The sequence below is a fragment of the Trifolium pratense genome, linkage group LG3, assembly GCF_020283565.1.
Source record: "Trifolium pratense cultivar HEN17-A07 linkage group LG3, ARS_RC_1.1, whole genome shotgun sequence".
Taxonomy (NCBI): Eukaryota; Viridiplantae; Streptophyta; class Magnoliopsida; order Fabales; family Fabaceae; genus Trifolium; species Trifolium pratense.
This window is the reverse complement of record NC_060061.1, coordinates 26,603,663-26,747,841: the sequence shown is the minus strand read 5'-3', so window position 1 is coordinate 26,747,841 and position 144,179 is coordinate 26,603,663. Positions and strand designations below refer to the sequence as shown.

The following is a 144,179-nucleotide window of genomic DNA, read 5'->3' as shown; positions in this document are numbered from 1 at the left end:
TCCACCTTCCGTGTACGGCGAACAAATCCGCTCCCCCTCAGCAGGTGTGTGGACCTCCCAGTTGACCGAGCCAGCCTCCTCGACGATAGTAAAGAGCCCGGGATCCTGGGCAGTAATTGTCGAAGCAATGCCCCGAGGCTCGGGCGCAACCCAGGCCAGCTCCGGGTCGGTGATTGTGTCGACCAACTTATGTTTTGACGCCGCTTGGCTCCCCGTCGCCTCCTCTGTGTCTGACATTTTGAATACCTGAAAAGCAGCGAAAATAAAGTGAATTCGACAGTCATATCAAATCCACCCTTTCACCGCAATTCAAGTGAAAGGGCGTGAAATAGGGCGAGGACGCTGTCCCCGACCAAAAGCCCTTATCAAAATGGCAAACAAAGACAAAACAGAGGAAACGAGGAGAAAGCCTAAAAACGGGGAGAAGTTCCCCGACATAAGCTAACAACATTGCTCGACGCTCAGAAGTAAATTTAGTTTCGCATAAAATCTCAAAGTTAAAAACGGGGAGAAACTCCCCGACACAGAGTTTTCTACAAACTCATTTATCTACACATTTTTCAAGGAAGTAACGGGGAGACGCTCCCCGACATAGAGTTTATTCAAACTCATTTAAATTCTTAAGTCAAAAACGGGGAGAAGGTCCCCGACATTCATACAATTCATAAAGACACTTAAAATATTCGTGAAGGCGAAAACGGGGAGAAGCTCCCCGACATAAGGTTCAAATAGCCTAGCTTTTTGCTACAATAAACGGGGAGAGGAAACAACATTCTCCTCCCCGACACAAAACGCATGGAATTCCTGGAAATTCATCGGTTGTTCATCATCTTCATCATATTCATGCTTTTCCAGAAAGTTCAAACAAAACTCAAGGGATATTCATAGTGTTCTTCGCGGAACCCAGAAATTCAAACTAAAACCCAAAACCCCAAAACATGTGAAATAGAACAACACAAACAAATGGGTACAAAAGGTGAAGATCTACCTAAATCCAGCATGAATATACAGATTACAACAACTAAAACAGTACAAATAGCAAAACCATTAACACACGATGGCGCTGGGTAATCCGAAACCCAAAATAGCAAAATCAATGCCAAACGTAAACATGCTTCAAAACAAAATCGAAGAAAACAGTGAAGAAATTACCTCTAGACAAAGAAAGATTGAAGCTTTGTGCAGGAAAGTATGCTTAGAGCCAAAGAACTTGATCTTAGTAACAGAAATGGAAGGAAGTATGCAAGAGGAGAAACAACAGTAGAGGAAACGAAAGAGAAAGGAGAGTAAAAGTCCAAAATGAATCTCCTTTCCCTTACTTATAGGCCCTCCAAAGGCTGCACCCGCATCACGAAGTGATGCGCCCCTTTCATCACCACCATTGATCAATGTTCAAACGACCCTGAATAAAACCATCAAATGGTCCTGATTGAATCTCGCAAGAAATCAAAAGACGCAACGATCTAACGGCTAGAAAGCCTCCTCGTGAAACGAAGCAATTAATGCCTGTTCCCTAGGCAATAATTGCTCCTCTCCATAGCCCAAACACGTGGCGCTAGCAGGCGAATCGATAAGTCTCCTCACGTCACTTCAAACTGACGACGCGCTCCTCGAGGATCCCATCGATATCCTAAATTGATACGTCCCCGACACCACGCGTGGCCTATAAAAGCGGGCAAGGAAAACAAGCCTCACCATCACATGCCCGCGAAAACAGGCAGCATCAACAAGACGCCCTTAACACAACACTTCCTCGACAACCCGTCGAGGAACTAAAAAGCCAATAACTCTCGAAGGCAAAACCCTTCCCCGCAAGTTCCTCCACGAACATCGTGGCACGCAGTACGAGCAAAGGGAAACCTCCTCCTTGGAAAATCCTCCTCGTCATGCCACCGAGGAATTTACGAGCAACATACAAATGCGCTCCTCGCGCAAACGAGCAACAATCATAATCAATGAATTATGAACGCCTCCTAGGATTGACGGGGAAAGCATCTCCTCGACATGCGAGCCTGGACCTTAAGTCATTACTCCTATGCCTAGGAGCAACGACTTGGGGGGCTCCTGTTCTGGACTGGGCCAAGAGCTGGCCCAATCACTTCTGCCCGACAGTTGGGGCACAACCCACTAAGGGGAGACTTCCCCGACACGTCAGGCAATGACGTGCCCTGCTCGACATAATGGGTAAGCAGCACGTTAAACACGTGGTCATATATCCATGCATGTTGATCCATTCCACCGTAGCTTAACAGCTAAGCAGCACGTTTAGCACGTGCTCCTTTATCCAACCACATCTGTCATTGAGCCTATCCCTTACCCGCGAATAGCGGAACGACTCCAACCAAGATAGAGGCAAAATAACGACCTCCCCTACGATACAGGGACTATCTTGGCAGTTGAGTCTATTGGGCCGGTTATCCCGGCCCAATAGACCAACCTTTGGCCCAGCGCTGGGGGCACTATATAAGCTCTCCTAGACAGGAGAGCCAGGTATTCAAGACCATTCTACACTTTCTTTCTCTCTCTTCTTTGTATCTCTTGTCCTCTTTGCTGACTTAGGCATCGGAGCACCTACAGGTACAAACCCCCCCTTTGGTGTGGAAGCTTGCTCAACGGACCGGCCTCAACCTTTCTGATCAACAGGTTAGATCAATATACATATTTAATCTACATATATAAATTATTATTCTTTTATTATTAAAGCTTAAGTAAAAAAAATGTAGAAACTTTAAGTAATTTCTAATTTATATAATTCTCTATAAGCAATCAAATATAAACCGATTTCATTTTTTTTCTCCTATATTATATGGCCTGATTACAACAACCAACACATTTCCTTTGATTTTGCCTTCAATGAAATCTATTTATATCTATAATCTATAAATCTATAAATATGATAAAACCAGATTTATTTTCCTTTCTCTCTCCTCTTCTCATTTATTCTCATTCCTCATGCATTTGAAATTTAATGTGGTTATTAAAATTAATGACAAAAAAACAATCTGTCCAAAGTGATGATAAAAAATGAAAATGGTACATGTAGAAAAAACTGTCCAATGCAGTCCATTTGTATAATTTTTTGAACAACCAATTGTCCGGTCCAGCCCATTTGCGTATTTTATTTCATTAAACCAAATTAATAAAATTGTTGACCACACATCATATGTAAATATGATAATCCCAATTATCACATTAATTACATTTATTGATTTGATGAAATAAAAGTCATTCCATTTGTTAGACCAATAACATGTTTTTAATAAGGAAAGGTTTTTCTATAACATTAAACTGATATAAATACAAATAATAAAATGACTTAAAAATTTATTTGAATCTTTTTATGACAAGAAAAAAGTTGTCTAAATATAGCAATAAGAAATTCCACAATTTTATGCGGAAAAAAAAAAACATAAACTGTTCAATTAATACTTTTATTTTTGGCCAAAATCGTATAAATGGTAATCAATTATGTAATTATGTAATTAAAGAATGACATAAAAAAAAAAGTTGTACATATGAGAAATATATGCCATTAAGGACTAAGGAATTAATGATTGATGAATATACATAACCGATAAAATAAGAATTATTCTTACTATTAAAACAATTTAAAATAAGAATTATTATTAGTCATTGCAATTGTAATAGGATAAAAAAAATGATTGTAAACATGTTTATTAAAACTGTCAAAAAAAAAGTTTATTAAAAAAAATGTGTGATATCCTCTTTTAATTTATTTTTAAAAGTTGAGAAGCTTTATACGATTTTGTTTATAATTCAAAATTACAAATTTAGAAAATGACTACTATTGTACAAATTTATTTGTTGGTATTTATTTACACTTTTAATTTTAAGATATTTCATCCATAAATCAGGGAAAATAATTAATGTGATTATTTGATGTCTTTCTGTTCTTAGTTTTTATTTTTTATTTTTTGTTCTCATATCTTATTTTTCTTGCAAATATATGGTGTATATTTTTTTATCAGTATTTACTCCCGATTTTTTTATTTTTATTATGATTTTGTCAATATGATGTTTTATATTGGATTTAATCATCTGTTATATTTCATTTGCTGACATGTAGAAAGAATGTGAAATGACTCAATTAAGACCAATATAATTGCAATTGAGGAGAAAATTGATTTATTTTTTATTAGGTTAGGATTATTTTCCGTATTATTTTTTATTTATTTAGAGAAGACCACCAAAGAGGAGAAAGGGCGATATAATTTCCCAGACTCCTTTATTCTTTTCTATTTGGTTAGTTAATCTTTATTGTTAATTTCTTTCAAAACTTGAATTTGATTTATTTGATCCAACTTTTTTCTTTTTTGCGGATGATTCAAGGTTTATCTTTGGTACTTTCAATATTATATTGACAGTTTCAAGATTCATAAACTATTGAAATACAATTTTTATTGTTCAAATGAATATGTTATAGAGTCGATTGAAATTTGACTTATCATTTAATTAGTTTTGTGTGTTTGTCTCTTTTGGTTGATCTTATCGTTTTAACATGGAAATTTGGATATTTTGTCCAAAAAGTTTATATAAGGGAAACATGAAGAAAGAAGTGTTTATGTGTCCAAAAAAAATAATAAAAAGTTTATATAAGGAAAACATGAAGAAAAAAAAAACGGAAAAAGGTAATTAAACAGAGAAAATTAAAGTTTATGTGTGTAAATTTTTGTTTTGTACGTGTAATATTATTTAGAAGTTTCACTGTCACTTTCGATAAAAAAAAAAGTTTCATTGTCACTCAATTGCTCAAGTCAAATATAGAAATTATATATAGCTAGCGTATTAATCTTACACTAACACAAAATTGGGCACACAAAGAAAAACACATAGTATAGTTTTTTAACAAAAGAAAATAACAAGTGTACAAAAATATGCATTCTCACCCAACAAAATAAATTAATATGCATTAATTATGACAGGAAAGAAATCTATAGATTCATACATTATTACGGGATCTATTCTATTTTTGTAATATATATTATAGTTTGTATTTCTACTCATGTTAATATGAAGGACTATTTTTTTGTAATTTCTACGAGAACTTATATATCTATTAATATATATTAATATGAAGACCCATATTTTTTTTTTGTAATTTTTATGAAATCTATATTTTTGTTCATATTAATATGATGACAATTTTTTTATATATATTAAGGAGGCCTAAAAGCCCAAAAGAAAAACAATTACATAGAAATCACTCGAGGGGTAGTGTTTCCCAAGAAATCAAAGTGAAATATAACCCTAATTTGAGTTGGACAAGCATAAAAAAATTATAACATACATCAATAGGGGCCTATTTTTTTATTGTAATTTCTACGATAACATATATTTATACTTCTGCATATATTAATATAAAGACCTATTTATTTTATAATTTTTACGGAATCTATATTTTTAGTTATATATTAATAGGGAGACTACTTTTTTTTTTTAATTTCAACGAGAACCTATATATTGTAGTCTATATTTCTATCCACAAACATTGTTTTTCTGTAATTCATATCTACCTCAAAGCCTTTTTACGAAACCTCAAAGCCTCTTCCATATATTCCATAGAGAAATTATTTTCCAACAACTTTATAATTCTTTTAGTGGAGAATAATATAAACAATAAGTATGATACAATTTAAATTTGATAAAAAAAAAAATACGAACTATAAGAATATTTCTTAAAAAAAATCTATGACATTATACATAAATTTTACTGTTAGTTTTTATCACAAAGTGGTATTTTTATTATTAAATTATATAAGATTGTAAATATTCATGTAGTTGTCATTAATTATCTTCTATTAACAATTACAATTTTAATTTTTCAGCTTAAAATAAAATATATTGTTGATAAGTCAATAAATTTACAAACGCATTTTTACTCGTGGCATTTCGGGATAATGCCCTTCCATCTAATTTACAAATGCATTTTTACCCATGATATTATTTATAATGCCCTTTCATTGCTTATACCGTGACATTTTTACAAAGAAGAGTTTAACTTCATTTACAGCAATCTAAATCCTGCATTACACATAAACTCAATTAAAATGCAAGGATATTTTGGTCTTTTTAAAAAATTAAACACACTTCTCTCTCTTCTATTTCTTTTCTTTTTTTTTTCTGTTAAACCAATCAACACATCAAATCTACTATATTTCTCATCTATTTCTCTCTTCTCACACTCTCTCTCACCTATTTCTCTCTTCTCATTTTCTTATCACAACCACACACACCCTAAGAAATTATGAGCAAAGTCTCTGATTAACTTTTATTTAATTGCAAAAATTTACAGCTTCAACCTTTTTTTTTCCCCTTCAAAATTTACAGTGACATCAAAATGATTTTGTTTAATAGCGAAGGACCATTTTCAATGTCACAGGTCTTAAAAGATCAAGTTTATGTGCACAATTTTTACGGTCGTTCTACTATACTATAGTTCCTTTGCTTTCTTTTTTTTTTTTTTTAAAAAAAATAAAGATGATGTGGCAGCTGAGTCACTTAAGTGACTTATCACATCAGCATTGACTTGGTCAAAATTGACCTTTTGCAAAATGGGGTAAACATAGAGGGCCAAAATTGCAACTTTGCAAAACTTGGGCCAAAAGTGCAATATAGCCAAAAATTGATTATATTTTTTTTGACAAGAGGTAAAGGATTAATTTTGAAGGTGTGAAAACACAAGAAGGGGGGGGGGGGGGGGTTGAATTGTGTTTTAGTCAAGTTTAAAACTTTTTCAAGTTCTTAACTTAACTACAACGGCAGCGGATAAATAACACAATAAAACAAGTTAAGAGAGAGAGAGAGATCACACAAACAATTTATACTGGTTCCTCTCACAAAACGAGAGTAGTCCAGTCCCCTTGCACTTCCAAGGGAGTTCACTATAATCACACAAGATTACACCTGCTCAAGCACACAAGCAAGAGACTTCTCAACAATGCTCAAGCACACAAGCTTAAGACTTCACACTTAAGCACACAAGCTTAAGTTTCCTCAAGTAATAGTAAAGTATATAAAAATATACAAGTGCTCTTAATAGAACCTAAAGAGAGCCAATACAAAGAGTACAGAGTATTAGACTAAAGTGCAAAAACACTTGATGAGAGGTTCAGAGCTTGTATACACAGAGTTCAGAGTTTGTTCAGCGCACGTTCAATTCTTGATAATTGTATTTTTTGTAGCTGAATCTTCTAGTATATATATCACCAGAAAAGAGTCGTTGCAAAAAGAACCGTTGGAGTTGATAATCTTTTGTCTTCAAGCAGTCTGTCTTGATGCAGTTTGGTTGTATCCAAAACTAAGAAAGAGTTTCAGGTACTTTGACTACTGCAGAGTGGACTTTCCTTATTCAGCTAACAAAACTGAAGACCCACGTTCTCAAAAGAGGACAGACAAAACAAGAGTAGCTGAACTGATCAGGCTTGAAAGGTCCTTTTCTTCATTGGTAGAAGAGTTGACTTGCAAAGGGAATCTTCACAGATATCAAAATGATCCTCAGAGGTTGATGACGCTTTAGTCACTCAAGAAGTTCTGAAGACTTCATCCTCTGAAGGTTGTAACTTCTGAAGTCTAACATCTTCTGAGCGCTTGTGAACTTCTGAATTCACATCCTCTGAACTTCACTCAGAGCTTATATGATGCTTATATCTGCGCACTTAAAATAAATTTTTAGTCCTTCCAATTGTTAATTAATACTTTGTTATCATCAAAACCTTTATAGATTTAGGGGCAAACATTTTTAAATCAATTTTGTTCCAACAATCTCCCCCTTTTTGATGATGACAAACATCAGTATTAATTGACAATTGTTGTTAAATTAACTTATCATGTTTCTCTTAGGTTTATGAGGTTTGCAAGCTCCCCCTAAGATTGATATTCCTTAAAGCCAAAACTTTAGGTTATATCCATGATATTTTAATTTAGTATAAGATTAAGATAATTTGAAATAAAACAAATTTCATATCTTTCTTCAGAGTGAGAGGTTTGCAAGCTCTCCCCCTAAGTCTCATAAGGCTAAGTTAAAATTGCACTCTTAACTTATCCTTACTTATGAAATTTATTTTAGTTTCAACTAACTTAGTCTCCGCATTGAAATACATAAAACAACTTAAAAGTAACAACTTTTAACTTAACGGATAAAAGCGAGATAAAAGGCGTGGTTTCAGTTTTGAACTTATCACTTATCAATTAATGCGTAACTACTCCCCCTTTTGTCATTATCAAAAAGTAAAAAAATTTAAATAACCAAGACAGTCAAAGAAGAAGAGTGGTTGTTACAAAGGTGAATTTATTTCAAAAACGAAAACCAACGCACTCAAAGGTTTATAAAAAGGTGAACGAGTTAAAAGCAAGAGAGATTGGGAATAATGAAAAGATTTAGTTTACGCATCGCAGAGTTTAAGAGAAAGAAAGAAGACGAACAACGCGAAAAAGATGAGAAAGATAAAGAAGACAACAAGAAACCACAAGATGCTGAGATAATAATCATCTCATCAGATTCTGAAGCTGAAGAAAATGAAGATGATACTGACTATGTTGAGTTGTTGGCTAGCTATGTTCCAGAAGAGGAACAAGAAGAAGAAGAACAAGAGCAAAACCCGGATCCCATAGAAATTTCATCAGATGATGCTGAGGAGAAATCAGAGATTTCTTCTGAGTTTTATCCATCTGATTAGGATTAGGTTGTCTTTTTCTTTTTCTTTTTACCAATGTACTCAACATTGTTAGATCATTAATAAAAATTTTCGTTTTAAAAAGCATCTCGTGTTCTTATGTTCTTATTTATCAAAGAAAATTAGTAAAAAAAAAATAACAAACCACATAACAAGAAAACAGAACATCTTAACATAAAATTGTTCAGAAGATAGCAAGAAAACAAAAAACATCTTAAAAACAAGTGCAGAGAATCCTAGGGTTTCTTAAGGAAAGCTAAGAGTTGGTCAAATTTGTCGTTCAAGGATCCCACATTGGAAACTAAACCATCCACCTTGGTTTCCAATGTTTGGTGAGCAGCTCTTTGCCTTTCCAAACCTTCCTGCTGTTCCCTCAGAGCTTCTTGAAAGATCTGCAACTGATCAGCCACAACAGGAGCTTGATCTTGAACCAAAGGCGCTTGTTCTTCAACCAAAGGTGCCTTGCCTTTATCAGAGGGTTCACCTTCCTCTGGGTAATCAATCATCAGGACATCATCCTGGTTCAGCACATTCAGTACATCCTCTTCTGTGGCATCCTCATTATGTAGCTCATTTGCCAACTCGGCAACTCTAGCAGCAGCTTCTTCCAGACGTTCATTCTCAATCCGTTGATCCTCAAGACGTTGCAAAATAGTAGAATCAACCCAGCAATCCTTGAATGCAGACAGACGCCTCACAGCAGCAGATATAGCGGCAAGCTTAGCACGCTCATGTTCTTCATGATTGAACGGCGTTAACCTCTTTAACTCAGCCCTAGCCAAACTTTCCCTCATGAAGCTTATCACATCCAGATCCCTCTTACCAACAACAGCCTTAATTTTTTCAGCAGCATCATCCAAAGCATTGCAAATCCTTGCCTTAATGCTTGAAACTTCCAAATCCACATCAGAAGGACAAACTAGAAACCTGTCCTTTAGCAGAGATAATCTAACCAAGTCATCATGAAACTGAGTGGATAGATTACTAAAAGGGTTAGATGAGGAGGATGAAGGATTGGGAATGGTAGAGAGATTAGGTGTTTCAGTAGCAGGGTTGTCAATAATCACAACTTCTGCATCTGAAGGCTTGGGAGCACAAGTGTGAATACGCTCAGGAGAAGCATGTTCAACACTTGGGTTAGGATGGGGTTCAGGGGTTGGTTCAGATGATGAGATGTCAGAAGTTGATTCAGGGTAAATATGTTCAGGAGATGGTTCAGGAGATTTATGTTCAGGGGTTGGTTCAGGAGCAATTTGTTCAGGGGTTGGGTTAGGAGAGGGTTGTTTGATAGGAGAGGTTGGTTCAGCATTTGGAATATCTGGTGATAGTTGTTGTGGTTGAGGTTGAGGTAGAGGTGATTTAGGTTTAGGAGGTGAGCTAGATTTGTGGGTTTCATGAGAAAAAGGTTGATTATTTAGAGGGTCAGGGCTCAGATGTTTTTCGAGTTCAGAAAGAGGGTTATCAGAGGTTGGAATAATTGTGGGTTCAGGAAGTATAGTCCTAAGTGGTTTAGTATAACCTATTCCAATTTCAGCTTCATTAAAGATGTACTTAGTAGACTTACCTTTACCTTTAGGAGTAGGAGCAGGTCTTTTCCTCAAACGAGCAGCCAGAGACTCTTCATCAGATTCAGTTTCTGATTCAGAGGATCCACTTTCTTCACTTTCCTCTTTATCATCAACAATGATAGGCTCCTTTGATGATGGTGCAGCAGCTTTTCCAGTCAAAGCTTCATGTTTCCTCTTTGTTCTTTGCTCAGCAGTAGCTTCTTCTACCTTAACCTTCTTCTGAGCCAGAAGATCTGGTTTTTCTTGTTCAGCTTTCCTCTTTGGTTTCCTCTTAGGATTATACATGTTTACAGGAGCTGGAGGAACCATACTTCTATCAACAACAAATCCTTCTTGTCTGAGCACTTCCAAATAGTCCTGAATGATGTGCTCAGCATCAGCTTCTGAGATAACTGGATATCCATCCACATACAAACGATCTTCAGGATTGGCTGTAAACTCTTGTGGAGGTGGAACCACTTTGGATGAGATGAGACGCATCTTGGTGAGGAAGCTGGCATTCAGAATTTCAGGAGTAAATTTCTTTTCAACAAGTTCCGGATGAAACTTCTTCAGATTCTCAACAACATGACCTTGATATAGAAGGTCTGAGAGTAATCTTGGATAGGCTATAGCTGTCTTCCTCTGAGATTTGCTTAAGAAGATTGCCTCACAGATCCTCTCAAAGAAATATTCTCCCAGATTCACCTTCATTTCTTTCAGAAGAAAGTAGATCAGATGACGATGAGTCCAGGAAATGGTATCAGTACCACCAACTCTTGGACTGATAGAAGCTAGTATGATCTTGAAAAGTACTCTGCAGACGTCAGTCAAACCCTTGACTTTACCCTTCAGTTTCAAATCTGTACACATCAGAGCCAGAAGATCATCTCTGTACCTTGTGTCCTTCTCAAAAACATCCAACTCTATCCCAGAGTTATCTAGACCAAGCAACGCATTAAAATGAATAGGTGAGAAAGCTAGGTTCATACCACAGATGTTAGACCTAATTTGTTTTCCAGTGAATTCCAATAAACCCATTTCTTTCCTAGATTTACCTTTTAAACTAGGATTTCTCTCAATAGCAGCAAGTTCTTCTTCCTTAGCTTCATGCTTGTCAAAGACCTTAGCTTTCATCCAGAATTTCTTCAAGAGATCTGGGTAAATAGGACCATTTAGCATGCTGAAGTACTTATCCCAACCTTGAGCGGAGAAGTAATGTTTCACATCAAACCCATTTGCCTTTATACTGTCGAAGTCGATCATCTTTTCAGAAAGAAATATGAGCTCAGATTCTGGAAACTCCATCTCGTTCCCAACGATTTGAAGATTTTTGAACATGAACGGTGGAATCTTTGTTGACGAAGAAGACGAAGGTCCGGCCATTGTTGGAGATTAGGGTAGGGTTTGGAAAACTAACGAGAGAGAAAGAAAGTTTGTTGGAGGTTTAGAGAGAATATGAAAGTGTAGGTTGTGAAAGTGAGAAGTGTGCAAGTGTATTGTGTAAGTTTTATTTAAATGCACACAGATAACACGAAAATAGCAAATTTGGGAAGTTACGCTAATTGACAGAAAGTTGAATACTAAAAGTCATCATTAACCACCCACTACCTGACACACGTAGACCACGTGCAGAAATTTACTCGGTAACTGCTATTTTAATGGACAACTGTTCAGCAGTGAATACTAAACGTTTCCCACTTAAATAGTTCAGAGCCTCTGAGTTATTTAAAATTCTCTATCAGAGTCAAGTACTTCAGAGCTTGTGTTTCAGATGTTCTGAATCATAAGTTCTGATATACATAACCTCTTACACTTTAAAAGCCCAAAAAAAATTTTCATTCAGAGATTGAAAACATGTTCAGATGTTTCTTTATAAAATCAAATCTTTCAACAGGTAAGGCTTTAGTAAATATGTCAGCCCATTGATTTTCAGTATCAACAAACTTAATATCTATAATGCCTCTCTGAACATAATCTCTGATAAAATGGTGTTTAATTTCAATATGTTTGGCTCTAGAGTGTAGGATAGGATTTTTAGATAAATGAATGGCTGCAGTATTGTCACAATATAAAGGAATATTGTTACTGCTTACCTGATAATCTTCTAACTGATATTTTAACCAGAGTAGTTGTGTACAACACTTAGCTGCTGAAATGTATTCTGCTTCTGCTGTAGACAAAGCTATAGTAGTTTGTCTCTTACTAGCCCAGGAGATAAGGTTTTCACCAACAAATTGACAATTGCCACTTGTGGATTTTCTTTCAATTTTATCTCCAGCATAGTCAGCATCACAGAATCCATTTAGCACATAATCATTGGATTTCTTATAGAGAAGTCCAAGATTAGTTGTTCCTTTCAGATACCTAAAGATTCTCTTTACAGCTGTAAGATGAGATTCTCTAGGATCTGACTGGAATCTTGCACATAAGCATACACTGAATAAAATATCTGGTCTAGAGGCTGTCAGATAGAGTAAGGAACCAATCATACCTCTGTAGACCTTTTGATCTACTTTTCCTTCATCATCTGACTTGCTCATGTTGGTAGTTGAATGCATAGGAGTGTTCATTATCTTGCAGTCATCTAGATTGAATTTCTTCAGAAGTTCCTTGGTGTACTTTGATTGATGAACATAAGTTCCTTCCTTCTTCTGATTGATTTGAATTCCAAGAAAGAATTTCAATTCTCCCATCATGCTCATTTCAAATTCATCCTGCATTATCTTAGAAAAGTTCTTGCACAAGGAAGCATTAGTTGAACCAAAAATAATATCATCAACATAAATTTGAATGATTAAAATGTCTTCTTTGGTTGTTTTTCTAAAGAGTGTGCAGTCAACCTTTCCTTTTTCAAAACCCTTTTCAAGAAGGAAATTACTGAGTCTATCATACCAAGCTCTTGGAGCTTGTTTCAGACCATACAGTGATTTCTTCAATTTAAAAACATGTTCTGGGTTTGAGACATCTTCAAAACCAGGAGGTTGCTTAACATACACTTCTTCAGAAATAAAACCATTTAAGAAGGCACTTTTAACATCCATCTGATACAAAGTTATTCCATGATTAACAGCATAAGATAGAAGTAACCTGATTGCTTCAAGTCTAGCAACTGGTGCAAAGGTTTCAGTATAATCAATCCCCTCTTGTTGACTATAACCTTGTGCAACCAATCTAGCCTTGTTTCTTACCACTTCACCTTGTTCATTCAGCTTGTTTCTGAATACCCATTTTGTTCCAATAATGTTCTTGTGTGAAGGTTTAGGCACTAGAGTCCATACATCATTCCTTTGAAATTGATTCAGCTCTTCTTGCATTGCTACAATCCAAGCATCATCTTTCAGAGCTTCATCAATCTTTGAAGGTTCCATCATTGAGATAAGACCAACTAATGATTCCTCATTTCTTAGTTGAGATCTTGTCTTCCTTGGACTATCCTTGTTGCCTAATATCAGTTCCTCTGGATGTGATGATTTGTATTTGAAGGTATTTCTTGGGGGCTCATCATCTTCAGACTCATCAACATCAGGTTCAGCAGTTGCTTCAGTTCTTTGTTGTTCAGAGTCTGTAGGAACTGTTGTATTCAGAGGTTCTTCAGAAAATGGATGTTCTGAGTAGTTTGGAATATCTGAATATTGATCCTCTGATACCTGAAATCTAGATAAACCTTCCACAAGCTCTGACACTTGGTCAGGCTCTTTGTCATCAAATTTGACATGCATAGTTTCTTCCACAGTATGTGTTTCAGAAATATACAGTCTGTATGCTTTTGAGCGTTCAGAGTATCCTATAAAGATACCCTTATAACCTCTAGCATCAAATTTCTTTAGATGGACTTTGTTATTTAAGATGTAACACGTACATCCAAACTGATGAAAATAAGAAATATCAGGTTTTCTTCCTTTGAACAATTCATAAGCAGTTTTGTTCATCTTAGATCTGATATAGATTCTATTTTGAACATAACATGCTGTGTTTACAGCTTCTGCCCATAAAAACTTTGCTACATTTGTTTCATGCATCATGGTTCTGGCCATTTCTTGCAGAGTTCTATTCTTCCTTTCTACAAACCCATTTTGTTGAGGAGTTCTAGGAGAAGAGAATTCATGCAGAATGCCATATTTTTCACAAAAGTTTTCAAAAGGTTCATTTTCAAACTCTCCACCATGATCACTTCTAACTTTTAAAATAGTGTAGCCTTTTTCATTTTGAATTTGTTTGCAGAAGATGCTAAACTCATCATAAGCTTCATCTTTTGTTCTTAGGAATTTTACCCAAGTCCATCTACTGTAATCATCAACAATTACTAATCCATACTTCTTTCCATTGATAGAGGCAGTGTGAACTGGCCCAAAAAGATCAATGTGAAGAAGTTCCAATGGTCTTGAGGTAGAGACAATGTTCTTAGGTTTAAAAGATGATTTTGTAATTTTTCCTTTTTGACATGAACCACAAAGTGTGTTTGAGTGATATTTGATTTTAGGTAAACCTCTGACAAGGTCAAGCTTACTAAGCTTAGAGATTAACCTCCAGTTAGCATGGCCTAACCTCTTATGCCAGATCCATTTTTCTTCACTCAAGGTCAAAAGACACATCACTTTTTGTTCATTCAAATCAGAAAGATTAATTTTATAAACATTGTTCTTTCTCAGACCTTTGAATATCATGGAGTTATCAGATTGTTTAGATACAGTACATGATTCCTTATTAAAGACAACTACATAACCATTGTCGCAAAATTGACTTATGCTCAATAAGTTATGTTTGAGTCCATCTACTAACCAAACATCATTAATAGATAGAGAAGAATTACCTACTGTACCTGTACCTATTATCTTTCCTTTTTGATTACCTCCAAAGCCAACAGATCCTCCTTCTTTCATAGTTAGCTTGGAAAATAGTTGTTTGTCACCAGTCATATGCCTTGAACATCCACTATCCAGATACCATGAGTGTTTCATGATATTTCTTTGAGTGGCAGGCTGTATGAGAAACAACTTTAATCATTGCGATAGAACTCTTCATCAAGGTTAATGATAAAGTCATCCCAGTATTCTTCCTCTTCATTTATCAAGTTCTGATTGTTAACTTGAGAACTTGTCAGCCATTGGTCTAGGACATAAGCCCTTCTTCCTTTGCATAGGACTTGTTTCCACACTCTAGGTAGGACATATCCTTTCCTAGTTGGTAAATCTGAATGATACATTATTTCAGCTTTTGGTACCCATCTTCTGGGTCCACGCTTGTTAGTCCACAAATGCTTATTATGTTGTCTAGTGTTGGAGAAAGATCTTGGTTTGGAATAATAACCTTTTTGAAACCTTTTCTTTTGAAATCTGTTATTATTCCAGGATTTGGATTGTTTATGATTCCAGGGTTTGTATCTATCACCAATCCCATGTTCTGATTGATTATATCTACTGACTCTAGAATCATAAATAATCTGAGTCCTGTACTCCATCTGAGATTTAGAATTTTTTCTTTTAAAAACTTCTGATCTTTTAGATTGACTAGCTTCAGGTACTGAAGTTCCTTTGGATCCAGAATTTGAAGTTTCAGATGTTGAAGCTTTCAGAACTTCTGAACTGATGTTCTCAGGTTCTGAACAACTTCTATCTTCTGAACATCTTTCTCCAGATCCTGAGGAACTGGGTTCCTCTGAGCTGTCAGCTTCTAAATCACTCAGATCATCTTTGTCATTTTCAACACTACCAGGATTCTTTCCCTCTTCACTTTGTGGAACAACATAATAAACCCAAGATTTTCCAACCTTTTTGGCAGAGGTCTTCAGCTTTGAATATGTTCTACCATATTCATAGCCAAGTCCCTCTCCTCTATGTCTCATGACATTATAAACAAGATTAGCAGCTTTGCTCTTACCAAGATTGAGATGCACAAACTGTTGAAGAGCTATTTCCTGCTCATCAATAGGTTTGTGACAAACAGCACAACCCTTTTCAAAGTCATTTACTCTATTCAGAGTTTCTTGATATAGACCTTGAAAATGTTCTGCTTGTTCAGTCAGAGTGTTAAGCTTTTCTTGTAAAACTTTTTGTTTACTTAACACTCTGAGATGTTTCTCAATGACCTTGTTAAGTGCAGTTATAAGTTGAGATTTAGAGCAATCAGAAAATACCTCATCAGTTACTTCAGAATCTGATTCTGATTCTGATTCATCGTCTGAGTCTGCATCTGAGTCAGCTGAAGCCATCAGGGCTAGATTTGCCTCTTCTTCTTCCTCAACTTCTTCCTCAGATGATAGCTCTTCAAAAGTAGCCATCAGACTCTTCTTCAATTTGCTCTTGAATTGTTGCTTCTTTGAGCTGTATCTTTTGCTTTTGTCTTTAGCAGACATTTCTGGACAATCAGCAATAAAGTGTCCTGGCTTCTTACAGTTGAAGCAGTTCTTCTGATCATCCTTTTTGCTGACAAAATTTCTAGAGCTGTTACCTCTGAAATTTCTTTTGTTAAATCTGTTCCATTGCTGAAACTTGGTGAATAAAGCAAACTCATCCTCATTCATCTCATCCTCTTGACCATCAGCAGAAGATTCTTCTTCAATATCAAGAAGCTGAGTCTTAAGAGCCTTAGAAGTAGTCCTAGTTGACTGTAAAGCCACTGACTTGGACTTCTTCTTAGTTTCTGAGTCAGCATCCAGAACCATCTCATGGCTTCTGAGATTGCTTATCAGAGCTTCAAGACTCAGAGTCTTGAGATTTTGAGCTTCCTCTATTGCAGTGACCTTGGGTCTCCAAGCAATAGGAAGACTTCTCAGAATCTTCTGAACATGGTCATAGGTGGAATAACTTCTCTTAAGAGCTTTAAGACCAGATACAAGGATTTGAAACCTTGTAAACATAGTCTCAATGTTTTCATCTTGTTGCATAGTGAATAGTTCATATTGCCTTATCAAAAGACTAGCTTTAGCCTCTTGAACCTTTTCATTACCATCATAGGTAGCACACATAGAATCAAAGATAGATTTAGCAGTAGACTTGTCCTCTATTCTGACATAATCTTCATGTCTAATAGCACCAACAACAATGTCCTTTACTTTATGATGCTTAGTGTAGGTTTTTAAGTTAGCTGGTGTGAGTAACTTTCTATGCTCAATGGACAACCTTCCATGTTCATTTAAGTTTTCAAAAGTTACTCCCAGCTCAACCAAATCCCACAACTCATGATCAATAGCAGTAATATTGCTATACAGTCTTTCCTTCCACCACTCAAATAATGATGCATCACCATTGAATATAGGGGCTTTTCTATTGCCACTATGTTCATGTGATTCATTACTTAAGTAGTCATAACCAAAGGCATTTCTAGGACCACCACCAGCACCACTGGCCTCACCGGTTCTAGTGCTACTATCGTCTCCTCCAGACATAGTGTTCTCACAAGATCTTTACTGTCTCACTGTTAAGTGAAAGTAACAAACCAGGCTCTGATACCAATTGAAGGTGTGAAAACACAAGAAGGGGGGGGGGTTGAATTGTGTTTTAGTCAAGTTTAAAACTTTTTCAAGTTCTTAACTTAACTACAACGGCAGCGGATAAATAACACAATAAAACAAGTTAAGAGAGAGAGAGAGATCACACAAACAATTTATACTGGTTCCTCTCACAAAACGAGAGTAGTCCAGTCCCCTTGCACTTCCAAGGGAGTTCACTATAATCACACAAGATTACACCTGCTCAAGCACACAAGCAAGAGACTTCTCAACAATGCTCAAGCACACAAGCTTAAGACTTCACACTTAAGCACACAAGCTTAAGTTTCCTCAAGTAATAGTAAAGTATATAAAAATATACAAGTGCTCTTAATAGAACCTAAAGAGAGCCAATACAAAGAGTACAGAGTATTAGACTAAAGTGCAAAAACACTTGATGAGAGGTTCAGAGCTTGTATACACAGAGTTCAGAGTTTGTTCAGCGCACGTTCAATTCTTGATAATTGTATTTTTTGTAGCTGAATCTTCTAGTATATATATCACCAGAAAAGAGTCGTTGCAAAAAGAACCGTTGGAGTTGATAATCTTTTGTCTTCAAGCAGTCTGTCTTGATGCAGTTTGGTTGTATCCAAAACTAAGAAAGAGTTTCAGGTACTTTGACTACTGTAGAGTGGACTTTCCTTATTCAGCTAACAAAACTGAAGACCCACGTTCTCAAAAGAGGACAGACAAAACAAGAGTAGCTGAACTGATCAGGCTTGAAAGGTCCTTTTCTTCATTGGTAGAAGAGTTGACTTGCAAAGGGAATCTTCACAGATATCAAAATGATCCTCAGAGGTTGATGACGCTTTAGTCACTCAAGAAGTTCTGAAGACTTCATCCTCTGAAGGTTGTAACTTCTGAAGTCTAACATCTTCTGAGCGCTTGTGAACTTCTGAATTCACATCCTCTGAACTTCACTCAGAGCTTATATGATGCTTATATCTGCGCACTTAAAATAAATTTTTAGTCCTTCCAATTGTTAATTAATACTTTGTTATCATCAAAACCTTTATAGATTTAGGGGCAAACATTTTTAAATCAATTTTGTTCCAACAAATTTTAGACTCAACTAATTAAGTTTTTAAGTTCTCGCTTCTTTGCCACATGATGCGAATAACTCTAGCATGTGTTAAACTTGAAATTCTCATATCCTCCACCTTATGTGGACAAAATGATTCCACTTGACGAACGTTAAAATGATCGTTTATGAAAATTTACTTAGTGGTCATAAATAAAAACATGAAAATTTGACTTTGGTGTATTGGATTGAGATTTCAATGGATTTTAAAAGACTTTTTTATTATAAAAAAGTCTTGTGGTATTCAATCAAGACTTTTACAAAAGTTAAGTAAATCTTATGGTATTCAATTAAGACAATCATGATTTTTTTTTAGGGCAATGAAATCTGTTGGTATTCAATTGAGATTCCTTGTCATTTATAAAATGTCCATTGGTATTCAAAAGTCTACCGATTTTAATGGATTTTGTTATGGAATGGATTTCGTGAGACTTTTTAGTTAAAAGTATAAATACTACACTTATCAAACAATCTCACTGCAAACCCCGAGATTGTTCATGCTCTCCCACAGACTTTTTTTTCCTATTGCCGTTGGTCGGAACTCATCAGTTCAAAATATGTTCTTCTCTTACAACTTGCTATATTGTCCAAAATACAAAGAACATATTCATCCAACAATCTCACCATAATTCATGAGATTTCATGAGACTTTTTTGCTTTTCTTTTTGTGTAATCCTTTATCATCTATCATTATCATGTTCACCGATCTTCTTCGTAAAAACTCAAAAGCAAAACACAAATCAAAAGAAAAATTATTGATGTGCAATCGTACTGTAACGCAAATAATATGTTCATCAATCCTCCAGGAAAAGACCAAAAGCAAACACAAATAATTTTTTTTTCATATTATTATTTTTATGGTACTGTATACGTAAATCAAAAGAAAATTTTTCATAGTTTTTTTTTTTGTTTCATCAATTTGTTTTTTTTTACACAACATTCATTATTATTATTTATTTGTTTTACAAGGTGGTTATTAATATTATTATCTTTACTTTCTATTGTTATTATTATAATTTTAATTATTAATAATGACTTGAAAATAAAAAAGGAATTATTCAATCTTCAATATGTATTTTTAAGGAATGTCATTGAGAGGATATCTGGTATTTTTAATTGCGGTCCAAACATTCAAAATCTTAAAAATCCACAAAGTATTTTGAAATCTCAAAAATCTACGTTAGAAATCTATCAAAATCATGTGTTAAGAATCTTGATTATAAAAAGTCATCTTTTAAACTCCCATAAAATCAATACAATCCCACCAAATCCTTTAAAATCTTCAAGACTTTTTTTGCCAAAATTGTCTTTCAAAATCTCAATCCAATACACCCCCCTAAAGGTTCATGATAATTTCACTATTTATCTACAATTTTTCATTATTGACTTTTTACGACTATAAAGACATCTTTTAAGAATTTATTAACCAAGGTTGGAAATTATTAACCAACCCCGATGCTATGGTTTCAAGAATTTTCAAAGCTAAATATTATCCTAATGGGGATTTTTTGGGAGCGTCCTTGGGGCACAATCCTAGTTATGTTTGGCGCAGCATTTGGTCATCCCGACGTTTGTTGAAGGAAGGTTACCGTTGGAGAATTGGCAATGGCTCTTCGGTTCCTATATGGCATACACCTTGGTTAAGAAATGAAGACAACCCAACTATCATTACTCCCATCCTCAACATTGAGAATTTATCAAAGGTTAGTGACTTAATTGATGTCAATCAAGGTTGTTGGAATAGAAATCGTGTGAGTGAGTTATTTTGTGATAGAGATGCTAATGAAATTTTGAAGATCCCACTTGTTAACCTTGGAAGAAGAGATGAGATTATTTGGCGCTTTGATAAAAAAAGCATATATTCAGTAAAAAGTGCATATAGAGTATGTGTTGATGTGATGATTAATAGAGATGTTTGGAAAGTGGAAGGAGATTGGCAACAATTATGGGCTTTACCTATTCCTCCCAAGGTCAAGAATTTCCTTTGGAGACTTGGAAGGGATTGTCTACCTAATAGGCAACGATTAATGAGCAAAGGAATTCATGGTGATTCTAATTGTGTTGTGTGTCATAGATACACAGAATATAATTGGCATTTATTTCTTGATTGTGCTGATAGTATAACTTGTTGGCGACAAGTTAATTTGTGGAATGCGTTGCAAAATTTAATGGAAAATGCTGAAGGTTTTAATGATGTTTTCAAACGTATTTGGCACAATTTCACCACTCAACAATTGATTTCTTTTGCTATGACATCTTGGAGTTTATGGCGCAAAAGAAACTTGCAATTATGGGAGCAGAAAACTGAGAGCACGACACAGGTAATTGGCCGCGCCAATGGTACCCTCCAGGCCTGGCAGCAGACGCGTCAACCAGCTGACATAGCCCACCCACGACAACAACAGGTCCAAGTTACACCATGGCAACCTCCGCCGCTAAATTTCGTCAAGTGCAACCTTGATGCAGCCATATTTGCTCATGAGCAACGTATAGGCATGAGAGCTTGTCTTCGCGACGACAAAGGGAGTTTTATCTTGGCCATGACAGCACATGAAGATGTGGTAATGACAACACAGGAAGCAGAAGCGTGGAGCTTATATCAAGGTATACAATGGGTTGCTAGCTTGGGTTATAATAAAGTTGTCTTTGAACTAGATTGTAAGATTGTTGTGGATGATGTGAACAAGATGAGTATCAACCAATCGGAGTATGGTTCAATCATTCAAAATTGTCGAACCTTACTTCATCACTATAATGACTTCATAGTCGTTTTTACTAGGCGTCAAGCAAACGGTAGCGCTCATGCACTCGCACGAGCAGCTTTATCCCATGCTTCTCGCAACACTTTTAATGTAATCCCTCATTGTATTGCTACTATTATTATGAATGAAATGGCATAAGTTTTCTTTGCGTCAAAAAAATATATTTTTTACCCGTGCTTGGCACGGGTCCGGATACTAGTTAATTTTAAAGGCAAGAGCCCGGAGTGAAACTCTCATTGACCATTAATTCACTGAGTTGTCTTTTATGTTTATAATGAGAAAATAATGAGAAAATATTTTCTTGTAGAAAAAGATTAAGTTTCAAATGAATCAATCATAATACTTCCTTAATCGATAATGTAATAAATTGAAAACAATAAAAGAAAGAAATAAAAGGCATTCAATTGTTTTCAATGATATTGATTGACCAAATTAACATATGAATGACTTTTTTTTTGACGGTATATATGAATGACATATGAATGTATTAGTAGTGTACTAAATTATTGAATTCTTCTGGAATTCACACGGAATAATCTTGAGTTCTTCATGAACTAACCTTTTGAATTCTTAGGAATTCATAGAGAATAATATGAGTTCTACAAGAACTATGCTTTTGAATTCTTCAGGAATTGACATAGAATAATGTTGAGTTATTCAAGAACTATGCTTTTGAATTCTTCGGGAATTCATAAATTAAATCTGTAAGGCCGTAAAAATGGTGCAATTCATGCTACATGCTTTCTGTGAAATTTACTTAGCAATTGAATTTTACAATTTTTTCCATTGAGTTCTCCAGGAACTATATAATAAATCACTATCAATTTACAATCCTTCAAGGATGTAGAAATATTGAATTCATCTAGAATTCATTGAAGAGAAAAAGAAGTTGTTTTATTAGTTCTTCAGGAATTATATAACACATAAAAGTATTTTGATGTGCAATCCATTAGGGATGCATGGTGATAAATGATGATATTTCGTAAGTTCTTCAGGAACAAAATAAATTTTTTCTAAGTTCTTCGGGAACTAAGATTATGAATTCTTCGGGAATTCATGTATTAAATGTCTAAGTTCTTCAGGAACTAGGAATAGGTTCTTTAGGAACCAAGATTATGAATTCTTCGGGAATTCATGTATTAACTTTCTAGGTTCTTCAGGAACCAAGATCATGAATTCTTAAACATGTTTATGTTCTTTTGGATGATTGAAGTGTCGATGTTTCACCATACATGTGTCGGTCACGAAGCATAATGATGCTTCACCAGACTATTGTCGGTCACGAAACTCAAACAATATCAAACGTCCAAGATACATATTATAAATAAATAAATAAATAATTGATCAACATTTTATGTAATATTACTGATCAAAGTGTTATGCTTCACCATACAAATGTCGGATATCACGAAGCATAAACAACATTGAATCAATTAAATACATAAAGGAATGATGCTTATTTATTTATTTATTTAATTTTAATTATTATTATTATTTGATTTTTATAAGTATACAAGGTTCAAACGATTCATAATCATATAATAATCAAAAATAAAAATTGCGTACCTCAGTTGGTAAGCTCGTGCTGATAACGTGTTATGAAATATAAGTAATAGTAATAATATATAAGTATAGAGGAGAGAAGAAGAGAAGAGAGAAAGAATGAAGATTGTATTATTCTTATCAAGGTGTGTGTTTACATGACAATACAAGTCCTATTTATAGGACAATATAATGGGTCAGTGGAATGAGCCAATGCTTAATGGACATCCACCAAATTATTCATAACATTTTAACTCTTTTATAAATATATTTTTTACCCGTGCTTGGCACGGGTCCGGATACTAGTTAATTTTAAAGGCAAGAGCCCGGAGTGAAACTCTCATTGACCATTAATTCACTGAGTTGTCTTTTATGTTTATAATGAGAAAATAATGAGAAAATATTTTCTTGTAGAAAAAGATTAAGTTTTAAAATAGATTTTACTACGTAATCTAACTGCCCGCTTTTCGCGTGTCCAACGTGTTACGGCGCAAAAAATCTGTTTTTATGAAAATAATTACTTTTAATTACTCAAAAAGTTGCTTAAGGTAGAAAAATTAATTTAAAGGTACCGTCAACTCTCGCGTGTACCGGATTTTAAGCATATAAACGCCTGCTCTTGCGCGTGTCTATAGTCTTAAAATTACCTTTTTGAAAACTGAATTTTTCCTAATTGATAACGTTTTGATTCGTTTATTTGACTCAGTGGAATACCGTTGATACGACGATCCTTACATTCCGGACTCTATAAAAACCTATTCAGACATGATAAATATTGTAAATAAATATGAATTCATACTTCATTGTTGAAACAGGGAACAATTTTAAGTGAGGAATTTTAAGTGGCGATGGAAAGCATAAACCTGTGACTTAGGGTCTGTTTGGTAAAAATAAGTTATAAGCTAGCTGATAGCTGAAAAGCTAGCTTATAGCTGATAGCTGAAAAGCTAGCTTATTGAAATTAAAGTGTTTGGTAAAATTAGCTTTTAAAGTGGTTATTAAATATAAAATTACATAATTGATAGTGGGTAGTTTATTTTTTAGAGTGAGTAGTTATTAAATTAAAGGGTAAATGTGGAATAAAGTGTAAAAAGCTATAAGCTATAAGCTCAAATGCTACTTGAAATAGCATCTGAAAAAAAGCTATAAGCTAGTACAAAAAGCTTGTTACCAAACACCTCTAATTTTTTGAAACAAGCTTATAAGCTCATATAATAAGTTATAAGCTAGTTTATTTGTGTTACCAAACAGAGTCTTAAACTTTTCTCAAATAAAATTTATAAATCGAACCGATGAATCAAGTAACTAAATACTACAACTTAAAATATGCTCTCTGTAACTTAACGTGCATACCATGAAACAGAGGAACAGTAAACAAATTGCATCAACTAAAATAAACCAAAGCAATAAGAACCTGAAAGATTAACTCTGAATAGAAATAAATTTGATCCAAACGTGAAAATCTGGTACAAAGCACTTGAAAGTAAATTGCAGACTGCTGGAAATTGAATTAAAAAGCTCCAAACATACAACTAAAATTCTGCACTTATTCCTCTATGTGAGAAATTAAGCACTTTTACAATAAGTGATTTTTCTGGCTCAATAAATTAACAATAAGCTTGGATGCGCAAAACTGACTTCTCAAGGCTTATTTATAGACCCAAAAATCATCCTGAGCGCTTTTTACCGTTTTGACGTGCAGCGATCTTTGTTCAACAAGTGCAGCGATCTTTGATTGTCATAAACATTCAAACACATTACGGTCACATAAAAATACATATTATGTCCGCTTAACTCATTTGGCTGAAACATCATATCTTATGTGCATGAGTCGCGATTCGAACTTCGAACATTCAGTTATTCACCTTAAAATCATATAATTCTAATCACTAAACTATTTAACATAAAAAAAATTAATTATTTTAAAAATAAACAGTATTTTTCTTTATTTCTAATTTTTATCAAACATACTGTAAATTGTATGACCAAATTCTTGTGTCCACTTGATAATTCTTTTATAAGATAAGTATATACGAAAAAACATGTCTTCCATAAATAATTATTAAACTAATTTCCAACAAATTAGCTTATGCCAAAATAATCAAATACATAAAATTTATTTTATTTTGCAAATTAGCCATGCAAATATTTTTCTTGGGTGAAAATGTTCATACTTCATAGGATCCAAATCCCATTGCATTAGTATTATATTAATATTAATTAATCTCAAAACAAAGGGAGTTATAGAAGCAAAACATGATCCTAGTAGATTCCTTGAGGAACAATGATGTTTGAAGTGTGCATCATCATCATCATCATCATCGTCATCATCATCATCATCATCATATGAGATCTATGAGTAGAGGAGATGCTTGATTCCACGTGCTTTCGTAGGAATCCATTTACAGTCGCCGCTCAATCGTCTTCCACTCTCCCTCAAATCTTTTCTCTTCCTTCACCAATCCCTCAATGGCCTCAAGGTTTTTTTAATTTTTTTTTGTGGGTCACCAAAAAAATTTGATATTTTCATAATAGGAATGTCAATTTTGCATTTTTAACACATGGGCATCTTTCCATTTTTGGTAACTATTTGGCTTTTTTTTTTTTTTTTTTTCATTTTGTGAACGTAGATTTTGTGAATTTATTATGTATCTATAAGAATATTTTTTTGTGTTGCTTGTTTGTGAATGTTGTTTTGTGCAAAGTATTTTGCCCTGTGAATTTTCTGCATTACTTTCTTAAGCATTAAATTGATAACTATGTTGCTCTTTCGGCATTATTACTTTCCTACTCATGATACATATGGGCTTAGCCATTCCCATCCCAAGTGGTGGCCATATTCAGCCGGCGAAAACGCCGCAGGCGCAAAGCGTGGTAGGCCTGTGCCGGTGGAGCATGTCGGTCCCCGATTATAAAAGGCTATCTACCACTTATAGGAAACAGGCTATCTACCGCTTTTAACCCAAACAAAGATAGATAGGAGTCGAACAATGCAGCTTGCGTTGAGGGAGATGCCCGCCGGTTTTCCCATGTTACAACTTCTGTACCAATCCGGTCAATCCGGAATGGATCGGTTAAAAAAAAAATATATTGTCCTTTTGTTACATAGTAGCTTATTTAAAATTGAAATTTACAACTTGCTTTTCCTTTTGTTAATTTACAACTTACCTCTCTAAACCAACCTTTTCTGTCTGTCACTACAGGACAAGGTTTTGCTTCAGGAGTTGTGAATCTTGGTGAAATAGAAGTTTTCAAGGTCACAAGATTTGAGTTAATTTGGAGCAGTGCTATACTAGACCCAAATAAACCTGTTATATTCTACAAGCCTGTGGAAATACCTAACAGTTTCCATATCCTTGGTCATTATTGTCAACCCAGTGACAAGCCTTTACGGGGTTTTGTACTTGTCGCAAAGGAAACAGGGACTCGATTGCCCGAAACTAATGAGGAAAAGTCACCTCTGAGGAAACCCCTTGATTTTAAGTTAGTTTGGAGTTCAAATCCACCTGACAATCTGGAAATTTCAAGTGGATGTGGTTACTTCTGGCTACCTGAACCTCCTGAAGGTTACAAGGCGGTTGGCTACTTTGTTACGGAAAAACCCAACAAGCCTGAGTTGGATGAAATGTGTTGTGTTCGTGCCGACCTCACTGACAAATGTGAACCTTACCGTGTAATATTTGCTGTTGGTTCTAGAAATCCGGAGTTTTCCTTCCAGGTATGGAGCTCCAGACCTTGCGATCGTGGCATGCTAGGAAAAGGTGTTTCTGTTGGGACTTTTATTTGCAGCAGTGGTTTGAGCAACGGAGAAGAGGATCATATTGCATGCTTGAAGAACTTAAATCCTTTGCTACCATCAATGCCTGATTTGCAACAAATTCATGCACTTATTAATCATTATGGCCCTACTGTTTTCTTTCACCCTGATGAAATCTACTTGCCATCTTCTGTTGATTGGTTTTTCAACCATGGAGCCCTTTTGTACCAAAAGGGTGTGCCTAAAGGCGAGGTAATTGATGAAGCTGGCTCAAATTTACCGTGTGGAGGATCAAATGATGGCGAATTTTGGATAGACTTGCCGAGTTACAATGATCTAAGGGTTTTTCTCAAACACGGGGACTTAAAAAGTGCGAAGCTTTATGTTCATGTGAAGCCAGCTCTTGGTGGGACTTTTACAGACATAGCAATGTGGATATTTGCTCCCTTCAACGGACCAGCCACTCTGAAAATTGGAATTAAGGATATACCTTTGAGCAAGATCGGCGAGCATGTTGGCGATTGGGAGCATTACACGCTTCGTATATGCAACTTTGCTGGAGAGCTCTATAGCATATACTTCTCACAGCACAGTGGCGGCGAATGGGTGGACGCATTTGACTTAGATTATATTGATGGAAATAAAGCTATTGTTTACTCGTCAAAATGTGGACATGCAAGTTACCCTCATCCTGGAACCTATATCCAAGGGTCTTCAAAACTAGGTCTTGGCATTAGGAACGATGCTGTTCGTAGTAATTTTTCCTTGGATTCTAGTATCCATTACGAGGTTGTTGCAGCTGAATATCTAGAAAATGTTGTCGATGAGCCTAATTGGTTGCAGTTTATGAGAAAGTGGGGTCCCAAAATTGTTTATGATTCAAAAACTGAGCTGGATAAGATTATCAATAAGCTTCCTCGCATGCTTCAGCATTCAATGAGAAACTTGTTTGACAAGTTTCCAGTGGAGCTGTATGGTGAAGACGGTCCTACTGGACCAAAAGAGAAAAATAATTGGATAAATGATGAGAGATGGTGAAATAGGTGTTTGGCTGATGATTTGTGCACTGATGATGGAATAGTTGCAAATGTCTCACATTTGGATTGAATTGAATGAGAATTCATACACTCACTGCCACTGTCTGGTATGGTATTCAACTTGTTTTGCAGATCCAAATTTATTTGGCATGAGATTTTAAAGCTACCATGCAGTTTCCTTGATAAGTAATGCTGGCATGGCATGGAATAATTTAGAAGAATCATATTCCTAACACTTGCTAGAATGTCAGAAGCCCTGCTCAGTTTCTGCTGCATATTCTGCAAAAGGCAAAAGCAACTCAAGGCATTCAGTATAACAACCAGATTTTGATTATTTCCTCAACAAATTGGGCATTTACAATTTTAATGTGCCAACTTGAGGGGGGCATTAAGATAAATAATGATAAATATGTGTTATAGAAGTTGTAATCTCTTTGTTTATAGATTGATAGATGAGGAAGTCTTTGACTGATGGATATTGTAGGAATGTTTTTTAGGAGTAACATAGTATGAGCCTAATATTTTGATATTTATTCTTGTATATATTCTGATATTATCAGTAGAAAAATTTGACAAATATCATTATTTAGCTACTTTTTTTTACATTTATTAGTACGAAGTTTTCACCACCATTTAACAATACCATTTATTAGTACGAAGTTTTCACCGCCATTTAACAATAGTGACTAATCTCCGTCGGAAGTTCTCCTCTTCCAACCATTTTTTTTTCTTATGCAAGAGTCAGAGCTTGAACCTCTAACCACTTACTTAAGGGGCCCAAAACCCTTACCACTTGGATCAATTCATCGTTGTCCATTCTTTAGCAATTTAATTTGAAGTTCATAATCTCTTTTTACTCAAATATGTTCCTTTTAAAATATAATCATAATGATCTATATTTTCTTGTATTTTATCATTTTTATTTGGATGGAATTTGTAACCTTCGGCTCTGCTTTTACACAATTTAGACTCAATAATTTTCGCATACTGACACAGTTATAAAGGAGGTCCAAGATGAGTCCAGGTTCCCTCCATTTAATGATATGTCCATTTAGTCCATTGATTGTATGGATGAGTGCCATGTGTAAAAAAAACATCCGACGGTTGAGATCAGGTCTCAAAATATTAATATTGTTTAATAAAAAACACAGTAGCGCGCTTCTGTGATCAATCCTCTTCCTCATCAAACTCATCACCGCCGTGATAACCCGGTTCACTCCAAATTCTAGTTCTCCGTTCTTCTTCCTTCGTCTTCTCCCAATTCCAGTTCTAAATATCCCCTTTAATCCATGGTCTTCTCTCACCAGTTACTGTTTAATTTAAATCAAATTTGGCTTCCAATTCTTCAGCAAGTGTTATATTGTTGTATCAACTCTAATTTTTTATAAAAGAAATCACACTTTGAATCAAACAACCAAAGAAAAGATGGTATAAAAGAAATCTAGAGCACAATTTGAAACAAATTAGAAGCATCAAGATTTGAAAAGGGTATTCAATACACCGTGAACAAGTTATTCTCAATTAGGAGAAGCGGTAGGTTTGGATCAAAAGCAAACGGTGACGACGAACATGAACAAGTTATTCGGCGGCAGCAACGTAGCACAAACGGTGAATCTGGGTGATACAAGGAGATGGAAAGACGAATGTGCTACGGTGTTTTTCTTTTGATTTTTTATTAATATTTTGGTACATGATCTCAACCATTGGATATTTGTTTTACACATGGCATTCATCCATGCAATTAATGGTCTAAATGGAAATATCACTAAATGGAGGGAACCTGCACTCGTCCAAGATATGATGTGAAAAGAAGATAATGAAACACAAAATCCTCTCTCCTTTTTCTTTGTATTCTTGCTGTCACATATTGGGAATAAGATCTCTGTTTATTCTTAAGGGGGTGTTTGTTTCATGGATTATAAATTTATTCCCAGGAATGTGACTTTGGGAATCTTTAATTCCTATGTTTGTTTCAAGTTTTAAAAAATTATGCCTAGGAATTTTTTATTCCTTTGAATATAAATTACACATGACTTTCCCACTTTTCATTCCCATGTTAAATGGTGGGAATCTTATATTCCCATGGGAATAAGAGGTAACCACCCATAACTCCCCACTTTCCCATTGTTTTTAACTCATTTATTTTTTTATTTTAATATTTTAAAATGTTAATTGAATTTATTTTAAAAATGTTCCAAGGAACTTTATTTATTTACCAAACACATTGATAGGAATAATACTCCCAGCAATAATGTTCCAAGGAAAAATAATCCTAGGATTATAATTTTAATCCCCGAAACAAACACACCCTAAGTACTTTTTTGATGTAGGAGGATTTCTTCTGTATATTATTATTTTAGTTAGATTTAGTTTTATTATATTTTAGGTTGATTTCTTATTTTTATATTTCACCTAGGTTAGTTATTTTTATATTTTAGGTAGATTTGTAATTTTTATTTAGCTAGGTTTGTTGTTTTTATTTTTACAATCTTTTAGGAGATTTGTTAATTTTATTTTTCACTCCTATTTAAACTAAATTATTGTAGCTTTGAAGGCAACCTTTTGATTTAATAAAAATACAGAGATTTCTCTCAAGTTTGGTGGATTCCAAATTACTCCTTCTGGTGGATTCCGGAAGTCTAGTGGATTCTAGACTAGTTACTCTTTCTGGTGGATTCCGGAAACCTGGTGGATTCCAGAGCCTTATCTAACAGGTTTGTCGCTTGCGAACCTGTGTTTTATTATACGATTAGCGCTTGTTTTCCTTCACGCTTCCGTACTGCGTCAGTTGGTATCAAAGCAGGATTCTCCTGTTCTTTTCCTAACGTGATCAGCCATGGTGACGAGGGCAGACCTTGCCGATTTAGCTATAATGGTCAAAGCTCTGTCGGATAAGTTGACGGCATTGACGACTAAGGGGGACGACGTCGCTAACAACAACCGAAACTGCAACAACAATAAAAACAATAACAACAGAAACGACGACAACAACCGCAACAACCCATCTACTGATGACTCGAGTTCTGAGGATGAAGAAGTTGTGTCCGAAAAGGGAGGTGAAGAGACTTCAACTAGGATAAAAAAATTGTCTTGTGCAAGTCTGACGATCCACAACTTGATGTCAACCTACCTGTGGCGGCTCCGTCTAAGCCAGATGTATTTGTGTGAAATCCGACAACAACCTCACCGCCACTAGAACCTTCGGACACTAGGATGCATGCAGCGACTTCCATCTCAACAAAACCGCCGCATCACAGCCGTCACATTGAACTCAAGGATTTGCTTGTAGATCGGGTTCCATTCGGGTTTTACCTTAAATCTTATGGTTTCAGCACTAGCTCAAACATGTTAACTGAGTTGGGTCAAATACCCTTTTGTGATAAATTTCCAATTTTGTGTGCTATCTTTGAGCAATGGAACCCCGGTGGTCATTTGGATGTGTTGACACGAGACAGGTCCTCTCACTTCATTCAATGGGATCCAGGAGGGTGGTCTCTTGTTCATTGGAGGAGTCAACCTGCAAAGGAAACTCTTTATCAAAACGAGAACTCGGGGTCGAGTTCTTTTGAGGTAGGAGAGACTGATGTAGGATGATTTCTTCTGTATATTATTATTTTAGTTAGATTTAGTTTTATTATATTTTAGGTTGATTTCTTATTTTTATATTTCACCTAAGTTAGTTATTTTTATATTTTAGGTAAATTTGTAATTTTTATTTAGTTAGGTTTGTTGTTTTTATTTTTACAATCTTTTAGGAGATTTGTTAATTTTATTTTTCACTCCTATTTAAATTAAATTATTGTAGCCTTGAAGGCAACCTTTTGATTTAATAAAAATACAGAGATTTCTCTCAAGTTTGGTAGATTCCAAATTACTCCTTCTGGTGATTTCCGGAAGTCTAGTGGATTCTAAATTAGTTACTCTTTCTGGTGGATTCCGAAAATCTGGTGGATTCCAGAGCCTTATCTAACAGGTTTGTCGCTTGCGAACCTGTGTTTTATTATAGGATTAGCGCTTACTTTTCCTTCACGCTTCCGTCCTGCGTCATTATTTTACTTTTTTACGTTGAAACGCTATAATTCTCATACTAGTAAAACATTTTTAGTTAAAAGCAATTGTAGCAACAATTTTTCTTTCATTATTCAATTGCAACCACCCAATCTGAACCGAATCATAAATAATAACACGATAGCGCTGCCTAAATAAAATTGTGACAAGATCGTAATGTAATTGTCAAAATCATTATTTTTTAAGAATCAAGGCACCAGTCTCAGACACAGAAATAACATTCACAAAGAGCAAGATGGAGAAAATCAAAGGAGAATGATCATCTGATCCGGCCGGTATCCAAGACCTTCTATCTGGTACTCGTGCACTTAACGTGGGGTATCAATACAGCAGCAGAATTTAGTTAATCCGACATGTACAAACTTCTATAATTATAGAAAGTCACTATGATCTTCATCAGTTTCAGATGAAACCCAAAGAATTTGATTACCAATCACGGCATTTTAGAACTGGTCATAGTTTACACATTCACCAATCGCCAAATCTCAAGGCCAAAATACCTGCAAGAGAATAAAAATATACATTATAATGTAATGAGATGATAAATTGAAAGCTAACTGATGATTGAGAGATGCATATAGTTCAAACCTGAAAAACTAGAAAGATGAAGTTCCGAGTCCTAATGAAGAGTATCCAGCAGCCTTCATCTCCTTCAGTGTTGAGGACAACCAGTCCAACCCCTCATAAAGGCCATCGCCCCTAAGTGCACAAGTGCCTTGTATGTGCCATTTTCTATTCTTGAGATCAAAGAGACCTAATCCTTCACACACTTCCCTTGTTGTCATAGCTCCTTTCTGGAAATGAAAAGGAAAACATTTGCAGTTATAACTAGACTCAAAATACGGCATAAGTTAAAGTAGTTGGTTGAAGAGGAGTGATCAGCTTCTAGCAATACAAGGATATCAACAATCGTATATAAGTGCCGGGGTTTTTTGCAGATAGAAGTTCCATTGATGAAATTTGGCACAATGGGAAGGGAAACAGTGTCAGTCATGCTCACATGGGGAAGATAGCATGTAGAATTTAAGTGATATATACATGTACAAATTTAACTTGAATGTGCATTACAAAAATTTACAGATTCCACCAAAATGTGAAAAACCAAAACTCAGTCTCACAAGTATCAAGGCTTTTTGTGGTCAAGCAGAATGATAGAAAGACAAGAAGAAAAAACAAAACAATAAATATCAAGAAAATAAAAACTGCTTTTGTTTAAAAAAATTCTTGTGCACTTAGAATTTTAAAAAATATTATGAAGTTACACTAACCTCCCTCAAGATTTGAAAAAATTATACTTAGATTGGAATGTCCTAAAGCAAGTTTTATTCCTTCTAACTTAGACAACAGAAAGAAAGCAAAACATAAATCATGTATAGATGTTGCTGCAAAATCAGAATTTGACTCAAAATGTTCACATGGAAGATCGGTAATAGGAATTACACAAACGGTGCAGGTATAGATTTGTGAAGCTTTCAGATTTCTCCTATGATACAACCTACCTATCAGCTAATCATAGAGGTAATTACACATGTCTGCACATGGAGGTACATGTGCATAGAGATACGCGTGCATGCGCACACACAAATGACACAATCTGCTGGATGTATCATGCATCATCCAATAATTATTACATATAAAAATAGTGAAGGCTACTGTCAACAACCAGCAAGTAAATAAATGATGATATTGTTCAAATACACTTGGGTCCTGTGGGTGGTGGCCTATTGGCGGGGGAAAACAGTTGTGCTACTTAGTACCAGACTAATTACACAAATGTGTCAAAAAACAAACAGCAAACTGCAGGGGGGGGGAAGTTCCCACCCAAACCCGCGGGTACCCACCCAAACCATACCCGCTTTGACGGGGAAAACCCGAGTTGACTGGGTTTCGGTTTTCCCCGATTTCAAAAGATGGGTTTGGGGCGGGTAATGGGTACATTGATACCCACCCCAAACCCGTCCCCGAACCCGCCCCGCTTATACTAAAATTTAGATTTCACCTCTTTTAAATTAGAAACGCTTAAACAATCTCTTAAATTACGTTCATATATTTATTTTTTATTTTAATTTGAGTATTAAACAATCCATTGTCTCTATTTTTTTTTTCTTTATTTAAAAAATATTGTTGAGAGAAAATAATTTTGGACATTTAACTTTTTTTTTAATAAAAAAATACTAAAATATAATCTAAATTCATGTGGAAAGAGACGTAATGGAGATACCCGAAACCCGATGGGGATCCCCGATCCCCGTTGGGTATGGGTTTGGGGTTATAATTTTTATCCCCACTCGAATTTGGGATGGGTTTGGGGAAACCCGAACTTTATGGGTTTGGGTTTGGGGAGGGCAAAACCCGTCCCCGCCCCGCCCCATTGCCATGCCTAAGGGGGAACAATTGAAATTGAAATAGAGAAAAAATAAAAAGGATTTCTTTAGATACGCACACACATGCAAGAGGTGCAGAATTCTTTATCATTTCAACAAAATTCCAAATATTGCAACTATTTAAATGACTGGTATAAATGCATTGTTGAAACTGGTATATGCATTAATTATGGAACATTCTCCTAACTCGAATAGTATTCAGTAAAAAATAACAACCAATTCACATGATTTAGCTTTGATTTCATCTTTACCCATATATGTTATAGGTCATTTAGATGGAAGAAGTAGAGAACAGGTCAAGATACACATACCAGGTCTTGTTTGTTGGCAAGTACCAAGATGACACTGTTGAGCATAAACGGGTCATTTATGATTGTCTGCAAGTAATCAATAGATAAGTTCAAAGCCAGCTGGGAATAACATGGTGTGTGTGGATTGTAAGTTTTTTTTACTTTATTACCTGAAATTCCTGCTTTGCTTTCCCAATTCTCTCGCGGTCCAGACTATCAACAACATATATCTGCGTATCAACATTAAATACATTAGAATATATGAATGCTTGTAAAAATAGGAAAATTTTACTAAACCAAATGACACGAGTTTTGTTTTCAATATTATAAAATACATAAAATCGCAAGAATCAATGCTTACCAAACCATCTGTGTTGTTAAAATAGTGCCTCCAGAGTGCCCTCAGTTTCTCTTGGCCTCCAACATCCCAAACCGTGAAAATAACATTCTTATACTGAACCTTCTCTACATTGAAACCTGCAACGCAACAAATATATAAGTCTCAAACAACACATTACAAAGTGATCATTTCCCTCAGCTAAACCAAAACGGGAAATGTTTGTATCCATTGAATTCACACACATACATACCCAACCACAGACATTTGCACTAAAACCACAGACGGGAAATCTGTGTTTCATCACACGAGAAATCTAGCTTCTACTAAAACCAACCCCGTCAACAAAATATCAACATCACACATTCAAGAGGGTACTAAAAAAACTCCACTCACAAACATATTAAAACCGGCAAAGAAACAACAACCAAGTAGATAACTAGCAAACATAAGCTAAAAACTCATTAACTACAACAGCCAAAACAACTTTGATAGCATTAATTAAACATAGGTGCAAGTCAAAGCAATCAAGATATATCATTTTGTTTGGTACATACTACATTGAGGAAATGACAAGCCATTGGAAACTCACACACAATGTGGAGGGAACAAGATTCGAACCCCAATAATGGCGTCCGACCTAGCAATTTCGGCATTTCTGCCAGTTAGGTTAGGATTTGTGGACGGCGTTCAAGATATCTATCTACGACAAATATTAACAAAAGTAACAATGAATTTAATTATGAGTTTATGGAATAAAACCCACCAATTGTAGGAACAGTAGATAAAACTTCTCCAATGTGGAGTTTGTACAGTATAGTTGTTTTTCCAGCAGCATCAAGACCAAGCATCACAACCTAAACCACATCAAAAATTGAAAATTGAAAAATAAAACAAAACAAAATCATAATCATTATTAGTTACTGATTGAAAACAAATCTATATTAAATGTAATAATCACACACAAAATCAGCATATTTATGGAAAAAATGACATTTATTGTTACTAAATTATTTATTAATTAAAAAAATGAATAATGAAAGAAAAATTGTAAGATTGATGAGAGGGGTTACCCGCATCTCGGTATTGCCGAAGAAGGAATCGAAAAGCTTGCGAAAAGCTTGACCCATGTGATCAAAATCAAACAAAATCGGTGCTTGATTATGATGATATCAGATTTTTCTAATCGCAAAAAAAAAAAAAAAAATAATATTGAAATTTGAAATGCAAAGGGAAGGAAAAGGAAAGAAAAGGGAAATGGAATTGAATTTGTGATTCCTTTTCTTTCTTTCTTCCCTTTTGCGTTTGTTAGATTTGGAAAAATTAATTTTCAGCACTTTGCTATGTTGATTCTAACTAAAATAGAATCAAAGAATCTTTCACCTTTTCGTTTATATTATTAAGCATTAACCTCTTTTATTTTTGTATTATTAATAAGAAAAAAAGAATATTTACACTTTTAACTAATATCAACCATGTTTTCCACCATATTAGTCAAATTAATTTACACTGACTGTGCTTGGTATTTAAGGGCCCGTTTGGTGCGCAGGATAGCATAGTGACAGGATAGGATATAAAACAGGATAATGATAGGATAGGATAATAGCATGATAACAGTTATACTCAGTTATCATATCATGTGTTTGGTGCACACAGGATAACAAACATGATAACTATTATATTTTGTTTTTAATACATACTTGCTCACAATATTTAATACATAATAAGATATATAACATATTTAATTGACAAAATTACTCTTGTAAAACAATTGTTATTTTTTTAAAATTATTTTGTAATACTTTGAATTTTATAAATAAAAAATATAAATAAGTAATCAAATAACTTTATATAATTTAAAATAAAAATCATAAGTTTAATTTTTTATATGAATCATGATCAAATAAATAACTCAATAATATATACATGTTAGATAAGCCAAATAAATATATGATATATCTCATACGTAAATAATAAAACTACTATTGCAAAAGAATTATATTTAAGTTTTTATAAAATTTAAATTAATATCCCTATTTGTCAATTTTTTAATAACCATTTTACTTTAAAATATTGTAATTTTAGTAAAATTTTGATTTTTTAGAATATGTAAATTACAAAATTACCCCTGTGAGAAAATCACATATATATTAAAAATTAATTATTTTATTATTTATATTCTATTAATTTTATTTTATGTATTTTAAAATATATTTTATAAAATAAATCAATAATTTTTTTTTCTTATCCTATCGTGCTGGTAACACAGCTCAAATTCAAGATAAGACTAGCTGCAATGGGTGTTGAGAAGGGGTGTTTTAAACATGCAAAACCACTACAATGGGTGTTTAAACAGGTGTTGAAATTGAGTTGGAGGAGAGAGGAGATTAAACTCTCCAACAGAGTTTAATTCCTGCAGCATGGCCCCCACAGGGACACGCGTCCCGTTTCAATTTGTTCCTCTTCAGGCGCGTGGCTTGCACGCGCGACAAGGGAGAGTGGCGCGCAGAATGGAAAGAGAGAGAAGGCAGTTTTGGATAAGGGGCGCCACGTGGCGTCTCCTGATTGGTTCGGTTGGATTTTTATCCATTTAATACTTTAAACTCAATTATTTCGGTCCAAATTAATTTTTTATTTTTTTATTTTTATATCAAAATTCATGATTTTTTTTTCTCTATAAATAGAGACTTGGTTCATTTCATTTGGACACAGAAAAAAAAATCATATTTTTCATCATCTTAATCTCATTATTACCTTTCTATTAGTGTTTAATTTGAAGTTAATTGTCTTTTTTGAGTGAAATGGATCCCAACAATGGTTTCAACACTCAAAACTCTTCTAATCTTCCATTTAACCAAAATCCCAACAATTACCAAAATCCCAACAATTACCAAAATCCCAACAATTATCAAAATCCATATAATTGATAATTAATTTTAATCGATTATTTTTATCGTATAATTGTAATTTAATATTAATCGATAATTATAATTTTATGTAAAATGATAAAAACATAAATATAAATTTAAATAAGAATATGAAATAAAAAGTGGTGGGGTAGATAAAGTGGTGGGGTAGAGTGTTTAAAACAAAAACTATTGGAGTGGTAAAAGTTGAATGAGGTGTTGAGGTATTATGTGGAAGAGAGAGAAGATGATGTGGAGGGTGTTTTAAACACCCACCATTGCACTTAGTCTAAGAATTATAACTATAGAGACGGGATAGGATAAGCTTCAGGATTAACTTATCATATCCTGTTGTATCATCAAACACTAGATTGCAGCAGGATATGATACAGTTATTCTATCATGTCTCTTATCCTGTGCATCAAACGTGCCCTAAACTCTATTAATAATATGATATGATTTTGTAAAAAAAAAATATATATGATATGATTGGTGGTAGTAGTAGTATAAAGTTTTATTTTTGGTCTAGAAGTTCTTACAAGAAACAAAAGTGGAAAAAAATTGGTTATTTTTATAGGAAATGTCGACATATTTTCAAATACTTTAAATATTTAATTTCACTTATGTCCTTATTTATTATGAGAGAAAATATTAAAAAATAAAAATAAGTAACTTAGTTGAATTTTTTTTACGCAATCAAGTTAGTTGAATTTAAGAGTACTTAAATAATAGTATGAATTTAAGAACACATTTAAATTTATAAGAGCATTAAATGAAAATAACTATGTACAATGTGCTTACTTGATTTGTATAATTTTTGCAAAGCATTTCTTATAAAAAGGACAGGAGAGAGTACTATATTGTATAAATTTGTATAATTAAAATAGACTTTTATTTGTACCAAAAAAAAAGTAGACTTTTTTATACACAGGCCAAACAAAATAAGAAAAAAAAAAGGAACTAAGTTCGAGGATAAGATACTCTTAGAGCATCAGGCGAGAGTAAATTATACGAATTTTTCTCATCGCACCCATCCATTTTCTCGCGCACTCCCCAAACTTCCAAAATTGCCCCTGCAATGTTGACTTCGGGGACTACGAACCGAATTTTCATTTGTTCGAAAAACGTTTTCCGCTCGCTCTTTTTTCGGAAAACGTTTTCCGAACGACTGGGTTTTATACCAGAACGATACAGCTTTCTCTCATTCATCTAAACACTCAATCTAAAACTCTCCTACAACAAATATTGTGTTTGCTTCGAATTGTGGCTCAAAATCAAGATTGTAACCTTGCCTAGACGTTTCATTACACGTGGAGGCTCGAAATCCAGGTAAATTTTAGTTTGAACCGTTGTTTTTTTTTTATATACATGTTATAAGTAAACTGTCATTCGTAACCCTTTTTCTGACATAATCGCTCGGAAAACGTTTTCCGAACAAATCTCAGAAATGATCGGAACGTGTGTTTCCGAATTACTGGGAGTTTGAATTTTCAAATTTGCAGCTACTGTACTATTTTATATGATCATTTTTTTTCCACATTAATCTAACAATTCATAATGGAATGCCTATTTGTGTTATTCATAATAATAAGATATAAATGTGTTATGTGTAGATATGGATGATGATTACGAGCTTCCAAAAAAGTCGAGGGAGGTTGTACTTGGCTTACGTAAACAGATCCGGTACAAGATGCCGAACCCATCAACTGTGCAAATCCTGTCAAATATGAAGCTACTGACTGTGAAGCACCAGCAATTGACATTGATACAAGTGAGCATTTTATGCCGGAAGAAACATATAAGGAGCGAGATGAGTTGATTAAGTGGGTTAAGGGTCAAGCTGAAAAGTTACATTTTACGGTTGTAATTGTAAGATCGGACCAAGGATTGGTAAGTGGGAAGCCAAGTTTTGTGTTGGGTTGTGAACGGGGAGGTGCGTACAGACCATCGAACAACAAGGCAAAGAAAAAGGTATCAATCGAAGAGAGGGGATCGAGGAAAATTGGTTGTCCGTTTAGACTCCGTGGTTATTTGCCGAAATCAAAGGAGTGGAATCTTACAATTGTGTCCGGCATTCACAACCATGTGTTGGATAAAGCTTTGCAAGGTCACCTAGTTGCGGGGCGTTTGAAACCCGAAGAGAATGAGATGGTTGTCGAAATGTCCGGAAATCTAATCCCACCTAGAAACATCATGTCTACATTGAAAAAGAGAAATCCAGATAGTGTGACAAGCATCAAGCAATTGTACAATGCCAAGCATAGATTGAAACTTGCAGCTCGGGGGCCAAGGAGTGAAATGCAACAACTTTTGAAATGTCTGGAGGAAAACAACTATTATTTCAAAGTTAGAACAGTTGGTGAGTCTGATACTATTCAAGACCTGTTTCTTGCACATCGTAAGTCTATCCAATTGTTCAATACTTTTAACGATGTTTTGCTTATGGATTCCACATATAAAACCAACCGGTACAAAATGCCATTGTTTGAGATTGTCGGCTGCACATCGACTAATAAGACATTTGGACTTGATTTTGCTTTTCTAAGTAATGAAAAACATGACAATTTTGTTTGGGCTCTACAACAAGTGCAAATGCTTTTAGTGGACGAAAACAGTGCGTCGAAGGTTATTGTGACTGACCGGGATGCCGCATTGATGAGTGTTATTCCCGATGTATTTCCAAATGCAACACCGCTAGTTTGTCGTTTTCATATTAAGAAAAATGTGTCAGCTAGGTGCAGCGCGCTTTGTAAAATCAAACATGGTGAGGAGGAGAAGCAGGGGGAGGTTGTTAGAAACATAATGTCTCATTTTTACGAAGTGTTGAATTCTCCAACCGAGGAAGCATATGCTGAAGCGGTCCTAAAGTTTAGAACCGTATGCGAAAGGTGGCCTAGATTTTATAACTATGTCAAAAACACGGTTCTAGACACTGATGAAAAGAAAGTTGTGAGCGCGTGGACAAACCGTGTAATGCATTTTGGGAATACTACAACAAACAGAGCTGAGTCATCACATGCTGTGCTAAAAAAATACTTGTTAGATCCAAATGGTGATTTTGTCAAGGTTTGGGGAGCAGTACATGATATGTTGGTTAACCAACACACTGAGATTCAAGCAACTTTTGGGATCAGTTTGTCGTTACAAGAGCATAGATATAATGGGAAGCCGATGTACAATTTAGTGGTTTATAAGGTTTCAAGACATGCATTGGGTTACATTCATGAAGAAGCCAAGAGGGTTGAGGAAGTTGGCATGGATAGCAAAAAGTGTGGTTGTGTGTTACAACGCACCCATGGATTGCCGTGTGCTTGTGTGCTTGCTAAAAAGATTTGCCACAACCGACCTATTAGGCTGGATGAGATTAACAACCATTGGAAGAAGTTGGTTTTCAATGACCGGAAGGACGTTGAACAACAAGTTGATGACTATTCTTGCTTGGCGGAGTGGAACGCTATTCAGGTTCGTCTTGTCATACCCCAATTTTTGACCTAAGATCCCACCTCATATTTTCATCATTGCATTCTATGCATCACTAACAAAAATACAAAAAGATATCTTGTTGTGTTTGCTTCTTTGGTAAGACAGGGTTTTTGAATCAAGAAGCTTTAGACATGCAAATGTTGGATAGTTGAAGATGTGTGGATCAATTAATAAAAAGTCAACTATTAGCCAAAGTCAAAGTTTGACTTTTGACTTTTTGGTCAACTTTGAACCTCAAAGGTCAAGAATTAAGAAAAACATGTGAGATTATCAAGTTTGATCATCAAGAATCAAGAAAGTCAATAAAAGTTCAAAAAAAGTCAAAGATTTAGGTTTTGAAATATTTTCTAAGTACAAATCTTCATGATCATCCATGCAACTTCACAAGACAATTTTGAACAATCTACAAACCCATTTGAGATGCTTGATGGCTGATCTTAAAGAGGGCATTTGATACTACAAGTTGACGAACATTTGAGGCCAAAAGGTTTCTTGAAGTGGAAGAAATCAAAGTGGAAAGTCAAGGTCTTATCAATTTTGAAATTCTCAAACACTTAGAAATTTTTCTAAGAGTTTTGAGCTTACCAAGTGCATGACTTTATGGACAATTTGTGATCAATTCAAGCAATCATTTTTCATGCTGGAGGGATTTATTTTAAGGGTACACGGCGTACTTCATTATTGTGGAAATTATAAACCAAAAGCTCATGAATATTGGAAGATACTAGCTTCCAAATTTGAGATGTCAAATTGTAAAAATTGTCAAAAAAACACTTAGAATTTTTCTAAGTGTCAAACAGCTGAAACTTTGACTTTTGTTGTCCAGCTTTCTCTATAATCCCAATTGATTCAGGAAACGTGATCAACATGAAAGTTGTAGAGGAGCATGCCATATTTCCAATGGTACCAAGATCATGAATTTACCTTGCTTGAGGACCAAGTTTCGAAGTGATGAAATAGCCATGATAGAGTTGTTTTTAAAGGTCCAATTTCATGTCAAGTTTCAAGTCAAACCCTTGCCAAACCTAAGAGAGCTTCCTTTGCAGGCTATGTTGCTTCTAAATCTCAGAAAAATGAGTGTTTTACACAGACCCTTGATACATTACACAAAGACTTGAAGCTTTATCCAAGCAACATGCATAAAGTTCATAAACACTTTGTTAAAGTTTCACTTTTCTCCAACAACTTTTGCATTGAGCTCCTAACTTGTTTCTTCTGATCACACTCCATCTTAATGTTTAGAAGCAACTCCCTAAACTCAGAGAAAGCCTCCCTATTTGCCTCCTTGTACACTCCATCTCATCTTGGAACCACAAAGCTTTTTCAACCACTTTTGTAACTTTGGAGACAAACCAGAAATTCACTCAAAGACTCCATTAAAGAACTTCAAAAATCCAAATTTTCGAAATCTCTAAACCATTCAATTTATTTGAGTTTTTTCCATCAAAACATCATCAATACATCATAACAAAGCTTCTGTATGCATTTATCATCAACTGAAACACCTCCATCACCATCTCCCAACTTCCATTTTTCATCACTTGCAAGTTGAATTGGTTAGAAAGATTCAGGAACTTTCAAGGCAATCCACGCATACTATTAGCTTCCTGGAGGTACAAGGAAGCTAAAGAGATCTTTATTTCTCATCTGTAAGTGAAAAGAAGAGGCATTGGACCTTGCTCCAATAGGTAAATTTTCGAAACTTTGAACTCCTTCATATATGCACCATTTTGAAAGATTATTGAAGAAAACATGTAGCCCTTAATGTGGGGAACGAAACCCCGAATCTATTTTCCATTGATTTTTCATGTATGCTACTTAATTGCATTTTGAAGAAAAAATAAGGTTTTCGGGTTTTGACGAGAATTCGTGTTATTCTTTGACTTTTAATTCAATTAGATGGTAACATTACATTCCTTGTGAAATTCTGAGCAAAATGGTATATTTATATGTCCAATTTGATGCAAGAATCAAAAACACGAAATTTGAATTTTTTTGGTTTGGATGAGGAAGACGATGAACAGTAGCTCTGCTGGTTTTCTTCATTTTTAAATAAGTGTTTTAATACAAATAAATTGTTTATGCATTGCGTTAACAAGAACGCGCGTGCTGGTGCAGTGGTTGTGACATCGGTTTGTCACACAGGGGATCTGTGTTCGAATCTAGACTCCCCCCTTTTGGTTTTTTGTTACCCTTTTGTTTTTTGTTTTATTTTCTTTTATTTATATTCAGCATTAAAAATACCTAAAAAATATTTCTTTGTTTTCTTTATCAGAATGCCAAAAATATGTTAGTTTCCTCTTTTGTGTTAATCTCAAATATGTTGTAATGTTACTTTCTTTCATATATAAAAATACCAAAAAATATGTTGCAATTTTATTCTTTTGTTGTAATTTTATCTTCATGATATTTGTGTCTAAATCCAAGGGAATAAATATTTTTTTCATTAACCTTGTGTCACGTATTTACACTTATCCCTTTGAAAAAAAAACTTTTTGTTTCTAATAAAGAGGATTTCAAAAAAGGAGAAGTGGTCGGACGGATGACTTTCCACCCCTCGGTTACTTTGGATTTCTTGCCGGATGGCTTGCGGTCCGAGTAATCGATGCTAAAAATAACTTTTATTTTTTTAAAAAAAAAAGATAATAAACAAAAACTTTCAATAAACCAAAAATATTTTCAAAAAGAAATATTTTCCTAATAAACCTCGACTTTCGTCGGGAGACTTTTTTTCAACCTTTTTTCCAAATAAATGCTTTAATACACTTAAGCATGTTTAAATATTTTTCAAAAGAAACTAAAAAATAAAAAACAAATTCAAACCTTTTTGCCGCTTGGCTTTTAATTTTAAAACATTTTCACAAAAGAGTTTAGACATTAGTCATCTCTATGGTCGAGAATTCTAATATTCCCCATAACATTAAAACAATGAAAAATGTGATTTCTTCTTCATTTAGGAGAGTTAGTGGCATACTCGACGATGAATTCCGAGTGAGAGCCCTTCCCTATTATGAAGCAAAAATCTCATTTTAGCATGTTTGTGGTGGATTAAAAGGAGTTTAAAACTTAAGATGACGACTCGTCTTTCCTCCTAAAAAAACAACCAAACAAACCATTTTACAATTTTTACCCCGAACTACGGGATTTTGATCCTTAACGGGTACGTAGTGCAAAAGACCTTGCGTCTTCCCAAATCAAAATTAATAAAATATATATTTTCTTTTTCTTCTCATTATCCCAATTATTTATAAACAATCATTTACAAGCAAATCCTTTTTAGCACAAAATACATATAGTACAAGAGGTTCCCGTAGAGTACTACAGATACTTAGGGTGTTAATACCTTCCCTTCGTATAACTAACCCCCGAACCTTTTAATCTCTAAAAATTTAATTTTGGGTTTATTCGATCTTTTTCCCTTCCCTTGGATAAATTAAAGTTCGGTGGTGAATCATTTTTTGAGAACCAAAGCTAACCAATAGCTTGGCGTCCGAAAATCACCGCGACAGTCTAACACTAATAAAATTATCAATAACTATTTATATAATGTGTTAGAATGATAATTACTTATAATTGTTTTTTTTGTTTAGGAACGTTTGAGAACAGTCGATGTCCCCATGAAAGCACAAATTAGAGAACAGCTGCGACAGATTGCATTCCCACACTCTACGTCGTTGAAACCTCCGGTTGTGGTTGGAAAGAATAAAGGTGTAAAAAGAAAGGGTGCTTGCGGGGAAAGTTCGACGACCCGGTCTCCTTCCTATTGGGAGCATGTGGAGGTGCAATTTCCGCCTAGCCAATCATCACAAGCAACACCATCGTCTTCTAAACAAAAGGGTGCACGTACCGGTAAAGTTAATCCAATCGAAGATTTGCATCGACATATTCCATTTCTTGATGCAACGCCATTGTTCATGCATTCGCATATTGAGGATATAGTTGATGTCGATGGTGATGGCTTCTGCGGATTTCGTGTTATTGCTTTGGATACTCGCAACAATCAAGCTGATTATGAGCTAATTAGACTAAACTTGCAAAAGGAGCTAGGTAAGCACAAGGACGAATATTTGACGATATTTGGTTCTATGGAGCGTTATCAATATATATATGACGCTTTCTTTCCACCAACGAGAAGGTCTAGTCGGCGCATGGCACCTAGAGAAAAGTGGTTAACGTTTCCAGACATGGGCCACATCATTGCCTCCTACTTCAACAAGGTAGTAGTGTTGTTGACTAAGAATGAAAGGTCTGGAGCTAGTGAAACTTTTTTTCCATTGCGAGGCACTCCTCCAAAAGACCCGGATTCTAAGATTTTATGTATCGGAGGGGTTCCAGATCATTTTGTCTATGTTAAGTTGAAGCAACATTGTCCATTACCTCCGACTTGTAAGACGTGGACTAAATATTGTACGCAGGAAGCTTCTTCGTGGCAGACTAGTTTCGTGGATAGACAAGCAGATTTCGTGGGTACACATGATCAGAAAATTCTGACTTATATTATAACCAAGTTATGTTATATAACTTAATTCAAAAACCTGTAAAACTTTAATAATCCATCCAAAAATCAGACATAAATTCAAATACACAGTTTTATACGCAAAACACGATACGAACGAAATTATATATATCAAAGTTAGATGTCCCATACATATTACAATCCAATCAAAGTGACTTAACACATTACAAAATTGAAAAGTAAACTAAATTCAAATACACACAAACTAGCTATCACTGAGTGTTAAAGCGTCTTGCAGCATCATGTGGGTCAAATCTTCCTCTACCCGGGAGTCTGCGCCTTGATCGGTACAAAAATGCTGGTTCGACAAACCCAAGCACCCGGTTCACAGTTTCATAAATCGGAGTTCCTGGCAGTGCCTCATTTGCTTCAAGTGAGCGTCGTAGCTCGGTTCTGACATTGCGGCATATATCCAAAGTATCAGGAATTGACTGCGATTCATGTTCCTCTATTAGCGCCTCTAAGTTTGCTGGTCTAGGTGGTGGTTCCGGGGCAGCGATCAGACGCATAATCGGATGGGAGACTTTATAGAACCGTGATATATAGCCAAATACATGATTCCATGCTCTCGCAACAGTCGGTCCTCTCATTTCTTCGTCAATCATTCTCATCTCAACCTCTTCCATAAACACTCGATCAATCTGCAACAAACTCATCCCAGCTGGAGCAGCCACAGCAGGGTCTCTTGGAATGCCTTGAACATGACTAAATTGTCGCAGCACACGTTCAGGTAAATGTTTTGCCTTCAATGGCCCGCTCCTCAACCAGCCAGAAAACCAGCAAACATCAATCAACGGTCTCACATGGCGGTGGCCATCGTATGGACAAAATTCAAAATCATAAACCTGCATGTTATCCAAAAATTGCCTATACAGGACAGGATCCCTATGTCCTTGTCCAGTGCTGAAGGTGGCATTATGTGGCATCTCCTCTCTGTAGTTGGGATCTCTACGCCACACAGTCATTTATGGAAAGTGCATCATTATCCATCCCTACAAAAAAAAATTAAATTATTTCGAAAAGTATAATTATGAAAATATATGACAACCAAAATACATGTTCCTAATTGTTTACCTGATAAAAGGACAAGTATCCGGCTACTTGCCCACCACCCGCCTTGCACGAATCATCCAAATAGTGCTGCAGATATGTTAAAGCAGCCACACCCCAATTCCACTGATTCACCTCTGACAAATCTTGAAAGTAGCTCAAATAAACTACGTCGACGTAGAATTGGCTTTTGTTGCTGAAAATGGTAGTGCATACCAAAAACAACAAAAAAGCCCTAATACACTGCTGCCTCAACACCGTAATTTCATGCATCGGTCGGTTTTCATTTCACAGCTTTGTCAACTTCCTCCCATCTTGTAGTATACACAAATGCTAGCTCTCCATAAGTTATATGCGGACCGTGGGTATCAGTAAAAAATTTCTAACATTTGGATTCAGGCACTCCAAGATATGTATTCACAAGTTCAACTCCTTCAACTCTGGATATCTTTCTGTGGTTCAACAGCTTTCCCTCGATCGGTATATGTAACAGACATTGGACGTCATCCAATGTGATGCCAACCTCACCTATTGGTATGTGAAAGGTGCTGGTCTCCGAATGCCATCTTTCGGGAAATGCAATGAGAACCCCATGGTCTATTATGTTGTAATTGGTCCTCGTTAGCGGCTCTAAGCCGGTTGCTTCTATGGCTCTCCAAAACCAGTCCACATTCCGATCCATTTTTGGAAGGTTGATAACCCTCTTTCCGTTGGTAATGGCCCGCATAGTTTTCTTCAAAATCTGAAAATTAATACATAAATTTAGAACAAGTCATAAAAACAAATAATTATGTAATAAATCATATGCAATTAATAATTTATATACCTTTTCGTCATCAGGCTGTGCATTCCATATCGGAATTGCTCAATGCTTGTGGTATTCCGTTAATAAGGAAAAATTACTAGGTCCTCCCGGATAGCCATCCTCTGGTTACAAATTGGGTGCATGTGGTGGTTGTTGTTGCATTTGTTGTTCCGTTGGTTCTTCATCTTCATCAGGCCAGTCTGCATCATCGGCCAAATATTGACCAACATTTACATTCCCATCTTCAGCTGTATCTACGTCAACATCATCAACTTGTTGTCGTCTTGAACGTGATCGTGTTGCGCCTGACCCCCCCGTTTCATTATCATGTGTTCCTTGAGACGGAGGTTGTCCTTGTCTACGACGACCTCTTTTAGCAAGAGGATTGCCGGCAGTAGCCTCTCGTCGAGCAGAAGAATGTGCCTGACTCGGTCTACCAAGTCTACTTCTTCCAATATTGTGTTCCATATCTAAACAAAAAAAAAACACCATGATCAAAAATAATTCAACAATATATGGTTATTTCCAAACTCAAACATATACATTATGCATTCCATTCCAATTCAGTCGTTTTCACGAATTATATTGCACACAATTTCAAGCATATGCATTACCAATCTTCATTGGCACATTTTTACAAACACATAGAGTACGAAATACAAATCTACAACATATGCTTGAGTTTATGCTACAATTTAATCACTTAATAACAATGAATTTTCTCAACAATATTATTTTTTCTCAAAAATATGTTTTTAAATAAAGAAAAAAAATAGAGCAAATGGTTTGTTTAATACTCAAATTAAAATAAAAAATAAATATATGAACCTAATTTAAGAGATTGTTTAAGCGTTTCTAATTTAAAAGAAGTGAAATCTAATTTTTAGTATAAGCGGGGCGGGTTCGGGGACGGGTTCGGGTGGGTATCAATGTATCCATTACCCGCCCCAAACCCATCTTTTGAAATCGGGAAAAACCCAAACCTGAACCCAAACCCAGTCAACTCGAGTATTCCCCGTCAAAGCGGATATGATTTGGGTGGGTACCCGCGGGTATGAGTTTTATTGCAATGCGTAAAGACATTATAAAATGTAAAATAATATCTTCTCTCTGTTGGGAGGGATGGGTCACATATAACACTAACATTCATGAAACCATATCTTAAATGCACTCGGTACATTGGTATCCCTAATAATTAATTGAAGCAAAAAAAAAAAACAAAATATAAAACCACAAGGGTTTTCTGCACAAACCACCAGAAGTTAGGAGGCCACACCTAAAGAGTCACATCATATCCCTCCAAAACGAATCATGAGTACGAAACACTTGTCTTAAAAAACGAATGATCAACAATTTAATCACTTAATAACAATGAATTTTTAGATGAACAATGGATAACAAGGAAATTTCGATGCAAATGAAAATTGATGAAAATTGGATGACAATTAATAACAATGCATAATAACAGTAACTTACTAATTGATCAGAGGTTGATGATATTTGTTGATGTAGATGCAAGCTATGCGTTCGTTTTCTCCCTTTGCAACCCTAACCTTACTCACTTTTGCAGAAAATTGAAACTGACAAGAGGTGTATCGTTCTGGTATAAAACCCAGTCGTTCGGAATGTTAGAATCAAATATACAAAATAAGACAATAACAAAGAGACGGCTAGGGTTTCATAGAATTACATTATAATGACTTAGAATACAATGAGTTGTCTTATGAATATATAGAAAACATAAATAGACTAAATTACTATTATGTCCAAAGCCCAAATACAACCACAAGCCCATTATATTATTAAATCACTAACATATTATCTAACATCTCCCCGCAAACTCACAATGCCTTGACATGAAGCATTGAGAGTTTGTCAAACAAGACATCAAACCAAAACAACCAATAGAGAGCAGCAACCAAAGTGAGTTGACATCATTGAAAATGCAGCAAGATCCATCACCAGTAGGAACGTCCAAACAAAACCAAGTCAAACCAAACTTATCCAGTCCAAACTTTACCAAACCAAATTGTTCCAAACCGAACCAAATCAAATCAAATCAATCCAAACCAGAGAAAATAACCAAACCAAATAGAGAGATAAGCAACCAAGCAGAAGAACAAATAGAGACATGAGCAACCAAACAAAAGAACCAATAGGGAGGGAAGATCAATCAGACAGAAGAAAATCGGGCAATAAGAAAATCAACAGAGAGTGCAATCATACAAAATTCAGACCAAAGAATCATCAAGGAGAAGCAAACAAAAGAAACCATCAGAGAGAAGTGATCAAACAGAAGAATTGACAGAGAGAGAGAACCAAACAACCAAACAGAACCAATAGGGAGAGAAGCAATCAAAGTGAAGAAACCAATAGAGAGAAGTGCAATGCAATCAATTAGAAGAATCAATAGGGGAAAAGTGCAATCAAATAGAAGAAGTCAATAGGGAGAAATGCAATCAATCAAAAGAATACCAATCAAACACAAGAAATCAATAGAGAGACAATCAAAGTGAAGAAACCAATAGAGAGAAGTGCAATGCAATCAGAAGAAGTCAGAGAGAAGTGCAATCAATCAGAAGAATCAACAAAGAGAAGTGCAATGCAATCAAAAGAGAGACAACTAAACAAATAAAGAGAGAAATCAAAACAATTGAGTTTCTATCGGAATGAACCTGAACCGCATAAGAAGAAACACGTCCAAAAAGTACCAATAATCAAACGTCAACCTGCTAGTACCAATAAACAATTCCTCTCCTTTTTTCATATATTACGCCACTTCTCAATTTCCTTTTTCTTGAATATGAAACTAAAGGCAAATCATTCAAACCAATACCATAAGTATGAAACGTAGCCAACAATGGATCAAATCGGATCAATAGCTTCATCACGCACCACGTCAAAATCTTGCAAATCCAACATACAACAACAATAATATGCTCGAAAACTAATAACACATTCCCAAACTTTTGGGAATCCACAACGGAAGCGACTAGTGGTTCAAGGCGGATCGAAGCAAGCTCTAGATACCATGTTAGAATCAAATATACAAAATAAGACAATAACAAAGAGACGGCTAGGGTTTCATAGAATTACATTATAATGACTTAGAATACAATGAGTTGTCTTATGAATATATAGAAAACATAAATAGACTAAATTACTATTATGTCCAAAGCCCAATTACAACCACAAGCCCGTTATATTATTAAATCACTAACATATTATCTAACACGGAAAACGTTTTCCGAAAAAAGAGCGAGCGGAAAACGTTTTCCGAACAAATGAAAATTCGGTTCGTAGTCCCCAAAGTCAACATTGCAGGGGCAATTTTGGAAGTTTGGGGAGTGCGCGAGAAAATGGGTGGGTGCAATGAGAAAAATTCAAATTATACATCTCTTTCGACGGGGACTCCCAAATGGAAAGCTTCTCATCATTAGTCGAAAATTGGTTACACTCAGATTATTTCTATACTCTCTTATGGACCGGACTAAAAATTGGCTAAATTCATTGAAGCATAATTTCATTGCTACATAAAATGAATAAATTTTTGGCTAACTCATGTCAAGAATGCAAATATGAAGAATGAGATTACATCATTTAGGCAATGAGAGGATGAATCACTTTTTTATGCCAGGGAAAGATTCAAGGAATTGTCGAGGCGATGTCCACATGAGATTAAAGGAGAGGTCAATATATATAAGATTAAAAGATTTATATTTTAGGCTTTTTGGCTTTTAATTGAATTTTGTTTAAGGGAATGGTCAATATATATAAGATTAAAAGGTTTATTGAACATTATTAATCTTAATGAATATCTATGAATTTATGTTACTGAACGATGCAACATTATTTGAATGTTAATGATCTATGAATTTTCAAATTGAATCTTTTGGTGGCCAATGGACTAAATTTAACAGAATAAAAAAATAATCTACTGTTTATAATTTCTTAAATTTCTCTTGATTTTGAATAAAGGTGTGAGCTAAAAGTACTATGTTATTTAAACCCGTCAAAATTAACGATTTATGCATTTTTAGCCCCTCATGAAAAAAAAAATTCAAACATCGTTACAGCTCACCCTAACAATTTAGTCTAGCTCAACCACCGACTACAAATACATACTTATCAGTGGCCTACTGTAAAAGCATCACCTGCTCATGTAGCTGGAAAGAATTCAGTTGGTGTCCATGAAGTTAGTGAAACAAATACTCATGTTGCTCAAGTTGCTCATAATGAAGACTATGTTAGTATGTTGAGACAACTTTTCGTGCAAGCTACTGAGTCAGTCAAAGTAATAACTGAAGTAGGGAAAGTGTCATGTGTTTATTGAGGTAGTGCTCACCTATTTGAGGATTGCCAGCAAACCATCTGTCAGTGAACTGTGTGAATTTTTTTTGCAAAACAATAACCCATTTAGTAACACATATACTCCTAGTCGAAGAAATCATCATAACTTCTCTTGGAGTGGACAAACAACCAAAATAAGCAAAAATCTTCAGCACCCTAGTTTTGCTGCACCTAATCATAACCAACAAGAGCCTATGTTCAAAGTTTTTATGCAAGAGACCAAGAATTTTGCTGCTGAGACCAAAACTCAAATTCAAGTCTAAGGAGATAGCATCAAGAACTTGGAGAACTAGGTTAAACAAATTTCTATTGCCCTTAGTTCAAGACCAATGGAACTTTGTCAAGTTCAAGACCAATGGAACTTTGTCAAGTACCACTGAGACTCCTGTTTCCACCTCAAATGCAAAGAACACAGAGACTTGTAAAGTCATTGATGAGTGGAAAATAGTTAGAATGGCTGAATAGTGTGAAAATGTGGCGGAAGAATGCACTAAAACGGTAGAAGAAACGACCACTGCTTTAGAGGCACATCACCCAACTTCACCTAAACTTAATTCTAAAGTTACAAGTCCCGAGACTTTGAAGAAGACAAGTCCTGACATGTCACCTAATGCCACTGAGGCTAGTGCATCTAAGAGCCAGTTGATGGCTAGTGAATTTGAAATTGTTGCACTCACTCAAGAGTGTAACTAGATGGTTTAAGGAAGACTCCCACCAAAGTTGAAAGATCCAAAAACTTTTATCATTCCTTGTACCATCGGTGATTATTTATATTGGTCGGGCATTATGTGACATGGGTGCAAGCATCAACCTGATGTCATTGTATGTTATCAACAAGCTAGGCATTGAAGCTGCTAGACCAACTATTATCACACTTTAATTAGCTGATTGAAGCATATGTTATCCTCAACGGAAAATTGAAGATGTGTTAATTAGGGTTGAAAAAATTGTGTTGAAGGCAATAAATCATTCCAAGAAGTCACTTTTAATGTGTTGAAGACAATGAATTACTATGAAGTACGGACACAGACACGGACACCGGACACGACACGGACACTGACACGTCGACACCGATAATAATTTTAAAAAATGACATAATTTAGTGTAATTATAACACGGACACGCCTAATCTGAGGAGTGTCCGTGCTTTGTAGATGAATTATCTTAATGAAGATGTTGGAGATGTTCACTCATACAAAGTGAGATTCTTTAGTGCACAAGCAACTGATGAAGAGTCGTTATCATTTGAAAAAAGAGCCTGCGGCTTTTGTTGACAAGAAATTGGTATAAGAAGAAAGCATGAGTAGACCTCCAACAAAGCCTCTAAAGGCTTACTAGGCAGATAAATATAAAGATTTGGAGCTGAAACAATTATCGTCTCACTTGAAGTATGCATTTCTGAAGGTAAGTTAGCACTTTTAAGTCATCACATTAGCTAACCTGACTGGCAGACAAAAGACATGTCTTTTGTCCCTATTAAGAAAATACAAGGTCATTACTTAGCAGACGACTGATATTATAGGGATAAGTCATATGTTGTATGATGCACAAAATTCTGTTGGAGGATAATTCCAAGAACAATATTGACATTTCTGTTGGAGGATAATTCCAAGAACAATATTGAATGTCAGACAAGGCTCAAATCATTAAATGGCTAGATGCTGAAATCATTAAGTAGTGAAGAAAGAAATCATTAAATGGCTAGATGCTGAAATCATTTATCATATTTCTGATACTGTAAGGGTGAATCATGTTCACCATGTACCAGAGAGGGAGGCATGACAATGCTTTCCGGTGAGAAAACTGATTTAATTCCTACAAGAGCTATTAAAGGGTGTCATTTAGATTGTATAATGCACCAACATCTTTCAAAGGTAGAGGTTGATCAAGCCAAATTGGAAATGACTGAAATTACAACAACCAAACAATAAGTGTTGGAAGTTCCTTTCAAAAAAAAATAAGTGTTAGAAGTTGGTTTCTATGGAAGATTTTTCAATGATTACAAAACCTCTATGTCAACGGCTGTAACATAACGTGCCATTTGATTTGATTGAGGAATGTTTGAAAGAATACGAGACTCTAAAAACTGCCTTAATTTCAGCACCTCTTAATCATTGCAACTGAAGAATAGTCCAAGCCTTTTGAACTGACGTGATTTTGCTATTAAGGACGTGTATGGCTAATCCCACCCTTTAGAAGAGAAGAATGACTGGCCTGATTAGACTAGGGATGGCAATGGGTAGGGTATGGGTAGGGTACTATAATACCCATCCCCATACCCGCAGATTGAAAAAATACCCGTACCCATCCTCATACCCGCGTGGGTAACAACTTTTGCCCCCGTCCCCATATCCTATGGGTACCTAGGTACCCATACCCGTACCCGTTACCCGCATTTTTACTAAAAATAAATTGATCAATTATAAAATATCATATAATTTTAATAGAATTAAAAAAATTTCAAAGATTTTAATATTGACTAATGAAAATTATAAACAAAATTATTACTAACTTTATGTTAAAGTTCATATTTATGTTAAATATTCACATTATTTTTATATTATGTTATAAATAAATATTTTTATTAAAAATATGTAATAGTTTAGTAGAATTGTGTTGTTTTAAATTGATTTACATATATTAGAATATAATAATATAAATAAAATAAATAAATATATATTATGCGGGTATGGGGCGGGGTGGGTACTAAGGTACCCGTACCCGCACCCATACCCGTTCATTTTTGCAGGTAATTACTCATACCCGTGCCCGTACCCAAAATGCGGGTTTTTACCCTACCCATTGTGGGTAATTTTTGCGGGTACCATCTGGGTATGGGTCAAATTGCCATCCCTAGATTAGACGTGCTAATTGGCTATCTTGCTATACTTTCACGTTGTTTTCAACTATGCATAGAAACCTTGCTAGAAATTTGAAGCTAGAAATCAAGACATAAGGCATGGCAATGGGGCGGCGACGGGTTTTGCCCTCCCCAAACCCATAAAGTTCGGGTTTCCCCAAACCCATGACAAATTAGAGCGGGGATAAAAATGATAACTCCAAACCCATACCCAACGGGAATCGGGTATCCCCATCGGGTTTCGGGTATCCCCATTACACCTCTTTCCACATGAATTTAGAATTACATTTTAATATTTTTTTATTAAAAAAAAAAGTTAAATGTCCAAAATTATTTTTTCTCAACAATATGTTTTTAAATAAAGAAAAAAAATAGAGAAAATGATTTGTTTAATACTCAAATTAAAATAAAAAATAAATATATAAACCTAATTTAAGATATTGTTTAAGCGTTTTTAATTTAAAAGAAGTGAAATCTAATTTTTAGTAGGGGTATACGTGGGCCGGATTCGGTTGGGTTTGGCCAAAACCAAAACCCAAACCACATATGATACTCCGGGTTGGGTTTAGTAAAATAACTACTCATTATAACATTGAACCGGGTTGGGTAAATCCACTAATTCCCGGGTTGGATTGGGTTGTGGGTCACCCAAATTATTTTTCTATTTTTTTTATATTAAATATCTAAATGTTGAATCATCATATTTTTTCATAAAAATAACTCAATCAATGTATTTTCTTGAAAAGTATGGTAACTTTTTTTCACTATAAAAAATAATCACACATTTTTTGTGTAAATCTACTAATTTACGGGTTGGATAGCGTGCTATCCAAATGATTTTTTTGTTTTTTTAATATCAAATGACTAAACCATGAATCACTATATTTGTTTATGAAAATTATTCAATTTTTTAAAATTTTAAAAAAATAATGCGGAAAATTATCATATTTGTTCATAAAAATTATTAAATCTTTTTGATTTTCGTAAAAAATAGTATAACTCATTTTCAATATAAAAATATTTAATAATCAAATGAAAAAATCTTTATTATTTTCATAAAAAAAATTCAAGAAACATAGCACTAGTGGGTTAGTGAGTTTTTTGGGTTGGGTCCAGTTTTACCCGAAACCCGACTTTTTTAATGGGTTTTTCATTTTTAAAATCCATATCCACCCACTTGCCCAACCCAACCCCCTTTTTTGGGTTGGATTGGGTGGGTTTGACCGGGTCGACCAGATTTGCCCAATCCATGTACACCCCTAATTTTTAGTATAAGCGGGGCAGGTTCGGGGACGGGTTCGGGTGGGTATCAATGTATCCATTACCCACCCCAAACCCATCTTTTGAAATCGGGGAAAACCCAAACCTGAACCCAAACCCGAACTCAAACCCAGTCAACTCGGGTATTCCCCGTCAAAGCGGGTATGGTTTGGGTGGGTACCCGCGGGTATGAGTTTTATTGGCATGCCTAAAAACATTATAAAATGTAAAATAATATCTTCTCTCTGTTGGGAGGGATGGGTCACATATAACACTAACATTCATGAAACCATATCTTAAATGCACCCGGTACATTGGTATCCCTAATAATTAATTGAAGCAAAAAAAAAAAAAAACAAAATATAAAACCACAAGGGTTTTCTGCACAAACCACCAGAAGTTAGGAGGCCACACCTAAAGAGTCACATCATATCCCTCCAAAACGAGTCTTCCATCTTCGTTCGATACGAAGATGTCTAAATCAATTCCTTACAAATGACCCAACATTATCATCCTCAATTAGTAAATCAATAATCTACACTCACCCCATGGACAAGCAATATCCCCGTATAGCTAAAACTCTGAAAATCAGGAACCTTCACCAATCTAGCCCCAACATAAAATATTCGGAAGAGAAGAAAAGCTAAACTTGGAGGAAAATGCTGCATCTATTCTCAAAGTTACTTTTAAGGGAGCCTGTGAAATACACTAAAATGCCCATGGTATTAATATTAACTTCCATGCTGATCTACCTATGAGTCCACCATTTCATCTTGCAACTCACTTGGGGCAATCAGCCCAGGAATCGAAAGCATTCTTTGCCGTTCTCTCTCTCTCTGAGCTGCAGCCTCTTCGGCATAGAGATCTTTGTTATCCTGCAGTACAGAGGATGACAAACATCAGATTTGTGAAGTATTGGAATACAATCAACAAATTATAAGATGAACAAAAAAAAAGCCAAGAAACATTAAACTGTATCAATGTGCTAATAAAATGATCATAGAAATAGTCAAGTGAATAAACTTAAATTATGTACTGGTCAACATTATAAAAACGCGTGTACAAGAAAATAAAGCATTTACCTGTGCCGAAAATTCTTTTGACTGTATAAGAAAATCTCGTATATGGGTTTTAAATGTAGAGAGATCATTTGTAGACTCGAAGAGTCCATTAACAAATTGGGAAACCTGCAAATTTCTTGAAATTAGTCATTTATTTTGGCAAGAGGGAAAGAAATATTATTTATTTATCTTCAATTACCTCAGCAGTTGTCATGTTCGGAAAAGAAGCACTTAGAAGCTTTATAGTATATTCACGTACAAAAATTGCATTACTTGGGTATGAATGTGGACTTGTAGCAACATCCCAAAGGGGCTCCGTTAGCGCACCACTTTCTAGCTGAAAAGGTTGAACTCGTTATTTGTGCTCTTTCTTGCTAAATTGAGAAACAAAAATAAAATAAAGCATAACTATGACACAGTACCAGACAAAACAAATGTTGAAGCACCAAGACGTGTAATTTGAACCCAGGCTTATGAAAAGTATCAGTTAAGACAGCAAATATCTCATTCTCAGTTGCCAAGAAATAAGTCCGGTAGAACTGATTACAGAACTCTGAGCCCTGTTGTTATGAACGGAAAATAAATTGTATCATTGATAAAAAGACAGAAGTATAATGAAGATAAGAAATTCTCATAAAAGGAAAACCTATATACAACAATCAGAGTATATGCAGAAAAAACCCCAAGGTTAGAACAAGGAATTCACACAGAAAAACCACACCTGAAACTTCTTCAGCATCTCCAACAACAGGTTCAGCCCTGTTTCAGCAATATTCCTTTCTGTATGCCGAAATGCCCACATGATTGAATCCATAACAAGCTTCAATTGCTGACACAGATAACCAAAAATATAAGACAGACTACAGAGGTTGCAAATGTTGGCAAGCAGACACTGTTAAAATCTCATACACTAAAAAACTGCCATGCCATTGATTCGTTGTGGAAAAAGGATAAGCAAGAAACAAAAACCTGACTTGACAAGCAGATTAGTGCAGGAAAACAATGAGTAGCTATGGCTCGGAGTAGAGAGAAGAACTTAAGCCGGTGCTCTGGGTAATCCTCAAAATTTTTTGTAATCATCTGCGTAATAGAATAGAAGAAAAATATAGTTAGTTCAGTTGATATTTTCCAATTATATATACCCAATAACTATTTGTCATCAAGTTATTAAAAATTACAACTTTTAAATTATGAATCTCAGAATATTGACTGTCAATTTACATTTCTAGTACAGGATCATGATGTTTTATTTCAAAACTAAATATTCAAATCAAAGGGAATAATGGATTTCAAGGTGGATATCAAACACAAAGGCCACAACCACATAACAACAACAACAACAAATTAGAACATTTACAACAAAGCTGAATATCCTGCACAATTACCTCTAGTGTGCACTGAAAAACAGCTTCAAATATGCGGGGTACATCTTCGATCATTGTAGCTTTATATCTGGAAGTTAGATGAGGGAGCCAGAGAAAAACAAGTGCAACATGTGCATATCAATCATATAACCCTTAGGAAGTACATAATCATGTAGAATGTGGATGTCATAGCACAAACCAACGAACTAAAGAACAGGAAAAAAGAAAATGGAGAAAGAAGCATACTTGTTTACTATTGTGGCAAAAAGGGACAAAACCTCTGATTCCCTTGCATCAGGAACATTCCTAGCATAATCTCCCAGAACAGGATCCATCATTGGCGGCACAAACTGTTTTCCAATCTGTGGTTGATCTTCAGCCTTATCCAAGAATGTCTCAATCAGTTTAAGTGTCTCCCTCTTAACCGAACTGCATCCAGAAGAATATGTATAAAGGGACTGAATAGCAAATATTTGTTAAAAACCACTATAATCTCAATTAATCTTACCGTAGAAGTTTCACATATGATGTTTTAGATGCATAAGGTCCCCCTTCTGAAATACTTTTTGAAATAAGCTCACTGTACATTCTGTTGCAAAAACAAAAAACTGATTTAACATGCATCAAACAAAAAATGAAGAATCAAATCAAACTACATATTGCTTTGTCTCAACTGTTATTAGCATAGCTGATAAAAAAAACTATTAGTTAACAGCACATACCTGTACACATTCAACATGTCCAAGAAGATCGTTGAGATCTGGGGCAGGAAAAATGTCCCTAAAGAAGATGCAACACTTGTATTTGTCTGCAATTAGAAGGAATTCATTAACAACATAAAGTAGCAGAACATCAAGAATAAAAAACAAAAGACCTGACATTCATTATAATCATATTTACACGGCAAAACATAGAAAACCAATAAAAAAAAAATAAGAGGCGTGAATGAATAAAGGCAACTTTCCTTTAGATGTTTGCAAACATTAACAATGGGTACCAAGGTTGCACAATAATTGTAACCAACTTTGTAATACAACATAAACAGTGTTCTAACAAGGAATGACACGAGTAAAAAAAAGGAACGACACTGAAAAAAATCCCATGACAAGTCAACAAGGGAAAACTTTGACCATTTGCTTAGCCAACATCAGCAACTTCTCAATTTTTTTTTATAAATTACTTATTTATCAAAAAATTGAACAAGAATCCCACTCAATCTTGTCAGGCCATAAAATATTGAGCAAAAATTCATATGGCAGCTAGCATGCAGTGCAAATAATGGAACATCCAGTAGAATAACACAAAATTACATTAAAAATGACAAATTATACCTGTAATATATTAAGCACCGTCCGTATTACATCTTGATCCTTCAAAAACTCAACATTTTGATGTGCCTGACCTATAATTTCCATCCATTTCTGCAGGGGGGAAATTGTAAATCACAGGCATTAATTTCCACAAAAACTCTGGCATAACATGAACCATATGTGACAAATGACATGGCTTCTAAAGCAATCAAAATACCTGATTTGGGAGCTGCATCAAACGCTGAATATATTCATCCCTCTTTAGTGCATCAGACTCTGCTTGAATCATATGAGCAACCTACAATTTTCAAAAATATAACTTACAGTGCAAACACAATAATAATTATAGACATACAAAATATATGTAACTAAATATGAATATATTAAATTAATGAGTCTAAGACATCTAAAAGGCATACAGATTCATAGAATGAGTGTATCTGATGGGGTTCAAGATCTGCAATAGTGATGGGAAGGCCTGATAGAAGTTCAGATACAAATGGCTCATTTTCACCAACCTGAAATAGCAATTACGGTGACGGTTATGGATATATATATATATATGGAAGAATTGTGGGACAAATATTAGTCTCGTTTTTTTTTTTTTTTGAATTCAAGATAAATGGGAAAGGGAGGAAATTACAGCCCTTACTACCTGGGTGATTACAAACTTTCGCTTGCACTTCTGAACTATTTTCAAAAAAGTGTCACATGCCATATCCTAAAACAAATGCAACAGGATCAATATATAGATTAACAACACAGTATTATATTATTTAGAGTGTATTGCAGATACTTTCTGAATACTAGATTAGGATAACAATACTCCACCAAATCATAAAGTGTTTACCCGCATATAATACCAAATTGACAAAGAAAAAAAGAAATTAATGACAACAGCGAAATACTAAAACAAAATAATTGGATCAAAGAAGTTAGCATATTGAGATGTTAAATAGGCTATAGCACTACCATGAAGAATGTGATGTATCTTGTCAAAATTTCTAAATAGTAAGAGGTCAAAAAGGAAGAAAAAATAGGCTATTTAAGAAAAATTACTCTGAAATCAGAAATCCATCATGAATAAGAAGTCAAAGTTCAGGTTAATCATATTCAAATTATGGCAGATAAGAAAAGCAACCCAGCTATGAGGAAAAAATAACCTGAACTCCAGGATGTGTCTCATGCATAAACTCAAACAACTTGTTAACAACAGTTTTCAGAAACTTCCAGTGAGCTCTTAAAAACCGTGGATATTGACCAACAACATACCTATCAACCGAAGCCACTTATTATTATAAGAAAATAGCAATACAAAACAATAAGAAAAATTCACATGTAAACACTTCTTACATGATATTACTTGCAATAACTGCTTTGTTATCTTTTCCCTTCGTGATTTCACACAGATTTAATAAATCACGAATTACCATGACCAAAAACCTGTTTTCCTGTCGCAATTCAAAGAAGTCAAAAACCATAAATAGGGGAATAAAATGCCAAAACTGATAACAGATATAGTTAACAAGTTTAACGAATCAGTTAAGAATGTGATGTTACACATTCTTCAGTCCTAGAAAAGGCAAAAACAAGGCATGATGAAGTCAAGCATGTGCAGAGAGTTAAATTGGTGGATGATGCTTCTTAAGATATTCTATACCATCCAAGGTATACCCCAATGCCATCAAGAGGTCATTAAGTCAACACGGTTGTCCGCAATTTATATTAAAAAAATTTATAACCAGCAGGATACCACAGTAATGAAAATACCTCAACAAATTAGAAAAGCTCTACATATTCTTAAAGTTGAAGATGACCCATGAATATAAGAAATATAAAGCTAAGCAATAGCATAAGGTTCACAGTACCTGTTCTTCTATCATGGAACCAGATATTGATCCGATTGCCCAGCAGAGTGTGTTCAAATTGTTCCATGTCCAATCCTCTCCACTGAGTTGTTTGCTTAATTTCTTCAGCATCTGCACATTACACGATACGAGACAATTTAATGAAGGTGCAACAAACATGCAACATGTTTATGATATGTATCCTTTACAGCATATCACTCTAAACTGAAAACATATTCGTATAATATTGCATTTTTAGGATATTCAACTATTTCATTAACATCATTTTTCAAGAAAGTTGATATTGTAGTTTCATAATTTGACAAATAATAAATCATGTCATTAAAAAATAAACTTCCCAGCAATAAAAATAAAAACTGATAAAAAAAATAAAAACCATATAATGTGATTGTCTTTCCAGTAAAACAAAAGGGCAGTGCTTTCTGGTCCAAATACCTGCTTTTCAGTATCATCATGGTCAAGATGTGACAAGTAAATAAGAGTCTCCCTCATAATCTGTATAATTAAACAGTGGTACATAAGTCTCAAATTTATCACATTTGAATTTATTCAGAACAATCAATAAAAGTAAAATATACAAAAGGGAGGTAACTTTTAGACATTTTTTCCACATATATATGAATATCAAATACTAAAATCTAGCAGATATCAGATATAAGTTTATAACCTTATATTGAACAAGAACATCATTGTCCTTCAAGGTTTCACGGACAATATTCCCATTTTCATCTTCAACTATGAGAACCTCTTCAGGTTTAGCCATTCGACATATCATAAGCATTCTCAACTTTGACATGGAACCAGCATAAAGTTGCCGACGTTGAAGAAGCTGAGAACCATGCCCATCAACCATACCAGGAAGCATTGCCGGTACCTGCATACTCCATTGAAAAAAAGACATCAGTACCTATACACGGTTACCTTTCTCAAAAGTCGGAAAAGAATAGGCTAGAAACACACAAGAGGCACTGTGATAAAAACTATATATATGAAACAAAGCCAATTAATTGGTTGTCCCAGAATAATGATTTTCACGTCAAGTCTTAATGGTCCTAGTCCAAACCCTATTTTGACATGCCCACCATAAATTTGAACGAATCCTTCATATGACATGAAGATTAGTGATGGGAACAGCACAAGACGTGTATTAAAATTGTCCAAATGAAACCAAACAAAAATTAAGTCAAGGAAAAGCGAGTAAAATAAGCAAAATTGGAATAATAACCAGGGTGGTTGCGATCAGAGCTTATCACATTATTGATTTTAAAAATTTAATCGGTCATTTTGACATTCAAGTATAATAGTTTTTAATCCAAATTATCCAATAATAACAAAAATTCTTAACAAATTGTGACAATATTGCAAACATTAAGGACAGAAGGAGCAATATCAAAAAATGAAACGTTCTATTAAGATGCTAGGTCATATATAAGAGAATTGCCAAATCTTGATTTTAATGATCAAAGTTTCACATTACCTGAAGTCCCATCATGTTTGCAGAAGCTGCAGGAGTATCCAAACTTCGGTGTGGCTCAAACAGCTCTGACACCAACGAATTCCAGTAGTCCAAACAAACCTATTATTTATACAAACCAAATACGGTATCAATTTGGGTATTTGGAACAAGAGACGGTAGCACGCAAACGCAGTTTGCACATACCTTAAAGACCTCGGTATCGTCTACATATGAAATGCTGATAAGATATTCAAGGCCCAATAGCAAATTTGATATATTCTCTTGAGTGTATTCCAAGATGCGGATGTGAACCTGCATAAATAAAAGGCTGTCAGAATAATGATACCAGAGAGCAGAACACCCAACAGGCAACCCAATAAAGCAAGACTTATTCTTGAATGAGTCCCAAGTACGATATAGGCCCCGTATTATTATAAGTTTGTCAAGGTAGTTTATGATAAAATAGCTTCTAAAAATACAATTTTCACTAGTGTGAACTTATAAAATAGCATAAAACCTAATTTATATTGCATTAGCTGTTTGCATAAGCTCGAAAATAAGCTAATCCAAACGGGGCCATAGTTAACAATGCAGCTTTAAGGAACCAGCCTTAGCAATGTCACATTCTTACACAGTTCAATCATGTTGTTTGATGATAATATATTCACAAAAAAATATTAATTATAGACAGAAAAAATTAAAAATCTAACCTTATAAAATGAGGTGAAGAACAGTGCCAGGTTCTGTATAAATGACTAAACAGAGGAAAATAACTATGGTTAGACAAACACCTAACAATTAACTAAGCCAATTAAGAATTTGTTTCAATATAAAATAAAAAAAAAACACCAACTTGTTCTTCAGTAGAGCCATTTGCATATGCCTCAGGTATATTTGTGGTAGGCGGGAGTATGCTCTACAATAAACATTACATTATCACAAAGTCAGCCAACATGCTCAAAGTAGAATCAATTGAATAACAACGCAATACATGTTACAAAAATGAGACCAACCTGCAATTGACCCATGAATATGCCATACATCTTGACATACTGCACATCATAAAAACTCCCAAATTGAAGGGATGCCACCTGCAAACATAACAAGTGAATATTGATGTAACAAAATTCAAGTAAAAACATTAGAAGTTAACGGATGGAACATACCTCTGTTAAACATTGCAATGTTAGGTTCCGATATGCCGGAACCGGGAAAAACTTTAGAAGTGTCTCAAGCTGCGATGTCAGCAAAAGTTAAAAGATTTCAGTAAGTGACTTCCTCAACAACAAATTCATTTTGAACAGAAGAAGAACCTACCAACGGTGATTCAAATATATAACCCAAGGGAATCCATGATAAGAAGGCATGTAATGTGGACAGTGTAGCGCGTATGAGCTCGGCCCTTTGGGATGCTGATAGCACATACAGGCATAACTCATGTATGAGTTGAAATTCACTGCAAACAACCAAGTATAAATTCTTAACAAAATATAGACACTTCGTATAAAGTAAATGTAGATAAATAACAATTGCTGAGCAAATACATAACCATCCAGAACATGCGAGTGTTAGATATAAAACTATTACCAAGCTTCCACCTAATAATTTGGGCTTTCAGGATAATTATAACAAAGGAGTCCGAGATTTAACAGACATATCAGATGCAAATAGGATAATGCTAAAATTCAACAACGAAATTATGAGCAAAATTATTTCAAGATCATAAACAAAAAAATAATTACGCCAATAAGTAGATACAGGTTAAAAAAATCCTACAACCAGCATTTTCGCTAACACCTAGCAGGGATAAGGCTCTGTGCATCTACCCTACCAAGACGGGTGGCAGCCTCATGCAAGGGCCGTCCTTTTTTAGTGATAATTCCTAGATTAGAAAACAATTTTCCTTCATGTAACTTCCCTAAAATTATTTTTGTTCTAAAATAATCAGCAATCATCAACTAGAGTATTTGATGTTAATCGCCCCAGTCTAACTTCCAGGCGATAAAGGCAATTACCAAATCACAACTTAAGCAGTACAAATAAAACTACAATATATTTTCCCACTTACGACTTAAAATCAATTGCTCTACCTAGCCACCTATATACGCAGTTATTACCACTTGCTAGTCTTTCAATCTCACATTCAATGAATCAGAAGTCTACCCAAAAAGTTATAGAACAAGACAGACAAAGCTTTTAAGAATGCACCTTAATGAATTCATTACTGTACAGCAAGTAATTAAAACTCAATCTTTCAGACACTCAAAGAAAGATAAGTGAAATGGAAAGCAGGAAAGAATACATTAAGATATTAACAGCTACCTGTTCAATGATTGTTTAAGCTCTTTTATCTTCTGCTGTGTCATTTCTCCTCTCGAAAAATCAAAAACCTCTTCACTCAAAAGCTGAACAGACATTTTTTAAGTTAATCATAGACATAAGAAATAAAATCTAATGAAAACAGGGATAAACCTACTTTCAATATAGCCATGCAATTCTCGCAGATTGTTTCACTAGTTTTAGCTGCTGAGACAAGATCAGGAATGAAGCTTCGCCATCTTGCTGGCCACTCGTGCTTCAAAATCTGTTTATGAGACACCCACCATTACATACAAAAAGATACGAACAATAATATATGAAAAGGAGATTTTAAAACCAGAATAACAAAAAAGTGAAAAGAAATCGACAACCCTATTAGAATTTTTAAGAAAACTGCAGAAAATATCGTTTCCATCTCGAACCTTGATATAAACGTGAGTGTATTAAGCATTGCACCAAAAATAAAAGACTTGATATAGAAAAAAGGGAAAATAAAAAATCTAAGCAGATTGAATATATAAATGGAAAAGAAAAGGATAAGCCACATGCACAAAATAACTGGTTTTGAGACTAAAATCCAATTCAAAAAAATTGACAATATTACCCAAACAAAAACAAGGTGGCTTCTAGGGTGAGGGCTCAACTAAGTCCCTCACCGGTGGAGCTGTAAAATTTTACAGTTAGATTTACTCAACACTCCAGATTTCATGAAGAAAAAAAAAGAGAGAGAGAATACATAAACATTTTTACACACAATTTTGCCCCTCACTCCTATCGATTTGAAGGTTCCATCTCTGTAATGTTTCAACTGCTTTGAAAAAAGAAAACACCAAGGATAATAGAGAGAGAGAGTGATGGATAACGTTGAAGTTAGAAAAGAGTATAACTGATTCGTATAGTACTAGTTAATGGTTAATGTGGATCTTAAGTTTGTTTTTTTCGGATTTCAAATATTGATGCCCTGTGGATGGATGAACATTGAAGATACAAGTGACTATGTTCTAATAGATGAGGTGACCAGTAGTTTTAAGTTTTAACTTTTAACCATAAAAAAATCCTGGCTTTATGAAATTCACCATTGAAGCACTGTTGAAAAAGATGACGGCATAGTCGCACACATTGGAGAGAGATAGAGGTAGAATTGTGTATAAAAATGTCTTGATGTTCTTATTTTTATTTTTAATAAATCTGGACTATCGATTGAATCTAACGGTGAAATTTTACTGCTCCACCAGTGAGGGACTTAGTTGAGCCCTCAACCTAGAAGCCACCCAAAACAATTAATATAGAAGGGAAAAGTATAAGGCATCTTAAAAATGATTGCATTTGTGTCTAGAAAGGGAAAACATAAAAATTAACCATTGAACCATGGGTTTCAGCACTGAAACAGGAATTATCTGTCAAAGTAATAATAAGAAAATGCAGTGTTTACCTGAACTAATATAATGTTGAGTTTGTTGACATACAACCTCTCCATTCGAAATGAGGCCTCGTTGCTAGAAAGCTATGCAAGAAAATCCAACAATGAGATCAATGATGCAGAAAAACTAAGTTGCCTAACTAGCTCAAATAACTGCTTTCACCAAATACAGCTGATACCTGTACAATAATATCTGAGATGAAATTTTTCATCCCATCTCGTTGCTCAGCAGGTAATGCATTCCATCTGTATTTAATTACACCTTCTAGAACCTGAATGCAATTTACAAGTATTGAAAAAACATGTACTAAGCAAGGCAGCTAATATAATATTCACATAAGAAATGAAAAACTTGTTTGACACTTTTAATATGTGTTGGTTCCAAAGGCAATGCTCCAACAGTAAGTAGGCTGCATAGTTCAAAACTAAGTAATCCATATAAAACAAATATGAAAAGATAAATCACCACAACTAAATGAGTATTTAGCCAATAGGCCTATCAAGCAGAGTGGTATCAAAGTCGAAGGAACATTTTTGACATTAGCCTGGTAAATGGCTACTAAAGGAAAATTCAGCAAATATAAGCTATATATATTCAAGAACTCTGACAGAGCAAATTCTCCCACTGGTACTTCCACTCAAATCTCGCATAATTACATACTGATACACTTCACTTATAGTGCGTATATCTTGATCATACCACAAATCAATAACAGCTTTTGCATGATAGCATGCTATCAAATATAGTGCAATACTAATTGACCAGTGTAGGTCATACATGTTGATCATACCACAAATCAATAGAAGCTTTGCATGATAAAACCAATCTTAAGTCTTAACCAAAACATTCAAGAATCTCTTTGGAGAATGACGAAAATTATCATTTACACTGTCTACACATAGATATAAGGTTATAGACAATGATCGAAGATGAAGGAAACCCTAAATCCATATTCTATGATACACCTTTCCTAAGATTAAGACCAGAACAGAAGCTCATTAAACAAACCAACCTGTAAGGCAAAGAACTTGGTATTCAAATTTTGAGTATTCTGCAAGATATGCATAACTTGAAGCCACATGTCAGGATTATTTTGCAAGTCCCGCAAAATCGAATCAGCAGCACTTCTCTGCACAATCAAAATGCACACAAAAAACGTTAAAAATCTAATCACAATAAAAAGAAACCGTAAACAGAATCGCATTATCTAAAACGAAAACAAGTTCAACGTCCCAGGACAATTAATCAATCACAGAAATACGACAACAATTATAAACAACTTAGGAATTCAGTCAATTGACGCGCGAGGAAAAATTGAATGTTGGGAGAATTGTTAAACCCTAAAGTTCGCGCATTATCCATGGGAGTGTTGATGACATTGTTGAAGATAGAGAGAATTGAAGGTGGAGATAGTGACTTACCTCTTGCTTAGATCCGGTGCCATAGAAGGCGGCGACGGTAGCATCGAGCAAAGGTACATCAATCGGTTGAGTCAAATCTCTGAGCTTCTCCGCAGCCATGGCGGAAGATGAAGAAGAAGATGATGAATGATAAAACCCTAGAGTAGAGGAGTAAAAGTGGTGCGTACTGTAGTGTGCAGTGTACGACTACAAAAACCCTAGACACAGACGGAGATTCTAGAGAGAGATTTGAGGGAGAGAGAGAGATTTGAGGGAGAGAGAAAGAAGAAGGGTTTGGAGTTTTGAATTTTTTGTTTTCTTTTTATGCTAAAAACAATAATGATTTTTGGTATTTATATTGGTTTTGAAAATAAAATAAAAAAGAGAAATTGGAAAAAGACAGCTTGAATATGAAGCAGGTTTGAAAGAATAGAGAGACGGGGCGGGGGAACGGAATGGGAATGAATGAAGGGAAGATGTAAACGTGTAGCGATATGATTTGACGCTACTAAGCTACATATGGACTATACTACGTCAACTATGTACTACTCATGATGCGGTTGTGTGTAAAGTTAGTGAACACTTGTGAGTGAGTGAGTGAGTGAGTGAGTGAGTGAGTGAGTGAGTGAGTGAGTGAGTGAGTGAGTGAGTGAGTGAGTGAGTGAAGTTTTGGGAGTTCTAGATTTTTTTGGAAAAGAAAATATGAAGAATTGGGTTGGTTAATTTTTGGGAATCACTTTTATTAGGGAAAGTAATATGTTTTCTAATTTTTCATAAGTAGTGTCTTCATTTTGGTACTTGTCTAAGAACCTATCTATTATTTATATATTTAGGAGTTTCTCTCTCATGGTCTTATTCTTATGTGGCACCATTTCCTTGATCCATGTCTTATGTGACATTCTAATATTTCTCCAATTCCTATGTGGCTAACTATGAAGGCCTTTGCAATTTCTCTAATACATGATGATATCATTTTACTTAGAATCTTTGGCTAATTTGGAAATTCAATCATTTTTCAATTATTGTTTATAAATCGAATTTAATGCACCTATTAAAAATAATTTTAAAAGGAAATAATTGACTATTTTTGTACCAATTTCGTCAAAAAAAAATTATTTTTGTACCAAAGCAATTGTTTTTAAATTTTTTTTATGAAAGGAAGATTGCCAACTGCATATAATAATTAGGTATAATTGTCAGCTGGATATAATAATTTTTATGGTCTTCAAATTCAATTAAAAAAATATTAAATCTTTATGGTCTCCAAATTATTCTCTCACAAAAAATTTTCTAAATGGTCGTGTATCAAAATACTAAGGTCACACACACACACACACACATATATATATATATATATATATATATATATATATATATATATATATATATATATATATATATATATATATATATATATATATATATATATATTGTATTACGGTAAAAAAAAAAATTATATATTTTCATAATTTTATAATTATATAGAGTCACATAATATAATTAATATTTTATTATTATTTAAAAAAATTGGAATATGTGTGTTATATTCATGTGCATTAATTTATTTAATTTATTTATAATATAATGGAATATGTCTTATTTACTAATTTACTAATTACTAATTTACTAATATATTTTTAAAATTAAAAATGGAATCAATATATTTGACTTTTAATGAATTTAATTTCATATTAAAGACAAAATTACTCATTTGTCCATTTTTTTTACTATATATATAACATTTGTCTGAACTCTAAAACTCATAATTTTTCAATCTTCATTATCTCTTATTCTTCTCTCTCGATAATCACTATTTTTTCTGTATATTGTCACCTTTTTAAATTTCTTTATTTTTTCTTCTTTGTTCGATATTTCTTATATTTTTAATATATTGTTTGTTTTACCTTTTAGATTATTTTCTTTTGGTCATTTTTTATTTATTAATCCTATTTATTTTTCGTGACAGGGAAATAATTGAGAGGCAAGACGAAATGCATCACATTCTCACAAAATGGATTGAATTGAGAGCTCGGAGTCTGTTTTAACAACTGTAGTTTTGTTTTTTTAGAAAATCTTGCTTATAGCACTTTATCAATATCAATGATGTCTTGGATACAAGTTGGAATATCAATGATGTATTTACTTGATGAATCTATCAACAAATTAATCAAATGATGTATTTTTCCAATAGTATTAAGTTCATCATTATTGTATATTTTTCTATTGCAATTTTTATTTTATACTTCTTTTTTTTAAAAAAAGGAGATCTTTATTTTTGTGAATCTATTATTTATATGTTTAAGAGTTTTTTCTCAAGGAAACAAATCTACGTGTCACTTTCTTATGAACTTTAATTTTTATTAATTCAATGTGGCATCCTCTCATTCATCATTCTCTTAGGTGGCGTCCTCTCATTTCTTTTACCGGTCAAAATCTCACATGACAATCTCTCAATTCATTTTGCTGATATGTCATTCTTCTATGTTTTTTCCTTTAGTCATTAGTGCTCAATTATAAATATAGAAATTGTTCAATCAGGTTTTATGAACAAATGTCTATATATTAATATTTTGATACAATTGAAATTTTACATATGGAAACTTTTGATTATTGACCAACTCATTTTTGGAATATATATGATTAAATTAAATCAATGCTGAAATGTATGGAAATTTCAAAAATTAAGGACCAAAAATCTACTATAGTTTCTATATATACGAGTCAATATGTAAGTGTGAGGGTCATTTAGTGTCTCAACGCCCCTTCTCTATTTTCTCTTCTCACCTTCACTACTCTTTTTTTTTTTTTTTGATAGAATCACTACTTTTTTTTTCTATCTATTGCTATTGTTGGTTTTTTTTTAAATAAAAAATCTATTGCTATTGTTGGTTATTTCTTATTTATTTGTTCAATATAATTTTTGAAATAAACAAATAAAAATTATATAAATTTGGACATTTTTTAAAATTTGCACATTAACAAATGAGATATGCTTAAAAAAATTATATAAATTTTTTTTGTGTCAAGCAAATGACAAACAATTTTACTGTTCATTACTTTTAAATAAATAATATTAAAATTAAAATCGGCCCATTTTGCTTCTCAAATGTGAAATTTTCTCACACGGGGACATGAGATAAAATATTCCTGAAGAAAACAAATGTCTAAAGGAGAGAGATGACGATTAAGAACAAGTATATTAACCGTTAGATTAGTTTTTGCATAATGACTTTTTTTTTATGAAAATAAAAGAATAAATATATGAACATGTGAGTTTGGAACGGGGAGTGGAATATCACTCTCCATTATGTCATTTCTCCTTAAAATATCCAAAATTTGGATCTTTTATCATATTTAAATAAACTATTACATTAAATATAAAATTAATTTTACAAATAATTAAAAAAATCACAATATTAAAATTTTAATAATCCATATTTTTCATGTGTGAAAAAAAATGATCTATATTTTTCATAGAACATTAACCCGGGCGATAGCACGGGTAAGTTATACTAGTTATTTATATATTTAGGAGTTTCTCTCTCATGGTCTTATTCCTATGTGGCACCATTTCCTTGATCCATGTCTTACGTGGCATTCTAATATTTCTCCAATTCCTATGTGGCTAACTATGAAGGCCTTTGCAATTTCTCTAATATATGATGATATCATTTTACTTAGAATCTTTGGCTAATTTGGAAATTCAATCATTTTTCAATTATTGTTTATAAATCGAATTTAATGCACCTATTAAAAATAATTTTAAAAGGAAATATTTTACTTGGTTGAGACTTTGGTGGTTTCTTTATATTTGAAGTTGCATTACCACGTCCGTTGATGATCATGCATTCAATATATTCCAATTTTACGAGATTCTTAGCTTATTTAAAAAAAATTAATTATTAATTATTGTCTTACTATATAAGTTTTTGCATTAGCTAGATCAAAATGGTTAAAATAAAAAAAAATAATTATAGATTATAATATATTATTTCAAAAAAAAAAATCAATTTTTTATGAATTTCGAAAAATTACTAATTTCTATATTTTTTTTGTTTTCACCACTAATTTAATCTGGTTCGGGACAAGTTCAACGTCAATCACCACTGACCAACTAACGATAGGTCTAATTTCTATATTAATTAGTTATGCAAATTTAATATTTTTTTTATTCATGTACGTCCAAATAATTCATTTGTGTGAAATTTTTATTTTTATTTTGTGTAAAACATTGATATATTCCAAAAAAGGAATCAATATATTTTTAATTAATTTTTAGTAATGGTTTTAACTACACATTTTGGGCAAATTACTTATATACCCATGTTTATTATTCTATATAAGAGGTCTTTTGATGAACATTACAAATCAGATTTCAGGTATGTCTCTTTATTATGTCTCTTTGTTATTCTATAAGAGGTCTTTGGATGAACATTACACATGTTTATAATTTTCGTGACTCTTCATTGTTTTATTTGTAGTAGTGAAGCCGACGATCCAAATTGCAATGTGTTGGTATATATCTTTAATTTACATCTTTCTACTACATTTTTTTGTTGATATAAGTTTTGTACTTAAATGATGTTTATAAATAATTATAATCGTACTAATTTTGAGATATAATTTTTTATTTGCAGATCCATGTAGAAGAATGACAATATTCCTTATACAAATTAGAATTTAGTAGTATCAACTAATGTTATTGTTCTATTAATATAAGCAAAATAAATCAGTATATTTTATTTTTATATGCAAAATAAACCTGTTTATTATTCACATAGAAAAAACTTGATAAAAAAGAACATCGAAAAATGGCACGCTATGAGTCATCTATGGTTCTGAATTATTATTTATTTTGACTTTATGGTTCTGAAATTTTAAATTCAAAGTTAATGGAAAGAATGTTTTTTTGTTACAAGAATGAAAATTTTCAATTAATTAGAAAACATATTAATACCAATTTTGAAACACATACACTTAAATGAATTCAAATTAAATACCATAATGATTAAATATATTAATTATAAAACATATCAATCTAATATTAACAGGGTCCATGATTTATTTCCTATTAGGTTTTTTCTTGGGTACAATGGCTATAAAAAAATTAAATACATTGAAGACATAACCAAAATGAATCATGATTATATGTGATGTGATAATTCCGTCAAAAAAAAAAAATGTGATGTGATAATAATAATATTCTATGATTTTGAAATTTAATTTTAAATTCAAAATAAATTGAGAGAATATTTTATTTTAATAAAAAATATATTAGAGAATATTTTATTTTAATAAAAAATATATTAATGGCAATTTTGAAATATTTCTACTTAAATGAATTCAATTCTTTAGAAAATATAACATAATTTTGTTTGGAAAAGCAATTTTTTTAATTAAATAGAGAAAATAGCACAAGAAGTGCTAAAACACAATACAAGCAAAGTCTGGTACATAAGAGCCTCAAAAAAATCAAAGCTCAACTTTAAGCATGGAGCTCATAAGCTCAGTCCTGTCCTTATATGATAGCAGAACATCAAAGAGATACAACATGTCCAGAATAAAACTAAAAAACACCAAAAAAAACAATCTAGAAAAGATAACATTTTCGTTAATATTCATATTGTGTCAATAAAACATTAGTCAAAGCAAATATGAATTCACATAAAAGGAAAAAAAGAATGAAATAATTATCATTAAAATTGTTGCACAAAATAATTAAGAGATCATTAAGATGGTCAATGAAAATTTGAATCCATCCAGAAAAATTCTTACAACAATTAATGGTTAGGCACATTCAATAAGATAATTACATGTAATAAAACCATAATAATAAACAAATATGTTAAAATTAAAAAGACAATAGACATAAATGCATTGTTTATCTTTTTTATCCAATAGCTCACTACTAATCAACCTCTTATTTTATTATTATTTGTTTCAAATTCAATATTTTAGTTTTACGGTCATCCTTTCTTATGAATGCATTACACATTATTAATATTTTTGGTAGAATTACACATTATATTAATAACAAATTAATAATAAATAATATGTTTAAAGGTCTAATTAAATCTAACCAATAAATAATATTTTTCAAGGTCTACATAAAAGCCACACTCTATTAATACTAAATAATATGTTTGAAGGTATAGATAAAAGTTTCACAGACATTCTAACAAAAAATATTGTATTTTTAAGCTCAACCTCCCTATAAAATAGGCTCATTGCTATGATTTCATTACCCGTGATTATTTAGATTACACATTTATCTTTGTTTTATTTACATATTTAAAAAAGTTCGATTTAGGAGTCTCAATTCTTTTCTCAAACGTGTATTTTTTCTCATTTTTTATTTAACTTAATTATTACGAGTGATCAGAGGAGTAGCAACAAACTCATGCAAACGTGTCTTTGTTTTTTTATTAGTAAATATTTTCGTGATATTCATATTTTGTCAATAAACACATTAGTCAAAGCAAATATGAACTCATAAAAGGGAAAAAAAGAGTGAAATATTGTCATTAAAATTGCAACGCAATAATTAAGGGACCATTAAGATGGTCAATGAAAATTTGAATCCATAAAAAAATAGCAAACCGATGTCTTTTCTAGAAATATTTTAGGAAATATTTTGACATCTTATTCTATTTTTTTAACATGAATACATTTAAATTTTCAAAAGAAATAATTTTTATAAATATTATTAACTAAATATTTTAAACACTTTATGTATGGCGTTTAAATTTTTATTAGTAAATATTTTCGTTAATATTCATATTGTTGTCAATAAACACATTAGTCAATTATGAATTCATAAAAGAAAAAAAAAGAGTGAAATATTGTCATTAAAATTGTCGCACAAAATAATTAAGAGACCATTAAGATGGGCAATGAAAATTCGAATCCACAAAAAAATAGGAAATATAGTCACCAATGACTTTGCTAGAAATATTTTAGGATGAAGGTTCATCCAAATTCTGATATATTTATGATGGGTGGAACATCCAAATTTTTATACATGGGATGAAATTTCTATAGGTTATATTAGTGACTAGACTCAATGTAGAGAAATAAAGAATTTAGGGTTTGAAGTTCGGTCCCCCTAATAATGTCAAAATTTATCAACTATATTCATAGACCACGGGGTTGAAACTTTTACAAGTATTTTTTTTTTATTAAACTTTTACAAGTATATGAATGAATGACTGTTTAATATAAATTACTTATATGTTTAAAATTTAAAAAATTTAATTTTGAACGTAGAAAAATAAAAAATTTATATTTTTATAAGTAAAAACTAACCCGTGCAATGCACGGGTAATTTATACTAGTAGATTCTTATGAGTGACATTTAGTATGATAAAGTGAAAGTTTATTGAAATTTTTACTATTTATTCATGCCCGGTTTTGGGTCAAGGCAACCAGGCCTCCAGTCCCAAGGCCTCTAAAATATTGGGGCCTCAATTTTTTTTTCAAGTCCATCATTGTAAATATGGGTTATGTATATCTTTTGGAAAAACATTTTCATTAATTGTTGATTGGTCTAGTGGTGTGCGCATGAGTCCTTAGTGCCTATCTTTGAGGGTGGTGTTTTTGAATCCCACCTATGATATTTTTTTTATTTTATTTATCAATGCATAATAAATACAGTTAATTTTAATTTAATATCTTTTATTTTTTATATTATAAGCTTGTATACACAAGCAAACCCTAAATTCTAATTTGTTTTTCCTGTTTTTCCTCCATTTTATCTGACAATATTTCCAACCACTATGGCAAGTATACCAATTGCGATTAAAAATATGTTCAATAATTGATAAGCACCATCAATTTTAAAAGTATATCATATCAAAATTATTGTTGACTATATTATTCATCACGAAATATTTTTATGTCTTTCCTGATCAATGATTTTTTTTCTACCGGATCATAAATTTAGAGAATAATTATCATGTGAAATTTGGAAAGTTATTATCACGTGTGATTTGGAAAGTTATTATCAAATTCAATTCTGCTAAATCAATTTTTTTTTGCAATACAACCAAACACAACCATAGTCATGTCACTAATCACATTCATTAGTTTGATTTTAACATTGATAATTTAATATTAACCGATGATCAATTGATACAATATGCACTAGCAGATATTGAGATGATGTTACGTAGTTGTGGGTAGGGATGGCAAAAAAACCCAAACCCGAGAGACCCGCCCGAACCCAAACCCAAGTCAACGGGCGAAACCCGATTTGACTGGGTTTGGGTTCGGGTGACACCCGATAATATGGGTGTGGGTTTGGTATCAGTCAAACCCACACCCGAAACCCATACACTCACCCGAAATATTTTATAATTACTTAATTACCCCCATAGTCTTCCTCAATTTTCTTGGAAGACCTTAAATTTTAGTTGTAATTTAATTTCTTTAAAGTCTATGTTGTAATTTCTTGAAAGTCTATGTTTGAATTTCCTTTGAAGACCTTAATTTTAGTTGTAATTTAATTCAAAGTCTATGTTGGAATTTAATTTCTTAAATTTGCAAATTATTTTCAAATGTGCTGCGGGTTTGGGTTTGGGTGGAAAAAACCCGAACTCAATGGGTGTGGGCGTGGGTGTTGTTTTGCCACCCGAACAACCTTTGGGTTTGGGTTTGGGTTTGGGTGATGATTTCGGGTGTGGGTTTGGTAAGTGTCAAACCCGCACCCATGGGCGCCCGTTGCCATCCCTAGTTGTGGGAAGAGTTTAAAAGATTATCCTCCAATGCCTAGAGCAGACACATCATTAGATTCTGATATACAAAATAGTTTAATACACGACGAATTGATGTCAACTATGACTTCAGAGCAACATAAAGTATATGACACAATCATGACAAGAGTTAACGAAAACAAACCTGGTGTGTTTTTTATTTATGGTTATGGCGGTACAGGAAAGACATTTATCTGGAGGGTCATGTCAGCCGCATTACGCTCAAAAGGTGAGATAGTTTTAACAATTACCTCAAGTGGGATCGCTGCATTGCTTATACCTGGCAGTAGAACAACACATTCAAGGTTTTGTATTCCTCTAAATGTTGACGAGTTTTCAACATGTACCATAGTTCCTAAAAGCCCTTTGACGCTATTAATACAAAAAGCAAAGCTAATTATATGGGATGAAGCACCAATGATGCACAAACACTGTTTCGAAGCTGTTGATCGAACTTTAAAAGATATTCTCAAGTCTGGTGATGAAAAAATAAACATATTCCTTTTGGTAGAAAAGTTGTTGTTTTTTGTGGAGATTTTAGACAAATTCTACCAGTAATACCCAAAGGTACAAGGTCATAAGTTGTTCATGCTACTATTAATTCTTCGGTTCTTTGGAATTTTTATGAATTTTTAACATTTAGTAAAAACATGAGGCTTCTCGGTGGTGCTTCGAGTGCAGACGTTGAACAAAGAAGATTTTTTCTGAATGAGTTTTGGGTGTTGGCGATGTAAAAATTGGAGATGACAACGACGATGATTTGGAACTTGACATTCCATCAGATTTATTGATTCCAAATTCAGGTGATACTCTTGCTTCTATCGTTGAAAGCACATATCCCCAACTTTTACAAAACATGAACGATATAACGTATTTCCAAAATAGAGCTATACTAGCTCCTAAAAATTCAATAGTCGACACAATAAATGATTATATGTTGAATTTAATTCCTGGTGAAAAAAAAAACATATTTGAGTTATGATACTCCACTCACACAAAATGTAGACGGTCAAACAGTGGATGATGTTCATACTCCCGAATTTTTGAATACGATTTCTACGTCGGGACTTCCAAATCTCAAATTGAGACTTAAAGGTTGAGTTCCGATTATGCTATTAAGGAATTTGAATCAAAAATTAAGATTATGCAATGGAACAAGACTTATTTATTATTACGAGATTGGGAAAACGTGCTCTTGAAGGAAAAATTATTTCATGAAGTAATATTGGTGATCAAGTTTTCATACATAGATTTTCTCTAACACCATCTGAAGTGAGAATTCCTTTGAAATTTCAACAGAGACAATTTTCTATAATGATTTCTTTTGCGATGACTATTAATAAGAGTCAGGGACAATCTTTAAAGCATGTTGGGATATATGGTGTTTTCACATGGTCAGTTGTATGTTGCAATTTCAAGAGTTACTTCTTGAAAATTATTAAAAATATTGATCATCGATGATAACAGTGAAGATACGACTAAGAATTCGAATGTGGTCTATAAGGAAGTCTTCCGTAATATAACATAATTTTCTTTGTATGAATATTTATCCAAAATTATTGTTGAACTATCGTTTAAGGCAATATTTCCAACCACTATGGCAAGTATACCAATTATGATTAAAATTATGTGCAATAATTGATAAGCACCATCAATTTTAAAAGTATATCATATCAAAATTATTGTTGACTATATTATTCATCACAAAATATTTTTATGTCTTTCCTGATCAATGATTTTTTTGCTATCGGATCATAAATTTAGAGAATAATTATCATGTGAGATTTGGAAAGTTATTATCACGTGTGATTTGGAAAGTTATATATATTCTCATATTATAACACCTTTAACAATATTGAAATCTATTAAAAAAAAGCATTTTTCACATTTCAATGTCTCATATTAACACCTTCAAGCAAATCACACGCAAATTATTAAAAAAAAAATCTTAAACCTAATTTGTTTTCCCTCCACTTTTATATTGGAGTTTTTTATTAAAAAAAATACAATTTTGTCTTAACTAGGATTCAAACTCGCAACCCTTTATTACAAAACAACACTTTCAACCACTATGACAAGTAAATCAATTCTGATTAAAATTATGTTAACAAAGTGTTAAGCACCATCAATTTTCATAGAAAACATTTCATACGACAATTAAGCACCATCAATTTTCATTGCACAGTTTAAACAATTAAAAACCGATAATTAGAAATTTATAGCAAATCATCAAATCTCTTATCTCTTATATTCTAAGCTTATTCTGATACGCTAACCCTAAACCTAATCCTTTTTCCCGCTCATTTTCCTTCTCATTTTAACCCTAATTTAATTCAAATAAAATGTTAAAAAATATCTCAACAAGAATCGAACCCAAGACCATTAAGATTTACTTGGTGAATTTGCCACTAGGCTAAATGAATCAATCTGATATAATTTGGTAATCCACATGTAATATATATGAAATCAATGTTTAATTTTATTTAAATAGAAATCAATCCCGTTTTTTTATACAACTCCATTTTTTTTTTTATGTAATACACATTCAATTTTTTTTTTCTACAAATCTGTTTTTTGTTAAATAGAATTCAATTAATTTCTTTTCTCTCATTTTTTCTCCCGATTTATACATTAATTAATTTTCCATTGAGGGCGTGATTTATAATTAAATTATTAAGTGGCGAATAATCATTTAGCGAGAACGTAAGTTAATGAGCGAGAAGTTATGTTGTTTGGGCCTTTGGGCGTGGAATAGGCATTGGGCCTAAGCCAATTGGGCTTTGATCCATGAGAATAGAGAGAACTATAAGTAGCAAGTCCTCCATGAATAGTCTCATAATTCATGTTTCATGAGAAAGGAAGATTGAGAGCTTAGCTAGGGCAAGGAGCTCATGAGGGAGAGGGAGAGCTCGTGGGAGAGAAAGAGAAGAGCAAGCTTGAGGAATCGTCGAGCTAAGGTACGAGAGTTAGATTACATATTCGTGAGTGATTCGGAAGAGGGGAGGATGTCGATTCCTCCATTCCCAAACTCTTTCCACTCTATTTTCTTGTGGGTTTTGTGGGTGATTTCCTTAATGGAAAATGGATTCTTTTGATCCTAACATGTGTAGTGAACTCATGGTAGATGAGGTAAACAACTTTGGGGAGTTGAAAATGGGAATATGTAGATGTTTGATCTATGATTTGAATGGTTATGCAACTTTGCTTATTTTGCAAGAAATTGGCATGATTTTGATTATTTGAGGTATTTGGATGTTTGGAAGAGATGATTAATGTTCCTTGATACCATATATGCTTGAATTAGCTGTTTATATGAATTTATAACATGTTTGGATGAATTTTTGAGTTGATTTAGTGTTAAACCGCCTTAGACAACTCAAGAACAGATTTCCTTTCTGGTGTAGTTCGCTTAGCGAACAGGAGTTCGCTACAGCGAATAAGCTCGCTACAAGTTCGCTACCTGTTCGCCATGTACCTGTAATCCTCTGATGTAGTTCGCTACAGCGAATTGAGATTCGCTTAGCGAATGAGTTCGCTACCTGTTCGCTATGGGTTCGCTTAGCGAACAGTGCTGAACCTGCAACTTTTGTTAATGTTTGTAAGTATGATTTGGCACTTGTAACATGGTTTAAGGGTATCCTTACATGATTGTTGATACATGTTGATACTGTTAATGCTTATTGTTAATCGTTATATGATTGATAAACGTGTATGCAATAAGTTGTAGCTTAAAGTGAGCAATGTGAAGATTTGGCATTAATTTGTAATGTTAAGTGAATGTGTTTGAATTGTGTTTCCGCATTCATAAGGAGTAGCTTCGAGCTAGAAATATCATATTGATGATATGTGCAAACATACATGCATTCATGTATATATATGTTGAAATTGGAAACTTGGGTTCCAATAGATTTAAATGGATTTTTGAGTCCATAAGGAAGCCGAGGATCGGATTAGATGAATCCATAAGATCTAGAGCTGCTATCCAGCAGGATATAAAACTGTTTAACTTATCCATGAGGGATATGAAGGTTTGGTAAGTTCCGAACAATCCGGCAAGATGTAAAACTGTTTAACTTATCCATAAGGGGTAAAAGGCAATTGGTACCACATGCATTAGTCGTGTCTAGGGATGACATGACATTGGATAATTGGCATTAGATGCATTAGGGTAAATGCACATGTATTTGATAATTGTTATGTGACATTATCTGATTGGGGTGTAATGTGTTTTCCGTATGTGTTAAGCTTTGGTATTTACTAATTGTTTAATACGGTGATTGTTGCCATGTCTTGGTATATGAGTAGAGTCCGTCATGACTATAAAATGAACAAGTGTAGAGTCCGTCATGACTATAAATGAACACTTTAGTAGTGTCCGAGAAGACGTGAAACTATATGATTGGTGTGTTTGTAAATGAATGATTAATTGGTAATCGTATTTGACGATGTATGTGCGTGAGTTAGAAATGTATGATAGTGTGTGAAGTGTGTAGTATACTACTCACACTTATATTTATGTTTATGTTTTCTAACTCTCTGCTTTGTGTTAATTGCTGGACCTTTGGGGGTCCAGGTTGACAGGTTATGTGTTAGCCTCGTCCGAGTGCAATGGTGAAGCTCTGCTCTGATTGAGACACGGGAAAAAGGGGTTTTTATATGTATATACATGTAGTCCTCTTAGTATACTCTGTTGGTCTTAAGCTTTCATTCGAAAAGTATCCGTTTTGTATAACTAATAATGCATCGTCCGATGCGAGGTTTTGTTTTTTAGTTCATTCGAATATTTTACTAGATAAATGTATTAGTATTATCTTTGAATGAAGTTTGTGATATTCAAACCAGCGCTTTATAAATCAGATTTTCAATTTTTCCGCTGCGTATTTTCGAAAAAGATTTTATAAAGGCAGAGTTAATTAAATAAAGGGTTTGGGTGTTACAAAGTGGTATCAGAGCAGTTGTCTTCGGACTGTGAGGTTATGTGTCAATCAGAGCCGGTCTGTGCAGTCAGATCGAGTGAGCGTGTGTGCCAGTTGTGTCTGTCTTTTCTTGTTGTGTGTACTTGATGCGATTGATACTTATCATTGTTATAAGATATCAAGTCAAGTAGTGGTTGAGTATTTTTATGCTTAAAGTTTTGAAAATTTGTGTGGTTTGAACTTTTGGTTTGTAGATGCTTATTGCTAATAGTTGATGATCCAGCATGATGTAAAACTGCATGTGATGAAGATTTTGTTGAAAACATAAGATTATTTTCTTTTGAGTAAGTGAAAATGAATTTTTCACTAGAGTGAGAAAGGAGTAGGATGTAAGTAGATCCTAATATGTGCTGTTATATGTTTGTTTATAACATGTGCTAGATGATTACTAGGCATTTGAATTACTATGCGTTTTATGAGTAAAAACATGAAGATCTCATAATTCTATGTCGTGATTGTTGATGCATGATTCTAATTGTGCTTTCAAGTTTATAATGATGTTATATGCTTGAAGTTTTGGATTTTGTGGATTAGTGAGTCGAGAAAACGAGAGTTTAGTGAGCGTAAGTTCAAAACCGTAGCAGAGCACCCAGATTTTTGGATGTGCTCGCTAGGCGAAGAATGAACCTCGCTGAGTCTCGCTAAGTCTTGCTAAGTCCTGTGAATGTTTTGACTTGTCTCGCCGGGAGCTCGCTAGCGTTTGCTAAGCGAGGGAGCTAGACAAGAATTTTATTTTGTTGATGTCTTGTCCTAAGTTGATTTGATGTGAAATTCTTGTCTTCTTGTGTTTGCTAGGACTAGAATGAATGTGAATATGAATTATTGCTATGCAGTGTTCATTTTTCTTGTGTTGTTTTGATTTCCTAACTTTGAGAAGTATAGGTTACTTGAATGCTTGCATGAATTTGTGTTAGTGTTTAGGTATCGTGGGTTAGGTTTTGTCCCTTGTATGCGACATGCGTGTAAACGATGTCGATACTAGTTTCTTCTTAGGAAGAGTATGTTTAGAGACGATAGAACCGTTAGGTGTGAGCACCGGATGTTCTAGTGGAAGTATAAAGGTGGGTTTGAGATAAGTGGGGGAGAAGATTTTGTCTCTCCAAGATGTTTCGAACGCGAGAAGTAAGGACGAATAGAGATGTTCTTGAAGTGGATTGTTTAAGATTGAGTAGCATTGTTCGAAGTGGAGTTCTTATTTGGAGAATACTTTGGAGGAAGTATCAGATGATCATTTCGGAGTGAGTCGGAATGAAGTTGTTTAGCCGTAGGGAGAATGTGGCCATTGGGGAACGATGGAGCAGATTGAATGTTAAGTGAAAACCGTTGCTGGGAAACGGAGAAGACGTGTACGTCGAGGGTAAGAAAACCTAGTGATGATCATACGACGAGTATGCGAATGGTGGGAATACCTATAGAGTTTTATCGGTGTGAGCTAAACTTGTTAATTATTAGCAAGTGAACCTTTAAGGAAAGTAAACATCTTGAATAGTTCGAAGAGACTAGTCAAGATTGGAATAAAGATTTTGTGTGGATGGACTTTAGGATGTTATGACTTTAAGATAGTCACGAGATGCGAATAAGAACTGATCGAATGGAGAAAATTATGCTTGTCACAGTGAAGAACGATAAGGAACGTGACTAGTTGGATTGTGTTCGACAAATAAGGACGTTGTTGGAATCAACAAGACGGAGATCGTGGTTGTTTGGAAATCAACTTTTGGATAGTCACCGAGATTGAATATGGAATTACTAAGCGATCGAGAAGAGCCTAGGAAGGATTTATAGCGGTTGAGTGTGTTGGAATCGAGTAGTCATTTCTTGGAAAGATTGAGAAGCTTAGAATATGGATGTTAAATTTAGAGAACCATTAGTGTTGTATAACCAAGGAAAAGAAGTGAGTACTCATAGTAGATGAGAATGGAATTAAGAGATACCATAGTAGAGAATGGTATGAGTAGTAGAGTTATTTCAAGATGGAAGTGGGGTGACAATTTGATGGATTTTGTAAGAGCTTGTCGAGAAAGAAATAATTTCATTTGGATAATGATCGGACGATTAGTGTCGGAGTTGGATGAAACCTTAGAGGTTGATGAGGAGCTAAGTGCGAAGTGTTACCTTTAGATGTTTGGGGATAAGAAAGTTAGCCTTTGGAAACGTGTCGAGCACGAGTATTAGAGAGACGTAAGAAAGTGACTTATGTCAAGTAAGAATTTGCGGAAAGGACTATCTCACACATAAGTGATGGTTGTGTTTGGAAAATGTGTGTTAAGAATTTGGAAGCAATGCTCAAAGTAAGTGTCAAATGATGTTTTGTAGCAATTGGAAAAAGTTAACTATGAAATGGAAAAGTCGGTGGAGATTAGAGATGTCGGACACATCGTATCTATGGGAATAGTATAGTAATACCATGTGGGAAGGAAATAAATGATTATGGATATTTTCGTCGTGAACGGTGGGATGATAGTGAGTCGACGAGTGACTTAAGGTAATATTTTGGATAAGAATATTTCGACGGGAAATGATATCGGGAAGGTCATGTTAAGGAAGTCAGAAATTGGATAAGAGATTATTTGGAAAATAAAACAGTTATGTTGAATGTTCGACGCAACGATTTGGGAATTGCGAAGGAAAAGAATTTGACGGTTGGAGATAATATATTTTTGGAATGTGTTAAGAACTTTGAGAAGTTGGACAACAAATGAGCGTAGAGGTTGTGCTACCGAATGAATAGTTGGAGTAAGATTCGGCACAGTGAAACGATTTAAGAAAATGTTGAGAACCTATGGAACTTAGGGAGTTGCGGAGTATGCAACAGAGGTGTCTTTTCGGAGTGCATTAGACGGAGTAGAATTTGTTTTTGGGGCGGTGCTGTGAGTACCGAAAGATGGCAAGAGAAAGTTTTGAGTAGTTTGATGAGAATGGTTTATGCCATCATCACGATTGTTGACTATCTATCGACAAATCAAGGGATTAGCTGTCCTTGATCTATTGTTGATGAGTAGACGAGATTGTGTCGATTGGGATTGACTGATTTTGTCAAACTTGGTTTGGTTTGGAGTTTGTATGTTGTGTTGGTGTGAATCCGGAAGAAGTGTTATTTTGACCGGAGATGGTATAAAGGAATACCGAGGGAAGTAAAATGATTCGGAAAAGTGACGTATAGGATTGCTTTGCCGCCATCATGGGCGAATTTGCATGAAGTGTTTTGGTATGTTTTGGTTAAGGTAGTATGAGGAAACCCATTGGTTAGAATGTAAGTTGGAATTAGAAAGTCGGATGAGAGAGTTCATCCGAGGTTGTTCTTAGTCGAGCCATTTTCGAGGGCGAAAATATTTTAAGTGGGGGAGAATTGTAACGACCCAAAATTTAGTATTCGTTATTTAATTATTTTATTACGCGAGGGCGTGATTTATAATTAAATTATTAAGTGGCGAATAATCATTTAGCGAGAACGTAAGTTAATGAGCGAGAAGTTATGTTGTTTGGGCCTTTGGGCGTGGAATAGGCATTGGGCCTAAGCCAATTGGGCTTTGATCCATGAGAATAGAGAGAACTATAAGTAGCAAGTCCTCCATGAATAGTCTCATAATTCATGTTTCATGAGAAAGGAAGATTGAGAGCTTAGCTAGGGCAAGGAGCTCATGAGGGAGAGGGAGAGCTCGTGGGAGAGAAAGAGAAGAGCAAGCTTGAGGAATCGTCGAGCTAAGGTACGAGAGTTAGATTACATATTCGTGAGTGATTCGGAAGAGGGGAGGATGTCGATTCCTCCATTCCCAAACTCTTTCCACTCTATTTTCTTGTGGGTTTTGTGGGTGATTTCCTTAATGGAAAATGGATTCTTTTGATCCTAACATGTGTAGTGAACTCATGGTAGATGAGGTAAACAACTTTGGGGAGTTGAAAATGGGAATATGTAGATGTTTGATCTATGATTTGAATGGTTATGCAACTTTGCTTATTTTGCAAGAAATTGGCATGATTTTGATTATTTGAGGTATTTGGATGTTTGGAAGAGATGATTAATGTTCCTTGATACCATATATGCTTGAATTAGCTGTTTATATGAATTTATAACATGTTTGGATGAATTTTTGAGTTGATTTAGTGTTAAACCGCCTTAGACAACTCAAGAACAGATTTCCTTTCTGGTGTAGTTCGCTTAGCGAACAGGAGTTCGCTACAGCGAATAAGCTCGCTACAAGTTCGCTACCTGTTCGCCATGTACCTGTAATCCTCTGATGTAGTTCGCTACAGCGAATTGAGATTCGCTTAGCGAATGAGTTCGCTACCTGTTCGCTATGGGTTCGCTTAGCGAACAGTGCTGAACCTGCAACTTTTGTTAATGTTTGTAAGTATGATTTGGCACTTGTAACATGGTTTAAGGGTATCCTTACATGATTGTTGATACATGTTGATACTGTTAATGCTTATTGTTAATCGTTATATGATTGATAAACGTGTATGCAATAAGTTGTAGCTTAAAGTGAGCAATGTGAAGATTTGGCATTAATTTGTAATGTTAAGTGAATGTGTTTGAATTGTGTTTCCGCATTCATAAGGAGTAGCTTCGAGCTAGAAATATCATATTGATGATATGTGCAAACATACATGCATTCATGTATATATATGTTGAAATTGGAAACTTGGGTTCCAATAGATTTAAATGGATTTTTGAGTCCATAAGGAAGCCGAGGATCGGATTAGATGAATCCATAAGATCTAGAGCTGCTATCCAGCAGGATATAAAACTGTTTAACTTATCCATGAGGGATATGAAGGTTTGGTAAGTTCCGAACAATCCGGCAAGATGTAAAACTGTTTAACTTATCCATAAGGGGTAAAAGGCAATTGGTACCACATGCATTAGTCGTGTCTAGGGATGACATGACATTGGATAATTGGCATTAGATGCATTAGGGTAAATGCACATGTATTTGATAATTGTTATGTGACATTATCTGATTGGGGTGTAATGTGTTTTCCGTATGTGTTAAGCTTTGGTATTTACTAATTGTTTAATACGGTGATTGTTGCCATGTCTTGGTATATGAGTAGAGTCCGTCATGACTATAAAATGAACAAGTGTAGAGTCCGTCATGACTATAAATGAACACTTTAGTAGTGTCCGAGAAGACGTGAAACTATATGATTGGTGTGTTTGTAAATGAATGATTAATTGGTAATCGTATTTGACGATGTATGTGCGTGAGTTAGAAATGTATGATAGTGTGTGAAGTGTGTAGTATACTACTCACACTTATATTTATGTTTATGTTTTCTAACTCTCTGCTTTGTGTTAATTGCTGGACCTTTGGGGGTCCAGGTTGACAGGTTATGTGTTAGCCTCGTCCGAGTGCAATGGTGAAGCTCTGCTCTGATTGAGACACGGGAAAAAGGGGTTTTTATATGTATATACATGTAGTCCTCTTAGTATACTCTGTTGGTCTTAAGCTTTCATTCGAAAAGTATCCGTTTCGTATAACTAATAATGCATCGTCCGATGCGAGGTTTTGTTTTTTAGTTCATTCGAATATTTTACTAGATAAATGTATTAGTATTATCTTTGAATGAAGTTTGTGATATTCAAACCAGCGCTTTATAAATCAGATTTTCAATTTTTCCGCTGCGTATTTTCGAAAAAGATTTTATAAAGGCAGAGTTAATTAAATAAAGGGTTTGGGTGTTACAAGTCTCACATGGACACATCACTAATTTATTAGTTTTTAATAATAGTACCTATTAGGTACTCAACCACTCCAACCTAGCACTTCTTAAAAAGTTCTAAAATGGATCTCATCAATAACTCCACATCATTACAATAACTTATTATTTAATTATCTATTTTATAATATAAATTGATTGAATGATAAAATTACAAAATTAGTATGTGCTATTTTTTTATAATTTGAAAAAAATAATTAAAATTCAAAATTTAATTTAAAATAATATTTCCAAATTTTAAGAATTACATAATTATAGAATAATTTAAAATAATATTACATAATTTTAAAAACAGTTAATTTTGTTAATCATTATACCCAAAACGTTGTCAAATATGCTCGACAAAATCATGTTGAAATTGAAGATGAGCTCGCCTATTCAAAAATTGTGCTTTTGTAATGTATAAAAAAAATTGTGTTTTTGTGTAAATATCCATTAATTCAAATTGAATATATAAAATAAAGTGGGTCTCATGAAAAAAATATTTTAATGAAAAATAAAGTGGGTCCAAGAGGAGAGAGAATTCTTATTTTATAAGTGGTACATAATAGGTACTCAAATGGATGATACTCCAATGATAGTATTTAATAAGTATCATAAGTACCTAATAGATACTACACCATTGGAGATGGTCTTATCTCTTATATTATAACTTGCTAACATAAGCTAACCCGTAACCAATTATAAAAAAAAAAAAGGATATGACGATAGGGGTGCTCAAATCCAAACCAATCCAAATAAAAACCGAAAACCGGTCCAAAAAAACCAAAAACCGCAAAAAACGAAGTTTTTTGGATGTGTTTGGAAGTTCTTTTGTGGAAACCGCTGGATCGGATCGGATTTCGGATTGATTTTTTAAAACCGATCTAAACCGAACCAAACCACATACATATATTTTAATATTTATTTATCTTTTTATTAGTATAAATATATATATTGCATTAACCTTTTTTTATTTTAAATTTAGTTAATACTATATGTTAGTTTAATCTATTTTAAATTTTGATAATACTATATGTTAGTTTAATTTAATCTAATTTTTTTTACTTTTTATATGTTTCGAATATAATTGGTAATTGTCATTCCAAAATATTAATTTTCAATATATTATATGTTATATTTTACATCAAACTTAATATTTATTTTGTTAAAAATGTCAAACTATTATTTTGTAGCGTTTTTTTATAATATTTATATTTATTAAAAAAAAAATTACACGTCCGATTATAAAAAAATATTTACTCAATTTTTTAATTTTTTTTTTTTACAAAACATTCTCATTTTTTTTTTATTCGTTGCCTCTATTCTTTCATGCCAAAAGAAATCATAATTCAATTTAAGCACAATGTGAACTTTTAACATTTAATCAAAATTTAAAATAAAGAGTAAAGACAATATGTTAAACATGTTAAGATATATTTTTTGTCGCCGGTGTTATCATATGGTCTTGCAACTTCAAGAGAATGATTAAAGATTCTGATTATCGACAAATACGGTGAGGATGCAAATAAAATTTTTATTGTAGTTTATAAGGAAGTATTTCGTAATATATCATAATTTTCGTTGTATGAAAATTTATTCAAATTTATGGTTAATATTACTCCAATTTTTCATATACCTTTTACCAGTAATACCCAAAGGTACAAAGCCATAAGTTGTTCATGCTACTGTTAATTCTTCGGTTCTTTGGAATTTTTGTGAAGTTTTAACATTGAGTAAAAATATGAGGCTTCTCGGTAGTGCTTCGAGTGCAAACGTTGACCAAAGAAGATTGTTTTCTGAATGAGTTTTGGGTGTTGGCGATGGAGAAATTGGAGATGACAACGACGATGATTTAGAACTTGACATTCCATCAGATTTATTGATTCCAAATTCAGGTGATCCTCTTGCTTCTATCCTTGAAAGCACTTATCCCCAACTTTTACAAAACATGAACGATATAACGTATTTCCAAAATAGAGCTATATTAGCTCATAAAAATTCAATGGTCGACACAATAAATGATTATATGTTGGATTTAATTTCTGGTGAAGAAAAAACATATTTGAGTTATGATACTCTACTCACACAAAATATAGACGATCAAACAGTGGATTATGTTCATACTCCTGAATTTTTTAACACGATTTCTACGTCGGGACTTCCAAATCACAAGTTGAGACTTAAAGTTGGAGTTCCAGTTATGCTATTAAGGAATTTGAATAAAAAATTAGGATTATGCAATGGAACAAGACTTATTAATACGAGATTGGGAAAACGTGCTTTTGAAGGAAAAATTATTTCATGAAGTAATATTGGTGATCAGGTTTTCATACCTAGATTTTCTCTGACACCATCTGACGTGAGAATTACTTTTAAATTTCAACGGAGACAATTTCCTATAATGATTTATTTTGTGATGACTATTAATAAGAGTCAGGGACATTCTTTAAAGCATGTTGGGATATATCTTCCGTCGCCAGTGTTTTCACATGATCAGGTGTATGTTGCAATTTCAAGAGTTAATTCTAGAAAAGGATTAAAAATATTGATCATCGATGACGACGGTGAAGATATGACTAAGACTTCGAATGTGGTCTATAAGGAAGTTTTCCGTAATATAACATAATTTTCTTTGTATGAATATTTATCCAAAATTATTGTTGAACTATCGTTTAATGTTACTCAACTTTTTTCATATACCTTACATTATTAGAATTATCATATCTTATTTATCATCATATATCATACAGCTAATCAGACTCGTGCACCGTACGGGTCAATGTTCTAGTTATTTATAGTAGTTCATATTGAATATGACAAAAATTATTTCCTTTTATAAAATAATGAGTTTATTATAAACAGAATTACTCTATAGCTTACAAATAGTTTTACTTTTTTTATAAAAAAAACTATATTTTGTTATTTCTTTGAAAATAAATAATTCATTTTTAAAATTAAGTTGCAATTTTTATTAAAATGTAAGTTTTTTTTTTACAAAATTAAAAACACTATCATTTTTTTAAGGTGTATTTTGTTGTTATTGATTAGAATATGACATTTTTTATATTATTGATGTTTTCATTTTCTTTAAAAAAAAGTTACTCTCTTTTAAAAATTGTATTTTTTTTAAATAAAAAACATTAATTTTACTAAATTTATTTTATCTTTATAGGGTTTTTTTATCCAATTTATCTGGGAGCTCCAAATGTATTGGGACGGCCATATGCTATTTTCAATTTAAATAGATGATGTTCTTTTAAAAAAAAATGAAAAAAAAACTTATTAGGGGTCATTTTAATTATTTGCCCCTGGACCTCCAAAATGTCGGAACCAGCCTTGTATCTATTGAAAACGAGAAGAATGAAATTTTCGGGTTAGAGTTTTAAAGGTCGAAAATAAACTTCATTTCTCTAATTTTTTTTGTAGTGGTCGAAAAAAAAAAGAAAGAGAAGAAAGAAAAAAGAAATATGGTATAAGTATAACCTTTTAAAAATAATGAATGATTGACTTAAATGCTCTTTTGGTCCCCTCTTTTTATATTTTTGAACTTTTAGTCCCATAATTTTAAAATCAGTTGTTTTATCCTTTATTTCAAAAGTCAACAAAAAAATGGTGGGAACTTGGCTACCCATTTCATGAAATTGGGTCATCTAGCCCATCCTAGGTGTCATAAATATAGTGGTTGAAAAATATCACTTATAATATCATTGATGCATGGGATTAGTTTTCGCAATATAATTTGTATTATTTATAATTCCACCCTCTATAATTATGGATAGGTAGGAGATTCCCAATGCTTAGTTCTCAAGGTTGTAGTTTCCAATGCTATCGTAAACATTCCAAAAGAAACGCAATTACTTTACTACCAACTGTATTTTTGTTTTTTTACGGAAGAATAATGCTAGCAACACACTCTTTAACAAACACACTCCAACACACTCTCTTTTATTAATTGAAATTCACGTGGGCCCCATAAAAAAATGTGGATCCATATAACTTTTATGGGACCCATATAAATTTTAATCAATAGAAGAGAGTGTGTTTGTTAAAGAGTGTGTTGCTAGCATTCCTCTTTTACGGAAATACTACTGGTGTATGAAATGTTGTTTGGCTTTCTTTTGTATTATAATTTCTCCGTTCCAAAATATAAATAAAAGTGGGTCAAAGAAATTTAATGTATTTGGTTAAAGATTTGGACCAAATACATCCATTTTTATTGATCAATATTTGCTTATATTTTGGGACAGATAGAGTACTATATATATATATATATATATATATATATATATATATATATATATATATATATGGGGTTTTCTAACTTAGACCCTAGTTAGGTCTAAGTTAGCAAGGTGCACCTTTTCAATTGGACCAAAATACCCATTCTTTTTAATTAATTAACCAAAATACCCATTAAAAGACGCGGATCCAGTGTCGCGCGCGTACCGAAGGACCATGGTTACAGACCGTTGATTTCCATCAGACAGCCAAGATCTGATCTCATCAAGACTGTCTGATCAATCCGACAGCCCAGGTCATCCTGATCCATCCGATTCCAGCGCGTGCGCCACACTGGATTACACCCTGGAGAGAGAAAAATTAGCTTTTTAAAAGTAGGACACGTGTCACACAATGGTTGGCTGGACGTGATTTTTGTTCATTTAATACTTTGAACTCAATTATTTCGTTGTAAATTAATTTTTTATTTTTTTTTTATACCAAAATTCATAATTTTTTTTTTCTACAAATAGAGACTTGGTTCGTTTGATTTGGACACCGAAAAAAAAATGCAATTTTTCACTACCTTAATCTCATTTTGTCTACTAAATACGTTACTTGTGTGTTGTAATTTAACACGCACCACTCAACCAACTCACTGAAACCATTATACCAGGAAAATAGTAGATAATATTCTGGAACTTTTGGTATATTTTATGAAATTTTTGGAGACCTGAAACTATTTTTAGTTAATTAAATGAGATAAAACGGTAATTAAAAACTAATGTTTGCTTCTGAAACCATTTTACTGGTAGAATGGTTGCACATAGTTGTATTCTGAAACCATTTTACTGGTAGAATGATTTCAATGAGTAATTTATTAATTGTGTTTGCTTCTGAAACCATTTATCTGGTACAATGGTTTCAGAGAGTTGTAATCTGAAACCATTTTGCTGGTAGAATGGTTTCAGTAAGTTGATTATTAGTTATTTGCTTCTGAAACCATTTAGCTTGTAGAATGGTTGCACATAGTTGTACTCTGAAACTATTTTACTGGTAGAATGGTTTCAGTGAGTAATTTATTAATTGTGTTTGCTTCTGAAACCATTTAGCTGGTAGAATGGTTTCAGAGATTTGTACTCTGAAACCATTTTCCTGGTAGAATGGTTTCAGTGAGTTGATGTAAGGTAGTGAAAAATGAGATTAAGGTAGTGAAAAATTAAGTTTTTTTTTTCTGTGTCCAAATCAAACGAACCAAGTCTCTATTTGTAGAGAAAAAAAAATTATGAATTTTGGTTTAAAAATAAAAAATAAAAAATTAATTTACAACGAAATAATTGAGTTTAAAGTATTAAATGGAAAAAAAATCACGCCCAGCCAATCAGACAGCGACACGTGTCCTGCTTTTAAAAAGTAGATTCTTCTCTCTCCAGGGTGTAATCCAGTGTGGTGCACGCGCTGGAATCTGATGGATTCGGATGATCTGGGCTGTCTGATTGATCAGACAGTCTTGATGAGATCAGATCTTGGCTGTCTGATGGAAATCAACGGCCTGTAACCATGGTTCTGCGGTACGCGCGTGACACTGGATCCGCGTCCATTGATGGTAATTTGGTTAATTAATCAAAAAGAATGGGTATTTTGGTCCAACTGAAAAGGTGCACTTTGCTAATTTAGCAGCCCCCTATATATATATATATATCCAAAATAATTACACATTAATGAAAGGTAAACGAAAAACAAGTTGCACCGCTAGTCTTTTTTGAATGGAAAAGCCTTTTGAAAAATCACATACATAGCCTTTTGAACTAGTGTATTGTGTTTTTTTTTTTTACAATACTAGTGTATTGTTAGTTATGAGTTTTTTTATTTCTGTTTTGATATTTTAATTAACTTGCGTCCAAAAACTAATGGTTGAGCATGGTTAATTTATTTGTATAAAAATTATTTTTTTTTGCTTTTTTTTTTTCTTTCATAAACCTTCAAATTCTTTAAAAAATAAAAACTCTTCAAAATAACTAATAGAATAACTTTTCTTTTTATAAAAAGAGTTAAATACGTTTTTTGTTCCTACAAATATCTTGAATTTTGATTTTAGTCCGTAAAAATAAAAGTGAGATGTTTTTAATCCCTAAAAAAATTGTTTTATTATTTGTTGGGTTATACTCCCTCCAGCCTCATATATAAGCAAAAGTTACTTTTCTAGATTCATTCAAAAAGAGATGTATTTTGTCTATAATTTGGACTAAATACATTGTTTTTTCAATGAAACTTAAAAGATAATTTTTTCTCATATACGAGGCTGGAGTAGTATATGGTTTTTATCCTTACAAAATGTTGACCTTCTAAATTTAGCCATTACTTAATTTCTATTAAATTTTTAGTCCTCGTAAAATAATCATCGATTTAGTTTTGGTCCCTACAACTAAAACATTGATGGTGGCTCTGCAAGTGCACAGAATCGCAACTAAGTAATAAAGTGATAAGTTATCGTTCTCCACATGGATTGTGCCAAAATTACTAGGTCAAACCAATTAAGTTTGTCTAGGTTTAGCCTTCGTTATTTCATATTGAAATTCCTGGCACGCAGTGGACAAGTGTTGTGACAGATGTTACAACAGTTGTTTATATCTCACAGCAGACAAACAGAGTAAAATGAACAGAGTAATAAAGTGCAGAATATTAAAAGGATCACAGTAGGTTTGTCAACCTAGTTCAGTGTAAACACACATACTCTGGGGGATACCAATCCAGGAGGAATCCACTATAATAGTCCTAGTTCTAAGCCCTCATCAAACTTCCAAGTTTACGACTTATCACCTAGCAACTACCCGTGCTATATTCTACCTAGGAACTCCTAGATATGAGTTACTGCTCACTCCCTTTTCACTACCACACAACCTGTGATAGTATACATTCTGCAACGATGGCGAAGTCACCCTTCAAGACACAAACGATAGCAACCCGTACTTAAAAGCTTAAGGTTGAATCTTTAATCGTACCTAACCTCCTTGCTTAAAAGCTTCGGAGTAAGCACACAACTTACAACTTAAACCTAGTCCTAAGCTTGCATCAATGACACAAGAAAGGTTCACAATTAAAACACTCTAAACTTTAAGACTCACGCTTTGGTATAAACACAATTTAGCTTACATAAGCAATACAACGTTTAGGCCTATGTATTTATAGTCTTCAATAATCTTGGTCTTCAAGTTAAATCTTCAGAATATCTTGATCAAATCTTCAATGTCAGCTCGCAAGATTTGCTGGAAAAATAAATCCTCAACAAACTCTTCAGTCCCAAAAATATATTTTTGAGAAAAGATTTACTCCAAAAAATAATTCTTCAAATAAAAGATTTGAAACAAAAATATTGAAATATATTTTTGTAACAAATAAAACAAACCGCCTTTTTAATATCTTCCAGTAGAAAGCGCGTTTTAGCTTGCTGGATAAGCACAATCATATTTGTAAATCAAATCTTCAAAAGATATGAAAACAGAGTATGCGCGTTCTGTTTCTTGAGACACATGCTGTACAGACATTCTACGACATCTGGGTACAACAGTTGGCTTATGATGTTTTTGCAAAATTGTAGCCAACATTCAAAAACCTAACACATATCATTACCTTTAATGGGTTCAACCTCTAAGGGGCGTCCTGACCTTTAGAAGTTCAGAATTTAACAAGTTCTCTAAGTCAGCTCGGTTTCCTAACATCAGTGCAGAATTTAACTATGTGCTACTCTTAATCCTGCCCCCATACCGTCACCGTGGTCACGATGGATCGTATCGTGGTACGATGGAAGATTTACTTCAGATTTTCTGTTTTTCTTCAACCGCCTTTATAATGCCACAATGATATGTCATCGTGGTATGATGGAAAAGATTTGTTGCATATTTTCTTCGATTTAAACCGCCTTCTCATCACGCCACGTTGGATCTCATCGTAGGTACGATGGCTTGCGCTGTTTATTACGTTTTTGCCATTTTTTTTATGCTTTTCCACTTTTCTTGCTTCTGGGCTAAGTAACTTCACTTTTCCAGGTATTTGTTTGTTTTTGGGCTTCTATTGCTATTAAAAGTACCCTAAATTACTACTAAAAACATCATATAATTGACAATATAATTTTTAAATAATTTTTTATGTTAACTTAAATTAATTAAGGCTACGTTTGACAACAAAATAGTGGATCGGCTTATAGCGAATAACTATTTTATAATGCATAAATTAGCTGATGAAAGTTGTATTATTTTTTATAAAATTAGTGGTTGAATTTGTTTATAAATATTAAATGACATAAAAAATGTATATATATATATATATATATATATATATATATATATATATATATATATATATATATATATATATATATATATATATTTAGTTATTTTAAGTAAAATGAATTAGGACTCGTTTGAATCGACTTATTTTTGAAGTTATACAAAATAACTTAAGCAAATAAATAAATTTCAATAAATTATTCATAAGTTTGTCAAGAAAGTTTATTATAAAAAAATGTAAATTTAATGTGGCATCCACATAAGCATTTATCATGTGTCATGTCATTAGATGAAAGTTTAAGTAATGCAGTACCAGTACTATAATAAATTAATAATAAGAAAGTCAAGTAAAAATTGCCCAACGATTATAGATATGAATAAAACAGAACAATTTATACATATAAAATTTTTAAAATTGTGTATGGAGAAAATTCGGTATTTCCTCAAAATTACAGGAACTTATGTGTATAAATTGTTTGTTGAGAAATTTTTGGTTTACAGGAGCTGTTCGTAATTAAAATTTCTCAACAAAGCAGAATAATTTATTTTAATATATTTTAAATACATATAGAAATATAAAAAATGAAATTTTAATTAGTTTATTTTTCAAAGAACAAAATTGGACTGTTATTACTTAGAGAAGATCAACCGAACACTTAATTTAATAAGAAATAGAAAAAGTTGCAATTAATGCATTTGGGTTGAATATGCAATTATATAAATATCCTGTACTAATCTATCAATAGTAGTGGCTCAAATTTATAGTTTGACAACTAGGATGGGTAGTAGCATGGGTAAGGATATCGATGGGTAAATAAGAATTTGCCCAAAAAAATTTGCTCAGCCGCCCACTTTGATGATGTGGTACCCTCATTAATGACATGGTGATGATGTGGCTGTTGGGTATAAATTTGGTGGCATGGCCATGTTGGAATTTTCTTTTTCCATATTTGATATAATTATACTTATTTAAAGGTTTAAGGGTATTTTTGGTCCCCATATTTTGATATTTTTGGATTTTTGGTTTCCTATTTTAAAAACTAACTTTTTGGTCGCCTATTTTAAAAGTCAATATTTTTTTTAAGTCTCCCTCTTATTTTACTGATGTGGCACTACAATTAATGACGTGACACAATTTCAACATGTTTTTGTTATAATAGATTGGGTTTAATTTTTTTGATTTGGATATTTGAATTTTAAGACAAACTAATCGGGGATTTGGAATTTCTAGATTTGGCTTTGTGGTTTTCAATTGAGGGAAATGGAGGATGTAATTATGTAGATTGGTGTTGTGAGGTGACGGTTATGATGAGGAGGTCAGGTTGCAGGTTGGGTGTTGAAGGTAGTGTGGGCATAGAGACAACAAGAGAGAGAAATGATATGTATTGGTGCCGGTGGTACATCATAACATCCTTAGAGTTTTACCTATTAAGCTTACCCAAATGAGCCGGTAAGACCTCGTTTAACCCTACTTAATTTTCTAATTTTTTTACTTCTTAAAAAAAATGGAGAAGTAGAAAATTATATTTGGTCATATTTTTTCTTAAAAGAACTAGAGAAATAAAGTGTATGTTTGGTTTCAATTCTAGAGCACCCATAATTGATTCTAGACATGTAAAATTGATCCTGGCTTGTACACTCAAATTTTATGTTCAACTCACTTTTGTATGAATATATCCAAACATAAATTAATTATATCAAACTCAATTCTGTCAAAATCAATTATGTTCACCGTAGAACCAAACATGAAAATGTAAAGAAGTAGAAAATAATGAGAAGGGCCAAATACAATTTTTTATTTATTTACTATTTTTAAAGAGAAGAGAAAAAAAATGAAAAATAAGTAGAAACAAACAGGGCCCATATTTAGTAAGGAAAAAATTTCAAAAGTAAAAAACAAAACTATATCTCATCAAGTAATATGGTAGACCCTCGTCATTAAATAATCTCATTAATATTTCTCCTCTGCCTCTATTTATCAGAGCTACCGTCAGAGACTAATCTCAGAGTTAATGTCAGACTACTCTCAGAGAAACTCGTACGACGGCAAAAGAAGGTATATTTAAATAACATTTTTCTTTAGTATTGACTTTCCAACTTACATGGAAGTCTACCCAATAACACAGTGTCAACGTTCAAAATGAGATAAATAAAGGTTAGCTAAGAAAGAAAAATCCAAAGATCAAATTAAAGGTTTAATCAATGATATCATAAGAAGTTGGCACTTGGCACCAGCTCGTCTAAAATATGCGATTAGAATGTAAATGAAAATTCGACAATTATGACAACATGAAAAACCGACAAATCTGCGAGCCAGATAACAAGGGATAAAATATGCTTTCTTTTCCTTTTCAATTTCCTTCCCTTTCTCCATAATTTGATATTTGGCTACCTTATTGACCCATTGCTTATTGATGAAACAGTGCAAATACCAGCTGATGTGGTGAGTGGAATATTTTTGAAGCATGCCTCTAGCTTCTCATTAGTGTGCAGATCAACTTGCAATGTCTCCCAGACTTTCTTCTTTGGGTTTAAAAGGTCATCGGGATCGCCTTCATGTCCTGGGAATGTAATTCTCTCACCAACAGAAGCAGAACTGGGTGGTTCAACCAATTCAACCTAGAGGGTGCACAGCAATAAAAAAAAATTAGTACTCTTATACTCTTCTCACTGCAAAGGGAAACTAAACAAAATCAAAAGAGATATAGCAGCAGGCGATGCACAGACCCCACACGCTTGCACGCATGCGCCGGCATTATACTGCAGTGAACATGCACTATACTAAGCAATTCAATATCCACATTCAGAAGCTAGGGGAAGAGCGGGGAGATATCATCCACACTGTTTCTGGATACGTGTTTTAAGAATAAATGGCAACCTAATTATGGGTCCTACTAACCCATATGGAGCTCAACTTTAATGTTTGAAACTATAAAGAAAATTGTATATAACTATTGAAGATCATAATAGTCTTTCAGTCAACACCAACAATAGGCAAACATACTTCATCTTTAAATCACAAACAACTACCCCGAGTGGTCATACTACATCTTTATAATCATGGCATTGCTACTACAATGGTATCATGGTGTAATTTAAAATGCTAACAAGTGGGATCAACGCCCCCTGTTGTCAAAGACAATGCACTGGGTTCTTCCTTACCTTGGTGTGATCATCATTGGAAGCAGCAAGAACCATTGCTTGGGATTTAATGCCCCTCATGGTTGCTGGCTTTAGGTTGCAAAGAACACAAACCTTTCGATTCTGAAGAAAGTCAAAAGCATTAATTAATCAATACATAAAATATTACCATCAAAACTAGTTATTTAAAAAATAATGTAGACATTAGAACCAAACAGAAACCTGCATTTCGTCAAGTGGTATATATTTGACAAGCCCACTGACGACAGTTCTTGTCTGTTCTTCACCAACATCAATCTGTTCAACATATAGTGAATCTGCATCAGGATGCTTTTCAGCCTTTTTAATGACCCCAACCCGAATATCAAGCCTTGTGATGGTAATATCTGGTTCAGCAGCAGCCTTGTTTTTTGCTTTATTTGATGATTCTGCCGATGATTTTGCTGCTGATTTTTTCTTCCCATTGCCATCTGCTGCAAACAATGGCCCTAATCAATGTAAGCAACCTTGAAAGTAATGGCGAAAAAAACAGATGGCTAAACAAGGCCCGATCTTGTAACTACTTGAGATGTAAGTAGCCAAAAAGGCCTTAGCCTTTTAACTAACTGTCCTGAGTCAGCACATCTCTAACTGATTTAGAATCAGTTGAGTATAGGTATGAATACTCCATGTTAGTTCATTTGTAAACAGATTCAGATTAAAAAAAAGATTCACAATAGAACTCCTATTACTTTCTCTCTCAACTATGCAATGCTCTCAGTTTCTATTAGACAATTCAGTTATCGGTTGATAAAACTTATTTTAGTCCGCACAAGAGTTCAACCAATCTCAGTTAATAATTAACAGATACCAATCAGCCTGAAGCTGTTAAGCTTACTACCAACATTCACAGATAATAAAGAGTGCAATAACCTCCCACATTTTACATTAACTAAAAACCCTTATTATAAACAGTTTCTTTAGGTAAAGTGTAATTTAGGAAATAAAAAAAGAATAAACATGCTACAACATACATCAATGACCATCCAGGATTTTGATATCTCGAAACCTATAAAGATCAATAAATTCTTAAAGACTAAGCAAACAGCTTTTAACACGTAACAAACAAGGAATGTCTGTATAACTTTCGAAAATATAATATCTAAACATACAATGCGTTGCGGTTGAAGCGGAGTACTGGAATTATAAAAGGTCTAACTGTTCATGTCATTTAGATGATCGTGGAATAGATCCCATTGTCACATTCTTTCAAGTGAGAAATATTCTTAAGATAGCCTTGATATACCTTTTCCCCTTTTTTGTCTCGAGATTCAAGTTTTCATGAAAATATAATGATAATACATCATCATTGTTGACCTTTAAAACTTTAACTCTGATTAGAAATGGATAAAATAAACACCTGAAACTTTTGTTTTCTTCAATTGCTCAGCAACATTTTCAGCAGCTTCGGCCTCTGCACGTATAATCCTATCAGCTTGACTTCCTTCAAACTTCTTCCTGAAGAACTCCACTTCCTCATCTTTCTGGTAAAGGATTTTGAATACATCAATGATTCGAAATAAAAAGCACGACTTCAATCCTTTTATTAATTTTCAAAGCATGCCACATACCAGTTCCCTGAACAATGGCTTTGGCGTTCCAATTTTATGACCAGCGCTAAGGAGATCCCAGGGTCTTCTTGCTCTATCAACATCTCCTTTATCATCAGAAAGGGAAAGATGTGTCTCCACAGACAAATTTAGCTGCTTGAATACCTTCAGTAGCAGAAAACAGAAAATATCAATATCTCGGAATATGTTAGGAACCCAAGAATTGAACACTTTTATTGAGAAAATAAGAATAGGAGAGAAAATTCTCCTCCAAGGGTTCCCCCCTTTTACAATAGAGTCACTACAATATTCACTAAACTTTACAAAATACTCAAGGTCAAGGATACCCTCTCTAACTTCCATAACCTCCATATTTATACATGACAATCCTAACTACCCTATTAACTAACTAACCACACCAGCAACTAACAATTTCCCTAACTAACTCCATAACTCAAATCCTAATGAACTCATCCATATCCTATATCCTAAAAGAATAAGTCGTCAAAATAAAACAAAATACCAACAAAAGAGGTACACAAATATGTTTGGAAGTTATATTACCTCAAGACTGAAAGATGGCATGAAGGGTTCCAATAAACAAGCAAGAAGATATACAATCCCGGCAGCAGTTTTCATAACAAGGGAGCAGAGAGATTGGTTTTGCTTGTAAAGGCGCCAAAATTCAGTTTCCTACCAAGTTTATTGCACAAGAAGTCAAGAAGCAAGTTACACAGCCATTTAACATCGACTTCAAAATAGTATAAATGAATATTCGGGGGGGGGGGGGGGAATAGAGAATGTAGCAGTTCCAAAGTTACCTGCAAATATGCATTCCCCTCGCCGGATATGCTCATTGCAATTTTCAATCCTTGCTTTAGTTTAACCTTTACAGTTTTGCAAAAAAAAATACCATGAGACTGTGGTAATAAGCAGAATAGAATTAAAAAAGTGTATTCTGGTGATTACAGGCTTGTTGCGGTTTATACATAATTTTTTTGTTAAAAAAACTTATTCTAGTACATTGTTTATGTTCTCTAAACTTTTCTTGTTTTCTATCTTTTTGAACAAAGACTAAGAACAACCTATTGTTGTTAATTTTCTATTTTCTCATTTTTAATTGTTTGTTACCACGCCCTTTCAAAAAATTCGCCATCTCCAACTGAATCTACTCACTGCCACCCTACACCATTGTCACCACCGCTTGATACGCTCCATTGTCATTGCTGACAACCTCAACCATTGGAAGCCAGGCCCTTCCAACATTGTTGTCGCAACCCGCCACCTTTCACCACTGCTGCTGCACAATAACACCCTTTACCACTGTTGCAGCCTAATACCCTACACTGCTACCCCTGTTCGTCATCTTTCACCATTGCCATTGCTGCCCAACACCCTCTTCCATTATTGCAGTTTGACACCCTCCACTGCCACTGACATCCAGGACCCTCTGCTGCCATGTCACCACCACTAATAATTCTCCACTTTCTACAACATATCTCAAAACAAATCTAACATTACCAAATATATTTCTTTCTGTTTTGTTATGAAAAAAATCTTCGAATCTGTTTGATATAATATATTTCAATCTTAACAAGAAAAAAAAGAACACAATCAAATATGCCCTACAATTTTATGCTATTTCAACATAGGGATTAACAACCTTCTCCATTGCTTCTATGTATTGCTCCAAATATGCGGCAACTTTGTTGGCCAACTTTTTGGTTGGATCATGGGAATCACCGCTTACATCATCAGGAACGGTAGGAATAATGGAATTATATCCTTGACCTTTACAGACAAAGAAAGTATGTAAGTAAAATGACAAGCAGCAGACAGAAAGAAAAAACAAAAAAAAGCAACTTCAATAGTGGTAATAATGAAGAAAGGAAAAGATATAAATCTTCTGACTTCCCATAATAGAGGACAATCATTAATCAATAGCTCCAAGAAATATACTCATTGTCCTCATCTTTTTTTGTTTTTACAAAACTATTTAGCATGAGGATGGGTTCCCCAGTTCAAGGTAGGGAAGACCTTAGGGTTCAACGAGCTCTCACAAAGAGATTTACATTAACCTCATCTAAGGGCACTAGCGGGGATCGAAACGACCCAATCGTCAGTTGGTTCAGTGGTGATTGGCGCTGAACTTGGTAGGGAGGACCGTGGTTCGATCCCCCGCAACTGCGATCGGGAGGGGGCTGAAACCACTTGATGCCAGAACTGACCCCCGAACCAGATTAAACTGGTGGTGAAAAACCAAAAAAACAAAAAAGGCACTAGCGGGGATCGAAACGACCCAGAAACTCCGGATCGAAGTTCTTATTTACCACTAGACAAAACACAGTCCTCATCTCATCTTATAGCAACCATTTATAGCAACTAATCAGCAGATATTCCAAGAGAAAAACTACCAAAGAGCTAAACCAACCTTCAGGCTTGGCAATAAAACTCAAAACTCGGTTGACATAGTTTCCCAAGTTATTGAGCAACTCCGTATTTAATTTTGCTTGCAAGTCAGACCACGTAAAAAGTGTATCTGATACCTACACATGCACATTACAATTAATGTTTCAATAAAAAGAGAGAATATATAACACATTTATGCTTCAAGAGAAATATAAAAGTGAAAATCAGATATGTTTCAAATAGAATTACCTCAGGCCTATTTGTGAGCAAGTAATATCTCCATACTTCAACTGGAATATTAGTATCTTTTGCATCATTACCAAATACCCCGATGCCTTTGCTCTTAGAAAACTTCCCTAGAAATCATTTCAGTAACATTTTGCAACTTAGAAATTGTCAAATGACAAACATTACTATTTCTATTAAAAAGACCAACTAAATGTCGGGCATCTTTAGTTTCTGAAAACATCTCCTGTTGAAATATTCTATTACAAAAGAGCCACATTATTTTCACTTTGTTTCCTATTTTCCAATTTTTGTGTAGAAATTAGTGAGAATAAAAAAAGTTGTTTTAACTGTCTCTTGTGCAAATCTATGAAAACATGAAACAAAGTGAAAACCAGATGGCTGTTTTTCTTATTGAAAAAAAGATGGCAGTTTTGAAGTTAATACTGAAATATCGGGAAAAAAAATATGGCAGTTTTAAATGTAATAGTGAATATAAGAAATTAGAACATAAAATGTTTTCCAAAACAAAATGAACCTTTAAGCATAAAACATATTACTAATGTCAAACATGTATCACTCGCATATACACCACTGCCTAACATATCACTAACCTGCTTCATAATTCAGGTATTCAGTAACACTAATAGTCTTCATTAAAGTCCAATTTTGACCGGTTCCGAGCAGAGTAGATGGAAACATTACCTGAAGAATAAATTCCATCATTTTACAAGAACTAGTTACCCAACAACCATAAAACACAATCCACTCTATCAAGCAAAAAAAGCTAGTTCTAGTTGCTTTTGTTTGAAAAACTATAGAGCAAATAGCTGCTACACCACCGAAGAGATCCATTGGCATTATATATGGGCAAAGCATAAGGTATCAAATTCAGAGCTTAGAAACAAGAGCATAAAATGGACAAATGTTGATCAGGATTTACAGCATACTTGTGATTATTTGGGAAAGCTTTATCCAGGGGAAATAATTATTTCTAAGCATTGTTGTCGATAGTGGAAGACAGATTATGGTGGAGAGCAAAAAAACCCCATACATATATGGCGGATGGTATTAGGAGTTAGAACAGGGAGAATTAGTTAGGTGGTTATTTGTTTAGTAAGTATTTGTATAAAGGGGCAAATTATGGAGTTAGAGAGATATCTTTGAAAATTGTAATTGTGAATAGAGTATTCTCTATTGTGAAGGGAAAACCTTGGAGGAGAAGTTCTATCCAATTCTAGCATATTACTTAAATAAAGTGTTATTTCTATTCCAGTTCAATTCTTGGGTTCCTAACAGATGGGGCTGGGGCCTATATTATGTTTTATAAAATACCAAAACTGTCAACTATGTGAAGAACAATGAACCAGATAGATGATATATATATCATAAGTGATGACCACATAACTGCAAGGTATTTAAAATAATAGATTTCAGAAGAAAAAATAGAATAACAGGATGATAAAACAGAATAAAAAATAGCATTTTAAAAAAAAAGTAGAATTTTTTTAAAATAAAAACGTAACAATAAAATATAATGGTATTCCACTGTAAAAAGGAATAAAACAGTATTTTATAAAAAAGCTAAAATGCATTTTTGGTCCCCCTATTTTCAAAAAAAACAGTGTGTGAAGAAAATAACTTACAGTGTGGAATGGCACATTGTCCTTTCCCATAAACTGAAACAACTCCACATTCTCCGGATTTTTCCACCATTTCTCCCAATCACGTGTGTAGCTTGCCGTGATTGATATATATCCAATAGGTGCATCAAACCAAACGTAGAAAACCTTCCAATTTAAAGAATATAATTTAAAATCACTGAAAATGAGAAACTGACATTTTGAAAGACCCAAAGGAAAAGCTTACCTTGTCACTGTATTTTTCATGTGGAACAGGAACCCCCCACTTCAGATCTCTAGTAATACAACGTTTCTTTAATCCCATTTTGAACCATGAATTTGTTGTTTGAATAGCATTCTGACTCCATGATCCAACCACGGACATCTCGTTGATGTACTTTTCCAATTTGTCTTTCAATAGAGGGAGCTCAAGAAATAAGTGGTCCGTATCACAAATACGAGGACTATTTCGACAAACCTGTTAAGATGCCAAAATTTCTCTAGACTATCAAACAAATATATAATTGCACTTGACTATGACAGTAAATAAACATGACTAGTTCACAAGTTGTGATTCAATCTTATTATAAATAATAAAGTTATATATGACGTAAGGTGGTCTTGTAGTAGTGTTTCCTGCCTAAATAAGGGGTCTTTTAGTAATTAAGTTTTGTATTTTTTTGGAAATATGTTTTCAATTGTGTATTAATTGTGTTGTGTATTAGCTTTTTTGTGCTATAAGACTTTCTTTTACTCGTGCTATAGAGCATGAGAAATGGACCAACATCAATTTTGTTTTAGTTGTAATGTATTTTGTTGGTTTTCTTAATAAATAAAAATAAAGTAATAATTTTATCATTTCATTGAGGAATCTGTCTTATTGCTATTAAATTCTTTATTTTGTTTAAACTGTGTAACAGGTGGTATTATTACAGTAAAAAAAATGGTTTATCAATGTCGTTTAATTTGGCCAATTTCCCATTGGATTTGGGTATTTCATTTTAGGTACAAGGTGCCAATGTAATTATGATATTTGTTGTAATTATGACATTTGTGCCCATCTGTGCACTTTTCTATTGCGTTGAATTGTATATCTGTTTTATTGCCCCTTGTTATAATAATATTGATGGAATATACCACAATCAAATGATTTTGACAAATAAGATCAAAATAATTACTGCACCTCATTATAATAATATTGTTAGCATATACCACAGTCAAATGATTTTGACAAATAAGATCAAAATAAGCTCCCTTTATAGTGTCTGATATTGTTTCTATTGTAATTGTTCCTTTTGCAATGTGATTTAACATTTTTAATTGATTAAAGATTTAAATAAAATGTTAAATACTAAAGAAAATAGTTTATATGAATGGTATAATTGAAAGATAAAGTACAATAACAAAACTATGTATTCCCTTTAAGTATATATTAATATAAGTTGCAAATATAAACCACTCACTGATACAATTTACTTAATTGCATGTTTTAGTTCCCTAACGTCACAAACTTTAAAGTGTGCATACTCAATAATAAAGAAAAAAAAGATAAATATAATAACTTAATGGCAATTTGAAGAAAAATATTGTAAATAAGTATAAGAAAAATATTGTTAATAATAATAATGCATACCTTAATAAATAATAAAAGATTGGAGAAATAAATGAGTTGAATTTTACTTTTGTTGAGCATATGCAATTTTAAAAACTAAAAATAATTTAAAAATTTATATAATTCATATATATTTTGTATATATTTCACTAAATTTTGGTATGAAAGATTAATTTTTTTCTTTAATATTAACACAAATATTAAATTTAATTAGATTTTTATTTTAATGTTTTATGTTTCAAAACAAATTATCCTATAAAATAATAAAACATATTAATCTCATATTCTCTTTTGCCCGTGCATTGCAGTGGTATGTGCTACAATTTTAAACAAAGAAGAATCAAAGAAAGCCGAATGATAGGGAAAAACAAAACTGCAAGGAACAAGAGTACAATAAAACTCAAAGCAACTAGAAAATTCAATAAAGATAAATAACCATTCAATTCGCTAAGGGTTGTTTGGGAGGTTTTTTTTTGGAGGGGGTGAATGGGTAGGGAGACGCTTATGGTGACCCTACCCCTTGTTTGGAACTATTTTAAAATGAGTGAAAGTGTTTGAAGATTTTTAAAACATCTCTAAAGCTCTCCTCCAAATGTTTCTTTTAGTTACTCAAATTAGGACCTTCCCCTCTCTTCCAAAGTCCTTCCATCCCTCCCATTGTAACTCCCAAACATAGCCTACAGTCATGCAAAACAATCATGCATATGGCGGCACCAAATGTCTCCATGAATTGAAATGATACATTTAGGTAATTAATTAGCACAAACATAGAGCCAAATTTAAGGAAGGGGGGTTTACTACCTTGCACCTAGGAATCTTCAATTCTGTCGGATTTAGAAGGTTACCGCACTTCTCACATTGGTCTCCTCGGGCAGAATCATACTCGCATCCCGGAATTGGGCATGTACCCTCCACAAGCCGATCAGCTAAGAACTTTTTGCATGTGTCGCAGTAAAGCTGAAATTTTATAGACACATTTAAGCAAAGTGTAATAAAAAACCTTGCAAACATATTGACACATGAAACAACTCCAATTTTCAACTAAATTGGAGAGTACGATACCAACAAATAACCAATAAAATCTATAAATAAATACACTTTAGCCAAAGAAACATAAGACAACTAAACACCTGCTGTAATGTGTCCTCGGAGAGCCAATTGTTTTCATGTATCTTTTTGAAAATTGCTTGGCAGACTTCAGTTTGCTCAGGTGCAGAAGTACGCCCAAATTCATCAAAACTTATATTGAACCAGTCATACACATCTTTATGAATAACATGGTATCTACAAAACACATAGAAAATATCATCAATGAAATTCTTCTCAAGGAGCAACCTAGTGCAGTGCCACACAAGTCTAATATCCTTATATCAAAAACACAAAATTGCAAAATGAGGAAAAAGCTCGTATTAAGTATTAACAACTCTAGCCCACAATCATGCCAATGCTATGCCTACATAACAACCTAGACGCCTGGAAATATATGCTTGCCCAAATTATTCCTTCGAGTATTTAGACTACCAAAGGTTATCGACTAGTGGACGAAGAATATTGTCAATCTATGAAGCACGGACACTACTCGGATTCATGTGTCCACCAGGACACGTGTACCGACACTCACGATTACATTGAATTATGTCATTTTTTCAAATTATTATTGGTGTCGACGTGTCAATGTCCTTGTGTGTCCGTGTCCATGCTTCATAGCATTGAGCCATTAAACATCACAAAATACATAATTAACAATATAACTTCAAATTTACAATAAGCAAGCAAATTATGATACTTAAATTAAATTGAAATGAATAAAAAAAAACTTAATACAGGAAATGAATGAATACTTGTCACAAATCTCTTTTGGAGAGCAATTCTCTTCCAATGCTTTAGTCTCCGTTGCAGTACCATACTCATCAGTACCGCAGATGTATATAGCATTGTAATCCCTTAGTCGACAGTAGCGAGCAAAAACATCAGCACTCAACACACCTAATAAAAATCAAATCAATTCACGTGAATTCCCAATCTATAAACACAAGAAACGAACAAAACAATAATTCAATCGATGAAACGAACGAATGAATCATGAAAGAATTGAATGTGCGAGTGAAAGAGAAAGTACTTACATCCAATGATGTTGCCGAGATGAGGAACGTTGTTGACGTATGGTAAAGCACTGGTGATGAGGATATTGCGCTTTCCCTCGACGGGAAGCTTGGGAACTTTACGATCTTCCGTCATTTTGAGGATTAATTGAATCTAGTTTTGTGGCGTCGGAATCTCGGTGGCCGGAGAAATGAAGCGCCGCCGCCAAAGCAATCGCGAGAGTGGAAGAAGAATGTGAGTGTAGCTTTGTTAAAGACGCTGACGATAACAGCCGCAACGCAGTTCGGTTAGGGTACAAAATTAAGCAACTGTTTTGCCCTCGGACTCATTACTCCTCCTTATTTTATTGTTTTTATCAACAAAAAAAAAAAACAAAAAAAAACGGTGCTCTGAAAAATGGATAAAAAAACAAAAATGGGAATACTATAATCTAAGTAATGTACTGTGTATTTCTTACTAGAAAAAATAATCTAAGTAATGTATTGGCTAAATTGCACTTTTGGCCCCCTATGTTTTAGAAATTTGTAATTTTGGCCCTTTATATTTCAAAATAGTAGTTCTAGCCCCTTATCTTTACCCCTTTTGTAAAAGGTCAATTTTGACCAAATTAATACTGATGTGGCAAGTCACTTAAGTGACTCAGCTGCCACGACAGTTTTTTGTCACTTATTATTTAATAAAAAAATAAGAAAAGGATTGAAGGAAAACTCAAAACAAAATTATGTTGTTCCATTTCGTCATACGGATCGAAGGAAATACATCACAACTGTTTGCAAAATTATCTAAACTCATATCTATGGAATGTGTTGTTAACCTTCCCAAAGCACATGAGACTTTAAGCTCCAGATTGAGCATATGCAAACCAGTCAAAAACGTAACAACTACGAAATATGATTCATCAATAGAGATGAAATCCTCATCTAATCACTGGTTGATTGCACCACCACTGGAACCACCTGATGTCGTTGCAACACAGTTACTCAATCTGTTTATTTTGCTTTGCGGTACAAAGAGTGTTACATCAACTCAATAATACCACAATATTGCTGCCTAGGTTGGTTCCATATACCTTCCAAGTGTTTGATCAAATGTCTTACTATATTTTGATAGCACAACTTATTAATTTAGCTACATTACAAGATATACCAAATCTTGTTGAAATTACATCTATGTTCAGTAATATCAAGCCTGTTATGGGGTTCGCCTATTTCTATTATGGCAGTGGTTAAAAAATTTGGAGGCAGCTACTTGCAATTTTCACAGTGCAGTTGCTTCAACATGTCCACATTTGGAGCTACTTGAATGCTTTTTTTTTCCATGATGATTGTAATTATTCTTTGGAGGATCGTCACTACTATTTTGATCACAATCTGGTGATTGTTTTTGCATAGGAAGATGATCTACGGCGGTAGTTTTTATGCTCCAAAAGTGTTAATCTGCTTTTATTCTTCCTTTTCTTATTTTTTTTTTCAAATAATAAGTGACAAAAAATTGATGTGGCAGCTGAGTCACTTAAGTGACTTGCGACATCAGTGTTGACTTGGTCAAAATTGACCTTCTGCAAAAGGGGTTAAAGTTAGGGGGTCAAAAGTGCTATTTTGAAACATAGGGGGCTAAAATTGCAACATCTAAAACTTAGGGGGCTAAAAATGCAATTTAGCCTAATGTATTTAGTTATACTTAAAACAATTATTTTGTTCAATATAAAAAAAATAATAAATAAAAATAAGCACACTTAAAAAAAAAAAAAACATAACTTTTATACCTGAATAATGTCATATTGTGGCAAGAGAGTTATATCAACATCGTTATTGTCATACTTATAAACATTGGTATTATCAAATCGCAACATCTTTTAGGATGTGTGAATATCAGTCAAAATGTATAAAGGGAGAGTTCGTTGTTTAAAATGCAAACACTTGAGAAAAAGTTTGCATGTTATCTTGCAAACTGTGTTTTTTCTATAAAAATTTGTGGATGGTAGGAAAGGGTGAGGGTAACAAAACGATCACATTTTTACGGTACTTGTCACTTAATTTGTGAATTCAACTTACATCTCAAGTAACAGGCAGAGTATTTTGAGAATTCACAAAACACACGAGTACTTTTGGGAGGCGCGGAGAAAAGTTATCCTTAAGTTAATATGTTGATTAAAGTTAATGATATTCCCTTTCGTATGGCCTAACAAATCAATAGAAGGATGGAGTCGTGTAAAATTTCCTATAGAAAAATTCAATCTAGCGACACTCCTACTTATCGGTGTTAGAATGTTTGGTAAGGAGTATTTACAAAAGAAAAAAATGTAGTTGGTGAGAATCGAAGAGGGCATGAGGAAAATAAGTCAGGCGACTTTTAAATTAAGTTGGTATTTTTTTACTTTTCAAATATTTCCTTTTACTCAATTTTCAACTATAAAATTAAGTTACTTATTTGAAATTGTGTTTGGCCCTACTTCTTCTTTTAAGTGATAATAAGTTGAAAAAAAGTTAGGTCAAACATTACCTTAGCCAGCAACCATTGATATCAAATTTTGACTTAATATTAGAATATTATCTAAAGAAAAAAAACTACCTGTTTTATATTTTAAAAAATGAAATGTAAATGTTTAGCATAATCTTCCTTTTGAGAGATGATCAACATAATATTATTATTTAGAAACTCCCACTACAAAAGAAAACAATCTGGTTTTAATAATGCATGCCCATTATTTTTTTTCAAGCTAATTCCCACTAAAAGAAAAATGTTAATAATACACTCTCCTTTGCATATTTTATTAAGATGGACAAAATGAGAAAATCACTATAAACTCATACACATAAGTGATGGAGGTGTGATTCTAACCCCGATTATGATATCCGACCTAATAATTATGACGTTTTTACCGGTTGAACTAGGACTTATGAACAACAATCACATAGCTTAATTTATTTCATTTTCTTTTACAACATTCGATTAGTTTCATTTTTTAAAATAGTATGAATCTTTTAAAATAGTATGACTCTTTTATTTATTGGAGTACATGACTATTTTTTTTTCTAGTACATCATTAGTAGAACTCATTTTGTGTGTGTTGTTTTAACATCGGTTAGCAGATGCAAGGATGAAGTTGCTCTTAGACTCGCAAGCAAGGGCGGGTGGGAACTAAATTGCCTCATCTTTTTTTTTTCTTCCCGATTTTTGCAATAATAGTTAATGAGATAAAAATGAAAAAAAAGTTAAAGATTTTAAGTAAAAAAAACTTTTTATGAGCTTTATATGTAACTAGAACATCGACCTGTACTGCACGGGTCTGATTAGTCGTAAGATATATAATGATTAAATAAGATGCGATAATTTCGATAACATAAGATATATGAAAAAAGTTGAGTAACATTAAACGATAGTTCAACAATAATTTTGGATAAATATTCATACAAAGAAAATTATGTTATATTACGGAAGACTTCCTTATAGACCACATTCGAATTCTTAGTCGTGTCTTCACTGTTATCATCGATGATCAATATTTTTAATCCTTTTCAAGAAGTAACTCTTGAAATTGCAACATACAACTGACCATGTGAAAACACCGGCGACGAAAGATATATCCCAACATGCTTTAAAGATTGTCTCTGACTCTTATTAATAGTCATCGCAAAAGAAATCATTATAGGAAATTGTCTCTGTTGAAATTTAAAAGGAATTCTCACGTCAGATGATCAATATTAATTAATGACATGACTATGGTTGTGTTTGATTGTATTGCAAAAAAAATTTGATTTAGCAGAATTGAGTTTGATAATAACTTTCCAAATTTCACATGATAATATTATTCTCTAAATTTATGATCCGGTAGAAAAAAAAATCATTGATCGGGAAGGACATAAAAATATTTCGTGGTGAATAATATAATCAACAATAATTTTGATATGATATACTTTTAAAATTGTTGGTGCTTATCAATTATTGCACATAATTTTAATCACAATTGGTATACTTGCCATAGTGGTTGGAAGTATTGCCTTGCATTGAAGGGTTGCGGGTTCGAATCCTAATCAAGACAACATTGTATTATTTTTTAATAAAAATTGCAAGATAAAATGGAGGGAAAACAGGAAAAACAAATTAGGGTTTAGGGTTTGCTTGTGTATACAAGCTTATAATATAAAAGATTTTGTTCTCTCTTTGATTCCAACACCGTATAGGTTAAGTTGTATTTTATACTGTATATGTGACTGTTGGACTATTGAGAGTAAGCCTCACTAGTTGGATTAACACATTGAGTTTTGAGTCACCATTCACTTATTGCCCCATCATCAACCAAATATCACAAATAAGCCGTTGAGAGGGAGTCTCGCTGGATTGGATCAAACATTGAGTTTTGAGCAATCACATAAGTTATTTTTGTTGAGAATAATATGCCTAAATATCTTCTGAAGATCTTAGATTTAAATATTATTTAGATTTATATTTAAAATATGATAATATTAGGTTTTATGATTTATATCTCTATTTAGAATATTTAAGATTTGTTTAGAATTTATTATAGGATTAGTTTTGTTTTAAAAATACATGATTTGTTTTTTATGTAGCTCTATATATAGAGCCATAAACATAATGAATAAAACAAGAACTTTAGTATTCTTCATATAACCCTATATTTGAGGAGAGTTTTCTCCCTAAATTTATATCTCACCAAATTCCGCAATACAAAAACACAAAAAACCATATCAGTGGCATCCGAGCCAACGTTCATAAGGACCTGTGAAGATGGATTTTTCAAAGGTTGCTCCTCCGATCTTTGATGGAGAAGACTATGATCTTTGGGCGGTGAGAATGGAGGCATTCTTAGATGCTCTAGATCTATCGGAAACTGTGGAGGATGATTACGATATTTCTTCGTTACCAAAAGATCCCACAGCAGAACAGATGAAACTCATAAAGAAAGAAAAACCAAGAGGGCAAAGGCAAAGACTTGTTTGTTTGCAAGTGTCTCACAAACCGTCTTTATTAAAATCATGACTCTCAAAACACCAAAAGAAATTTAGGATTACCTAAAAGAAGAATATAAAGGAGATGAAAGGATTCGAAGCATGCAAGTTATGAATTTATTGAGAGAGTTCGAGTTGCAAAGAATGAAGGAGGATGAAACAATCAAGACATACGCTGATAAATTATTGGGTATTGCTAATAAGGTACGATTACTAGGCACTCAATTTTCTGATTCCAGAATTGTGGAAAAACTCCTTGTAACGGTACCTGAAAGATATGAAGCCTCTATAGCCGCCTTGGAGAACACAAAAGATTTGAGTAAAATCACTCTGCCAGAAGTGTTACATGCATTGCATGCACAAGAACAAAGAAGACTTATGAGGGAAGAAAGAACTATAGATGGTATATGTCTAGCAAGAGGTTTTGGAAAGAAATACCAACACAAACCATGTCCTCATTGCAAAAAGGATAATCACTCACCAAAGAATTGTTGGTGGAGGCCTGATGCAAAATGTGAAAAATGTGGTAAATTAGGTCATATGATGAAGGTATGCACATCACAACAACAACAAAGAGATGTTAACATTGCTCATGAACAATATGAAGAAGACCAGGAACTACTACTTGCAATCTCAGGTTTTACAACCAACAAACCGTCAAAAGAATGGCTCATTGACAGTGGTTGCACAAACCATATGACTTATGATCGAGATCTTTTCAAAGAGCTCAATAAAACTTCTATTTCCAAAGTCAGAATTGGGAATGGAGAACAAATTGCAGTAGAAGGCATTGGAACAATTTCAATTAAACTCATGCAGGTATGAAACAAATTTCCAATGTTTTATATGTTCCTGAAATTAATCAGAATCTTTTAAGTGTTGCTCAGTTGTTGGAGAAAAATTATAAAGTGATATTTGAACATAAAAGTTGTGTGATTAAGGATCAAAACAATAAGGAAGTGATCACATCTCAGATTAAAGGCAAAAGATTTGTTTTAGATTTAATGAAGAATGATCATATTATTGAAGAGAAAAAAGAACTTAAATTCAAAGAAGATCGCGAAGATTCAGGTATTTTGAAGAAATTTCAAGTTAAGGAGGAGAATAAATATGCTTGTGAAAAATCACCTAAAAGTCATAACAAATGCAATGTTTCTACCATGAAGTCCACAAGGCACAAAGATGCTAAAGCTTGCGATAAGAAGAAGAATCAAAACAAGAAGAATAATTTTTCAAGAAGCTCAGATTGGATACGCACAAAAGATATTCAGTCAAGGAGGAGTGTTGAGAATAATATGTCTAAATATCTTCTGAAGATCTTAGATTTAAATATTATTTAGATTTATATTTAAAATATGATAATATTAGGTTTTATGATTTATATCTCTATTTAGAATATTTAAGATTTGTTTAGAATTTATTATAGGATTAGTTTTGTTTTAAAAATATATGATTTGTTTTTTATGTAGCTCTATATATAGAGCCATAAGCATAATGAATAAAACAAGAACTTTAGTATTCTTCATATAACCATATATTTGAGGAGAGTTTTCTCCCTAAATTTATATCTCACCAAATTCCGCAATACAAAAACACAAAAAACCATATCAATTTTGACATAATGTTTTTACCCAAAACCTTAAGTTAATAGTCCTTTCACATATATGTTTCTCAATATCAACTCTTTCAATTATAAATTATTTTTATGTTAATTCACAAGTTTTCATTAACAAAAATTGTATATTTATAATAAATTATTTTAAAAACTTATTTATTTATATAAGTTGTTTCTCCTAAGCATAAGCGAATCCAAACCAACCTTTATTATAAATAAGACAAAATTACACCATAGATCATTTTTCTTATTTATTTGTAACACTTTAGTCTTTATCTTTTATTTGTAACATACAAATCATTTATCTTTTATATTTGTAACACTTCAGTGATTTTTCTCATTATTTATTAACGTGGCTTGTCACATCAGATAAATTTATTTTTTAAATATGTATTTTGTTTGCCACGTTAAATATGTATTACAGGTAGAAAAAATACCTAATAGCATGGATTTATGTATTTTGTTTACCTCATTTTCTTCTAAGTTCTAAAAGTGAAATCCCTAATTTTCATTAAACCCTAAATTTACCAACAATGAATGTTTTTGTTTCCTGCTTCAGATCTCAAAAATTTTCTCTATCAATGCTATTTTAGTGTTGTATTCTTTTAATCTTCCATTTATTTTCTTTTTCTGTAACATTTTAATCTTCCCTATGTGCTTAAGGTTTTAACATCTAAATGTGATTGTTAAAGAAAACTTTTCTTTTAAGTTTTATCTTTGAGATGAGAAATGTTTCAAATTGCTATAAACAAACCAATTAATGTCAACATCTGATACACGACTGCTGACGGTGTGCTGCAATGGAGGGATGAGGTGTGGTTGGCGACGACAAGCACGATTGTGGCGTTATAGACTTACAGTGAAATGGATTATGTAATAGTGAACTTGATATGTACAAAACAAAAGCTCTAAATTATTTTTGGTATATTGCAAATTTGGAATTTCAATTTTGGAATTGGGGTTTTAATGAAGAACAACATGAAGATGATGAAGACTCATTTTGAGTTTTTTTTTTTTTACAATTTTAATTAGATTTTTAACACTTCTGAATTTCTATAATAAAAATAGAATTTTAAAAATAAAATTATCTGATGTGGCAAGTCACATCAATATTTTTTTAATAAAAAATTGGAAAAAGTATCTAAGTGTTACAAATATACAAGATTAAAGACATATCTGTTACAAATAAAAAATAAAAGAACAAAGTATTACAAATAAATAAGATAAATTACAACATATTTTTGTCTATAAATAAATAGCAAGCTTAGTCAAATAGTATTGAAACGTGTCCGGATACTTATCCATGCCGTTGTTTCCTCCAACCACCACTTAGTTTACATGATAATATTATTACAAATTATATAAATTTGATATTCTAAAAATATACATCGACACAAATCAAACAAGATTTTACATGACAATATTTACATTTATATACTTTAAAAAAAATATGGTCAAACAAAACATATGAATAGTGCATTTAGTCAAATAAGATTTTATAAAATGGGACGGAGGTAGTATCATACTAACCCGTGTCCCGGGTATTGTTAAGGAAATAAAAAAAATACAAATATTTAAATTGAAAATAATGCTGTTTAGATTTTTGAAAAGTTGACTGCATAAGTTCAAATGTCATATTACTATATTTACATCTTTAAACTGTGCCCCGACACTGTTTAACATTTTTCTAATAAATAAACATTGCTATTTTATTTTTTGTATCATCCGCGCAAGACTAATCATCTTGAGGTAATTGAGATTCATTTAAGAGGTTGACATATCCCAACAAATATTTCTTCATATATACCGATCAAACCCGAAAATAAATGGTTAATAAATCCAAGTATCTACTTGTTGCACCACCATGTTGGTTACCCCATACACTTTTTAAACATGTTAAATAATAATTTTTTATAATATTTTTTAATTAAATAGTTTTTTTTATAAATAAAATTAAAGAGTGTCACCAGCCCCACCAGATATTTTCCTATATACATTGCCAACTCTTTTTTGTTGAAGCAACATTTAAAACTTGAAAGCAATGGCGTCTGATCCAGAACAACCTCCAGTATCCTCTTTCTCTCAGGTTCTATCTTTCTTCTTCTTCTCCTTTTTCTTCTATCTATAGGCAATTTCAATTTCATAAATCCTTGTTGCATGTGCAAAATTTTGTTATTTTATGAGAATAACTGTATTGGGAGGGAATCGAACTGTTGAAATTATAAGAAAAGCTAAAAAAGGGGCTCATATTTGGCTTCAAAACATTAACGGGTAACCTAAAAAATTTGAACTTGTTTCTGTTATAAACTTAATATGAGTTCAATTCAACTATTATCGGTCACACTTTACTTACCTCATCGCCGAAAGATTACTAAGTTTTTTTCGAGAACTGGAGGGTTAACACCAAAAAGAAAAATGAGCTCAAAGAAAAGTTGAAAACAAGTTTAAACAGCTTCATTTGTGGTTTTGCAATTCATATACTCAACAAGTTGGCATATACTAAATTTCCCCTTTTTTATGGTGAGAGTGTCCAATGAAATAACAGGATTAAAATTACCATTTTTTGCATGCCTATCTGTCAATGTAATCAGAGAATTACGAGTTACGATTTTAGCACCGACACTTCAGATTACAGGTGTGTCTGGTGTTGAACACCACACTGACACGTGTAATTACATTCACTTCATTTTTCTTAAATTATTACTGGTGTTTACATATCATTGTTGTGTCCGGTGTTTGTGCTTCATATCTATTTATTTGTTTTTGGTCTTTGCTCTTTTGGGAAAAAATGAAACAAGAATAAGCTGAATACTTGCAAATAGATACACAGTCACATTCATACATAGAGAGTAGAGACTTGTATTATTTTAGTGCTAACTAAACTAATTTGTTGTTATGCATTGGTATTTACTAGATTTTATAACACTTGAAATGCATTGATTTTCGTTAGGAAGGAAAATCATCCATTGAGGATAGAAGTGAAAGGGAGCGTCTGCTTAATGGATTTCATGGCACTCAAGACTATTCCGTCTCTGCTGCAATTCTCCCGTGGGTGCTATTACCTTTTAACCCCTTCTGTATTATCTTTTAAACGTTGTTCGGAAATCTTATCATACTTTATTTCTGTTAAAAGTTACATATACAATAGATGTTAGCTGCATAAAGAATCAACTTTTAGCTTGGACTAGCTACATTAGAGGACTTTAGTTTCTAGGCATGGTGTTATGGTTATTGTGTTTGCTGGGTGGAGAAATGTGTTACTTATGAAGGATAGATGATGACTGATGTGCGTTGCATTGTCATGGAGAAGGAATCCATTGCTCTTTCTTTCTACATCACCTATTCATGTCTCACTCTTGTGTCTTGGGCGCTGTTTGATTCATGGAATATTGTGCCGTGGAAATGTTTAACTACACATATAGACTAGGATAACCATGTTTGGTTTGTTACTATATTTCCATGAAATATTAATATTTTGTTCTGAAAACTATTATGGTGGTGGTGAGACTGAGGATGATGGTGTAGGCAGCAGCGACAATGAATTTGGTCCCAGGTTATTATCAATGAGCATTGGTTTTCTTCATTTTGGAGAAATTTGGTTCCAATGAAATCAATGCCCCTTTCAATAGTTTTTCGAGAAATCACTTGGTGCTCAGATATCATACCTTGAGCTTTTAGTTATTCTGTTGAAACTTAATATCTTATCAAAATGATAAAAGTAGTTTGTGTCGCATGCTGTAGGTTGATTTAATGTATATCTTGTAAAAGTGTTCCTTATTTTCAATTTCTTCCTTTTCTTTCTGCTTGACGTTGACGAAACAATTTAACAACTACAAGGAAAAAATTGACATCATTTCATGTTCTGTATCCACCCTTGATTTTCTGCTAGCAAGTCTTTAATTAACTATGTGATACTCTTTCCTGGTGAAAAGAAGATAAAATAAAATAAGAGCTGTGCCTGTTGACTTACCTAAAACGTGTTTTAAAAATCTCAGATTTCTCTTCCCAGCTTTTGGTGGTCTACTATTTGGCTATGACATTGGTGCCACATCTAGTGCAACAATTTCCATTCAGGTACACCCTTCTAATAAACTTTTGTTACCGACGCAATATTTTCATTATATTTATTTAATGGTGTAGCACCTGTATATAATTTTCCGAACTTGAAAGATTCAGATTTTTATGCTGTACTAGTACTAGTTACTTTTCATCTGTTTTAAGTATGATCTTGTAGTATAATAGTCCTCCAGACTCCGTGGTTCACCTGTAATGTATTCCATAAACTTCACTAGATATATATATATATATATATATGACCGTGATTATTAGTTGTATAGATTCATGCATTGCATCACCCAGATCCATATCACAGAGGCTCTGCGTGTAATGTAATTTCAGTCCCAAGTCCTAATAGTCACATGATCTCTTTAGTTGGGTTTTTATGGTGTCTATATTGTTTAGAAACATTTCCCCTGATAGAAGTGTGGGAAGAGATCCGAGTGTAAAAGCAGTTCAGCAGGGCATCTTGGAACATATGATGGACGAGTTTTATTTGTGGAAAAGGGATATGAATCGAGTTTTTGTTATGAATGATTTGTTGGGAAATATACCAAATTTCCCTCTCTATGTAATTTCCAGTACTCTGTATTTTCTTATTTCCCATCTCTTGGTGTTATTCTTCTAATATTTCTCTTTTTATTTGCTTATTGCTCGTTTTAATCACATAGAAATTGACATTTGTTTTGGTATTTCCCAATAAATAGTATAAGAGCTTTGACCTGTGGAAGCATAGCATTTTTTGAACAAGTGGAAGCATAGCATTAAGTGATGGAACTCAGGGAAATGGAAATTTGAGAAATGATAGTTGAGAGAATAAAAATAGTTTTTATTATTGATGAATGCAGAATTAGAGTTAACCTCCTCCAAAGGGTTTTCCCCTTTACACCAGACCTTTATTCTCACAGATAATCCTCCCTATGTACATTTTGTTATATATCGTCTAGCTTCCCTCCTAAATTACACTCTCCATGTTCTCTTCTCCCTCTCATTATTTCCTTTACTAACGGTGTAACCTATTGTCTTTTTATTTATTGAAGTAAAATGTATGATGTGTTCATATTCATAGTAGTAGTAGTACAATACACAGAAATATAGCTTTTTATGCTGGTATCTTTCTTTGGTTACTTTGACTAATTTTAATGCAACACTAAACAGGTTTTTCTGAAGCTGATATTCTGTTGTATTTCTTACATAGTTTGCTTGTGTACTTATAATTTCCCTTCTTTGCAGTCACCATCACAAAGTGGAATAACTTGGTATGACTTAGACTCCGTTGAAATTGGACTTCTCGTAAGTTTAAACTAAATTCTTGGTCTGTTCTTTATTTGTTCATGCCTACATTGTCTTTTTGTCCCTCTTATGAATCATTTTTTAAGTGCAGCAATTGTATGTTGATCTTGAATATGAGCTCAAACATTGATGCTTGATGTCTTTTGCAGACTAGTGGATCATTATATGGTGCCTTAATAGGCTCTGTGTTAGCCTTCAATATTGCTGACTTTTTAGGTAATTTTACCCTTTTATCAGTTATTGTTTTAGATATATCCTTCCCAAGTGAAGCCTACATGACAAATTTTATCTTTAGGAAGAAGAAGAGAGCTGCTTGTTGCTGCACTGATGTATCTTGTTGGAGCCCTCATAACAGCGTTCGCTCCTAATTATCCTGTATTGGTGATTGGAAGATTGGTATTTGGCATAGGAATTGGACTGGTATGCCTTTTTTAAGGATATAGCTTTTTATTATAGAAAATAAATGATCTGTAGGCCTACACTTAACATACTGGCCTCCATTAGTAAATTGCTTGAGTAGTATTTTCAATTTGCATTGATATATCCGGTTATATCAGTTAGTACTTTGTAGGCTCTAGAATTGTTGCTTTGAGAACTGTTTCAATTAACAAAAATGGAAAAATGAGTTATACTTATTATGCGTGTATAGGTAGTGTTAGTTAAATATGTGTAGAGATAAGATTTAAATAATGTGTTGTATATTTTCTCTGTAACTTATTAACTTCAAAGTAATATACACGGTGTTCATTCTATCTCTTTTAGGCAATGCATGCTGCTCCAATGTACATTGCGGAGACAGCTCCAACGCCAATACGTGGACAACTAATCTCTCTGAAAGAGTTCTTTATAGTTATTGGGATTGTTGTAAGTTCTTGAACTTTTCTGCTTGAACCTTGAATTTTCTTGTACATTTCCTTCTAGTGCTGTATAGCTTTCTAAAAAATAATCTTCTACTATCAAAAAACGTTCTGTTCTGAGCTTCTCGGTAGTACTTAAAATGGCTATATATCGCTCATTTGTGCAGGCAGGGTATGGACTGGGTAGCGTGTTGGTAGACACTGTTGCTGGGTGGCGGTATATGTTTGGAATCAGTAGTCCTGTTGCAGTAATAATGGGATTTGGAATGTGGTGGCTCCCAGCTTCTCCTAGATGGCTACTTTTACGTGCTATACAGGGAAAAGGGGATCTTCAGAATTTGAAAGACACAGCTATTAGTAGTTTGTGCCAGCTTCAAGGTCCGACATTTCATGATTCTGCTTCTCAGCAAGTGGATGAGATTATGGCAGAGTTTTCTTATATAGGTGTAGAAAATGAGGTTACCTTTGTAGAAATGTTCCGTGGAAAATGCCGGAAGGCCCTTGTGATTAGTGCAGGATTGGTCTTGTTTCAACAGGTATTGTAATTGCTCAAGTGAAATAGTAATAATTATAAGAGTTGCCCACATTTCAGTATATTTATTCTATAAGATGCAAATTATGACAGATCACAGGGCAACCAAGTGTTCTCTACTACGCCGCATCAATCCTTCAGGTGTTATGTTAATTTTAATCAAGGAATACTATTTGAAATTCATAAAATCTATTACTTGGCATCAGGGAGCGTAATAACACTATTATTATCCAATTAAATTTGTTAGAGTGCCGGATTCTCCTTAGCAGCTGATGCTACCCGGGTCTCTATTCTCCTTGGTGTATTTAAGGTAGATTTCACTTTCTCATATTCTTAATAATTAACACATGAACTATGTTATAATAACGTAGTTGTAGTATTATAGTTTTTTCAGTTTCATTAATCACATGTTGGTCGAGGTTTCCTATTATATACACAATTTTATTTAGCTATCTGTATAAAGATGCTATACCTGCAAATTAGGTGTGTCAACGAGAATCAAGCATTCTGCGATTATTTTAAAATTGTGATACAAAGTAGACTTACATGGCAATATCATGATTTCTCATTGGATGTTGGTGTAAAACTATTTGATACCATCAGTGCATCTCCATTAAACTCTAATTTTTGTAACAAAACAAAAGAAGAGTTTTTTTATATTAATTTTTGTCGTGATAAATAATCGACACTACCCTTCATATTTTCATTTCTAATTGATTTCACTTTGTTAAATGGATAGTCTGTTTATTAGTTCCGATATGTCTATGCAAAAGGACTTGATACCATTAGTTTTCAATCAGTTATTGTTAAGAATGCAGTAAGCCATTTCCTTTTCAATACACATGATGTTAGGTGTTACATTTTCAATAACTGTGATCCTATATTTTTTTCCATTGTCCTTCCCCCTCCTCCTCTTCACCCTTTCTCTTTTATCATACTTTTTTACTTGTAAATTGTATGCCATCTCCTATCGAATGACTAAAACATTTTCCACGGCGATTTCCTTGTGTTTTTGTTGTAGTTGATTATGACTGGAGTGGCTGTTGTCGTCGTTGATAGACTTGGAAGGAGACCTTTACTACTTGGAGGAGTTTCAGGAATAGTAAGTAGTCTATCTCTTAGATTATGACAAATAATTTTGGTTGCAATTTCCTGAGAAAGAAACATTTTTTATTTCTATCACAAATTAAGAGTCTCAATCTAGTCTTCTAATTTGTCTTATGTGCTGCATCAACTTAACTAATTATATAACAGGAATGAATGTAACATGGAAATTTCAGCTGTAAACAAAGTTCAAAGTTTTTAAGAACATATGTTTATTGCATGGCAGGTGATCTCATTATTCTTACTGGGTTCATACTACATATTCTTGGATAATGCTGCAGTTCTTGCTGTAGTTGGTCTGCTACTCTATGTTGGTTGTTATCAGGTGAATAAGCTTTTCTTTGTCTTCATTCTTCGTATCATGGTTTATACTATTCTTCGTATCATGATTCTCCGTTGTTTTTCAGATTTCCTTTGGTCCAATGGGTTGGCTTATGATAGCTGAGATTTTTCCGTTGCGCCTGAGAGGTCGAGGACTTAGTATAGCAGTTCTTGTCAATTTTGCGGCAAATGCCCTGGTTACATTTGCCTTTTCCCCGCTGAAGGTAATACACATCATCTATAAAAGGAGACCATATATTTTAAATCCGTCATCACGTGATTTTTATATTTCACAAATGTTTTCTCGATCAAATGCATTGACCGTATCTGTTACATATCTGTGAATCCATTACCTTTTGCTTGTCTTTTTATTTACAGGATTTACTGGGAGCAGGAATTTTGTTTTACATATTTTGTGCAATAGCCGTGGCGTCGCTTGTATTCATATACTTCATTGTACCAGAAACCAAGGGGCTTACACTAGAGGAAATTGAGGCAAAATGTCTGTGATCAGAGTCACCTTGTATTAGATACAATATTAGTTAGATTAATTAATTAGTTGGTATGACTAATATTGTATTCAATACCTTGTTGCCTCTATAAATATCTGCTATAATACTATTCTTCCACTTGTGTTGAATCCAATGTATCTGTAATTTACTTAAGTAATTCAATGAATTTGAAAAGTTAACTTTTGCTTATAATTAAGGTCAGAGTAGAGTAGTATTAATATATTATATAATAGTAATTATTAACATATTAGTTAGTACTAATGCTTTTAGGTTTAGTTGTTTTTGTTATCTGTTTGCCACGGGATTGGATCACTGATCATCTGCATCTGAGATAATTTTTCTGTCAATTTTTTCTGTATTTCAGATCTTCCTTTATTCAACTAACACTATTTATATTCATCTCTTTAACAGAAACACTCATTTTGTAAGCTACTTCTAGGAATAATTGGACCAATAATATTATATGGTAGTAATCGTTTTTCTCCTCTAAAGATATATTTTGGTAGTATATATTTCATCAGAAGACATCTTCGTGTAGTATAATCGTATGATATCTTTCGATAATGCATTTTACATGTTTAAGCAATAAGCAATACGGAGGAGAGAAATAAACACCAAATTCTTTAAGAACATGGACACGCGAATAGTGTTGGAATTAATTTAAGGAAAATGCTAAACAGTGCCACGGGGCACTGTTTAAGGAACCAAATATAGTAATATCATATTGAAATTTGTGCAGTCAATGCCTCGAAAGTCTAAAGTGTTATTTTCAATTTTAAAATTTTCTTTTTTGGTTTCCTTAACCAGTGCCCCGGGGGCACCGGTTAGCATGACCCTTAATTTAAAGATAGAAGATATTTAATGTTTAGGAAGTTGAAGTACATCATTTATTCATGTTTATGTATTTATCTTTACGCGAACTTAACTCGAATCAGGAATATTAACGCCAACCAATAAGCTCTTATTAAAATTTACCTTCAATGTCCTTATGGTACGTGTTAATAATGATTAAATAGTACTTAATCCAATCATTTTTATAAGAAAAACAAAACACATAAATCACCAAGATCAACATAACACATTGTAATAATATTTTTGTTGTTGTATTTACCCTTTGAGAAGGGGGTCCTAATAATCCAGAGTTCGGTTACAAGGTAAGTAAAGTCTGATCAAGAATACTCTTTGCTCTGAACGAGCAAAACTATATGATTCCAATGGCGAGATAATGTGGTTGGATATGGTGGCTTTGAGCTTTCGGTATGGAGGGCAAATGTACCTGCAAAAATGTTAACACTCTGATACTCAAGTCAGTATTTAAAAGAGGAAAGTGCTTAGGAAATTGAGTGAATACTGCGTACCTTAGACGTTTAAGGTATATGCGTACTTAAAAGCAAATTTTTGCATGAATATACATGAATAGTGGCAATTACACTATCTTGGTGGAATTGAGGATTATACCAGTGTTTTAAAAACCGGACCGGTCATCGAACCGGTGAGAGTACTGGTTTACTGGTTCATTGGTCGAACCACTAGGTCACTGGTCGAACCGCATGATTAAACCGGATAAACCGGTTGAATAAACCGGTCTCAATAAGAAAACTATATAGCTATTAAACTAAGTTGAACCAAAAGACTCGGTCTCTATAAAAATCTTGATTTTTTAAGAACATTAAAATTTAATATTTATTATAATATATATTTGTCTATTCAATATAGAAACTATCAATTATTATAATTTATTACTATTTATTATTTATCAAAGTCATTGGTCATGTGTCAAAAAAAATTCAATGTCATTGGCCCAAACATGGAAACAAAACGGGTTGACTATAATGAAGGCCCAATATACCTATAATTTTGTTAAGAAACCCTAAATTTTTTGAAGGAAATAACATGGTTTCTCGTTCTAGTGTGGCCTCTTTCTTTCTCTTTTTTCCTACTTTCTTCCATTTGTTCTCCTTTTCTTTATTACTAGTATCTGAACCCGTGCCAAGCACGGGTAAAATGAGACTACAAAAGATAATATTTTAATATTAAAATTTTCATAATTTTCAAATAAAAAGAATGAAAAGTTATAACATAAAAATGGATATGTTTAATATGTCATACCGAATGCCCATGTCGTTAAAAATATATCTAAAAGGTGTTGCTACATTATAAATTCCAACTCCAAGAAAAATGCTTAAAATTCTCATAAAAGAATTAATTCGTGACTAAAAATTAATTTAAGAATAGGTAGGTTTTGCCTTTGCCTTTTAAGTTTTTTTTTTTTGTTTAAATTATAAACTTTAGATAATTTAGTCTCTTAACTTTTTTTTTTATCCCATAAGTTATAAATTTTGAACACTTTAATCCCTTAAATTACAAATATTAAAATATTTTGATTTCTAATAGGAGGACTAAATTGTCTAAACTTTGTAACGTAAAGGCTCAATGTGTCCAACATTCATAACTTAAAGATTAAAATGAAAATAAAATATTAAAGGACCAAATAGTATAATGTTCTTACTTAAGAGACAAAAATGAACAAAAATAACCTAAACAAATCCATTTTTCTCATAAAAGAACATGTATTATTTAGTATAATTATGTGTGCTTTTTGGATTTTAAGCAAAATAATGTTATTTTTTTAACCTACAAAATTCCATTTTAGAAAGTCTTAAAAAAAATTAAATAACTTCGTTTGTAAGCTTACTCTATGAAATTTAAAATATCTTTATTTGTAAGCTTACTCTATGAAATTTTATTGCAAGTATATTTTTTGTCCATATTAAAATTAAATTTATTTAATTATTCTTAAATTCTTATATTGTTGAATGACTTTATTCATGCATGTTTGAAATATTATATATATAGTTCATTTTACTCGCTATTATTAGGTGTCTAAAAAAGTAAATTAGATCTCTGTAAATATGTTACATATAGGAATCAAATCATGTGTTCTTTTGAGATGCAATTTGAGTATCTTTTTAAGTATATCTTGTGAGATATTCTTAGATGATCACGTGACCAAGAAATTTATATTTAGTCATACACACAAAAAGATAAATAAATATTTGAAAAGGGAATTAAATAATATTTATTTTTCAAATTATTAAATAATATTAAATAATATAATATTTTTTGTGAGTGTGACCAAATATAAATTTATTGGTCACGTGACCGTCTAAGAATATCTAGTTTCATTAAATTAAATTAAAATAAATAAATAAATAAATGATTTCCGAAAAGAAGGACCAAAAGTTCAATATAAGTTGATTTAAATAAAGCACACCTCTACGATGGTTTCAAGATATTAACTATATTTCTCTTTGGCTACGCGCATTTAGAGGCGTTTTTTCTATGAAATTGAGAATCTATAAATTGTAGCTTCATTGTAACGTGAATTCTTGCCGTGATTTTGATCAAACATAAAAATCCCAACGTATAACAAAACAGAGGCTCATTAATTTTCCATTTTCTCTTAATTTTGCAAAATAATCCAAAACATCAAATTTCAAAGGGCCCATAGTGGACAATGTAGTAAATTATCTCACAGGGTGTTTAAGTAAAAGATACTATATGAAGTTCAAAGTAGACTAAAAAATATACAACTTGCTAATAAAAAATGGGTCGTTAACCGGGGCATTGGTTAAGGAAACCAAAAAAAGAAAATTTTAAAAATAAAAGAAGATTTTTTAAACTTTTGAGGAGTTGACTGCACAAACTCCAATACAAAATTACTATTTTTACATTCTTAACCACTGTTTAGCATTTTCCATAAAAAAATAAAACAAAAATGTTTTCCTCTTCATAATTGGGGACCATACGAATCATCACATGCTGTTTTCCTGATCATGCACATCACCATCCACCGCCTTATCATCAACTAATTAGGTTATATAGGAATGGACCTTTCTATCTGTGACCGGACCTTTCTATCTTCTGTCTTATCAATAGAGATATACATCAAAACCTGCAAATGAAGATAACATCTATCTGTTCAATGAGAAACTATATTTATATCACAATCATCCTTCTCAATCTTCAATAAGACTTGAAGCGGATTTGCCAATAAGCACCAGATCATCAAGCATCCTCTTCACATTGTAATTGTTAACATTCAAATTGATAATTGTTAACATTCAAATTGTGAAATATTGTCGTAGGTATGGTATCCTTAGCTGCATATCAGTGCTACTACTTTGAAAATATGTGACCAAAAATAGTGAAAATACACTCATGAAACATCACTACCCTATATCTCACCATTTGAACATGATATCTTAAAAAACAATCCTGAGCAGCTTCGTCGAACACATTAAAAATTGCAGAATTTTTGTGATCATCAACTTTGAGATCCAATCTATTAATATACATACTTGTTTTTGCCGTTCAAAAAAAATCTATATCTATAAGTAAAAAAAATAATATTGTTGGTCAAAAAGATTAAATTGAGAAATACAGATATTTAATTAAAATAATAATAATATACACTTTTTTTTTACTTAATAATAATATACACTTATCAACTATATATGCAACCTTGGAAACACTTAGAGAATATGTTTGTCACATGATTGAATACATTGGGTAAATCGGAAAAGAAAAAAAAGTACAAAATGTTGATTTGTGAGACACCTTGAAAGATTTTAACTTTTGTCAAAAGAATGACCACAAACGACATTATCAATCTCTCTTGGTGCAAAAAAATAATTCAACATGTCCACATATATGCACCAAATAAAAAACACTTGAAACGTAATATGCACAACAACAAACAACTTAGTAGCAAACTTAAGAAAAATAAAACTTAGGAAATTCAAACTTTGGAAATTGTGACTGGTGTAGAATGTTCGTTAAGTATTGATCTTTATATAGAGTTTTGAATTAGAGACTTTGATCCAAATTTATTGACTCGCCAATTTAGTGTCTGCCGGAAATATTGGCTAGTTTTTAGGATATTTGTCTATTGAAATAATGAGTATCTGATCATATGTGTGTGTATAGTGTTAAATAAGGTGATGTAGTAAATGTTTTTACTGGTTTTTAGGATCGGACAACTGTTACTTGTTTTGTATTTTTTCAGTTACACTTGTTTTTTATCTGGTACTGATAGGTCAACTGCCTCATAATAGGATCTGATACTGCAAATTTGAATTTTACAGCAAATCCAAATTGTTACTTGAATATGTGATAAAGTTGGTAGAAATCGGTTTTGGAAGGAAATTAATTGATAAATTGCTGCATATAAACATTTGCAATTGTAGTTTAATGTCAATTTTCAAAATAAAAAGTAACGAAACCTATGAGAATGTTTAGGCATAATTAGTCAAATTCTTTAGATATCTACATATTGTTGGTAAATATAAATCAATATCATATATATATATATATATATATATATATATATATATATATATATATATATATATATATATATATATATATAAAAGTATATATTTAGTCCTTCATAACATGATTAATTATGATTGCAGGAAAAATAGAAGAATAAACAATTGCACAAAATAATAGCACCTCAATAATATGAATGTTGCATATATTTTGTTCCATGAATCTCAGCTTTATCTCCACAAATCAATCTCCATGGGAATCCCCGTAAATCAAAACATGTATATTTACATCAAATTAGCAATAAGAACTATAACACAAAATTCTACCAACGCAAAACCACATAAAAAAGTATATTGTATAAATTAAAAGTAAAAATATTAAAAAACATATACATAAAAATCAACAAAAGCACAACGTATAAATTAGTTCAAACATCTCATCCATCATCATGTATAGTTTTCATTCATAAATAATATAAGAATTTTTCTTCTACCGCCAAGAAAAACGTATTTTTACCATAATTAGAAATAAATGTATTACTAAAATTATATCACATTTATTGCTCGTGAAAATTAAGAAAATATTTTTTAAATTCAAAATGTGAGAAAATGGTCATTAAAACTCATAATTGTATTAAATGTCAAATGAACCACAGAGAAGAAAGAATGAGAGGCAAGTATTTCATAGGAGAGAGAAAGAGAAATCGTCCTTGCTTATTTCAGATTATAGATATATTTATTTTTTCGTGACAAAAAATGTATATCACATTAAAAAAATGTAAAAATAATTCTTGACTTAATATGTATATCACATTTGACAAAAAATGAATATCACATTTGACAAAAATAATTCGTGACAAAGATAAAATGAATATCACATTAAATGAATATCACATTTGACAAAAATAATTCGTGACTACCTTAATAGCAGTAACTGATGATACTACCTTAATTATTATTTTTTTATAAGAATGATACTACCTTAATTAGTTACCTTGTTTGTCTTGATTTTAAATAATTGTACATGATTTCCTACCTTGAAAACAAAAACAGAAACTTTTGATATTTTTTTAATCCAAAAGTATCATTCTGATATTTCGATAATGCGTAGCATGTAATCATTGACATTTTTTCAAATTTGAAAAAATTTGAAACGATCTGAAATATTATGCTTCATTTTTTGCATGCTCAAGCAATAATTTGAAATGATTAAAAAGTATCATTGTGATTAAGTTCACATGATCATAGATGAGTGAACTAAATGATATACCCTTCCTCTATATTATCCAATTCTTGACACCTCTAACTTTTTTTTCTTCTGGGATATCTATATTATCCACAATATTATAGGAAATTTCATCTATACTAGAACTTTGACCCATGCGGTGCATGGGTCTAATTAGGTGTAATATGTAATAATAAAAAATAAAATACAAAAATTCTAAGAGCATTTTCAATAAGAGTAGTATAGGGAATTTCATGGACTAATTATTCTATATTTGTTTATGTGCTTATTTTATATTTTATATATTTTTTAAATAATTTTTGAACCCCATCGTTTTGTTTACTTATTAAAAAAAAATTGCTGATAACTAAAGGTTAAAAAATTGATGATAATTAAAGGTTAAAAAAAAAATTAAAGACGTAATCAAGAAGATAAACTTAAGTAGACATCCATAATAAATAAAAATTGTGATTAATTCCGCCGTTCAAATTTATTGAAAACAGGGTTAAATAGGATTCCTAAATTCTTTCATAATTGAAGCACATGTTTTAGCGGTTGAAAGGTTTTATTGTAAGTAAGAGATGCAGGTTCGACGACAAATCTGTATATTTTTAATATAAAACTGCAATAAAAAGAAAGAGAAAATGAGGGGGGAAAATTTGGTTTAGGGTTAGCTTATGTTAGCAAGCTTATAATATAAGAGATTATCGGTTTTTAATTGTTAAATTGTGCAATGAAAATTGATGGTGCTTAATTATCGTATGAAATCTTTCCTATGAAAGTTGATGGAGCTTAACACTTTGTGGACATAATTTAAATCACAATTGGTCTGCTAGTGCATATTATATCAATTGATCATCGGTTAATATTAAATCTGCAATATTGAAAACAAAATAATGAATGTGATTAGTGACATGACTATGGTTGTGTTTGGTTGTATTGCAAAAAAAATTGATTTAGTAGAATTGAGTTTGATAATAACTTTCCAAATTACACGTGATAATAATTTTCCAAATCTCACATGATAGTTATTCTCTAAATTTATGATCCGGTAGAAAAAAAATCATTGATTAGGAAAGACATAAAAATATTTCGTGATGAATAATATAGTCAACAATAATTTTGATATGATATACTTTTAAAATTGATGGTGCTTATCAATTATTGCACATAATTTTAATCACAATTGGCATACTTGCCATAATGGTTGGAAATATTGTCTTGCATTGAAGGGTTGCGGGTTCGAATCCTAGTCAAGACAAAATTGTATTATTTTTTAATAAAAATTGCAAGATAAAATGGAGGAAAACAAATTAGGGTTTAGAGTTTGCTTGTGTATACAAGCTTATAATATAAAAGATTATCTCATTCATAGCACATCTATCTTTTTCTGGATATCTATTGAGCAATGGCCAGAGATTATATAGCAAGTATTGCTTCTAAACAATCTCAAGATTCTCAAGTTGCTTTAATTGAGTATGATCTGAATTTCTAATCTACCCCAAAAACATGCATCCTCAATCAGTTATGATAATGGCAATACATTGAAAAGGTGAATAGAAACTAATCAAATTTAATTTAAAGATTTCATACAAATACATTTATTTATTTTCTACAGAGCTCAAACTAAAGGTCAACTAAAAAATCACCAGCACTTCTAACATATAAAAATTAACTTAACTTAGCAAACATAAGTGCCATAAACCTAATAAAAATCACAAAGTGTATAAACATGAATTCTCTATTAAAAAAATAGACAAATTACCAAGATGAAAGGAGCATGAACACACCAAGCATGAGTGAAGCCTATTGCAAGTGAGTTCTCCAAAGAACCTGATTCGTAGGTGACATAGTGCTAAGCTTAGCCCCTTTGTTTTGGATCTTAAGAATGCTCACAAGGCTGGAAAGGAGAATCACAAACATTATGATTTGTGCCAATAAAAGATAACTAATTTTGAACAATTAGAAACAAATAAAATTGGTACAAAACCAATATATAATTTAATTTCAGTAAATGTATATCACCGTTCACACTTGACATTTAATGTCATCCCATCTGACATTAGGCACCAAAACAAAATGTCGATAAAAATGTTAGTAACCAAAAAGACTAATAAAGAGGAGTTACAAAGTGCTACTAATAATTTGAAACTACATGTAAAAAAATATAGAAAAATGATAATTGTATGAAACCAAATTTCGTGAAAAACTCACGAATGACTTGCGAGAATTTTTTTCACGGTTGATGCTTCCAATAAGTCTTATTTTTTGGTGTTTCAATTGTATCCCATCCTCATAGCCACTGCTAAAAAATTGCAGTTGACTACTAAGATAATCCAACAGTATATATAGGAATAGCATGGTGCGGCACATTATAAGCCGTCACCCATGAGTGTGATGAAATCAACTTACAGAGAGGATTAAACATAGACATATAAATTTCAATCAATAATGATTTAAAAGCAATTTACAAACCTTGAGAGATTTAGCAGGCCTTCGCTTAATATATCAAATCTGGCAAATCTCTCACCTGTTCAATTGAACATAATATTAAATAAAGGAAAATCAAATCAAAATGAAATCGAAAGAAAGCAGAGCAATCAAAATAACAAAGAATTTGTATCGAAAATTTCATTACGCAAAATCTGACAACGATAACGGCACAAAGCGGACGACGGAGTGATAAGGGAGAAGATGCGTGGAGGACTACGGCGTAAGCGTTGGGACGCGTGAGGAGGACGAAAGTTTCAGGATGAATACGGCATAAAGCAGACAGTGGCGAGAGAAAGTAGAAGACGCGAGGAGGAGAACGTTTCTTTTAGGCGTGTGGAGGAGGACAAAGTTCTTATTACATTCCGTTTTCATTTGCAGGTATTAATGCACCAAAATAATAGCCGAGTCAAAATCCTTAATATATTGTGCGGTTACATGATGGAATTGTCCGGTTTTCCTTTTCTAAATTGAGGAGAAAATGTGCATTAAAATTCATAATTGTATTAAATGTCAAATGAACCACAGAGAAGAATGCATTAAAGGCCTAGATGAGAGAGAAAGAAGAATAAGTCTGGCTTTATACATATTATAGATTATAGATTTCTTTGTTAGCATCAAAATATTATGAAAATAGTTTATTTGAAAGACAACCAAAAATAAATTTTATCTTTTCCAGCTTTCTTTTTTTATTTCTGTAACTCAACTTTGTTTTCTCCTTCTTCTAAGGCTAAATTTTGATCCACTTTTTTCAAAATCCAAAATACCAGATCAGTTCAACTTCTAAAATCACCTAATCTACGGATCTACAATCTTCTCAACGATCCACCGCCATACCTCTTCTCTGTTTCTTCCTATTTCTTTCTTCTGCTCTGTATCTTCCTGTTTCTTTCCTTTTGATTTTCTCTGTTTCTCTAATATTGTTTTCAAATTTATTTTTTTTTTAAAAAAAAAAACAAATTTAACATCAAAACGGCGTCGTTTTGGGTCAGGGGAAACAAAAAAAAAATACATGCGGTTAAACCGCCGATTTTTCAAAACCGCCGGTTCACCGATTTTCACCGGTTTTCACCGGTTTTACCGGTTCCCGCCGGTCCAATAGCGTATCCGATCCAACATACGGACCAGACCGGTCTACCCTCCGGTTCCCGGTTCAACCGGTCGGACCGGCCGGTCCGGTTCGGTTTTTAAAACATTGGATTATACTACTAAAGGACTATCTTTAAAATATGGTGCATTCCTATTGGTTGAGGCAATGTGCCATAGAGAACGTGATTGTCCTTGTACTTAGGGGAATGATCTCATACTTGGTAACATGTATTAGGGCGGATAAAACTTACTACTTTAACGTGTCTTTAGCGTGTTTGAACTTTAGTACAGTATAAAATACTCTTGTAAATTATATTTATTAAATGAATATTCCTATTTAATATTCTCTTTCGTAATTCATTCTAAAAAATTATTAATAAATAAAGACACAAATAAAATTAAATATTTTAAAATTAATCAAAGTTTCTTATTAAAAGAAAAAAAGTTATCACTTTTATTTCTTATAAACAAATATCAAAGAGAATATAATTATAAAAATTATATTAAAAGTTGAATAAGTTAAATATTTTTTAACAAATTTTTATTTCATTCAAATAATTTATTTTATGATTGGAGTCAATTACATCAATCTTCATAAGTAGTACTCCCTCCGGTCCTTTTTATAAGAAACACTTTGGAATTTTTATTTTGTTCCTTTTTATAAGAAACACTTTGACACAATTCCATTTGTACCCTTATTAAATACAATCAAATAATTCATTATAATGCTAGTGCATTAATTTGAGAAGTCTATTTTCCATGCTAGTCAAAGGTTAGTTTTGGCATATAACATAAAATGTTAGAATCATTAATGAGAAAATTTACCTTCCTTGGTCTGTGTGATTTTGTCAAAGTGTTTCTTATAATAAGGACCGGAGGGAGTACATTATAAAATTAGGGTAATGTTAACATGTGCATAAAAGACACATGTTAAGGTTCTAAATATAAAAAATTGTATTTATTGTTAGAAAAAAATTTAATGCTTAAGAAGTTAAATGCACATATTTCAATATATTATTTCTACTTTTGCTTCCTTAACATGTGCCTTTGGTACGGATGTTTTCCATAAAATTACTCCATCAATTTTAATCATCGATACAAGTCATTTTGATAAAATTAATGAGCCATAATATTATTTGGTCCTCTTAGTGCTGTCATGTCATTTAACACTGACAGAAAATACACGATCGATCTGATCAAGTTGTCCTCCATCTCTATCCACAATCCAATCCTCATCGAAGCACCAAGAGGCAAGAGCTGTTTCTCCATGACACAATAACACCCTTTCACACATGTTTTTTTTTTTTCACTCTGATACGTGAACCTCTTCTTAATTTAGTTGCCTTAATTATAATTTTTTTTGGGTAAGGTATGATTTTTTATCCCCTATTTTAATCATTTATAAAATTAAATTCACTATTTTAAAACCATCCCATTTTTTTTAATCTTTTTATTAAATATCTAATTAATCAGACCACCTAATATAATTCGGGAGTTGCTTCTAGTATTAAATGATTTCAGCCTCATTCTAACCACAGTCACGAGAGATTGAATCGTAATTTTCCTTGTCAAATCCATCGTTAATCACCATTGAATCAACTAATGATTGATATATACACACAACTGGTGTAAAATTTCAATATTAATTAGGAAGGATTTGAAAAATATAAAAAAGTGAAGTCATGTGTTTATCAACTTATAAGCTTGAAAATTTTGAATTTTATTATGAATGAATTAATGATGAATATTTGGTACGGTTTTAGTTTGCAGTCAATTCTTTTTTTTAAGTAGTCCAGTGAATAGAAAATCCACCTTAAAGATGAATAAATGAAATGTCTCGAGTTCGAATCCGGACTCTGCACATATAGTGCGATGTCCCTACCAACAGAGTTAAGCTCACGGGAACTGTTTGCGGTCAATTCTACTAGTAAGATTCTATGGTAAAAAAATATATATGTATAGATATCTATACCTATATATATATAAAGATGATACAAATTTTTTTGGTCTGAACTTTTCATAATATCAACAATATCCTTAAAAAAAATCTTTTATTAACAAATTTACCATAACATAAGACAGACTTTCTTTTTGCGCCGCAACAATTTTTTATTAACAAACTCACCTTAACATAATACATGTTTTTTTTAACATAAATTTACATAATAGACACAGATAGGTATAAAACGCACTCCGTCTGACAGCTAGTTACTATAAATAATTTTTTTTAAGCATGCTATAAAGGCCTTAGCATTTATTTAAAAAATTACTCCCTCCGGTCCTTATTATAAGAAACACTTTGACAAAATCACACAGACCAAGGAAGGTAAATTTTCTCATTAATGATTCTAACATTTTATGTTATATTCCAAAACTAACCTTTGACTAGCATGAGAAATAGGTATCTCTAATTAATGCACTAGCATTATAATAAATTATTTGATTGTATTTAATAAGGGTACAAATGGAATTGTGTCAAAGTGTTTCTTATAAAAAGGACCAAATAAAAATTCCAAAGTGTTTCTTATAAAAAGGACCGGAGGGAGTATTAAGAAAACGAGTTTGCATCGGCATTAGAGTCCACTGTAATGGTCAGAGTCAAAATTTTGTAAAAAATACTATATAATTAATCTAAAAAATTTATAATTTAAAAAAGAGTCATGCTAACCGGTGCCCCGGGGCTCTGGTTAAGGAAATCAAAAAAGGAAATTTTAAAATTGAAAATAATACTTTTTAGACTTTCGAGGCGTTGACCGCACAAACTTCAATATGATATTACTATAATTGGTTCCTTAAACAGTGCCCCCGGAGCACTGTTTAGCATTTTCCTTTAAAAAATATCAAATTTTTTAGGCTCCGACACAACCCTGATTTATAACATAAACCTTTATCATCGAAGAAAACAAAACAAAATTGTCTTTGTATATTATATAAGCTATTTTCATAAGCTATCTTAAAGAACGTATAAAAAAAATTGTTAAAAACTTATGAAAAATGTCTTATACTATTTTTCTTTATACGAAAATGTTAACTAGTGTTACTATGGCACTCCTTAATGAACTAAATAAGGTACAAAAATTATATAATATTATGTAATTCACTTTTAAAAAAGTATAAAGAATATTTTATCCAATACAAATTTTTTATCTTTTTAGTTCCCTTAACTAGTATACCGAAACACTAGTTAACATGACCTTATTTATATACCATTTTTATATTTTTAACTAGAGTCTAGAACACACCTCTCTTCTAACCCTATTTTGCTTTTCTTCTTCATCATCCACCAAGGAGGGGTGGTTTTTGGGTCAATTTTTGACCCAAAATCACCCCTCTAAGTTGTTTTTTTTATTTTCTTTCCATTTAAATAAGTGATTTCACATAAATTAAGTTTTTTAGTTTTGTTTTTCTTGTTTTGTGATTTCGACGTCTGAGTGCGGCGCTTTGTTGGTGGTCGTCATTGTTACGGCGTTTGTTTGTCCGTCTTGTTGCGGTGTTCGTTTGGTTCATTTTGAAAGGTAGATTTCAATCAATTGCAGATTCGATCAATGATTTGGGCATCATCGTTGCAGATCCGGAAGCATGGACATTCTGGTGACTTTTATCATATTATATTATTTGTAGGCATATTGCAATTGCCGTTGTATGCTATTAACATGGATGCTGTGAGATTGTTTGCAGTTTCATCCTTTTTGTTTTTAGCTATGTTGAATTTGTATTTGCATGTGATGTACTGTATCAATTATTGGAATGAATGAATATCCTTATTTTGAGTCAAAAAAACTAGAGTCTAGAACACTAGTTAACATTATGTAGATAGCATAATTTTTTATAAATTTTGTTAAACAATTTCACAGAATTTATAAGATTAAATATGTTTTTTATTTTTATAATATTTGAATTTTATTTTTTATAAAATATTTCAACAAATATTAATCCTTTAAATACATTCTTCACGATTTTTATCATTCAAATAGAAATAGAAGTAGTACTAATAGAATTGTAAACTTACGAGGCATTTTTTATGGTGTTGGGATTCTCTCTTCTACTACCATACAAATACAGATTCCTGTCCCTACAGTACAGTATTGTGCAGAAAATTATGAATCTTTTCCGTGTAGAAGCACTTCTTCATTTGTGTCAACACAACAACAATAACATCCATCCATCCATGATCCATCGCCTATTTCCCAACATATTTATGTCTTTCCTTCCATTAAATTATTATGCACACATGTTTTGATTTGATTGCCCATGATGTGACTAGTAAACCATAAAATAATACTCGCTCCGGTCCTTTTTTTATAAGAAACACTTTGGAATTTTTATTTGGTAAACACTTTGACACAATTTCATTTGTACCCTTATTAAATACAATCAAATAATTCATTATAATGCTAGTGCATTAATTAGAGAAGTCTATTTTCCATGCTAGTCAAAGGTTAGTTTTGGAATATAACATAAAATGTTAGAATCATTAATGAGAAAATTTATCTTCCTTGGTCTGTGTGATTTTGTCAAAGTGTTTCTTATAATAAGGACCGGAGGGAGTACTAGTACTAAAATCAGGGTTGTTTCCGACTCTTTTGAGACCATGTAAAAATATTAAAAATAAATCATAATAAAAAAATATAAAAAAATAAAATTATCCCCAATTTAAATTCTAAATAACATTAATAACATAAAAGTCATTGTCATTAAGGTAAAAAAAAATTTATAAACAAGTCGATCTTTATAACACATCTCACCATTTGAGAAAACATACTATACCAATTGGTTATAAAGTCTAAAATTTTTTATCTTCAAGAGCTTTCACAATAAATCAATATTTTTGATCTTTTATAACTAATAAATCATTTACTTTTTTTTTTACGCAAATAAATCATTTACTTTAAAAATAAAGAGAATCTCAAATACTTCAATCTCACGATTAAAGAAACATGAGATTTTTTTTTTGTGAGAATCCGTTCTCGTATAAACACATTTTTTCTACCGCCTGATCTAGGCTTCCTTGTTTCAATAAGTTTTTCAATTATCGTAAGTTGTTAAAAAGTGATGATCTTTTTAACAACGAATAATGCTAGCAACACACTCTTTAACAAACACACTCCAACACACTCTCTTTTATTGGTTGAAATTCACATGGGTCCCATAAAAAAATATGGACCCATATAACTTTTATGAGACCCATATAAATTTTAATCAATAGAAGAGAGTATGTTTGTTAAAGAGTGTGTTGCTAGCGCTCCTCTTTTAACAACTATCCATTTGGGTCAAAAAAATCATCGTAAGGCACTTGAGTTGCACTACTTCCAAGTGGGGCAATGTGAATCTTGATAAGGGATGGTGGTGTTATATCTGTGTGAGTTTGAGTTATGAACTGCCATATTAAGTGGGGAATAGGACACAAATCCAAGCCTCACAAAGTGTAGTCAACATTTATGGGACCCTTCTGCCAAATCAAGTTCAAAGAGAAAACGTCTTATTCATTTGAATTGTCATAATCACCCACTCAACACCAGAAATCATCAGTACTAGTCTCTCCCTTGTCACCACTATCTTGGCCAATCGTTTTACAAACATTCAAAAGAAGACTATTTCATCATCTTCATCATCTTCTGCTATACTGTGCCATGAAGACAAGGAACTTTGATTGAAGCAGTATGAAAGAGACACACAACAAAGCCACTAATATAGTGATATGACATCATATGGCTCATTTACTTGGGCAAAGACCAGCACAACTTGCAAGAAAAGATAGCAAAAGAAAAAGTTTTGTAAACAAAAAAGGGTCATGCTAACTAGTGCCCTCGGGGCACTAGTTAAGGATACAAAAAAAGCAATTTTTCAGATTGTGTGAAAAGCTTCTCCAATCACAGTAGTAGAGTAATAAATTTTTCACTCAATTGACTGTGCATGAACAGTTTACTAGGTTGGAAGCAAAAAAAATTCATGTGTCATCAGTCATCATCTCACTAGTTTCCATGCAACAAATCACTGTATTTTACCTCATTTACCAATCACAGAAGCATATACAGTGAAAAAGGAGCTTCTTCAATTTTCAATCAAGTGCCATATAGAAGACTGTGTGACCCATATGCTGACACTTTCCTCATCATAATCACTTTGGAAAGAAACTGCATTTACATTGGATGAAAATGAACCTATGCAGCATAGACAAAAATTATAACCCCTGACTGAGTCAGAAAGTAAAAGATTAAAAACCATTTGATAATTTGTACGAATTCAATCCCATACGGAAAATCAGTCAGAGGGTAAAGTAAAATAACCTTTTTTTTTATACTATTTAGACAAATTTAAACCCATACAAAATCAAATTTACAGAGTTACAAAAAGACTAGTAGTAGTAGCTAGCAACACTGCAACAGGAAAGAAAGCATTTCAGTTCCCATTTTACAAGTTGATCACTGGTTTTGCCTAGTCAAGACTTCATCTATACCCATTGAAACATCAACATGCTACCCAAAATAAGAAAAGACATGCTACCCAAAATAAGAAAAGAAAATCAAATTGAAAACAAAAGAATGGAGAGGGGTGTGTGTGGAACTAAAGACCAAACTGCTAAAATTACAACCCAAAATGGTAATTAATTTAATTAATCATCCCAAAATCTTGTATTGCAATGCTAAGTGCTAATAACAAACTCATGAAATCTGGATAGCTTCTTCAATCTTCTTCACCAAGCAGAACATCATGAATTGAATGAAGAACTTCTTAGCTTGATCATGAACAGCATATAGACAATTAGTAGTTCCACACCAGAGAAAAAATGACCAGGTGGAAGAAACCCATCATCCCAATTTTGAGTCCAAATCAACGCCAAGAAGAAACAGTCAATAAAGGAACATCTTTCCAAGCCAAAGACAAAAACCCAGGTTGAGATTCAACAAGAGAATACAAAGAACTATAACTATAATTCCACAACAATATCTTGGCTTGACTAATTGCATAATGACTCAAACTAACCGATTCAAAACCACATTTTTCCATCAAAACCTTCCACTGTTCTTTATCCTCCATCCTCTCCTTCAAACCAATCACACCATCAATTCTCCTACCAAGTAAAAGACTTTCCACCTGAAACCTCTCGGGCGAATCCAATGCCATGTTCGGCTCCAAACTCTCGAAAAAAGCAGCAAAATAATTAAAAGCAGTCTTAAACCGATCAACAAAACCAACCCGAGTCGTCAAGCTAGCTTCATATTCACCAAGAGTAACAATTTTAGGGTTCAAAGATTTAGCCAATCGAAGCGCGGTTTCAACAGCATCCATAGTCTCATCCAAAAGATTATACAATTGAAGCATGAAATTAACAGCTAAAGCCTCATTTGGTTGAATACAAAAGCTAGACTCATTAAGCAACTGAATCGGTGTAAGAATCGGCGTAAACTCAAAATTCAACCCTAAAAGTTTGGCAAATTCAGATAAACGATTACCAGTAGCTGAAATTGAAGAAACAGGTGAAGTTCCTAAAGCCATTGCAGGTATACCAGAAATTCTTACACTATTAGGTTTACCAGAAGAACGAGTTGCAAATGCTTGCAATAATGCAGCCCATTGAATCCCTTGAACAATTCCAAAATCAACGATGTGAATGTTTGTTGCTCCTTCTGTTGCTTCGAGAATTGCTTGATTTGCGGTTAAATGTGCGAACTTTGAATAAGGACATGCATCGTTTAGGGCTTTGTAAGAGAGTGTTAATTCTTCCCATGTTGTTACTGAAGAGGAAATTGAAGGAATTTGTGATTGTGAAGTGATTTTGTTGGTTAAAGCTTGTGAGAAATAGAATGAAACTCTTTGATTAGGGTTTCCGTTTTGTGAAATTGATTTATTGAGATGAGTTAGGGTTTCAATAGCTTGATTTGGTTCGGTTTGGATTAGAGAAGCGATTTCGATTAGGGATTTTAGAAGAGGATTTGTGGTAGACGACGTCGTTTCAGTTGTGGTGTGGTTTTTGCGTTGCGGAGTGGGTGGTTGTTGGATTGGGATTTGAAGCGGAACGGTGGCGGGTAAGAGAAGATCCGATTGTGGAGAAAGTCGGGTCGGACAAGATGAAAACGGGTTGAGATTAAAATCGTGGGTTTGTGTGTCGGCGGCGGCCATTAAAGTGTCCATCCAATCATCGGAATCGAAATCGGAGAAACGGAAAGTGGTGGAGTGAGGGTCGAGTGGCGGAGGGAAATGGAAAGTGGGATCGGGAGTTTCTTGACCCGACCCGACTTGAAATGGGTCGGTGAAATCAGTGGTTGGAAAAGATAAAGGTGGTAGTGATGAAACTGAAACTGGAATGTTGTTGTTGCTGTTGTTCCATGGATGAAGAGAAAGAGGGTTGGTTAAACCTAAGAGATTTTGATGATGATGATGTTGGTGTTGATGATGTTGTTGTTCATGTTGTTCTTGTTGTTGTTGTTTTTGGTTGATAACTTGTTGAGCAATTGCCATTAAGTTTCCACTGTCTGCACACATATAAGCCATTAAGTTTCCACTGCCTGCAAAATTCAAAAAATGATTAAGTTGTTATATTAGAACTAAAAAAAAAAGGTTTAAATTTGAATTGAATTTAAGTAGAAAAGAGTGAAGGTAAGTGAGAGAGAGAGAGAGAGAGAGAGAGAGAACCTAGAAGATATGGTGATGAAGTGAGTGAGTGGGTGAGAGAGTTGAGGAGGAAGTAGATTTGGTTTTGGGTTTGGAAGTGTGAAAGTGAAGTAGAAAAGAAAAGAGTGAGTGAGAGAGAGAGAGATTGAATTGAACCGTTGGAAGTTGTGTGTGATTTGGAGTGGGGAGAAGAGAGGCACTCGGGAGGAGAGGGAGAACCTAGAATGAATGAATGAATGAACGAACGACTATAAAATAAAAAATGTCTTTCAAAATGGGACCATCCTCGTGCTCTTGGTCCCACTCACTCTATTTTCTTCTACTTCTTTGTTTTATTCAAAATAGGGTTTAAGCCATAATATCATATTTGGTTTAAGCCATAATATCATATTTGGAGCCGGATTCCATGCAGTCAGTTTGTTGGTGCAGTCGTGCAGTCATGTAGTCGTGCGATTAAGATCAGATAGCCACGATTTAAGATCTGTATTGATTGACTGCATTTGTTTAAATCGTCTGATCATGATCGAACGATTATAAAGTGATTGCATAGAAAAATCAACTGCACATCCATCATATTCGAGTGGTTGATGAGTTTCATATGGAATAAATCGTTCGGAATAATCCAACTTTATTTTTTAATAGAAATAATTTTTTGTTAGGTTTTACTTACTTCACGATCGAACTCTAGATTATGAGATCTCTTTTTTTAAAAAACCAAAAAAAGAAATGAAAATAGGGTTTACTAGGTAGAACTTTTAAGTTAACTTTTTATTTATTTATTTATTTATTTTATAATGAACTTTTTATTTATTTTTTAGTCATATAAGTTTTTTTTTTTTTTTTTGATAACAGTCATATAAGTTTTTTATAAGTTTTTTCTTGCACATAGTTTTAGTTTTAGTCTCTGCTAAAATTAAATTTGTTTAAATTATCATTAAGGTTTATTTACTAATATTTAGCATGTTTCAACTTGATAATTAAATAAGAATTTTTAAACCGACAAAGTTGAAAATAAATGTAACAAAAATTATGAGTTAAAATTAAATTTTAAGCTCATTTTTTTCTAGAGAAAGTTTTTATGATGTTCTAAACATATCTGCGAAAAATCATTTGAAAATA

General features: G+C 33.0%; 8 protein-coding genes across 9 annotated transcripts; 3 read left to right on the top strand and 5 right to left on the bottom strand.

Annotated features, from left to right (window-relative positions):
- The first annotated feature begins 25,165 nt into the window (after nucleotides 1-25,165).
- On the top strand, nucleotides 25,166-28,487 carry LOC123915748. The gene is made up of 2 exons (XM_045966966.1): nucleotides 25,166-25,594; nucleotides 26,318-28,487. Exons 1-2 carry the CDS (start codon nucleotides 25,483-25,485, stop codon nucleotides 27,907-27,909), a joined length of 1,704 nt encoding a protein of 567 aa, XP_045822922.1. The 5' UTR covers nucleotides 25,166-25,482; the 3' UTR covers nucleotides 27,910-28,487.
- A 3,643-nt stretch (nucleotides 28,488-32,130) lies between these two features.
- Nucleotides 32,131-36,395, bottom strand: LOC123916852 (ADP-ribosylation factor 1-like 2). The gene is made up of 7 exons (XM_045968417.1): nucleotides 36,061-36,395; nucleotides 35,754-35,844; nucleotides 35,012-35,127; nucleotides 34,821-34,880; nucleotides 34,672-34,737; nucleotides 32,565-32,770; nucleotides 32,131-32,476 (listed from the first exon to the last, which is right to left on the bottom strand). The coding sequence occupies exons 1-6, from the start codon at nucleotides 36,115-36,117 to the stop codon at nucleotides 32,573-32,575; spliced, it is 588 nt and encodes a 195-aa protein (XP_045824373.1). The 5' UTR covers nucleotides 36,118-36,395; the 3' UTR covers nucleotides 32,131-32,476; nucleotides 32,565-32,572.
- A 3,280-nt stretch (nucleotides 36,396-39,675) lies between these two features.
- On the top strand, nucleotides 39,676-45,902 carry LOC123914861 (PKS-NRPS hybrid synthetase cheA-like). Its single transcript, XM_045966025.1, has 2 exons — nucleotides 39,676-41,355; nucleotides 44,967-45,902. The coding sequence occupies exons 1-2, from the start codon at nucleotides 39,676-39,678 to the stop codon at nucleotides 45,900-45,902; spliced, it is 2,616 nt and encodes an 871-aa protein (XP_045821981.1).
- Nucleotides 45,903-46,104: 202 nt separating this feature from the next.
- On the bottom strand, nucleotides 46,105-46,818 carry LOC123914860. Its single transcript, XM_045966024.1, has one exon. The coding sequence runs from the start codon at nucleotides 46,816-46,818 to the stop codon at nucleotides 46,105-46,107; it is 714 nt and encodes a 237-aa protein (XP_045821980.1).
- Nucleotides 46,819-56,486: 9,668 nt separating this feature from the next.
- LOC123915812 (protein EXPORTIN 1A) lies at nucleotides 56,487-69,035 on the bottom strand. The gene is made up of 32 exons (XM_045967060.1): nucleotides 68,438-69,035; nucleotides 68,029-68,145; nucleotides 67,195-67,287; nucleotides 67,028-67,099; nucleotides 65,753-65,860; nucleotides 65,599-65,681; nucleotides 64,594-64,732; nucleotides 64,443-64,511; nucleotides 64,290-64,367; nucleotides 64,130-64,192; nucleotides 63,987-64,031; nucleotides 63,481-63,588; nucleotides 63,298-63,396; nucleotides 62,488-62,694; nucleotides 62,256-62,315; nucleotides 61,821-61,931; nucleotides 61,306-61,403; nucleotides 61,116-61,224; nucleotides 60,608-60,673; nucleotides 60,372-60,470; nucleotides 60,170-60,250; nucleotides 59,974-60,063; nucleotides 59,365-59,450; nucleotides 59,151-59,231; nucleotides 58,889-59,071; nucleotides 58,664-58,730; nucleotides 58,248-58,358; nucleotides 58,000-58,107; nucleotides 57,701-57,838; nucleotides 57,478-57,615; nucleotides 57,300-57,404; nucleotides 56,487-57,092 (listed from the first exon to the last, which is right to left on the bottom strand). The coding sequence occupies exons 1-32, from the start codon at nucleotides 68,534-68,536 to the stop codon at nucleotides 56,970-56,972; spliced, it is 3,234 nt and encodes a 1,077-aa protein (XP_045823016.1). The 5' UTR covers nucleotides 68,537-69,035; the 3' UTR covers nucleotides 56,487-56,969.
- A 29,470-nt stretch (nucleotides 69,036-98,505) lies between these two features.
- On the bottom strand, nucleotides 98,506-109,482 carry LOC123913352 (probable methionine--tRNA ligase). 2 transcript variants are annotated; one of them, XM_045964068.1, is made up of 17 exons: nucleotides 109,071-109,482; nucleotides 108,789-108,933; nucleotides 108,078-108,231; nucleotides 107,749-107,904; nucleotides 105,583-105,813; nucleotides 105,360-105,503; nucleotides 104,328-104,418; nucleotides 103,738-103,844; nucleotides 103,511-103,625; nucleotides 102,743-102,870; nucleotides 101,901-101,966; nucleotides 101,644-101,772; nucleotides 101,101-101,244; nucleotides 100,890-101,013; nucleotides 99,713-99,963; nucleotides 99,512-99,613; nucleotides 98,506-98,968 (listed from the first exon to the last, which is right to left on the bottom strand). In XM_045964068.1, the coding sequence occupies exons 1-17, from the start codon at nucleotides 109,183-109,185 to the stop codon at nucleotides 98,738-98,740; spliced, it is 2,433 nt and encodes an 810-aa protein (XP_045820024.1). In that variant the 5' UTR covers nucleotides 109,186-109,482; the 3' UTR covers nucleotides 98,506-98,737. The 2 variants fall into 2 exon arrangements, with proteins under 2 accessions (XP_045820024.1, XP_045820025.1); XM_045964069.1 differs by having other exon boundaries at nucleotides 99,713-99,960; nucleotides 109,071-109,477.
- An 8,082-nt stretch (nucleotides 109,483-117,564) lies between these two features.
- LOC123913768 (D-xylose-proton symporter-like 2) lies at nucleotides 117,565-124,502 on the top strand. Its single transcript, XM_045964616.1, has 14 exons — nucleotides 117,565-117,721; nucleotides 118,586-118,683; nucleotides 119,631-119,709; nucleotides 120,925-120,984; nucleotides 121,134-121,200; nucleotides 121,280-121,404; nucleotides 121,747-121,848; nucleotides 122,009-122,377; nucleotides 122,467-122,514; nucleotides 122,621-122,683; nucleotides 123,395-123,475; nucleotides 123,704-123,802; nucleotides 123,885-124,022; nucleotides 124,177-124,502. The coding sequence occupies exons 1-14, from the start codon at nucleotides 117,677-117,679 to the stop codon at nucleotides 124,306-124,308; spliced, it is 1,506 nt and encodes a 501-aa protein (XP_045820572.1). The 5' UTR covers nucleotides 117,565-117,676; the 3' UTR covers nucleotides 124,309-124,502.
- A 16,218-nt stretch (nucleotides 124,503-140,720) lies between these two features.
- LOC123916385 (SCARECROW-LIKE protein 7-like) lies at nucleotides 140,721-143,300 on the bottom strand. Its single transcript, XM_045967837.1, has 2 exons — nucleotides 143,082-143,300; nucleotides 140,721-142,954 (listed from the first exon to the last, which is right to left on the bottom strand). The coding sequence occupies exon 2, from the start codon at nucleotides 142,938-142,940 to the stop codon at nucleotides 141,279-141,281; it is 1,662 nt and encodes a 553-aa protein (XP_045823793.1). The 5' UTR covers nucleotides 142,941-142,954; nucleotides 143,082-143,300; the 3' UTR covers nucleotides 140,721-141,278.
- Nucleotides 143,301-144,179: the final 879 nt, after the last annotated feature.

Excerpts from the sequence above, each read along its gene's own strand:
- LOC123916385 (XM_045967837.1), bottom strand. The coding sequence starts at position 142,940 with ATGGCTTATATGTGTGCAGACAGTGGAAACTTAATGGCAATTGCTCAA.
- LOC123915748 (XM_045966966.1), top strand. The coding sequence starts at position 25,483 with ATGCTTGATTCCACGTGCTTTCGTAGGAATCCATTTACAGTCGCCGCT. Across the intron at positions 25,595-26,317 it reads AATCCCTCAATGGCCTCAAG|GACAAGGTTTTGCTTCAGGA; the intron begins GTTTTTTTAATT and ends CTGTCACTACAG.
- LOC123913768 (XM_045964616.1), top strand. The coding sequence starts at position 117,677 with ATGGCGTCTGATCCAGAACAACCTCCAGTATCCTCTTTCTCTCAG. Across the intron at positions 120,985-121,133 it reads CCGTTGAAATTGGACTTCTC|ACTAGTGGATCATTATATGG; the intron begins GTAAGTTTAAAC and ends TGTCTTTTGCAG. Across the intron at positions 122,684-123,394 it reads TTCTCCTTGGTGTATTTAAG|TTGATTATGACTGGAGTGGC; the intron begins GTAGATTTCACT and ends TTTTTGTTGTAG.
- LOC123916852 (XM_045968417.1), bottom strand. The coding sequence starts at position 36,117 with ATGGGTCAAGCTTTTCGCAAGCTTTTCGATTCCTTCTTCGGCAATACC. Across the intron at positions 35,128-35,753 it reads ATCTACTGTTCCTACAATTG|GTTTCAATGTAGAGAAGGTT; the intron begins GTGGGTTTTATT and ends GTTGCGTTGCAG. Across the intron at positions 34,881-35,011 it reads TTAACAACACAGATGGTTTG|ATATATGTTGTTGATAGTCT; the intron begins GTAAGCATTGAT and ends GTTGATACGCAG.
- LOC123913352 (XM_045964068.1), bottom strand. The coding sequence starts at position 109,185 with ATGACGGAAGATCGTAAAGTTCCCAAGCTTCCCGTCGAGGGAAAGCGC. Across the intron at positions 105,504-105,582 it reads ATGAAAAATACAGTGACAAG|GTTTTCTACGTTTGGTTTGA; the intron begins GTAAGCTTTTCC and ends TTAAATTGGAAG. Across the intron at positions 104,419-105,359 it reads ACAATGTGCCATTCCACACT|GTAATGTTTCCATCTACTCT; the intron begins GTAAGTTATTTT and ends TTTATTCTTCAG.
- LOC123914861 (XM_045966025.1), top strand. The coding sequence starts at position 39,676 with ATGCCGGAAGAAACATATAAGGAGCGAGATGAGTTGATTAAGTGGGTT. Across the intron at positions 41,356-44,966 it reads CGGAGTGGAACGCTATTCAG|GAACGTTTGAGAACAGTCGA; the intron begins GTTCGTCTTGTC and ends TTTTTTGTTTAG.
- LOC123914860 (XM_045966024.1), bottom strand. The coding sequence starts at position 46,818 with ATGCCACATAATGCCACCTTCAGCACTGGACAAGGACATAGGGATCCT.
- LOC123915812 (XM_045967060.1), bottom strand. The coding sequence starts at position 68,536 with ATGGCTGCGGAGAAGCTCAGAGATTTGACTCAACCGATTGATGTACCT. Across the intron at positions 65,861-67,027 it reads TCAACATTATATTAGTTCAG|ATTTTGAAGCACGAGTGGCC; the intron begins GTAAACACTGCA and ends TCTCATAAACAG. Across the intron at positions 64,032-64,129 it reads ATGGCTCTACTGAAGAACAA|TCATTTATACAGAACCTGGC; the intron begins GTTGGTGTTTTT and ends TCCTCTGTTTAG.